The sequence below is a fragment of the Coregonus clupeaformis genome, chromosome 10 (genome assembly GCF_020615455.1).
Source record: "Coregonus clupeaformis isolate EN_2021a chromosome 10, ASM2061545v1, whole genome shotgun sequence".
Taxonomy (NCBI): Eukaryota; Metazoa; Chordata; class Actinopteri; order Salmoniformes; family Salmonidae; genus Coregonus; species Coregonus clupeaformis.
This window is the reverse complement of record NC_059201.1, coordinates 51,352,371-51,496,549: the sequence shown is the minus strand read 5'-3', so window position 1 is coordinate 51,496,549 and position 144,179 is coordinate 51,352,371. Positions and strand designations below refer to the sequence as shown.

At 42.2% G+C, this 144,179-nt stretch overlaps 1 protein-coding gene across 1 annotated transcript; it reads left to right on the top strand.

The window, feature by feature from the left end:
* The first annotated feature begins 72,306 nt into the window (after window positions 1-72,306).
* LOC121575532 (uncharacterized protein KIAA1755-like) lies at window positions 72,307-138,040 on the top strand. Its single transcript, XM_041888693.2, has 24 exons — window positions 72,307-72,572; window positions 93,865-94,062; window positions 94,827-96,381; window positions 97,535-97,741; window positions 97,917-98,040; window positions 101,021-101,114; window positions 101,715-101,801; window positions 102,113-102,229; window positions 102,956-103,054; window positions 103,152-103,300; window positions 103,805-103,943; window positions 104,109-104,231; window positions 105,031-105,228; window positions 105,680-106,728; window positions 110,165-110,414; window positions 111,056-111,145; window positions 115,284-115,508; window positions 117,677-117,847; window positions 118,481-118,658; window positions 120,229-120,345; window positions 120,531-120,803; window positions 134,946-135,187; window positions 137,103-137,153; window positions 137,378-138,040. Exons 1-23 carry the CDS (start codon window positions 72,570-72,572, stop codon window positions 137,139-137,141), a joined length of 5,727 nt encoding a protein of 1,908 aa, XP_041744627.2. The 5' UTR covers window positions 72,307-72,569; the 3' UTR covers window positions 137,142-137,153; window positions 137,378-138,040.
* The last annotated feature ends 6,139 nt before the right edge of the window (window positions 138,041-144,179 follow it).

Sequence of the window (144,179 nt, the reverse complement as noted above, 5' to 3'; positions counted from 1 at the left end):
TGAGGTGTTCAGAGGCTTGACTTTCCACCCACTTCAGTGCAGGACAGGGGTTGAGGTGTTCATGGGCTTTCGTTGCTGGACAGGCTCATCATGGATGGATGGTTTTTGAGATGAGCTCAACTTCCACTGAGGGCAGGAAAGGATTTGACTGGGAAGACAAAAAACAATAACAGAATACACTACACAGTTAGACAAAAGAGCTAAGAATGAGTTAGCCCAAGCAAATAATAAAATCATTGATGTGGCGCAGTGCTAGCTGTGCCACTAGAGATCCTGGTTCGAATCCAGGCTCTGTTGTAGCCAGCCGCGACCGGGAGACCCATGGGGCGGGGCACAATTGGCCCACAATTGGCCCAGCGGATGTAGCTCAGCGTTTTCGATTCCGACGGGGGACCAGTATGAAAAAAATTAAAAATAAAATAATGTATGCACTCACTGACTGTAAGTTGCTCTGGATAAGAGTGTCTGCTAAAATGTAAATGTAATTGTGTGTTTTGATTGACTACATACAGTAATGAGAGAAAATTGACACATCTACAGTGCTTGGAGAGGAAACATTCAACGTGCCAGTGGATGAGCGGGCACATGAGACGTGGCTTCAGTTCATGTCAGGAGAGAGTTGACAATGGTACTGGAGTGGTCATCACCTCTTAATCAGGGAAAAGAATGGGACTTACTGTAGCTGTAAATACAAATAGCAGATACATTCCACTACAGCAGCGCCATCATAGGTTTGTGCAACATGTTTCTCCATGAAGTTAAACTCAGACATCTCAGAATTCACAAAGTCAAACAGACTGCACATCTCGCCCACTTGACACATCAAAGTAGCCCAAGAAACATTACTGGGGCAATTTTTCCCCCCAGGGGCACAGAGTTTTTCCTTATCTGGTAACCTAACCAGGAAAACTCTGGACCCTATAGGGTATGACAGTGATTAATCAGTTGTAAAAAGGTTTTATATGGGCTATGGAACCAGTTTTTCTAACTCCTGGCCCTGGGGAGGATGAAAACCCTGTCAAACTGCAGCAACCTTATACTTGTTCATATTAATTATATTTAGACTAGACTAACAGGAGGGTTTCCTCTACCCAGACACAGAGACAAGAGAACTCGCAGGGCTGAACTTGCTTTATGCATGTTTGCATCATACAGGCCTATACAACTGTAGGCCTGATTAAAAATGAACTCAAAGTCTATGTCATCACCATTACAGTTGAATTCGGAAGTTTACATACACTTAAGTTGGAGTCATTAAAACTTGTTTTTCAACCACTCCACAAATGTCTTGTTAACAAACTATAGTTTTGGCAAGTCGGATAGGACATCTACTTTGTGCATGACACAAGTAATTTTTCCAACAATTGTTAACAGACAGATTATTTCACTTATAATTCACTGTATCACAATTCCAGTGGGTCAGAAGTTTACATACACTAAGTTGACTGTGCCTTTAAACAGCTTGGAAAATTCCAGAAAATGATGTCATAGCTTTAGAAGCTTCTGATAGGCTAATTGACATAATTTGAGTCAATTGGAGGTGTACCTGTGGATGTGTTTCAAGGCCTACCTTCAAACTCAGTGCCTCTTTGCTTCACATCATGGGAAAATCAAAAGAAAAGACCTCAGAATAAAAATACCTCAGAAAAAAATTGTAGACCTCCACAAGTCTGGTTCATCCTTGGGAGCAATTTCCAAACACCTGAAGGTACCACGTTCATCTGTACAAACAATAGTACGCAAGTATAAACACCATGGGACCACGCAGCCATCATACCGCTCAGGAAGGAGACGCGTTCTGTCTCCTAGAGATGAACGTACTTTGGTGCGAAAAGTGCAAATCAATCCCAGAACAACAGCAAAGGACCTTGTGAAGATGCTGGAGGAAACAGGTACAAAAGTACTTATATCCACAGTAAAACTAATCCTATATCGACATAACCTGAAAGGCCGCTCAGCAAGGAAGAAGCCACTGCTCCAAAACCGCCATAAAACTACGGTTTGCAACTGCACATAGGGACAAAGAACGTACTTTTTGGAGAAATGTCCTGTGGTCTGATGAAACAAAAATATAACTGTTTGGCCATAATGACTATCGTTATGTTTGGAGGAAAAACGGGGTACTTGCAAGCCGAAGAACACCATCCAAACCGTGAAGCACGGGGTGGCAGCATCATGCTGTGGGGGTGCTTTGCTGCAGGAGGGACTGGTGCACTTCACAAAATAGATGGCATCATGAGGAAGGAAAATTAAGTGGATATGTTGAAGCAACATCTCAAGACATCAGTCAGGAAGTTAAAGCTTGGTCGCAAATGGGTCTTCCAAATGGACAATGACCCCAAGCATACTTCCAAAGTTGTGGCAAAATGGCTTAAGGACAACAAAGTCAAGGTATTGGAGTGGCCATCACCAAAGCCCTGACCTCAATCCTATAGAAAATGTGTGGGCAGAACTGAAAAAGCGTGTGCGAGCAAGGAGGCCAACAAACCTTACTCAGTTACACCAGCTCTGTCAGGAGGAATGGGCCAAAATTCACCCAACTTATTGTGGGAAGCTTGTGGAAGGCTACCCGAAACGTTTGACCGAAGATAAACAATTTAAAGGCAATGCTACCAAATACTAATTGAGTGTATGTAAACTTCTGACCCACTGGGAATGTGATGAAAGAAGTAAAAGCTGAAATAAGTAATTCTCTCTATTATTCTGACATTTCACATTCTTAAAATAAAGTGGTGATCCTAACTGACCTAAGACAGGGAATTGTTACTAGGATTAAATGTCAGAAATTGTGAAAAACAGAGTTTAAATGTATTTGGCTAAGGTGTAGGTAAACTTCCGACTTCAACTGTATGTTGATTGATTAATTCCAGTTAATAATTTTGGATTTAAATGGTCTAGGCAGCCTAGCCAGCCCAAGTTTGAATATAAACCAAATTTGATCACATTCACATTTTCTCCTGACACACAAATGGACTATAAATGCATAATGTTACCAAGTTGTTTACCCTGACCTGATGGACAGGGCACATAGCCTGCAGTTGATCAGACTGAACAATCGTCTCGTTTTCATCAGTTCTCTAATATTTAGGTGTAGCAACATTTATGTAATGAGTTTTTGCTTGTGTCTGTCCGGAGTGATTGTGTTATCACCTTTGCGAAATAAATACCAGAGGAAAGTGGAAAGCCTAAAAATGCACTTCTTCAACCTCTCTTTTTAATCTCACTTTTAATGGATGATGCGATGGAAACAGTCAAATAATTCTGAATTGATTTCAACATCCCAGAGAAGACAATAGAAACATCCATATGCTCAGCAAGTAAAGCATCATAACATGCAATTACCTCTGCAAGCTCCTTGTAGTTGCCCTTGTTAACTGCACTTTCCCTCTCAACACATAGAACCCCCATAATGCTCTGTGGCATAACCCCAATACACCACACTAGGTTTGTTCTCTGATCCTAATCCTATGATTGGATGGACAACATATCAGTTCATATTGCAAAAGTTTTGATTGGTTGGAGGACGTCCTCCGGAAGTAATTACCATTTAGGTCTATGGAAGGTGGTAAAGGTTTTGTATTGAAGTCAATGTAGCCAGAGGAGGACGGGGAATAGCTGTCCTCTGGCTACACCATGGTGCTGAGTGTGTTGTTGAGACTACTGTAGACCTTCATTGTAAAACAGTGTGTTTTGATCAATTATTTGGTGACGTGAATATATGTAGTATAGTTTTATCTAAAAACATTTTAAATGTTTCATTATTTTGAATCTTTCTGAAATTCGCTGAGTAGGATGGTCCTCCCCTTCCTCCTCTGAGGAGCCTCCACTGATGCACATACATTTATACTGACTCTACACACCCACTCACATACAAGCTGCTGCTACTCTGTTTATCTTATATCCTGTTGCCTAGTCACCTTACCCCTATACATAACTGTCACGGATTCTGCCGAGGCTGCTCCTCCTCCTGGCTCGGGCAGGCTTCGGCGTTCGTCGTCCCCGGAGTACTAGCTGCCACCGCTGGATGTTTCGATAGTTGTTTGGTCATGTCTTGTGTGAGCACCTGTTTCACATTGAGTTTTGATTATGTCTCCTATAAGTTTCCCTTTTGGTTTGTTTGCAGTTGTGTGTAATTGTCCGTTTGTCCGTTCGGTGTTTCGTGTATGTTTAGTGTTTACGCGTGTTTGCGTAATCGTTCGCCTCCTTTGTTTTGAGGCCTTTGTTTCCCTGTGCTTTATTTAGTAAAGACATTTCTGATTGAACCTCCTTGTCCTGCGCTTGACTCCACCACTGCATCCACATCCGAACCCTGACAATAACTACCTCCATCACTCCAGTATCCCTGCACATTGTAAATATGGTATTGGAACTGACCCTGTATATAGTATGCTTACGTACTTACTTATTGTGTTCTTCATATTTCTTCTTATTTCTTTTATGTTTTTTCTAGTATTGCATTGTTATTGACTATTGCATTGTTGGATTTTGAGTTTGCAAGAAAGGCATTTTACTATACCTTTTGCCCTCAGAACAGCCACAATTCGTCAGGGCATGGACTCTGCAAGGTGTCGAAAACATTCCACAGGGATGCTGGCCCATGTTGACTCCAATGCATCCCACAGCTGTGTCAAGTTGGCTGGATGTCCTCTGGGTGGTGGACGAATCTTAATACACACACAAAGCTGTTGAGCGTGAAAATCCCAGCAGCGTTGCAGTTCTTGACACAAACCGGTGCACATGGCACCTACTACCATACCGTGTTCAAAGGCACTGAAATATTTTGTCATGCCCATTCACCATCTGAATGGCACACATACACAATCCATGTCTCAATTGTCTCAAGGCTTAAACATCTTTATTTAATCTGTCTCCTCCCCTTCATCTACACTGATTGAAATGACATCAATAAGGGATCATAGCTTTCAACTGGATTCACCTGATCAGTTTATGTCATGGAAAGAGCAGGTGTTACGTAATGTTTTGTATACTCAGTGTATAGTACATTCCCCATCCTGACAACCTCACCCTAATTTTAAGGCTTCTGGAAGCACCATCCAAGTGGGACGATTAACACAATAGTACACAACAGAGTATGTAATATCTGCATAAGTACAATGTATTTACTAGGCGTTACACAGGCGTTTACTTGTAATTATTGTGTTCCTACAAAGTACGTTACCCATCCTGACAAGCTAATCGTCAGCTTCTGAAAGCACCATCCGGGTGAGATGAAAAACACACTAACACACCACAGAGTACATATCTGTAATACCTGCATAGGTACAATGTTGCCACTAGTTGTTACTTAGGATTTAGCTTTTTAAAGTGAAGTGTAACCTTATAGTTACCTATGAGCAATTTCTATACAATTACTTATTACTCATTACCAAGTCAAACGACTTATTGACTAGGCCTATATCTTTGTTTAATCTAATTAAGCAAATTATTAATCTAACAATACAAATCCTTATTATCTTGAAAGAAATGTAAGGTATTTTTACATGTTGCAATAAAGTTGAAGTAAAGTAGAATATCATATTTTGTTTGTAAGTATTTTTACTTGGTAAGGAGTAATACGTAATTGTATAGAAATTCCTCATAGGTAACTATTCTACTTTACTTCAACTTAATTGCAACATGTAAAAATACCTTACATTTCTTTCAAAATAATAAGGATTTTTATTGTTAGATTAATATCTAGGCTACTCAACATACTAGCTATAGGCTATATCATAAAAATAACTAGTGGTGATTCATATCTGTAGCCTATAGCTAGCATGTTGAGTAGCCTAGATACTGTAGCTTATTTAGAAAAACGGGATTGTCTTTAACAATGGAATTCAACAACTCTGTCTCTATCTTCCTCTGTTTCTTTCTTGTAAGCATTTTCCCATCCTGGAGTCTGAGACCTTGTGGGAATCTGTGGTAGAGAAGAAGAATGTATGACAATTTATCATAGACACGCTACATTACACTATACTAGTTACCATCATCCTGATTTCTATAGTTTAGGCTAGGCCTAGCTAGTAGTTGTTGTGTTATCCAGCTAGAAATAATAGTGCTTGCTAACACTAATAAGCTACATTTAGCATAATCTAATCTAATCATCATAATTAAAGAATCCCCATAAAAATCTGTCCGTTTGTCACGCCCTGACCTAGAGAACTCTTGTTGGTTGGGTCAGGGTGTGAGTTCAGGTTGAGATCTATGTTATCAGATTCTATGTTTAGGATCTAGTATGTGTATTTCTATGTTTGGCCGGATGTGATTCCCAATCAGAGGCAGCTGTCGCTCGTTGTCTCTGATTGGGGATCATACTTAGGTAGCCATGTTGCCTACCTTTGTTGTGGGATCTTGTTTGTGTTCTGGTGTGGCTTGTTGTGAGTATAGCACATAGGACTTCACGTTACGTTGCTTTTGTTGTTTTGTCAAGTGTTTATCGTCATTAATAAATATGTACGCATACCACGCTGCACCTTGGTCTGACCCGTCTCTCAACGATCGTGACAGAAGATCCCACCACCAAAAGACCAAGCAGCGTGCCCAGGAGCAGCAGACACCCTGGCCACAGGTGGGAAAGACATTTTAGTGTTAGTGGGCGAAAGTGGGCATCTAGCCAGGACGGGTTGTGCCAGCTCTAAGCTCCAGACCTCCAGTGCGCCTCCACAGCCCGGTACGGCCTGTGCCAGCTCCTCGCACCAAACCAGTGATGCCTGTTGCCAGCCCGGTACGTCCTGTACCTGCTCCCCGCACCAAACCAGTGGTGCATGTATCCAGTCCAGTACGGCCCATACCTGCTCCTCGCACCAAACCAGTGTTGCGTGTGCCCAGTCCAGCTCCGGTCAGCGGCTCCACTCCGGAGCCAGAGCAGTCCGCTCCACCGGTGCCTAGTTCAGCTAGGGTCAGTGGCTCCGTTCCAGTGCCAGAGCAATCCGCTCTACCGGTGCCTAGTCCGGCCCCGGTCAGCTGCTCCAGTCCAGTGCCAGAGCAGTCCGCTCCACCCGGGTCCAGTTCAGCTCCGGTCAGCTGTTCCACTCCGAAGCCAGAGCAGTCCACTCCACCGGTGCCTAGTCCAGCTCCGGTCAGCGGATCCACTCCGGAGCCAGAGCAGTCCGCTCCACCGGTGCCAAGTCCAGCTCCGGTCAGCGGATCCACTCCGGAGCCAGAGCAGTCCATTCCACCGGTGCCTAGTCCAGCTCCGGTCAGCGGATCCACTCCGGAACCAGAGCAGTCCGCTCCACCGGGGTCCAGTCCAGCTCCGGTCAGCAGCTCCAGTCCGCATTTTTTTTGCATTGGATGCGTCTCAATCCACCACATCCGCCTATGTCGCACTTCCGCATCTGCAGTGAAAGGTGACAGAGCTAGAGCAGTGTTTGTCAGACCATGAGACTTCAGTCTTCTCACAAAATCGACCCCCACAAGCGTCTTGGGACTGGTCTGATGTTGTTACAGTCGATATGCCAAACTCTGTCTGTAGCGTCCAAACAGTTTGGGCTACACACTAATATAATCCCTCTGTAGAAAGGTGAGACTCTCACGAACACGTCTCAGACTGCCCATCTTAATCTTTTATTTTTATTGGCCAGTCTGAGATATAGCTTTTTCTTTGCATCTCTGCCTAGAAGGTCAGCATCCCGGAGTCGCCTCTTCACTGTTGAGACTGGTGTTTTGCGGGTACTATTTAATGAAGCTGCCAGTTGAGGACCTGTGAGGCGTCTGTTTTTTGGTATATTTTTTTTGCTAGCTAGCTTAGTTGGTAGGCCTAACAAAAACATCAGCTAACGTTTGCTAGCAAGGCTAGCTAGCTGGCAAATGCTAGCTAGCTAACTATCTACCTATGCTAAACAAATTGCATGGAAAACTTACTTTCTCTCTCCTGTGTTGACGTCTTTGTTTATTAATGTGTCTAATATCTAAATGTTTAATTGACGGTTAAAGTAATTGACCCATTGTCAAATGCACAGTTAAATAATTTTACAATTTAAAGTATTTTTTTATGTGAACTATTTTTTAACCCATTTTTGCCATTGGGCCTGGGCAGACTCCAGAGCCCTTTATTGCACAGATGTGTCAATAAGGTGGTCAGTTTTCAGTTGGCTAACACTCCTCATGTGGCTTGTGCAGGCTGAAATATGGTGCGTTGGGATGCTATCGGAAACTTGAACATTTGTAACAAGCATGGTAACACGCATTCATTGTTACACCTCTGTAATTACAGAATGCAATTACCACCAGTTATAACGTATGTTGTTATTACAGTGTAACAATGAATTATTACACTTAATTACAATACTTGTAACAAAGTAATTACATGTGTAACTACACTGTAATAATCACCCCTCAAAATGAAGTGTTACCTTATTGGTAATTATTGATTAATGTCCTGCATTGTTGAGGGAGCTAGCACATAAGCGTTTCACTTCACCTTTTATACCTGCTGTAAAGTGTGTATGTGACAAATACATTTGTTTTGTGTGTGTGTGTGTGTGTGTGTGTTTTATATTCGTTTTAATTTCTATTCGTTTTTAGATTTGTATTTGAAATTCAGTTTAGTTTAAGTTCATTTTCAGATTTGATTGTACTAGTTTTTATTTACTTTCAGTTTCATGAAAATATATTTTGTTTTTAAATTATTTGTTTCAGTTTTAGTTTTAGTGTTAGGGATAGAAAGTAGCCTATGCATGGGAGGCTAGGAGACATTCATGTAGTTTGTGTTTTTTTGGGATGCCACTTCATGCCACTGGGGGGCAGTAATAAGGAGCTGGTCATAGGTTTGGTTAGGTTTAAATTATAAATAAATCTTGGGCTGTATTCCAGAGCTTAGACTTTGCTGACACCTGACAGATCTTACATCGCCTGGATAGTTATTTTAAGTATCAGTTAACCACATATGTTATAGCAATCTGTCAGTCGATGACACAGTTGATGATGTGGCACGCAACCATTGGTTGATGCATGCAATGTTTGAGCAGGGGGACCAACCATTGTCTGCTTATTGCCCCCGCCCCGCGGAGGGAGTGCCACAGAGCGAAACATCTCACTGGCTAATTTTTCTGGTTGGGGCGGGGCCACTCTGGTCTGCTTATTGCCCCCACCCCGACCAGGAAAAAATTGGCAGGAAGATGTTTCGCTCTGGGGCACCCAATCTGCAGGGCAGGGACAATAAGCAGACCAGAGTGGCCCCAGCCCTATCAGAACAAAATGAGGGGGCGTCTCGCTTTCTCTACTGTCTCAGATTGCTTCCCTGTTGTTAGCTAGTGAAAGGTTATCTATTATATTGACAATACTGTATGTTCAAGTAATCGCTCTAACAATGAAAATACATGTCCTCAAAGATGGAAGGCAGGAGGGAGAAGACGAAATCAGGTGGGACCATTCTAGCCAATGAGAGGGCAAATACACGTGTGAACAACATGCACAACTAAGTTGTTTTTTTCAAAGTTGCCGAATGTATTTGGTATAATTGCATCTATGGATGCATGTCTTTAAACGCAACATTTTCCAAAAGTCTAGCTAAAACAACTTGGCCGCTATGAACCAATGAGCTTGCATTAAAGTTTTTTCCTGTCCAACAGCGCCACCATGCGGCCAAACTCAACCATAGGTTAGCTAGACTCACCTCCCTGAGCGTGTGTGCCAGATTTCATCACTCTGAGTCAAACAGATCAAGAGACATAAACATGTGCCCGTTTTAGCGCCACCGTATGGTCGATCTAACTGTGCTTAGATATGTTGAGTCTGACAGTGTTTGGAACATGTGTAAAAATGTTGTTTTTGTTACTAGTGACCATGTTGTTTTTGTTACTAGTCTGGAAAATAATGCGTTCAAAGATCTTGGTCCATACATGTCACATGTCAAGTTTCGTGCAGATCAGGCAATCAGTGCTAGAGGAGTAGCATTTTAAGAGATTTTCACAAAATTCTAAATGGAGGAAAATCCATCATGGCAGACTTTATGAGTTCTTGAGGCAAATGTCTCCCGAGTGGTGCAGTGGTCTAAGGCACTGCATCGCAGTGCTAGCTGTGCCACTAGAGACCGGGAGACCCATGGGGCAGTGCGCAATTGGCCCAGCGTCGTCCAGGGTAAGGGAGGGAATGGGATGTAGCTCAGTTGATAGAGCATGGCGTTTGCAACGCCAGGGTTGTGGGTTTGATTCCCGCAGGGGGTATGAAAAAAATAAAATAATGTATGCACTCACTAACTGTAAGTTGCTCTGGATAAGAGTGTCTGCTAAATGACTAAAATGTAAATGTGTTCCTTGTGAGGAGAAGGACCTATGGACTAAATGTCATGACTCTAGGTCACACAGAGTGTGGGGGCTGACCTTTCAAAGTTTGCATTTTCAATTGCTTGTTATGGCACCACCACGTGGCCAATTGGCTTCCTATTACATGAGAGGGTGTTGGCCTTGGGCCTTTACCATGTTGCTAAGTTGCACAGTCCTGGGCCTTTTTATCTCATGGGAATTTGTATTTTTTTCTCAAACGGCAGAAAAAGGAACATGATTATAATAACAATAATGAACTGCTTGAACCCATAATCGCTGCTTGAACACCTAATAATGAACTGGGACAAATACAATGGGGCTTCAGCAGCTTCACTGCCTGAACCCCTCATAAATTATTCAACTTTTATAGCGCTATTCATTACATAAAGACATCTCAAAGTGCTGTAACAAATCATGGAACATTTATTTTCTTTGTCTCCTGTCCTTCACCAGCGCTGATATACTGTAACAAGGATTGGACAGGTGACAGTAAGCCCAGTAGTTTCCACCATGTTGCTTTCACCCATCCCATCTTTTCAAAACAGTATGAATGACGCAAACAAGGAAAAGAAGGAGACAAGGACAGGATTAAGAAAGTCAGTTTACACATGATTCATCCTCTACTGTTACATACAGTTGTGTAAAGTAACAAAGTAGAAATACTTTGTTACTGTACTTAAGTAGTTTTTGGGGTATCTGTACTTTACTATTTATATTTCTGTCGAGTTTTATTTTTACTTCACTACATAAAAAAATTAAATAAAGTATACTTTTTCTCCGATACATTTCCCATGATACCTACGTTCCTCCCTACAAATAAAATAAATCTGAAGCTGGAAGAAAAAAACGAATCATATAATATAATAATATGCCATTTAGCAGACGCTTTTATCCAAAGGGACTTACAGTCATGCGTGCATACATTTTTTTTGTGTATGGGTGGTCCCGGGGATCGAACCCACTACCTTGGCGTTACAAGCGCCGTGCTCTACCAGCTGAGCTACAGAGGACCACATCATGTTGGGAAAAAGATGCAAGCAACATCGGCGAGTCGGCACACTCATGGGTGAACTTCTTTTGCAATGCAGCAGGCGACGACATGCAGAGTTCCAATCCTCATCAGTTTGGGCAAATCCAAGGGTCCTAAAGTGCAAACCTCAATCACCGGGAGCCTGTCACTTGCAAAACAGTCATCCACTCAGTGGCACTTTGCCCAAGTGTGTCCGACATCGCTCTACCACCACCACCTGATGAGGACGAACACCCTTGGCTGGATCTAAAATACATGTTTTATTTTCTCGGAATGAAGGATTCATCCTACCAGATGAAATGTATGTTATGTTTACCAAAAGTTCAGGAAATACTAGCGTTCAAGAACTCGTCTTCGAACCTAAAAAAACACATTGAGGTAAGCCTACTGTTAGCTTGCTAGCTAGAATAATGTTAGCGTGCTAATTAGCATGCTAGCTAGCATTAGCTAACCTAGCTAGCCCACATTTGCTAATGCAACAAGCAGTGTTAGTTGTTGCTAGCTAATCCTATATACCTAAATAGTTCACTAGCTAGTATCTACCTACTTTAGCTGGCTAAAATGTGCCCAGATTCGGAAGCTCTGTTAGCTAACGCAATCTAACTAAACGGACACGAGCTAACTAGCTAGCTTGTTAACAAGCTAGCTAACTAGTAGTTTCCATCTCTGGGCACATTTTAGTCAGCTAACGTTACTCTAGCCAAATACCTTTTCTCTAAACACCTGGTCAAGCTAGCTAGCTAACTAATGTTAGCGTTCGGGTGATAACTAGCCATTTTATTCCTTGTGTTAGTTGTTCTTACCTAGTTAATTACTGTAGACTTAAGTTAATGACGTAACCTACTAGCTAGTGTTGGTGAAACCATAAGGAGAGGAAGTACAAACCAACGACGCTAGACAGAGAGGAATATGCTTAAGCAAAAGGCAGTTTATTAAACACAGAGATAGCTGGTACTGCTCAAGCTACATGCATGGGCCCAATGCATGGACCCAATCAATTGCCTCTTATGGAGACAGTTGAGAAGGATAAAAAACAGAGTTTACAGCATTACTTTATACAATGTAACACAAAGGAAGGGGTCCTTCTTCTAGTCCCTTGATTGGTTCCCGAGGCGTAGGAGGCGGGTCTGCTCTGTCCAGAGTAGAAGCCCCTTTGGTGCACGGCAGAGTCCTCTGCCCTTGGCACCCGACCAGTAGAAAGAAGTGCAGTTTGTGTGTGTGCGTAACTCGTGAGGCATGAGGATGAGTGTGCGTATGCATGGAGATGTGTGTGTGAATGTGTGTATGTTCTCAAAGGAAAGACTCGTGGGGAGCAACCAGATTGTGGCCTGTGGCGTGGGTGTTGTCCTTGAGAAGATATTGGCTCTGTCCATTGTTCTTGCATAGGAACAGCATTGATTGAAAACAAGCTCCTAACATTAAAATGGGTCATGCACAAGATTTTAGTCAGACCAAGCTATAACATTTTAATATTTACTACGACACTAGATCAATTAACATAGTTGTTTCTCATTGTTATATTAACCCTCCTGTTGTCCTAGGGTCAAAATGACCGCCACTGTGTTGAACCAACTTTATTTAATTTTTATATTTTTTGGATCATTTGTGAGAAGGAGGCAGTGATACTTTCTTTAAAGTCTCACTGCTTCCTTCTCACAAATGATCCCAAAAATATAAAAATTGAATAAAGTTGGTTCAACACAGTGGCGGGTCATTTTGACCCTAGGACAACGGGAGGGTTAAGTGGTGGTCACAAACTCTCAATTAACTAATGTTGTTTATAGCTTTAAAATTAGGATCCTATACCTAAGTATTTGGTGATGGTAGTAATGTAGCTAAGTAACTGTCTTTCTCTTTTCCTTTTCTTCTTATTTCAGAGAAAGTATGTACACCATCTTAAGAAGTATGGAGAACTGACGGCAAACACTGAAGAGAACTTGCCCCTAAGACTCCCTCCACCATCAAGCAGAGCACATTACTGAAGACAGTGTCTCAAAAATCCATAGACAAAGCTGTGGTGAAGTATGTGGTCCAAGGGCTCCAACCATTCGCTGTTGTAGAACAAGAACCGTTCAGAGAGTTTGTCCAGGATCTGCAGCCTAACTCAAAGATCTTATCAAGGCCCACACTGTGCTCCAGGTTTGATGAAGCCTCCACGGAAATGAAGAAGGTGACTGAGGCCATGAGAGGAGTTGACCACATCGCCACCACCACCGACTCCCGGTCTGCAAGAAGACGGAGCTTCATTGGTGTTACAGCTCACTGGGTAGACCCTGACAGTCTCAACAGATGCTCTGCAGCCCTGGCTGGTAAACGGTTGAGAGTATCGCACACCTTTGATGTGTTGGCAGGCGCCCTAAATTACATCCATTCTGAGTTTGAAATCCGGGGAAAGATTGTGAGAACAACAACAGACAATGGCTCTAACTTCTTGAAAGCTTTCCAAGTTTTTGGAGAAGTTGCAAACAACGAGGCAGTGGGTGGTGAAGCAGCTCAGCCAGGACAGGAAGGTGATGTAGAGGAACAAGAGGAGAGTGGTCCCGTGTAGCTCAGTTGGTAGAGCATGGCGCTTGCAACGGCAAGGTTGTGGGTTCGATTCCCATAGGGGGCCAGTATGAAAATGTATGCACTCACTAACTGCAAGTCGCTCTGGATAAGAGCGTCTGTTAAATGACTAAAATGTAAGAAGTGGAGTTTGTTGATGTGGCCACGATCCTGAATGAAGATGATGGTTTTGAGTACCAGTTGCCAAAGCAGCAGCGCTGTGCTTGCAACCTACTCAACTTAGAATCTACAGTCGATGCCCTGAAAGCAACATCCAGTGAGGCTTACAAAAAAGTGTGCCGTTCAACATTTGGCAAGTACCAAGCACTTTGGAACAGATGCGGAAGATCCACACTTGCAGCGAAAACGGTTGAAGATGTTTGCGACCTCCAGCTGCTGCGCCCGAATGGTTCATGGCTGTAGAAAGACTCCTGAGGATCGTCAAAGACAAAGGAGAGGCGGCCGTCAGAGTTCTCTGTACAGACTTCGAGGTTCCAATGTAAATAAGGATTATGTATTATTTTGTCATAATTTAAGGTCTTGAATGTTGTCTAAATCTGTTGCAGTGTTTCCTGACCCTTTGCTTGGGGACTAATAACTGTTTCACATGTTGTAGCCATACACTATCATTCATCCATTTAGTCAACTACTCATCCAGCCATTGATTACTGTAGTTAAATCAGGTGAAATGGTTAGTGGTCCCCTTTGTATATGGTTAAGAAACAGTATTATTATTATTATTATTAATTTTTTTCCAGCTGAACTCGCCTTCCTCACAGAGTATGCTGCCACCATGAGCCCAGTCGCAAAGGCCATCAACATCCTGCAGGCTGAAACCAATGTCAACCTGCTGATCACAAAACTTGACAGAATCAAGTTGTCGCTGAAGTACTGTAAGCCTCTGGTGGATGCGCTACAACTGGGACTGAAGAAGCGCTTCAGCCACATGTTTCACAACCCTGAGCTGATCGCAGCTGCAATCCTTCTCCCCAAATTCAAAACAACGTGGACAAAGGATGACGCCACCATCAGAATGGGTAAGACAACGTGGTTAATTAACAGTATTTTATTATTCATAAACAACTGTGTATAGTGTACATTTTGACACTTCATAGATTTGAGAACCACCCATTTAAACTACAATCCTGACTTTGTGGTTCAGTCCAATGGGTAGCCTACTTAGCCCTGTTGCTTGGTTTATATAGATGGGGGATGTCGATGGATTAATGTAGGCTCATAACGGCATGATATCTATTGTCATCTTCCTTGTATTTCAGGAATGGACTACATCAAGGACCACTTGGAAGAACCCTTGCTACAGCTAGGTGATGGCACCAGTTCATCAGATGAGGAGGACTTCTTCTCTGCCATGAAGATGTCTCAAGCACAAGAAAGCTCCAAACAGCTGGACGGATACCTGGCCGGTTCAGCTGATCATATGGAGTTGCTCAAGTCCTTCCCGGCAGTCTGTAAGCTGTTTCTGAGGCTAAACACACCCTTACCTGCATCAGATGCATGTGAAAGGCTGTTCAGCATTGCATGACTTGTTTTCAGCCCCAGGAGAGCAAGGCTGGATTCCAGAAACTTTGAAAACCAGCTTTTACTGAAGATGAACCGTAAATTCTTCAACTTCAAGTAATGACAGCTTAATGCTAGCAAGCCCAAGGACATGGATGCCTTATGCGTTTTTTAAATGTATGTTTAAAATTCGCAAGTTATAGGTGTCCTTGTTACAAAGGCATGACCTGACACACTGATTTCTAATACAGTTCTATCAGTGGTGATGTCCTCATATATGTACTTTTGATAAGCTCATCAAATTATTATTTTTTTTTTTGTATATGGTTCTATTATAGGATGTTTTTTCTAAAGCAAAGTGACTGTGATTGTAAGTGCTTACGTTTACTGGCTATATTTCTTAATTATTAAGGCATAATTCTATTTTGTCTGTAAGAGATGTATTTTGAAGTGTTGCCTATTTGAGAATCCACTTTTTATTTATTTATCTGAGCTCTTGTATCCGTAAGACTGTTACCTTTCAGAAAAGCTCAAACCAAATAAAGGTCTGGCTCTTTTTGCTTTTTGGATTTACGGCTCTTACGTTTCATACTTTTACTTTTGATCTTTAAGTACATTTACCATACGGCTATTTAATATCAGGTACTTTAAGACTTTTACTCAAGTAGTATTCTAATGGGTGACTTTCACTTTTACTTGAGTCACTAACTGTAAGTCGCTCTGGATAAGAGCGTCTGCTAAATGACTCAAATGTAAATGTAATGTCATTTTCCAGTAAGGTATCTTTTACTCAAGTATGGTGTTTTTTTTTTTTTTTCACCACTGCTTAATATAAGGAATTTGATGTATAACTTTTACTTTTTACTTTTACTCAAGTATGATGATTGAGTACTTTTTCCACCACTGTACTTAAGTATATTTAAAAACAGATGCTTTTAGTATTTTACTTGGTGACTTTCACTTTTACTTGAGTAATTTTCTATTAAGGTATCTTTACTTTTACTCAAGTATGACATTTGAGTACCTTTTCCACCACTGGAAACTCACCTTTATCTAGAATCTCCAGTTGAAACTAGCTAGCCAGCTAACTAGCTACTTGCTATTAGCCACCGTTAGCGGTTTTCACCCAGAACATCGGATTTTCTACTGGAATAACTGAATCACTGGACCCTAACACCAGATCGCAACTAGCTAGCCACAACCGAATGGATGTTGCTGTAGGCTAATCACCACTGCCCCCGACGCAAACACCAGTTAGCCTTGAGCCAGGCCCATATCCCGGCTATCTACAGTGGGGAAAAAAAGTATTTAGTCAGCCACCAATTGTGCAAGTTCTCCCACTTAAAAAGATGAGAGAGGCCTGTAATTTTCATCATAGGTACACGTCAACTATGACAGACAAAATGAGAAAGAAAAATCCAGAAAATCACATTGTAGGATTTTTTATGAATTTATTTGCGAATTATGGTGGAAAATAAGTATTTGGTCAATAACAAAAGTTTCTCAATACTTTGTTATATACCCTTTGTTGGCAGGTCAAACGTTTTCTGTAAGTCTTCACAAGGTTTTCACACACTGTTGCTGGTATTTTGGCCCATTCCTCCATGCAGATCTCCTCTAGAGCAGTGATGTTTTGGGGCTGTCGCTGGGCAACACAGACTTTCAACTCCCTCCAAAGATTTTCTATGGGGTTGAGATCTGGAGACTGGCTAGGCCACTCCAGGACCTTGAAATGCTTCTTACGAAGCCACTCCTTCGTTTCCCGGGCGGTGTGTTTGGGATCATTGTCATGCTGAAAGACCCAGCCACGTTTCATCTTCAATGCCTTGGTTTCTCAAATGACTGCCTCGCCTGGTTCACCAACTACTTCTCAGAAAGAGTTCAATGTGTCAAATCGGAGGGCCTGTTGTCTGGACCTATGGCAGTCTCTATGGGGGTGCCACAGGGTTCAATTCTTGGGCCAACTCTTTTCTCTGTGTATATCAATGACGTCGCTCTTGCTGCTGGTGACTCTCAGATCCACCTCTACGCAGACAACACCATTTTGTATACATCTGGCCCTTCATTGGACACTGTGTTAACAAACCTCCAAACGAGCTTCAATTCCATACAACACTCCTTCAGTAGCCTCCAACTGCTCTTAAACACTAGTAAAACAAAATGCATGCTCTTCAACCGAACGCTGCTTGCACCCGCCCACCCGACTAGAATCACTACTCTAGACGGGTCTGACCTAGAGTACGTGGACAACTACAAATATCTAGGTGTCTGGTTAGACTGTAAACTCTCCTTCCAGACTCACATTAAGAATCTCCAATCCAAAGTTAAATCTAGAATCGGTTTCCTATTTCGCAACAAAGCCTCCTTCACTCATGCTGCCAAACATGCCCTCGTAAAACTGACTATCCTACCGATCCTTGACTTCGGCGATGTCATTTACAAAATAGCCTCCAACACTCTACTCAGCAAATTGGATGTTGTCTATCACAGTGCCATCCGTTTTGTCTCCAAAGCCCCATATAATACCCACCACTGTGACCTGTACGCTCTTGTTGGCTGGTCCTCACTACATATTCGTCGCCAAACCCACTGGCTCCAGGCCATCTATAAATCACTGCTAGGCAAATCCCCGCCTTATCTTAGCTCATTGGTCACCATAGCAACACCCACCCGTAGTCTGCGCTCCAGCGGGTATATCTCACTGGTCATCCCCAAAGCCAACACCTCCTTTGGCCGCAATTCCTTCCAGTTCTCTGCTGCCAATGACTGGAACAAATTGCAAAAATCTCTGAAGCTGGAGACACTTATCTCCCTCACTAACTTTAAGCATCAGTTGTCAGAGCACCTTACCGATCACTGCACCTGTACACAGCCCATCTGAAATTAGCCCGCCCAACTACCTCATCCCTATATTGTTATTTATTTTGCTCATCTGTACCCCAGTATCTCTATTTGCACATCATCTCTTGCACATCATTCCAGTGTTAATACTAAATTGTAATTATTTTGCACTATAGCCTATTTTATTGCCTTACCTCCATAACTTGCTAAATTTGCACACTGTATATTAATTGTATTTCTGTTGTATTTTTTTAGATTTTTGTTTTGTATGTAACTCTGTGTTGTTGTTTTTATCGCACTGCTTTGCTTTATCTTGGCCAGGTCGCAGTTGTAAATGAGAACTTGTTCTCAACTGGTTTACCTGGTTAAATAAAGGTGAAATAAAAAAAATAAAAAATAAAAAATGCCCTTGCTGATGGAAGGAGGTTTTCACTCAAAATCTCACGATAGATGGCCCCATTCATTCTTTCCTTTACACGGATCAGTCGTCCTGGTCCCTTTGCAGAAAAACAGCCCCAAAGCTTGATGTTTCCACCCCCATGCTTCACAGTAGGTATGGTGTTCTTTGGATGCAACTCACCATTCTTTGTCCTCCAAACACGACGAGTTGAGTTTTTACCAAAAAGTTCTATTTTGGTTTCATCTGACCATATGACATTCTCCCAATCCTCTTTTGGATCATCCAAATGCACTCTAGCAAACTTCAGACGGGCCTGGACATGTACTGGCTTAAGCAGGGGGACACGTCTTGCACTGCAGTATTTGAGTCCCTGGCGGCGTAGTGTGTTACTGATAGTAGGCTTTGTTACTTTGGTCCCAGCTCTCTGCAGGTCATTCACTAGGTCCCCCCATGTGGTTCTGGGATTTTTGCTCACCGTTCTTGTGATCATTTTGACCCCACGGGGTGAGATCTTGCGTGGAGCCCCAGATTGAGGGAGATTATCAGTGGTCTTGTATGTCTTCCATTTTCTAATAATTGCTCCCACAGTTGATTTCTTCAAACCAAGCTGCTTACCTATTGCAGATTCAGTCTTCCCAGCCTGGTGCAGGTCTACACTTTTGTTTCTGGTGTCCTTTGACAGCTCTTTGGTCTTGGCCATAGTGGAGTTTGGACTGTGACTGTTTGAGGTTGTGGACAGGTGTCTTTTATACTGATAACAAGTTCAAACAGGTGCCATTAATACAGGTAACGAGTGGAGGACAGAGGAGCCTCTTAAAGAAGAAGTTACAGGTCTGTGAGAGCCAGAAATCTTTCTTGTTTGTAGGTGACCAAATACTTATTTTCCACCCTAATTTGCAAATAAATTCATAAAAAATCCTACAATGTGATTTTCTGGATTTTTTTTCCTCAATTTGTCTGTCATATTTGACGTGTACCTATGATGAAAATTACAGGCCTCTCTCATCTTTTTAAGTGGGAGAACTTGCACAATTGGTGGCTGACTAAATACTTTTTTTCCCCACTGTACCTCTTTGTCTACCGGACGGGAGTAGCCAGCTAACTAGCTACTTGCTATTAGCCACCATTAGCGGTTTTTCACCATTGTCCATGGCCTGCACTACCTACCAGCCAGCTCTAGCCTGGACTATTATCGGCCAGAACATATCGGATTTTACATTTTAGTCATTTAGCAGAAGCTCTTATCTTATAAGTGCATACATTTTTTTTATTTTTTATACTGGTCCCCTGTGGGAAACGAACCCACAACCCTGGCGTTGCAAACGCCATGCTCTTCCAACTGAGCTACACTGGATTTTCTGCCGGAATCACTAAATCACTGGACCTTTAACACCTGATCATCGCAACTAGCTAGCTGCAACCAAATGGATGTTGTTGTTGGCTAATCAGCCTTGAGCTAGCCTCGAGTCAGGCACATCTCCCGGCTATCTACCTCTCTGTCAACCGGACGGGACCTCCTAGAGTCCACACGGAGCCCCACCGATCCATCACGACTGGTCTACCGATGTAATCGTCTGTGGTTTCAACAGGCTTCCCGTTGCGATGACCACGAAGATCCATCTGCTAGCCCCGGCCCGCTAGCACACGCAAACAACAGCCGTGCTTCCTGCTCGCTGTGCTTTAGCATCAATTCGGCTCTGCTGACACTCACAAACAGATCAATAAAAACGATGTTGTCTGATCCATATATTTGGCATACGAAAAGGTGTGACACAAATATAATATGATGTCCATCTAACCTGGAGGAGGAAATTATTGTCCAAAAACAAACAAAAGTGGCACTGACCCAATGGTAAAGACAGTAAATATGCACACTCACCGGGTATATGGCCGTTGTTCTCTGCTGGTGCCAATAAGAGAGGCTACTGTTTGCTCAATTAAGTTAAGCATTTTGATAACTAAAAGACAGATTGAAGCCTTTTCATTGTCATCTCTTTACAGCAATAGCCATTTGCTTTCAAACAGTTTTTCCGCGAATTTATATTTAAATATTGCGATATGCCTAGCTGGGTCTCTCTGGTTTTCACTGACAGTCACAACTCAACAATCATCTGTTTGGTATTTGCAGCACGCACTGCGCATATTGCGGGCCCTTCCGACTCTAGGCTATGCGATTTAAAACAATCCACAGCTTTTTTTATATACAGTGCATTCGGAAAGTATTCAGACCCCTTGACTTTTTCCACATTTTGTTACGTTACAGCCTTATTCTAAAATGGATTAAATAAATAAAAAGTCCACATCAATCTACACACCATACCACATAAACAGGTTTTTAGAAATGTTTGCAAATGTATAAAAAATTTAAAACAGAAATACCTTATTTACATAAGCATTCAGACCCTTTGCTATGAGACTCGAAATTGAGCTCAGGTGCATCCGGTTTCCATTGATCATCCTTGAGATGTTTCTACAACTTGATTGGAGTCCACATGTGGTACATTCAATTGATTGGACATGATTTGGAAAGGCACACACCTGTCTATATAAGGTCCAACAGTTGACAGTGCATGTCAGAGCAAAAACCAAGGCATGAGGTCTAAGGAATTGTCAGAGACAGGATTGTGTCGAGGCACAGATCTGGGGAAGGATACCAAAAAAGATATGCAGCATTGAAGGTCCCCAAGAACACAATGGCCTCCATGACTCTTAAATGGAAGAAGTTTGGAACCACCAAGACTATTCCTAGAACTGGCTGCCCGGCCAAACTGAACAATCGGGGGAGAAGGGCCATGCTCAGGGAGGTGATCAAGAACCTGATAGTCACTTGGACAAGCCTTTATGGTAGAGTGGCCAGATGGAAGCCACTCCTCAGTAAAAGGCACATGAAAGACAGCTTAAGGCACCTAAAGGACTCTCAGATCATGAGAAACAAGATTATTTGGTCTGATGAAACCAAGATTGAACTCTTTGGCCTGAATGCCAAGCGTCACATCTGGAGGAAACCTGGCACCATCCCTACGGTGAAGCATGGTGGTGGCAGCATCATGCTGTCGGGATGTTTTTCAACGGCAGGGACTGGGAGACTAGTCAGGATCGAGAGAAAGATGAACGGAGCAAAGTACAGAGAGATCCTTGATGAAAACCTGCTCCAGAGCGCTCAGTACCTCAGACTGGGGCAAAGGTTCACCTTCCAACAGGACAACGCACACAGCCAAGACAACGCAGGAGTGGCTTCGGGAAAAGTCTTTGAATGTCCTTGAGTGGCCCAGCCAGAGCCCGGACTTGAACCTGATCAAACATCTCTGGAGAGACCTGAAAACAGCTGTGCAGCGACGCTCCCCATCCAACCTGACAGACTTGAAAGGATCTGCAGAGAAGAATGGGAGAAACTCCCCAAATACAGGTGTACCAAGCTTGTAGTGTCATACCCAAGAAGACTCAAGGCTGTAATGGCTGCCAAAGGTGCTTCAACAAAGTACTGAGTAAGGGGTCTGAATACTTATGTAAATGTTTAAAAGTTTTTTTTGTTATACATTTTCTAAAATGTCTAAAAACCTGTTTTTGCTTTGTCATTATGGGGTATTGTGTGTAGATTGATGAGGATTTTTTAAAATCCATTTTAGAATAAGTCTGTAACGTAACAAAATGTGGAAAAAGTCAAGGGGTCTGAATACTTTCTGAATGCACTGTATATACAAAAGTATGTGGACATCGCTTTAAATTAGTGGATTTGGCTATTTCAGCTACTCCCGTTGCTGACAGGTGTATAAAAACAAGCACACAGCCATGCAATCTCCATAGACAAACATTGGCAGTAGAATGGCCTTATTGAAGAGCTCAGTGACTTTCAACACGGCACCCTCATAGGATGCCACCTTTCCAACAAGTCAGTTCGTCAAATGCCTGCCCTGCTAGAGCTGCCCCGGTCAACTGTAAGTGCTGTTATTGTGAAGTGGAAACGTCTAGGAGCAACAACGGCTCAGCCGCGAAGTGGTAGGCCACACAAGCTCACAGAACGCGACCGCCGAGTGAGTCTGTCCTCAGTTGCAACACTTACTACCGAGTTCCAAACTGCCTCCGGAAGCAACGTCAGCACAAGAACTGTTCGTCAGGAGCTTAATGAAATGGGTTTCCATGGCCCAGCAGCCGCAAACAAGCCTAAGATCACCATGCGTAATGCCAAGCGTCGGCTGGAGTGGTGTAAAGCTCGCCGCCATTGGACTCTGGAGCAGTGGAAACACGTTCTCTGGAGTGATGAATCACGCTTCACCATCTGGCAGTCCAAAGTATGAATCTGGGTTTGGCGGGTGCCAGGAGAACGCTACCTGCATAGTGGCAACTGTAAAGTTTGGAGGATAATGGTCTGGGGCTGTTTTTCATGGTTCGGGCTAGGCCCCTTAGTTCCAGTGAAGGGAAATCTTAATGCTACAGCATACAATGACATTCTAGTCGATTCTGTGCTTCCAACTTTGCAACAACAGTTTGGGGAAGGCCCTTTCCTTTTTCAGCATGACAATGCCCCTGTGCACAAAGCGAGGGCCATACAGAAATGGTTTGCCGAGATCGGTGTGGAAGAACTTGACTGGCCTGCACAGAGCCCTAACCTCAACCCCATTAACACCTTTTGAGTGAATTGGAACGCTGACTGCGAGCTAGGCCTAATCGCCCAACATCAGTGCCCGACCTCACTAACGCTCTTGTGGCTGAATGGAAGCAAGTTACCGCAGCAATGTTCCAACATCTAGTGTAAAGCCTTCCCAGAAGAGTGGAGGCTGTTATAGCAACAAAGGGGGGACCAACTCGATATTACTGCCCATGATTATGGAATGAGATGTTTGACAAGCATGGGTCCACATACTTTTGGTCATGTAGTGTATCTTTAAGTTACACTGCTCAAAAAAATTAAGGGAACACTTAAACAACACAATGTAACTCCAAGTCAATCACACTTCTGTGAAATCAAACTGTCCACTTAGGAAGCAACACTGATTGACAATAAATTTCACATGCTGTTGTGCAAATGGAATAGACAACAGGTGGAAATTATAGGCAATTAGCAAGACACCCCCCAATAAAGGACTGGTTTTGCAGGTGGTGACCACAGACCACTTCTCAGTTCCTATGCTTCCTGGCTGATGTTTTGGTCACTTTTGAATGCTGGCGGTGCTTTCACTCTAGTGGTAGCATGAGACGGAATCTACAACCCACACAAGTGGCTCCGGTAGTGCAGCTCATCCAGGATGGCACATCAATACGAGCTGTGGCAAGAAGGTTTGCTGTGTTTGTCAGCGTAGTGTCCAGAGCATGGAGGCACTACCAGGAGACAGGCCAGTACATCAGGAGACGTGGAGGAGGCCGTAGGAGGGCAACAACCCAGCAGCAGGACTGCTACCTCCGCCTTTGTGCAAGGAGGAGCAGGAGGAGCACTGCCAGAGCCCTGAAAATGACATCCAGCAGGCCACAAATGTGCATGTGTCTGCTCAAACGGTCAGAAACAGACTCCATGAGGGTGGTATGAGGGCCCGACGTCCACAGGTGGGGGTTGTGCTTACAACCCAACACCGTGCAGGGCGTTTGGCATTTGCCAGAGAACAACAAGATTGGTAAATTCGCCACTGGCGCCCTGTGCTCTTCACAGATGAAAGCAGGTTCACACTGAGCACGTGACAGACGTGACAGAGTCTGGAGACGCCGTGGAGAACGTTCTGCTGCCTGCAACATCCTCCAGCATGACCGGTTTGGCGGTGGGTAGTCATGGTGTGGGGTGGCATTTCTTTTGGTGGCCGCACAGCCCTCCATGTGCTCGCCAGAGGTAGCCTGACTGCCATTAGGTACCGAGATGAGATCCTCAGACCCCTTGTGAGACCATATGCTGGTGCGGTTGGCCCTGGGTTTCTCCTAATGCAAGACAATGCTAGACCTCATGTGGCTGAAGTGTGTCAGCAGTTCCTGCAAGAGGAAGGCATTGATGCTATGGACTGGCCTGCCCGTTCCCCAGACCTGAATCCAATTGAGCACATCTGGGACATCATGTCTCGCTCCATCCACCAACGCCACGTTGCACCACAGACTGTCCAGGAGTTGGCGGATGCTTTAGTCCAGGTCTGGGAGGAGATCCCTCAGGAGACCATCCGCCACCTCATCAGGAGCATGCCCAGGCGTTGTAGGGAGGTCATACAGGCACGTGGAGGCCACACACACTACTGAGACTCATTTTGACTTGTTTTAAGGACATTACATCAAAGTTGGATCAACCTGTAGTGTGGTTTTCCACTTTAATTTTGAGGGTGACTCCAAATCCAGACCTCCATGGGTTGATACATTTGATTTCCATTGATAATTTTAGTGTGATTTTGTTGTCAGCACATTCAACTATGTAAAGAAAAAAGTATTTAATAAGATTATTTCATTCATTCAGATCTAGGATGTGTTATTTTAGTGTTCCCTTTATTTTTTTGAGCAGTGTATTTTCAAATTTCTCTCCCTCATGATGTAACAAGTAATGGTAGACATATGAAGTAGTTATAGTGATTTTACAGATTAAGTGATTAAAACTCACAATTCCATTACCAAATTGGTAATGGAATTACCAGAAAATCAGTAACGGAATTACTGCAATTGGAAATCATAATAGTCACAAATCATAGTTGTGTCACCTGCTACTGTCCTCCCTTCCTCTGGCATACTGTTATGTTCAGATGATAACTGTTTTCTTTGTCTTTCTGTTGTCTGGTGGTCAAACCAAGTGTTAAAACGTTCAGAGTCGGTACAACCCCTCCCTCTCTCTCTCTCCGTCTCTCGCTCTGCCTCTCTCTCTCACTCTCCATTTAATGTCACCTCTCCCAGGTCTTACTGACACCTACCCATGCCTTGAGACCCCTCTCTTTCCATTTACTGTAACCAGCATCCTCACAAACTGAGCACCGACCGACACCGGACGTACATTGTGAAGTAGTTGAAATTTGGCCACTCCACTCTGGCCGTGATGTTAACGTCCACAGATGGGCCGGACTTGACTATATCTGAACCTATCATAGACGTATGATTCACAAGTTTGTACTGTAAAGTGAGTAAAGCACAGTATAGTAGAATACTGTACAGTACAGTACAGTGAGTAGAGCACAGTAGTGTACAGTACAATAGGTCGTTGTCATCAAAACGTCACAATCAGGTGAAGAACGTTTGATTTGCTTGCTGGTGGGCAAGTAGACCGCAGCTCCACTAAAACCATTGACAACGGTGTGCCGTTTAATGGATTGTTAAATACATTGTATAACTATTTGGTTGTAATATCATCACCTCTTGAAGAGCATAGTCAGAACTACAAATGTCAGATATTTCACCTGTAAAACGTGAGGAATTATCATTCACGATTGACAGTGATGGCCTAATTTATAATAAGGTAGGTCTAATTTGGTGTTTTAGGAATTTAGCCACGTACAGTAGGCCTATGTGTAGGCATAGCCAATCATGCAATTTGGATGATGCGTTGTGTGTATATTCTAAAATGATTTTATACAATAGGCTTCATGTCGGTACCGACTTTCATTCACAAATGATGGTTTAATAATAATTTTTAAAATGGTGCTCCGGTAGGCTACCTAAAATAGCACTACACCACTGGTTCTAATAATTGTAAAGCAATTGCCATGTGTGGTCAACTGATAATTCCAGCACCATTTTGATTGGGACAGAGTCATTGCGCTGCTTTGAGACAAGCATGGGAACTCATCTTGATAAATCAATCAATGTCCGATTTTTGTTTTCACTGAATCTCCGTTTGGATATTTGGTTACAATCATGCTGGGAAATGTTAGCTAAATTAAGGTGAGTGCTCATGATCATCAGTCTAGCTATTGAAAGCAATGCAGATCTTCTCCACACACACACACACATTAGGCATATAGCCTACCTGATGAGCTTCCTTATGTTTTCCTGAACTTTCCAATACTTTTGTGATGCATTTCAGCCACTTAGCCTACTGATGTGAATAAACATTTGTACACTTTTCCAATAGGCTATTCAAGTCATTTGACATTTTTATTGTTTAGAAAGGTCACAAGGCCTACATGTTTCTGTAACAATATAGCTGAAACCACTATTGGCTTCATTGACTTACTGAATATATTCTCATAATTGTAGGCTAGGCTACTTGTTATTATATTATTGTAACAGTAGGCCTAACTACACAATAACATTATATGGGGTTACTGACGACAATCGATTGAATTAATAATAAGAAGTGTTGATTAATTGATTTGGCCTTGGGGAGAGCACAGAGTATGGAAGAAAACATAGCGCTGCAGGACGGGGTTCTGGAAGTGCTGCAGATAAATTGAAATAAACAGTATATTGTTGTTATGTTTCTCATGTCCAGATGCTGTTCATGTTTTGTTTCATGTTTATTTATTATTAAATCCACACCCTGTATGCTTCTTGTCTCCCAGTGTCTGTCGCTACACTGCCATAGTCTTAAGATATATCTGTCATATGGAAATGAATAAACATGTGATGCTGTCCCCTAACCAGTGTGATTGCAAAATGATGATTGATTGATTGATTGATTGATTTAATTAATTTGATAATCAAAATTAGAAGGCTGCTTCTGCCGGAGACAACATTACATACGGGCAATTCCACGGTATGGAATTACACTTTGACTCAGTCTTTTCACTTTAAAATGTATGCCAAACAAAAACCATTGATTTAAAAGTTTAACAAACCATACAATTTCCACTCAGAAATTCACAAACTAATTTAGTCGAAGAACTGTGCAGATGCAAACTTTGTTAACGGAATTACGGTAAAATCTCCCTCCGTTTTTTATGCAACCACGTTTTCCAAAAACGGTTAATTATCTGCTCAGAATAAAGATTTAAAGATGTCTGCAGAATGAATGGGGTGTCAGATATGACATTGTCAGCTATAGGGTGTCAGCTATAGTTAAGAGGATTTACACCCGGTACCGGAATTATATCATGGGTCCCTGATCTGTACTACACAGAAATGCATAATTATGGATATGAATGTCATTCTCCTTATGTTTCACAAGTTTGGACATCACAGTGCAGCATAGCAGAGCAAAGTAGAATACAATGCAGTATAGTACAATACAGTTCAGTACAGTAAAGTACAGTAGAGTTCAGTACAGTAAAGTATAGTACAGTACAATATACTGTACTCTACTATACTCTACTTTTCTTTACTGTACTGCATTGTACTGCACTACTGTATAGCTTGTTATCAATAAAACGTCACCATACAGTGCAGAGCGTTCGATTTGCCTGCTGGGGGCAAGGTGACCCCCAGCTCTGCTAAAACTATTGACAACTACAGTGAGGGAAAAAAGTATTTGATCCCCTGCTGATTTTGTACGTTTGCCCACTGACAAAGAAATTATCAGTCTATAATTGTAATAGTAGGTTTATTTGAACAGTGAGAGACAGAATAACAACAATCCCATAGAAAATCTGTGGAGGGAGCTGAAGGTTCGAGTTGCCAAACGTCAGCCTCAAAACCTTAATGACTTGGAGAAGATCTGCAAAGAGGAGTGGGACAAAATCCCTCCTGAGATGTGTGCAAACCTGGTGGCCAACTACAAGAAACGTCTGACCTCTGTGATTGCCAACAAGGGTTTGGCCACCAAGTACTAAGTCATGTTTTGCAGAGGGGGAATACTTATTTCCCTCATTAAAATGCAAATCAATTTATAAAATTTTTGACATGCGTTTTTCTGGATTATTTTGTTGTTATTCTCTCTCACTGTTCAAATAAACCTACCATTAAAATTATAGACTGATCATGTCTTTGTCAGTGGGCAAACGTACAAAATCAGCAGGGGATCAAATACTTTTTTCCCTCACTGTACCTGCACCGTATAGCTGGTTTAAAATCAGATACAAATCTGATTCCTGGCCATGAGACGTGTCTGAACGGTCAAATCAGATTTATTTGCCCTCAAGTGTTTTTCAGACTGTTATTTGGCATATATTGTCACTTGCTGTTGACAGTTTCACAAGAACATTTGATAGTTAACTAATTTGTTAATTGTTTACAAACAAATTAGTGAGTTTGGTAGCAAGCTTAACAGCTAGCTAGCTTGTTGACTATTGTGGCTAGCCAAAAAGGACTTGTTTTGAAAGTTGGATCATCTTATCCTTTAAAAGTGTACTCACACTATGATTTTGAAGATTCAAAGCAACTGGCAGGAATTGTTACACAACTTCTGAGTTCGAGGAAGCACCAATCAGCCTATACCACTGCGCACACACCCATTGTTACTATTATGACAATTAGCGTAGCCATGTCAGCAAATTACTGCTGTCTGAACATACACAAATCTGATTTGGTCACTTGTAACTTGCTGTTTGGACAGTCAGTATTCCAAAACGGATTTGAAAAACAAAACGGATTTGAGCATTAAGGCCTGCAGTGTGAACAAAGTCGTATATCATACATCAAGATATTAAGGTTAGGTGTAGTATTGTCTGTGTTGCTGAACACATTTGGTGCTGTCCACGGCATAAAAATCATTAAAAAATATCATACAAATATCATCATCATCATCATCATCATCACCTCCACCATTAGTATCATCATCACCTTCATCCTCATGTTGTATTAGTACCAGTGAAGGGACAGCATAGCTTGTGAAACTGTTTATAAAAGTGATCAGTCATTTCCTCTTGATAACAGCGTATTACACCATATCATTCTTTACTTTGTGTATGGCTGCGTCCCGGGTGTGCCCTATTCCCTATGTGGCTTACTACTTGGTAAGCACTGTGTGGTGCACTGTGTGGGGAATGGGGTGCTATTTGGGACGTAGCATATGTATCCTCTGACTCCCCTCTCTTTCAAGAGTTTTTCAATAGAATTTTGTCACTCAAGGAGGACCGTGCCCCCTGGTTGAGTAAGCACAGTGACTGGTGAATTCTGGTGTAAAAATCGTCAGTTGTTTGAGACAAGACACAGGCAGCCTCCAGCATCTTGTTACTGAAGCTGAACCGAATCCTCAGATACTCACTCTGAACAGTCTTCATTACCATGAGGATGATGTTGACCATCCTTCTACTCCTCTGTTTTTGCTTTGCACTGAGCGAAGCAATATCCCTTCAGGAAGACTAAAGAAGACCTGAACAGACCAGGTTGGAAGACAATATGCCACCGCAGGTGAAGGAGACAGTGCAGAACATCGGGGGCCCGGGGTGTGCGAAGATCATGGATGGGAACGAGAGAAGCAAAAGAAAATCTCTCTTTCACTACCTGACTTTCAGACGGAGGTATCCATTTCAATTTAAGAAGTGGGATTTTTTCCCCTTTATTTATTAGATAGGACAGTGAAAGACTGACAGGAAAGGTAGGAGAAGAGGGTGTTCTAGAATAGGGTCAGATTCAACCCCACGCTCGCAGTGGTACATGTATTTTGGAGGCAGCAGCTTAGACTGCTAGACCACCCCAGACCACAAAGGTATCCATTTGACAGAACAATGTGAATCCACTTCTCCTCTCTCCTAGCCTTGAGTAGTGTCACCTGGAGAAGGTCATTCTCCACAGTTGACGCGACCCATGACTGGGGGTATCCGTTGACAATCCAGAACAGTGAATGGCCGCCGCGGGACTGTGGGATAATCATGAACTAGAAAGAAGTTCTATCACTCCAACTACTGTCTGAAGTGACACCCTATTTTACATTTTAGTCATTTAGCAGACGCTCTTATCCAGAGCGACTTACTGTTAGTGAGTCCATACATTTTCATACTGGCCCCCCCGTGGGAAATGAACCCACAACCCTGGCGTTGCAAGCGCCATGCTCTACCAACTGAGCTACAGGGGACCCTATCCCTCACTACTTTTAACCAATAGGGATATGGTGAAAGGTGGTGCACTAGTATGCAAGTAATGCACTATGTACGGGATTGGGGTGCCATAAGAGGGCAGAAAGTACAGAAAGTACAGAAAGTACTGCTTTGCAGATTTAATGGTCATCATTGTTAGCGTCTCTGCTATATACTGTCTGGTAACTTTCCATAACTGTAATGACTCCAAGGCCATACTGTAATGTATCTTAATTGAAGCTCTCTTATCATCTGTGCTGACTGCTGATCAATATGAATATGCTTACAGTATTGATAAGTAACCTTGAATAATCATGTACGTTGATAACACTCATTTCCTTCTGTTTCTGTGTCTAACACCTTGGATCCTGTCCCATAATGCAATTGTTTTGGAATAAATCTAATATCTTCTAGAAAAAAGAGACACTGATTTAAGGTCAGTTTTGTGTGGTTTCCATGGCATGCAGATCCTGGGTTAGGGGTGCTATTTGAAATCTTTAGTGCTGATCAAGGATCAGGTCCTCCTTTCCATGTCATTTCATTCATTGTCATCTAAAAGGCTAAACTGGTCCTAGGTCAGCACTCTTGCTCTGGGACTCTTGACGGCCCCAGATCTACTAGGTCAGAGACTTCTGTAGTTCAACTTCATTCAGAGTTTGACAGAATTTACAGACAAACGAGCTGATTGATATCAAGGTAGCCAGGTAGCCTAGTGGTTAAGAGCGTTGGGCCACTAATCAAAAGGTTGCTGGTTTGAATCTCTGAGCAGACTAGGGGAAAAATCTGTCAATGTGCCCTTGAGCAAGGTACTTAACCCTAATTGCTCCCGTAAGTTGCTCTGGATAAGAGTGTCTGCTAAATAACTAATAATGACTTTAAAAAACAGGCATGCAGTATTGATAAGTACCCTTAACATAATGTACAGGCATTGTTTCATAGCATTAAGATTGTCGTTAGAACCTTCATAAGATGTTTCTTTAGTAGCCGAGGTGTTTCCCAGATAGTTTGTTAGTAATTTGGTTCTTAAAAAACTTTGCACATCTATGAGTGATCCAGACCCCTCATAGAGCAACCAAAGTGCATCGTTAGATGCTTTTTTGCCCTTTCTGTGCTACTTTATTCACAGAAGATCTCCGCTAAACATAGAATCAAGATGTTTAGGCTATCTGTTTGACTGTGACTGCCGACACCTTCAGAACGAAGTTGACTACAAATACAAAGTTGCCAAAGTATTTGCAATTGTTACAAACAAGTCAATGATAAATTGGTGCTTCAAATTAAAACCAAGATGATTGCATTAAAAGATACATAGGCTACATGGGCCTATATAGGCTAATTAAATCAATTTCATGTTCAATCAATTGAGTTCTATTTTGCAACTAGGGTACTGTCAAAAAGGATTGCCTCAATGTGTTTCATGATGTGTGACGTGCGCAATGATGTGCCCAATCTGTGATTTAGCGCATTAATCAAATCAAATCAAATTTTATTGGCCACATGCGCCGAATACAACAGGTGCAGACATTACAGTGAAATGCTTACTTACAGCCCTTAACCAACAGTGCATTTATTTGTAATAAAAAAGTAAAATAAAACAACAACAAAAAAGTGTTGAGAAAAAAAGAGCAGAAGTAAAATAAAATAACAGTAGGGAGGCTATATATACAGGGGGGTACCGGTGCAGAGTCAATGTGCGGGGGCACCGGCTAGTTGAGGTAGTTGAAGTAATATGTACATGTGGGTAGAGTTAAAGTGACTCTGCATAAATAATTAACAGAGTAGCAGCAGCGTAAAAAGATGGGGTGGGGTGGGGGTGGGGGTGGGGGGGCAGTGCAAATAGTCCGGGTAGCCATGATTAGCTGTTCAGGAGTCTTATGGCTTGGGGGTAGAAGCTGTTGAGAAGTCTTTTGGACCTAGACTTGACACTCCGGTACCGCTTGCTGTGCGGTAGCAGAGAGAACAGTCTATGACTAGGGTGGCTGGAGTCTTTGACAATTTTGAGGGCCTTCCTCTGACACCGCCTGGTATAGAGGTCCTGGATGGCAGGAAGCTTGGCCCCAGTGATGTACTGGGCCGTACGCACTACCCTCTGTACGTGCACCGGATCCTGTCCCATAATGCAATTGTTTTCATCTTTAAATTGCGGTCGGAGGCCGAACAGTTGCCATACCAGGCGGTGATGCAACCAGTCAGGATGCTCTCGATGGTGCAGCTGTATATTTTTTTGAGGATCTGAGGACCAATGTCAAATCTTTTCAGTCTCCTGAGGGGGAATAGGCTTTGTCGTGCCCTCTTCACGACTGTCTTGGTGTGTTTGGACCATGATAGTTCGTTGGTGATGTGGACACCAAGGAACTTGAAGCTCTCAACCTGTTCCACTACAGCCCCGTCGATGAGAATGGGGGCGTGCTCAGTCCTCTTTTTTTTCCTGTAGTCCACAATCATCTCCTTTGTCTTGGTCACGTTGAGGGAGAGGTTGTTATCCTGGCACCACACGTCATTTAGGCAGGTTATCTTAGTGTCCTTGGGCACGGGGACTATGGTGGTCTAATTGAAACATTTTGGTATTACAGACTCTGTCAGGGACATGTTTAAAATGTCAGTGAAGACACTTGCCAGTTGGTCAGCACATGCTCGGAGTACACGTCCTGGTAATCCGTCTGGCCCTGCGGCCTTGTGAATGTTGACCTGCTTAAAAGTCTTACTCACATCGGCTACGGAGAGCGTGATCACATAGTCATCCGGAACAGCTGGTGCTCTCATGCATGCTTCAGTGTTGCTTGCCTCGAAGCGAGCATAGAAGTGGTTTAGCTCATCTGGAAGTCTTGTGTCACTGGGCAGCTCGCGGCTGTGCTTCCCATTGTAGTCTGTAATAGTTTTCAAGCCCTGCCACATCCGACGAGCGTCAGAGCCAGTGTAGTACGATTCAATCTTAGTCCTGTATTAACTCTTTGCCTGTTTGATGGTTCGTCGGAGGGCATAGCGGGATTTCTTATAAGCGTCCGGGTTAGAGTCCCGCTCCTTGAAAGCGGCAGCTCTACCCTTTAGCTCAGTGCGGATGTTTCCTGTAATCCATGGCTTCTGGTTGGGGTATGTACGTACGGTCACTGTGGGGACGACATCATCGATACACTTATTGATGAAGCCAGTGACTGATGTGGTGTACTCCTCAATGCTATCTGAAGAATCCCGGAACATGTTCCAGTCTGTGCTAGCAAAACAGTCCTGTAGCTTAGCATCTGCGTCATCTGACCACTTTTTTATTAACCGAGTCACTGGTGCTTCCTGCTTTAGTTTTTGCTTATAAGCAGGAATCAGGAGGATGGAGTTATGGTCAGATTTGCCAAATGGAGGGCGAGGGAGAGCTTTGTATGCGTCTCTGTGTGTGGAGTAAATGTGGTCTAGAGTTTTTTTTCCACTGGTTGCACATTTAACATGCTGGTAGAAATTAGGTAGAAAGGATTTAAGTTTCCCTGCATTAAAGTGCCCGGCCACTAGGAGCGCTGCCACTGGATGAGCGTTTTCCTGTTCACTTATGGCCTTATACAGCTCATTCAGTGCAATCTTAATGCCAGCATTGGTTTGTGGAGACAGCTATAAAAAATATAGATGAAAACTCTCTTGGTAAATAGTGTGGTCTACAGCTTATCATAAGATACTCTACCTCAGGCGAGCAAAACCTCGAGACTTCCTTAGTATTTGATTTTGTGCACCAGCTGTTGTTTACAAATATACACAGACCGCCACCCCTTGTCTTACCGGAGTCAGCCGTTCTATCTTGCTGATGTAGCGTATAGCCCACTAGCTGTATGTTGTCCATGTCGTCGTTCAGCCACGACTCGTTGAAACATAAGATATTACAGTTTTTAATGTCCCGTTGGTAGGATAACCGTAATCTTAGGTCATCCAATTTATTCTCAAATGATTGAAGATTGGCTAATAGGATTGATGGGAGAGGCAGTTTACTCGCTCACCGTCGGATCCTTACAAGGCACCCCGACCTACGTCCACGATATCTCCGTCTCTTTCTCATGCGAATGACAGGGATTTGGGCCTTGTCGGGTGTCTGTAGGATATCCTTCGCGGCCGCCTCGTTGAAGAAAAAATATTTGTCCAATACGAGGTGAGTAATCGCTGTCCTGATATCCAGAAGCTATTTTTGGTTATAAGAGACGATGGCAGAAACATTATGTACAAAATAAATTACAAATAACGCGGAAAAACACACATAATAGTACAATTGGTTAGAGGGCTGTAAAACGGCTGCCATCTTCTCTGGCGCCATTCTATTGGGTAAGCATAATAAGACACCTCAATAACCTATTTGCAGCCATAGGTAGCCTGGGCGCCTGACTTTGTCTGAAAGTGGGGTAAACAGAACAAAAAAAGATTTAAACATTTCCTGCAATTCTATACTGTTTCTTTACAGGGGGAATCCATATATATGAACAGAACACAACAATTGTTCTTAGGTTCTGCCACAATAAATAATATTGAGCTTGAGTACTCAAATTAAAAATATATTTTTAGAACACAAGGCCAGAAAGAAATGTGTGCATTTTGCCTAATTTATCATAACCATTACAGATAACAAATCCTAATTGATAATTTGCCCCATATCTATTCAGTCACTAAAAAAACAAGTGCCATTTAAGATTGGTTTATTGAAACTGTAATATCAACTGGTTATATTATATCATGGAACACCATTTTCAAAAAGGCAGTAACATCAGCAGTGGAGCTTGCTTGTAGAAGCCTATGGCTGTGCAATGGCATAGCCTTACATTTAGCAGACGCTCTTATCCAAAATGACTTATGAATGCATTCATCTAGGTGAGACAATAACACATCACAATCTTATCATGTACATTTTCCTTTAACAAAGTATTTATCAGCAAAGTCAGTGCTAGTGGGTAAAGAGAAGTGATTTTTTGGGGGGAGGGAGTGTAAGGTTTCAGACATTTTCAAAAGATGGGCAGGGCCTCCACTGTCCTGATGTTAGGGGGAAGCTTGTTCCACCATTGGGGTGCCAGGACAGAGGAGCTTTGACTGGGTTGAGCAGGAGCTGCACTCCCATGAGGTAGGGAGGGCCAAGAGACCAGAGGTTGCAGAACAGAGTGCCTTGTTTTGTTAATTTAGCAGACAAGATGCTCACAAAATAAAATAAAAAAATTCTAAGCACATTCCACCAAATAATTTTGAACCCCCTTTTTCTCCCCAATTTCGATCTTGTCTCATCGCTGCAACTCCCCAAAGGGCTCGGGAGGCAAAGGTCGAGTCATGCGTCCTCCGAAACATGACCCGCCAAACCGTGCTTCTTAAAACCCGCCTGCTTAACCCGGAAGCCAGCCGCATCAATGTGTCAGAGGAAACACCGTTCACCTGACGACCGAGGTCAGCCTACATTGCCACAAGGAGTCGCTAGAGCGCGATGAGCCAAGTAAAGTCCCCCCAGCCAAACCGTCCCCAAACCAGGATGACGCTGGGCCAATTGTGCTCCGCCCTATGGGACTCCCGATCACGGCCGGTTGTGATACAGCCCGGGATCGAACCCGGGTCCGTAGTGATGAATGAAAACAACCACCTGATTGGTTTGGTAGAAGACAAAAAGGCTAACCTGTGCACGCACTACGGCGTGTGCGACGTCATCTATAATAATTTGGCTGTTCTAAATTATTTTGACCAGCAGGTGCTACTAGTGCACAACGTGTTGATCAAAGCCTTGAGTAATGAACCTATTTTCGACACAATTGGCTGGAAACGCTCAATGTTTCAGTAAACTTTGTTAAATGGCTGTAAACAGCTTGGAGAGAAAAAGCATTTAACAGATTTAATCATGTAATAATAGGCATACTGTCGCATACCCGTGCTCATCATGGTTCTTACAGGCAAAGTGAAATGATAGACTTGCTCGTGGTGCAGGCAGCTCAAATGATATGTAACAACACCCTGAGTGCATCGGACATGAAACAACGATACAAATGTAAGAGCACAACAAAATAGATAAAACATTTATTTTGCAGATGCCTTTTCATTTTAAACACCAGTTTTGCAACTAGTAGTGATGTTACGTTTGATACCGGAGCTCCGAGGCATGCGTCGAAATCGCTAAGCAGTTAACTTCGAAGCAGTGTGCTGATGCTTGTATCACTTTATCAGAAGCATGTGATCAATGACGTCCGAAGCTTCGTTTTGTCGAACAACCACCTGATTGGTTTGGTAGAAGACAAAAAGGCTAACCTGTGCACGCGCTACGGCGTGTGCGACGTCATCTATAATAATTTGGCTGTTCTAAATGATTTTGACCAGCAGGTGCTACTAGTGCACAACATGTTGATCAAAGCCTCGAGTAATGAACCTATTTTCGACACAATTGGCTAGTAATGCTCAATGCTTCAGGAAGCTTCATTTCCCCATCAGTATCAACTAGTGCTTTTGTAACTGCACTGAACAAAAACTGGCGTGCGGGAGGGAAGGAAAACCTTCCAGTGGGCGAAACTATTCATCTTGATGCAATGGGGGGAGGGGGTGCAAAATGCAATCAGTTAATTATTATATAATATATAAAAAATGGACATATCTATTTTAATACAGCCTTGCACAAAACATGACTAATTATTGAAAATGTCAAATTACCCAATGGGTCATGATACTTTTCTCGTGCAAAAGTCGGGGTGCAAAAGCATATGTTTGCACCCCTATTTCAAAAGTGGGGATGCAGCTGCTCCGTTTGCCTCATTGCTCTTGCGCCTATGCGTGGTAATATATCTCTAGGAGCTGATCCGCCGTTAGTATTGTGGAATAATTATAATGTTATGGTAAGATTTGAATGGAGAAAGCTGATCCGAGAGCAGTGCTAGTTTTCTTTCGATACCATCAGTATCGACACATGGTCTAACGACGCACTTAGCGAAAGTTCTTTCTACGTACTTGTTTGGCAAACACAAAAGTTGGCTCGTAAATAACGATGGTACGATCATCGTAATGCTTAAGTCACATCGCAACTGGGAAATGAGACCCAGGTCTTTAGCCATAAACGTGGGTGTTGATGGTTATAACATTGTTCATCATTCTGTTACTTCATCCTGTCCATAATGTTGTTTGGAAATATCTGTCATGGAATAATTTTACGCACAAAGTAGGGTGTAAAAATATGCCTGAGCGAAGACCCACCTCCATTTTTCAGGGGAAATGGAGAGTGATCTACCCATATCCTATCTTCTATCATTGTATAGTGTCTAGTTAAAATTAGCTTAGTGTGTACAGGTAGCCTAGCTCAGAGTGATTAGCATAGCGATTAGCATAATTAGCCTAGCAACCTGCGTTAGCTATGAAGCTAACTGGCTTCGGTCCAGCTCCGGGGCTGGCTGGCACCCCAGCTGAGGCACTGACTGTGGTGAAGGGATGCCATGTGTGGTTTGGCCCCTCTCTGAACATCTACCAGTAATGAACGCTTTAAACAACAGGGATTAGAACAGGTTTAACTGGCCTACATAACATAATCTCCCACTGACCACCACATGTGTGGCTAAGACGTAGAGAAATTCTACATAGGAGTAGGGGGAAGTTGCCCCTAGACGCTGATCCTGTGTCAGTTTTGCATTTTACCCACTAATGGTTAGGTTTGGGGGAGGGGAAGCCGATTCTAGATCTGTATCCCGGAGCTTCTACATACAGTAGGGTACATATACTGAACAAAAATATAAAGGCAACATGTAAAGTGTTGGTTCCATGTTTCATGAGCTGAAATGAATGATTCCAGAAATGTTCCATACGCACAAAAAGCGTATTTCTCTCAAATGTTGTGCACAAATTTGTTTACATCCCTGTTAGTGAGCATTTCTCCTTTGCCAAGATAATCCATCCACCTGACAGGTGTGGCATATCAAGAAGCTGATTAAACGGCATGATCTTTACACAGGTGCACCTTGTGCTGCGGACAATAAAAGGCTACTCTAAAATGTGCAGTTTTGTCACACAACACAATGCCAGTTGTGAGGGAGCGTGCAATTGGCATGCTGACTGCAGGAATGTCCACCAGAGCTGTTGCCAGATAATGTAATGTTAATTTCTCTACCATAAGCCGCCTCCAACGTCGCTTTAGAGAATTTGGCAGTACGTCCAACCGGCCTCACAACCGCAAACCACATGTAACCACGCCAGCCCAGGACCTCCACATCCGGCTTCTTCACCTGCGGGATCGTCTGAGACCAGCAAACCGGACAGCTGATGAAACTGTGGGTTTGCACAACCGAAGAATTTCTACACAACTGTCAGAAACCGTCACAGGGAAGCTCATCTGCGTGCTCGTCATCCTCACCAGGGTCTTGACCTTACTGCAGTTCAGCATCGTAACCGACTTCAGTAGGAAAATGCTCACCTTTGATAGCCACTGGCATGCTGGAGAAGTGTGCTCTTCACGGATGAATCCTGATTTCAACTGTACCGGGCAGATGGGATGTTTGGGATGCTCTGGATCAACGTGTACGACAATGTGTTCCAGTTCCCGCAAATATCCAGCAACTTCGCACAGCAATTGAAGAGGAGTGGGACAACGTTCCACAGGCCACAATCAACAGCCTGATCAACTCTATGTTAAGGATATTTTGATATTTCTTTTTAAAAAGGCATAATCTTCGTAAATGATATCATAGGTAGGACTGGTGGAGTTATGTCGCACATGCAGCTAACAAAAAGATATGGAAATGTCTGCTCTACCCAAAATTACAACCAAATAATTGCAGCATTACTGCAAAAATGGAAGAGGAAAGTTGAAGTGGAAAAAGTAAGGAACATTTCTGTCGGCCCTGCATTAAAGACCATCATTGTTTAAAGAAAATTGTGATAAATAAAAAAGTATCCCAGTTTCCTTTAAGGACCAAAGGATTGACAGCCGTCCCATATAGATTGCAAAATAGTTGGGAAGAGATTTGTGACGTACCGATTCGATGGCAAATGGTTTATGAACTAATATGCAAAACGACGCCGGATTCAAAATATTATACAAAATTCTTGCTACCAATAGAATGTTATTTATATGGGGGATACAATCTTCCCAGCTCTGCAGATTTTGATGTGAATAGACAGAATCATTAGATCATTTGTTTTGGTACTGTCCATTTGTAGCTTGTTTTTGGTCACAGGACCAATAATGGCTGAAGGATTGCAATATTTACCTGGAGCTAACCCTGCAGATAGCACTACTGGGTGAGCTGAAAAGGCATAGTCAATTGATCAATAATATAATAATACTTTTAGCAAAAATGTTTATTTTCAATTTATAATCTGTAGAAACAATGAGAATAGAAGGGTTCAGAACTTTTGTGAAACATCACAATACAGTTGAAAAAGATATGGCAAATAGAAATCCAATATGGATGGTGTGAAGAGATAGATGGGAGGGGTTGAATGGAGCTGAAGGTTGGGACTAATAACTAATAACAACAAAATACAGTGGGGAAAAAAAGTATTTAGTCAGCCACCAATTGTGCAAGTTCTCCCACTTAAAAAGATGCGAGACGCCTGTAATTTTCATCATAGGTACACGTCAACTATGACAGAGAAATTGAGATTTTTTTTCTCCAGAAAATCACATTGTAGGATTTTTAATGAATTTATTTGCAAATTATGGTGGAAAATAAGTATTTGGTCACCTAAAAACAAGCAAGATTTCTTGTTATCAGTATAAAAGACACCTGTCCACAACCTCAAACAGTCACACTCCAAACTCCACTATGGCCAAGACCAAAGAGCTGTCAAAGGACACCAGAAACAAAATTGTAGACCCGCACCAGGCTGGGAAGACTGAATCTGCAATAGGTAAGCAGCTTGGTTTGAAGAAATCAACTGTGGGAGCAATTATTAGGAAATGGAAGACATACAAGACCACTGATAATCTCCCTCGATCTGGGGCTCCACGCAAGATCTCACCCCGTGGGGTCAAAATGATCACAAGAACGGTGAGCAAAAATTCCAGAACCACACAGGGGGACCTAGTGAATGACCTGCAGAGACCTGGGACCAAAGTAACAAAGCCTACCATCAGTAACACACTACGCCGCCAGGGACTCAAATCCTGCAGTGCCAGACGTGTCCCCCTGCTTAAGCCACTACATGTCCAGGCCCGTCTGAAGTTTGCTAGAGTGCATTTGGATGATCCAGAAGAGGATTGGGAGAATGTCATATGGTCAGATGAAACCAAAATATAACTTTTTGGTAAAAACTCAACTCGTCGTGTTTGGAGGACAAAGAATGCTGAGTTGCATCCAAAGAACACCATACCTACTGTGAAGCATGGGGGTGGAAACATCATGCTTTAGGGCTGTTTTTCTGCAAAGGGACCAGGACGACTGATCCGTGTAAAGGAAAGAATGAATGGGGCCATGTATCGTGAGATTTTGAGTGAAAACCTCCTTCCATCAGCAAGGGAATTGAAGATGAAACGTGGCTGGGTCTTTCAGCATGACAATGATCCCAAACACACCGCCCGGGCAACGAAGGAGTTGCTTCGTAAGAAGCATTTCAAGGTCCTGGAGTGGCCTAGAAAGTCTCCAGATCTCAACCCCATAGAAAATCTTTGGAGGGAGTTGAAAGTCTGCGTTGCCCAGCGACAGCCCCAAAACATCACTGCTCTAGAGGAGATCTGCATGGAGGAATGGGCCAAAATACCAGCAACAGTGTGTGAAAACCTTGTGAAGACTTACAGAAAACGTTTGACCTGTGTCATTGCCAACAAAGGGTATATAATAAAGTATTGAGAAACTTTTGTTATTGACCAAATACTTATTTTCCACCATAATTTGCAAATAAATTCATAAAAAATCATACAATGTGATTTTCTGGAGAAAAAAAATCTCATTTTGTCTGTCATAGTTGATGTGTACCTATGATGAAAATTACAGGCCTCTCTCATCTTTTTAAGTGGGAGAACTTGCACAATTGGTGGCTGACTAAATACATTTTTTCCCCACTGTAATTAATGTAAAACATACTGTATCCATAATAAGTATATAGGTTATAGGTTGAGAGCTTTTGTGAAAGAGCACAGTTTGAAAGATATGGCATATCGAAGCAAACCGGATGGACATCATGAAAATGATCGGAGAGGATGAGGAAGTTCAGGAGTAAAAACAAACAAAATATAATTATTGTAAAATTGACTGTGTCCATAAAACGTATATAGTATGTATAAGCTGGAAGTAGAGGCCTAAGCGTTGTTGTTAACTAGTTGGAAAGTAACAAAACAAAATGTATTTAAAAAACGATATGTATATACAGTGCCTTGCAAAAGTATTCATCCCCCTTGGCGTTTTTTTCTGTTTTGTTGCATTACAGCCTGTAATTTAAATGGATTTTTATTTGGATTTCATGTAATGCACATACAAAAAATAGTCCAAATTGGTGAAGTGAAATGAAAAAAATTACTTGTTTCAAAAAATTCTAAAAAATAAATAATGGAAAAGTGGTGCGTGCATATTTATTCACCCCCTTTGCTATGAAGCCTCTAAATAAGATCTGGTGCAACCAATTACCTTCAGAAGTCACAAAATAAGTTAAATAAAGTCCATCTGTGTGCAATCTAAGTGTCACATGATCTGCCACATGATTTCAGTATACACTACCGTTCAAAAGTTTGGGGTCACCTAGAAATGTCCTTATTTTCGAAAGAAAAACAATTTTTTTGTCCATTAAAATAACATCAAATTGGTCAGAAATACAGTGTAGACATTGTTAATGGTGTAAAAGAGGCGACTCCGGGATGCTGACCTTCTAGGCAGAGTTGCAAAGAAAAAGCCATATCTCAGACTGGCCAATAAAAACAAAAGATTAAGATGGGCAGAGACACACTGGTAGAAATAAGGTAGGTTTTTGAGCACAGAGCACAGTATCATGTTCAATTGTATGCTTTGTTTAATTGATTGAATAGTCTGTTTTGTACATACAGTTGCTTGCGAAAGTATTAACCCCCATTGGCATTTTTCCTATTTTATTGCCTTACAACCTGGAATTAAAATTGATTTTTGGGGGGTTTGTATCATATGATTTACACAACATGCCTACAACTTTGAAGATGCAAAATCAATACTTTGTAGAGCCACTTTTTGCAGCAATTACAGCTACAGTGGGGAAAAAAAGTATTTAGTCAGCCACCAATTGTGCAAGTTCTCCCACTTAAAAAGATGAGAGAGGCCTGTAATTTTCATCATAGGTACACGTCAACTATGACAGACAAATTGAGATTTTTTTTCTCCAGAAAATCACATTGTAGGATTTTTAATGAATTTATTTCCAAATTATGGTGGAAAATAAGTATTTGGTCACCTAAAAACAAGCACGATTTCTGGCTCTCACAGACCTGTAACTTCTTCTTTAAGAGGCTCCTCTGTCCTCCACTCGTTACCTGTATTAATGGCACCTGTTTGAACTTGTTATCAGTATAAAAGACACCTGTCCACAACCTCAAACAGTCACACTCCAAACTTCACTATGGCCAAGACCAAAGAGCTGTCAAAGGACACCAGAAACAAAATTGTAGACCTGCACCAGGCTGGGAAGACTGCATCTGCAATAGGTAAGCAGCTTGGTTTGAAGAAATCAACTGTGGGAGCAATTATTAGGAAATGGAAGACATACAAGACCACTGACAATCTCCCTCGATCTGGGGCTCCACGCAAGATCTCACCCCGTGGGGTCAGAATGATCACAAGAACAGAGAGCAAAAATCCCAGAACCACACGGGGGGAGCTATTGAATGACCTGCAGAGAGCTGGGACCAAAGTAACAAAGCCTACCATCAGTAACACACTACGCCGCCAGGGACTCAAATCCTGCAGTGCCAGACGTGTCCCCCTGCTTAAGCCAGTACATGTCCAGGCCCGTCTGAAGTTTGCTAGAGTGCATTTGGATGATCCAGAAGAGGATTGGGAGAATGTCATACGGTCAGATGAAACCAAAATAGAACTTTTTGGTAAAAACTCAACTCGTCGTGTTTGGAGGACAAAGAATGCTGAGTTGCATCCAAAGAACACCATACCTACTGTGAAGCATGGGGGTGGAAACATCATGCTTTGGGGCTGTTTTTTCTGCAAAGGGACCAGGACGACTGATCCGTGTAAAGGAAAGAATGAATGGGGCCATGTATCGTGAGATTTTGAGTGAAAACCTCCTTCCATCAGCAAGGGCATTGAAGATGAAACGTGGCTGGGTCTTTCAGCATGACAATGATCCCAAACACACCGCCCGAGCAACGAAGGAGTGGCTTCGTAAGAAGCATTTCAAGGTCCTGGAGTGGCCTAGCCAGTCTCCAGATCTCAACCCCATAGAAAATCTTTGGAGGGAGTTGAAAGTCCGTGTTGCCCAGCGACAGCCCCAAAACATCACTGCTCTAGAGGAGATCTGCATGGATGAATGGGCCAAAATACCAGCAACAGTGTGTGAAAACCTTTTGAAGACTTACAGAAAACGTTTGACCTGTGTCATTGCCAACAAAGGGTATATAACAAAGTATTGAGAAACTTTTATTATTGACCAAATACTTATTTTCCACCATAATTTGCAAATAAATTCATTAAAAATCCTACAATGTGAATTTCTGAAATTTTTTTTCTCATTTTGTCTGTCATAGTTGACGTGTACCTATGATGAAAATTACAGGCCTCTCTCATCTTTTTAAGTGGGAGAACTTGCACAATTGGTGGCTGACTAAATACTTTTTTCCCCACTGTACAAGTCTCTTGGGGTATGTCTCTATAAGCTTGGCACATCTAGCCACTGGTGTACAGCAATCTTTAAGTCATACCACAGATTCTCAACTGATTTGAGGTCTGGGCTTTGACTAGGCCATTTCAAGACATTTAAATGTTTCCCCTTAAACCACTCGAGTGTTGCTTTAGCAGTATAATTAGGGATATTGTCCTGCTGGAAGATGAACCTCCGTCCCAGTCTCAAATCTCTGGAAGACTGAAACAGGTTTCCCTCAAGAATTTCCCTGTATTTAGCGCCATCCATCATTCCTTCAATTCTGACCATTTTCCCAGTACCTGCCGATGAAAAACATCCCCACAGCATGATGCTGCCACCACCATGCTTCACTGTGGGGATGGTGTTCTCGGGGTGATGAGAGGTGTTGGGTTTGCTTCAGACATTGCGTTTTCCTTGATGGCCAAATAGCTCAATTTTAGTCTCATCTGACCAGAGTACCTTCTTCAATATGTTTGGGGAGTCTCACACATGGCTTTTGGCGAACACCAAACGTGTTTGCTTATTTTATTTCTTTAAGCAATAGCTTTTCTGGCCACTTTTCCATAAAGCCCAGCTCTGTGGAGTGTACGGCTTAAAGTGGTCCTATGGACAGATACTCCAATCTCCACTGTGGAGCTTTGCAGCTCCTTCAGGGCTATCTTTTGTGTCTTTGTTGCCTCTCTGATGACTGCCCTCCTATCTTGGCAGGTTTGTTGTGGTGCCATATTCTTTCAATTTTTAAATAATGGATTTAATGGTGCTCCGTGTGACGTTCAAAGTTTCTGATATTTTTTTATAACCCAACCCTGATCTGTACTTCTCCACAACTTTGTCCCTGACCTGTTTGTAGAGCTCCTTGGTCTTCATGGTGCCACTTGCTTGGTGGTGTCCTTTGCTTAGTGGTGTTGCAGACTCTGGGGCCTTTCAGAACAGGTGTATATATACTGAGATCATGTGACAGATCATGTGACACTTAGATTGCACACAGGTGGACTTTATTTAACTAATTATGTGACTTCTGAAGGTAATTGGTTGCACCAGATCTTATTTAGGGGCTTCATAGCAAAGGGTGTGAATACATATGCACGCACCACTTTTCCGTTATTTATTTTTTAGAATTTTTTGAAACAAGTTATTTTTTTCATTTCACTTCACCAATTTGGACTATTTTGTGTATGTCCATTACATGAAATCCAAATAAAAATCCATTTAAATTACAGGTTGTAATGCAACAAAATAGGAAAAACGCCAAGGGGGATAAAAACCTTTGCAAGGCACTGTATACAGTCAGGTCCATAATTGTTGGCAGCCTTGATAAAGATGAGCATAAAAATACTAAAATAAATAATACAAATACTGATCTATATTGTTTGCTCAATAAATTGTGAATATTATATTATTTCGTACTTGTACAATTGCTCAGAGAAAGAGATTTTGTTTAATAACAAGTAATTAAATACAATCTAAAAAAAAAATGAATATTACCCAGTACCAGGACATCTTTGCCAGGAGGCTGAAACTTGGCCGCAAGTTGATTCTCCAGCAAGACAATAACCCCAAGCACACAGCAAAATCCACTAGGAAATGGTTTATTGACCACAAAATAAAGTCCGTAAGCGCAGACGAAGGATATCAAGGATCTGGAAAGATTCTGTATGGAATATTCTAAGAGCCATCCCAATGTGTTCTCCAATCTCATAAAACATTTTCGAAATAGGCTCAGTGCCGTTATCCTCACAAGGTGAGTTATTGAAAGGTATTAAAAAGATGGGTGCCAATAATTGTAATAGTTTTTTTAATAGTTTTTATAGTTCTAGGCCTAGATTCTGTAACAGTAGTCACTGCAGCCTAATAAGTTAATTTAACTCAGGACTGTTTGCAAAAAAATACCATTCTGAACAGAGTGCACATTTGGGGTTCAGTCCCAGTGGTCAATTATTTTATTAGGTTTTCAGGAAGATGTTGGCCTTTTTATAAATGCATTTCATGCAAAACTACATCATTTTAGACTTAGCACAATCTTTTTTAATAGCATAGAAATGACAGAAATGACAGGCTACTCTGACACTGACAAACTGGGATCAATAAGAACATCCTCGTCTTGAATGCGCCTAGGCCTACGAAAAGAGGGGAGACAGACAGATTGTACAATATGACGTCCATCTTGCCTGGTTGAGGAAGTTATAGTCTTTAAAACAACTTTCCAGAGGCACAGTCTCTCCTAATGATAAAGATAGTGATGGCTGGGATTCTGGGAATATGTGTACTCACTTGTGATGGATGTGTTCTGCTGGTCGCTCAATATTATAAACTGAGAAATTATTTAGGTAGCCTAAATACAGACAGATTAGAGTCTTCTCTTTTCAGCAGTAACCATTTGATTTCCAAACAGTGTTTTTCCATGATTGTATTTTGAAATATAAGGCCAATTTTAGCTGCTGTTCACTGACAGCCGCACCTCCACAATCAGCTGTTAGATATTACACACACTGCCCAATTTGCAGGCTATAGCCTATGCGCTGCACTTGTGATTAAAAACAATTCACCGCTATTTTAAATCCTCTTTGGCTAAATTATCCTGTCTGGTGTAGTATTTAGAAATATTGTATTTATTTATTTACAAACAGGAGTGATTATTAAATTAATAATCTACAGATAGACTATCGAAATAAAGTGTTACTGAGTTTTATGACTACCTGCAGTGACTCATGATCCCGCCCCTCTCCTTCTTTCGCTCTCTGAGCTGCACCTGTTACACGCCTGTATGTCGCTGTAGCTGTGCACACTGCCTCAAAACCAAAAAGGCTTCCACAGTGTGTGGAAACCTTTCTCATCATTTGGTGTTTGGACTTTTAAAGATTCAAGAGGGGAAAAACTTAGTAACAAGGTAAATAACTATTTTCACTTTGTATCCTATTATTTTGTACAGAGAAGCTCAGTCTACATCAAACATTTACAGGACCTTGAAGTTTAGGTGACTAATATTTTTTTTGGGGGGGGTTATAGTTATTAGGCCTATATCACATCTTTACCACAAAAATGTGTATTTTCTTGTCCAAGAGCTTTAGCTACAGAACATTTTACTGTTGGGCACTGTTTGGCTCTGAATTGTGTGAAATAAAGTTTTCTTTTTTTTAAATATGGGCCTCTAGGTATGTAAAGTAGAATGTGGAATGACACACGTTGGTGTTGAAATTATTTATCCATTTATTTAGTCTGCTTAAGTACAAGGAATTCCAACAGAATAGTTGGTGAGAGTGTCAGGCAAAGTGGAGGTGAGGCTCAAGCGACAAATATTGACAGTGCTTTCCTTTTTCATGTTCTCCACCATTTTGTGATTTTTAAAAGTTGTTTGTTAGTATGGTGCATGGACTTTGAGTTAAATTAGTAATGTGGTGCAATAAATGTGACTAAGGTGGGTTTAGTGACCACAGAAAATGGGATCATATTGAAGGTTTTGTAGTGATCAGAGAAGTGGCATGTCGAAGTGGACTTACTTTGTGCAATGTGTACAGAGTGGGAACAATACTAATGACAGTACCTACAATGGATTTGAATAGAGCTAATTAATCTTGGAGCGATTTATCCAGATTTGAGTCCATTGTGCTTTTATGCTGAATTCACGAGTACCACTCACTGAGCTTACTACAATTGACCTTGTAATTAATTGTTATACAAACTCTTAATTCAAATGACTGTACTGAAAATGTTAATGTACTGGCTTTCTATGAACACCACAAAGTAATGAAAGCCAAAGCCCAAAGGCGAGGTACTAATAAGATATTATATTACGGGATGTTTAATATCATTTTGTTCATATCCCTAAGCCTCCTGTCATTCATGAGGGGAATTTTAATAAAAGGATAAATTCAATCCCCCTCTTTTGCTGTACAATAGCCGCACTCATAATTTTTGTTCTGAATAGGGGCCTTTCTCAAATGGTTGGGAGTCTTTCAATGCAAGGTCAATATCAGCTTTGAGTTAAACAGAGAGCCAGCATGAACCGCTCATTATTTCTATTCAAATGTCAGATAACAGCGCAATTAGGCCTGTACCGTATATGGCATTTAAAACACCCTTACAAATGAGTGGTTAGTCAGAGGGTGTGCAAGGCTGGGCAAATGTACCTAAATAAATACGGAAGTGACTCAGCCAAACGTAATTACTGTTATTCCCCAAATGAGATTAGAGATCTGACCGCATCACCGGACATTTAGCAAAAGTTCAAAATGTGGCTACCTGGATCGAATTGAACTCAATTGAACTGTGAGTGGACATGATAGTAGATTATACTTAGACTCTGATGTACTTTCTGGGGAAAATTGAGTTGACTGACTTGTTGCCACTAATTTCCTGCTCTTTCTTAAGATTGCTCTTCGAGGCCATGTTTTGAATGGGAGCTCTTCACAAGTCTTTTTCAATGTCAGTGTTGCTCAAACTGTGGTCTGGGGACCCTGAGGGGTACTGAAGGCCATTCCAGGGGCTACTTGGAGAGACAAATCAGTGGTGGGGATTTTTTACATACCTGCAATTGTTAATGTGTCTATTTTTCACTCAGCGTGTGGATTCTGCATCTACATTTTTAAAACTTGTTTTTGGTGTCAACTGAGTGTAAATGATTAATTGTTGTTGTATTTTCTTCAAGGACTTTTTATTTATTTATGTTTTGATAAAGGAGTACTTGATAGAGTGGATACAGGTACTCGGGAGGGTTATATCAATAACACAAGTTGGAAACAATTGTTCAACAGGATTATTGACACACAAAGCAGTATGTTACAAAGTAGGCCAATGTATTTGACCTAGCAACAGGAAGCCATACCCGATTTATTCCAAATAGGCATTTCTTACCTTTATGCCTATCGTCCTAAACTTTGACAGTGGCGTTAGTGGCTTCCCTATTTTTTTATGAATGTACTCCATGCAAGAGACGGCATGACACCTGTTGACACCATGGACGAGTTTAAAGCTCCAATATGTAACTTTTTGGGCGACCCAACCAAATTCACATACAAATGTGTTGTTATAAATCTGTTATTCTCATTGAAAGCATAAGAAGCGGTAGATATGTTCTATGTGCGCTATTTCTATGCTTCCCGTTCTTAAGTTTCGTTTGTGCGTCTTTTACTTTCGTTTTTTTACGCCAGCTTCAAACAAGCTGAAAATATAATATTTTTGGTTATTGAAAATATATGTAACAGCGGTTTAGATGGTACAATAATTCTCTACACTATACATTGCTTGTTTTGTCACATAAACTGAAAAGGATTTGGCCAACTATTAGAATTTTAGCAACCAGGAAATTGCGGAGCACATTGTCAATGCCATGTTTACATGGCTGGACTTATTGGATTTGTCCAGTGCCAGAAACCAAAGGTCACCATTGGTCATCACCTCTTGGCTTCACGTGCTGGGGTCAACTCACTGTACTGTCTGCCCCTCAGCTGCTTGATGCATATCAAGGTGTGAGAATCTCCCAACAGAGCATGTGAAAGAGTACAATACTCTGGTCTCTTATCACTCCTTGAGGGAAAGCAAAAGAGGTTCAGCCCTCTCTCTTGAAGTAAAACAATCCTTAATTTAGAATAGTTAAAAATCAATGAGCATTTCTTGGCATTTCTGCTGCACGTCGACACTTGGTTTTGAACACTTCATTGTATTGATAAACGGAAATAACTTTACATGAACGCTCTGTCATAAAGCCTACATAACACTGTCATAATACTGACATAACAGATATAATAGCCATGACAGATCATTTTTATTTATGGTAAATGACTTGGCCAAAACAACCCTCCAAAATGACAATTTGGGGAAATAAATCTCTTTCAGATACATCAAGTAGGCTACAATCAGCCTTCTTTCTCTCCAACAAGTCCTGCCGAGACTGAGGCTGTCCTAATATGGACACCGTAGTCTCCATTTGACAATGTCTGTCCCAAACTCATTTCACCATTAATGGCTTTGGAGGGTTCGAGGGTTCCTTGGACGGAAAGCCTTTAAGCTCAGCACAAACACAGGCAGACAGGTGCGTCAGCAAATCCTTTAAAGACACACACTCAAGCATACACAGGCCCTTGTGCTTTTTAACAGGAGACAACAGTAGATAGTGTCGTCGTTTTGTAGACTAATGGTAAAGAGACACACAGACAAGTGCAGGCCTGGGTATGGTTTTCTGACACCTTTATCAGTATAGGTGGATAATGGCTTCAAATAATGGCAGTTATATGTTATTCTAACAACGTACTTTGTTTCCAGTAGATGGTGGTAAAGAGTAACTGTGTCAAATAGGTCAAACCAACAATATGCATGACCATTTCCAAAGGGGTATTTCTTTGATCGACCTGTGTCATTTCGTGCAGTAATTTGCATGTAACTAAAAGACAGCCACAGTGAAGACTATTTTATCACAGTCTACCCTGCTTCACTCTGCAGCTGTCTTGAACTTGTTTTAGTGTGTGTAAACATTAGTCCTGCAGGCTCTTTGTTACCAGAGTCCCTCTGTGGTCTCCACAGCTGCAGACGGGTTGGCTCCAAACACACACACGCAGACAGACACACACAGGTGAGGGACTGTGGCAACCTGTGTGGCGTTCTAGAAGTGCAGTTCAGTTCAATTCAATACAGTCATTCTCAATGTAGCTATTCTCAACTTTTTACTTCACAATTTGAGCAGCCCTATTGAACACTTTATGGGACACTTTATAAAGGGTGACAATAGTAGGCCACTTGCCCTGCTTTTCAAGACAGGCTGCATCCTTGTAGGCTGCATCACAACTATGATTAGGATCATTAATGGGAATTTATAATTACCTTTATACACTAATGACGGATTACTCCTACTAACTCAAAATTACAAAGATAAATAGATGAAGTTTAATTAAAAGCTAAATTGATTAAGTTTAATGAATTATTCTAAAGTTGTCTAAACACATTGCCTTGAATTACACTTCTTGTAATCGTTAATTAGCCTGTCTTCTTTAACATCCCTGAGGATTTCTAAATGTTTCACATTTTCATTGATTACACACAATGCTGTAATTAATTTAAGCATATTGCTGGATTAGCATTTATAAAGGGACACGTTTACAGTAATAAAAGAATATGCCAGTTAGCAGGCCCTTTAATTCAAAGCGACGCACAGTACAGTGAGTGCAAACATTTTTATGTTGTCCCGATGGGAATCAAACTCCCAACCCTAGCAGTGCTAGCACCATGCTCTTACCATCTGAGCCACACAGAATCTGGTACATTTCTAAAGGAATACAGGTATACAGTATGCATTGAGTGAGTGTCAAAACCTTTACAGAGTGGATAGAATATGCCCCCTAGTGTTACAGTGGTATGAGTCTTTGAGAGTAGTGCTTTGCATGTGTTGGTGTATGGCAGTATGTGTGAATGGGTGTGTCATGTATGTTTATACAATGTTTGTACAGTATGTCAGTATGTGCGTGTCTGAGTTTACCCACACCAGGCTGATCCGTGTGTGTGTCTGTTTGGTGTGTGTGTGTGTGTGTGTGTTGTTGTGTGATTACAATATACAACGTATGTTATGGCAGGGTGTGTGTGTGTGTGTACAGCGTTTGTTTACTGAATCTGTAATCCCGTGTCTGCAGGCTACCTGGCAGTGTGAGGTTGTCTGGTCTTTAGTTTAGTGTGTGTGTGTGTGTGTGTGTGTGTGTATTCAGTGTGCATCTGGCAGTGGGTGTGTTCAATGTTTAGTTTGGAGGTGTCAGGCTGACTGGACTCTCTCTCTCTCTTCCAGACACAATCCATTGTGTTATTGATGTTGTTTTGAGGCCCCTGCCATGGTGGCCAGTAAATCTTGTCCATGTTTGTTGCATCTGGACTGGCCTATTGCTACACTGAGGCTCTGGGTCCAGCCAAAATATCTGCTGCATGCATCCCAAACCACAATCCACAGAGAAAGGGGGGTTGAGAGGTTGTAGAGTGAGAGTGCATGTGTGTGCGAGAGAGAGAGAGAGAGAGATAGAGAAAATGAGAGGTATGGTGGGTGGGGTGGAAGAGTGAGAGTAAAGGTGAGACAGAGTGGAATATAGAGGGTCAATGTGTGTGTGACAGAAAGATTAAGAGAAGGATATAGCGAGAGACTGTTGAACAAGGAGAGAGAAACAGGGAAGCAGAGAGAGAAAGTAGAGGAGAAAAAGAAAGATGCCTGGAGAACAGAGAGGGTGAGAGAGACTTGAGAAAATAACAGATAGAGAGATGTTCACACCCTTCACATCTCTCGGTCAGGGATTAGCAGCTCCTCTCTGTCCTTAGAGGTGATACATCACCAGGAGATTAGCAACTTCTTCCCATACTGCCCTCCCTTCCTCAACAGCTGGCCTGGCAGGCCCTGTACACAGCCTACAACATACTACACTGGGGGAGAAGGGACGGGGAGGAAGAGGGGGAGAGAGGTGGAAAAGATGGAGATAGGGGGAAAAGAGGGGATGAGAGAGGCGAGGGCAGAGAGAGAGTCAGCCTGGTAAACCACCCACTAGATACACTGGGAAAGAGGGAGAGAGAGAGAGGCCCTGTCGAAACAACCCCTAGTATGGAGCGATTTCAGTGGCAACAGAAATTGTATTTGAATTCCATAATTTTGAATTTGTATTAGGATAATGAATTTGAATGTCATATTTTTGAATTTGTAATGCACAAATTGAATTCATAAATGTAACTTGTATTTCATGATTTGAACTCTCTCTGTGTTAAACAGAAACCTCTGGCGGTTTCTGATGCCAATGTGGCGGTTTCTGAAGCCTATGAATTTGGCCCACCAAGTTTTCAGAGCAAATTATTATTATTTTATTATTATTGTTGGACATGAAAGACTGTAAAAACACCAGGAAATCAGCTCCAAGTTATTTAAATTGTTTTAATCTGTTCCCAGTATTCTCACGCATAATAGAGAGACACGTGATCGTATACAAATGTAAGCAAGGTTTGAAATGATTATGTTTTAGTCAAATATTATATCTGTTTGGGCTTCTTGCGGACAATTTGCAGTCTACAAATGATTTGTAATTATGTTCTAATATTATTATAATCGGCCCGTTGTTGAATCTAGTTGATGATCCCTGCCCTAGGCAATTGTGCACAATATCCAGGCAGCCAGACATACTAAGTGTGAGGTGTGGTGAGAGAAAGAGCAGAAGAGAGACAGCAGTGACAAATGTCTGATCTGCAGACGTCTAGAATACTTGTAGTGACTCTAGAATTTGTATAGGGGTGTTGTTGTCTATGATTTCCCCAGTAAACAAACTCTCAATTTACTCATACATCTTGTAATAAGATTATATATAAATTAACAAATATTCCGTTTTCATTTCAGTTATGTCTGTTTTTGGATGTTCTGTATCCACAAATGTAATTATTTTGACATTATCCTTTATTTTGTGTGTGTACGTGCATGTGTGTGTGTGTGCACGTTTGTGTGTGTGAGTATGTGTGTGCATCTGTGCGGGCGTGTGTGAGATTGACAATGAAGCTAAAGTATTTTTCTATTCCATTTTACCCCAGTAATTCCCGAGTCATCTTCTGTCTGATAGTGAATTAGAAATAAGATAAAACAGTCTCTTCAGATTGTTTGTATTTGGCCCGTCTGGGAGTAATGCTAACAGCATTTTTGGGTGTGAGAAGGCGCTGAGGCTGCTGTCCTTTCAACCCTTCACACCTGTTGCCCTCTAAATGAACTAAACACATGACCGTCTCTCACTAAGTTCTGTGTTTGGGCCCTGACTTTCCCATGGCCTAACAGCAGAGACATTGTGAAATGTTTTCACATGCTGCTTTCCCAAACACCATTGTGTTCCCAGCTTTGCTTATTCAGCCCCAGTGAAGCTAGCAAACAAGCGCCTTCTTAGCAAGCAAGCTGGCGTCCTCTTAGCTAGCTTCTTGTGTGTTCTGTTCGAAGTTTACCTCAGTTCAGTGACTGCACTGACTGCCCAAAGATTTTCATGTCATTGTGTAAGGCTGGTTAATGCTGGTTAAAAAGCATAGGCAGGCCTACACGACCACTACAATGAGTTGTAGTTTAGCAACCTGCTAACACGATGGGACGTGTAGCATTTGTGCATGGAGCGATATTGGAGTGTTGAATTTAGTTGTTTGCCTGCGCCTCAACTCCAGTCTTTTTGGAGAAATAACTAAGGCTTACTTATGTGTATACAGTATACACACACGCTTTCTCTGTTTTATCCAAGCACCATGTCAAATTATCATTAATAGTTTTGTTCAGTTCTGATATGATATTGTACTGTATGGATTACAACAATATGGAGAACAATACATTATATTGAATGTCAGTCAAGTGTACAGTGTCTATCCAGTCAGATCTAGTTTATTCTTTAGTAAGAGACAATGTCAAAAACATATGGATGATTCCACGGTAACAGAATGACACTGAGACTCTTATTTTTCACTTTAAAGTATGCCAAACAAAAACCATTGATTGAAAAGTTAAACAAACCATACAACTCTATGCAAGGACTACCTTTAACAATTTCCACAGAAAGGTTTGCAAACAACAAGTTTACTCTTAAGAGCAGTGCAGATGTAAAGTTTGGTAACAGAATGATGATAAAATCTCTCTGTTTTTTATATGACCATGTTTTCCAAAAACTCTTAAATATCTTATAAAAAATTAAGATTCAAAGATGCCTGCAGAAAGAATGGGGTGTCAGCTATGATATGATACCCTATGACACCACAGTAAGTGAAGTGGATTAACACCCGATAACAGAATGATGTTAACAGAATGACATCATGGGTTTGTGATGCATAATTATGAATGTAATTCTCTTCATGGTGATGTATCCTGAATAGGTACACAAATGTAGAACAATGTAATATCCTCCTTTTCATGTTCAGGTATTATTCTACACACTGGCTATTATTCTAATGAGCTCTGCCCCCAAACAAGACCAGATTTGGTTGTTCCGGACTGGACCAAATCTGTACCAACCATAGACATCTATGATTCACAAGATTGGACATCACAGTACAGCACAGTAGAGCACAGTTCTGTTCAGTACAGTACATTATACTTAACTCTACTCTAGTGTGCTCTACTGTACTGTAGTAAACTCTACTTTTATTTACTGTTCTATGCTCTACTGTACTCTACTGTGCTGTCCAAACTTGTGAAACAGACATTACATTACATTTACATTTTCGTCATTTAGCAGACGCTCTTATCCAGAGTGACTTACAAACAGACGTCTATGATTGTTTCAGATTTGGACTGACCAAATTTCTACTACTTTTCAACGTCCATGGACATCAGGTGTCGGTCGGTGCTCAGTGGGTGAGAGGGCTGTTACAGCAAATGGAAAGAGAGGGGGCTCGTGTATTTGTCAGTAAGAGCCGGGAGAGGTGACATTAACTGGAGAGAGAGAGAAGAGAGAAAGGGAGAGAGAGTGGGTCCAGACGGTTTTCACACTCTTGCTTTGACCACCAGACGACAGAAAGACAGAGAAAACAGTTATGAGCTGAACATAACAGTATGCCAGTAGCAGGTGATCCAGCTGTGGTTTGAGACTACTATGAATTATTATTGTAGCCAATTCAGTTGCAGTCATTCTATTACAGATTTTTTGGTCATTCTGTTACAGATTTGGTAACAGAATTACGCGTTTTAATCACTTAATAAATCATTAACCAAATTGTTATCAGTAAAAAAACCAACTAATTTGTAGGTCTACCTTCACTTGTTACTTCTGTGAACTTTCATTATCATCCCTCCTAATGAGGGACATAAATATTAAAATATCTTAAAGATATGTGGGGGTTTTGTAACAGAATGACAAGACACTAGGCAATATTTTCTTAAACTTGAATGTTGATATTAGTTGGCAGGGGTCTTTATTTCAACATTATTGTGTTTTGTATTTCTAATACATTAAGACTTTTTCTGCTAGATGTTTTCTAAGACCCCTTTTCCATCTATTTGACCAGAAATCAAAGCTTTTGTTTATTCCACATTTTTTGGATGAAAGAACGATGGAAAAAAGTATATATGCCTTAATTAAAAAAAATATATAGAATCTTAGCTTTCATTTGACAGCAAATGTTATATTCTTCTATGAACTTCACATTACTGCTCATGGGGCTTTTTACATGGAAATGCCCATTTCTATCTCACGTGGTAGTTTTCACATCAATGCAAAAGTGTCAAAGGAGTTTAGGCTAAGGAAATATGACCCACTGATTCAACTCGGCATGTGGAATTGATTTTATAAGGCTGCCCCTCCTCATAATTGGACTGCTAGACAGCTGTGCTCATTTGGAGTTGTATGGCCCGTCCGCATTTAGGAAAACACAGTAGTATGGAGGGAACAACAAAATAAAATATGGAATCCTCTGTGAGGGTTATAGGGGCATGGCATGCAGGTGCACACACGCAGGCACAGTTACACACAAACAGCCGCAGGCAAGCAGGGATGCACGGATGGACGGACAGACAGACAGATCCCTTTATCAATAATATGCATGAATGTACCCCAACACCAGTTAATCCACTGATTATTCAGCTAGCTCCCCAGTATGTACAGTAGGGGGGTTCGGGGATGATTCCCCCCTTCAAAAAATATTTCTCTGTTTAAACACTTAGGATTTATGATTTTTTATTCAGATCCCCATTAGCTGTTGAAGAAGCAGCAGCTATTCTTCCTGGGGTCCACACAAAACATTGAACATGACAAAATACAGACCACTAATGGACAGGAACAGCAACACACATTTAAACTAACAACACTACGACTAAAGAACAATACAACTGTTTAAAATATGTGTATATATATATATGTGTATTTATATGAAAAAATACTAAAAATAATGTGTAGGTGTGTGTAGAGCATGTGTGTTAGAGAGTGTGTGTCGCTTCACACTCCACTTTGTTCCTCCTTGAGGTGTTGTTTTATCTGTTTCTTAAAACTGAGTTTATTGCTTGCCTGAGTGACCTGAGGTGGAAGAGAATTCCATGTCATCATTGCTCTATACAGTACTGTGCATCTCCCAGCCTCTGTTCTGGACGTTGGGACTGTGAAGAGACCCTTGATTGCATGTCATGTGGGGTATTTTGAAAGTGCAGTCGCAAAAAAACATGAAACTGGCTCTCATGAGGACCGCCACAGGAATGGAAGACCGAGCGTTAACTCTGCTGTAGAGGATAAGTTCATTAGAGTTACCAGCCTCAGAAATTGCAGCCCAAATAAATGCTTCACAGAGTTCAAGTAACAGACACATCTCAACATCAACTGTTCAGAGGAGACTGTGTGAATCAGGTCTTCATGGTCGAATTGCTGCAAAGAAACATCTACTAAAGGACACCAATAAGAAGAAGAGACTTGCTTGGGCCAAGAAACACGAGCAATGAACATTAGACCGGTGGAAATGTGTCCTTTGGTCTGGAGTCCAAATTGGAGATTTTTGGTTCCAACCGCTGTGTCTTTGTGAGACGCGGTGTGGGTGAACGGATGATCTCCGCATGTGAATTTCCCACCGTAAAGCATGGAGGTGTTATGGTGTGGGGGTGCTTTGCTGGTGACACTGTCTGTGATTTATTTAGAATTCAAGGCACACATAACCAACATGGCTACCACAGCATTCTGCAGTGATACGCCATCCCATCTGGTTTGGGCTTAGTGGGACTATCATTTGTTTTTCAACAGGACAATGACCCAACACACCTCCAGGCTGTGTAAGGGCTATTTTACCAAGAAGGAGAGTGATGGAGTGCTGCATCAGATGACTTGGCCACCACAATCCCCCGACCTCAACCCAATTGAGATGGTTTGGGATGAGTCGGACCGCAGAGTGAAGGAAAAGCAGCCAACAAGTACTCAGCATATGTGGGAATTCCGTCAAGACTGTTGGAAAAGCATTCCAGGTGAAGCTGGTTGAGAGAATGCCAAGAGTGTGCAAAGCTGTCATCAAGGCAAAGGGTGGCTATTTGAAGAATCTGAAATATAAAATATTAAACACTTTTTTGGTTACTACATGATTCCATATGTGTTATTTAATAGTTTTGATGTCTTCACTATTATTCTACAATGTAGAAAATAGTAAAAATAAAGAATAACCCTTGAATGAGTAGGTGTTCTAAAACTTATGACCGGTAGTATAGGTTAAATGATCATATCAATGAAGATTCACTGTGTTTAATTTCTGATGCCCTGACTCATTATGTAAGTTTTGTCTACAAGACCATGACTATGGTTATGGACTATGTCGAGAAGAATGTGGAAATGATTGTGCCTATTACAAATGTTCACTATTTCAGTGATGGCTGTGCTGGACAGTACAAGAATTGTAAAACAAATTCATCCATTTGTGCCACAATGGGAGTGATTTTGGCGTAAAGTGCCTCTGGTCTTTCTATGCCACAAGCCATGGAAAATCACCATGTGATGGGATAGGAGGAACAATAAAATGTCTTACAGCAAGAGCAAACCTCCAACGACCTCTGGAAAATCAAATTATTACTACAAGACAAGTGTATGAATTTTGCACAGAGGAAATCAAAAGAATCAAAGTGTTTTTCATAGAACAGGACATGGAAACATAGAACTCATTGAAAGATATGTGAACACAAGAACTCTGCCAGGAACCACCGCTTCCATCACTTTGTTCCACTCTCCAAAAGCTTCACAGGTGCAAAGAGTTTCCAGTGACACAGATTATGCCATTAAGTTTGACTTGGTCCTTGGAAAACCCATAGATGAGCATACAATGGTGAATGTGAGAGCATCTGATTTTCTAGTTTGCTGCTATGATGAGGAGTACTGGATTGGAATTGCAGATGCTTTGGATGATGAAAACATGGATTCAAAGGTGAAATTCATGCTTTTATGTTATTCAGCAAGGTCATTTTCTTGGCCAAACAGAGAGGACACATGTTATGTACAAAAAACAAGCATCATATGCACCTTTAAGGCACCAGCCACTGCAACTGGTCGCCAATATCATTTGGGATGTAGCGACATCACTGCAATAGAAGATGCACTGAAGAAAGAAAAGAAAGTGAAATAATTAAATGAAGAATGAGTAGTCTTCAATGCTGTTTTCTGTTTTCTGTTTTCATATGATTTTATTTTAATATATTTGGACAAAACATGTATAAATCATTATAATCTGAAGGTAAAAATTTGAAATAACACATGGGGGGGATTCACACTTCACCTAATGGCAGGAACAGCACCATCTAGTGGTCAGAATCTGATAATATCAGGTTGTATGATGGGCCATAAACCTAACGACTTCAATGACTAATTTCTCTGAACAGGAGAAAATAAACATCATATTTACAGGGAATACATTACAAAGGATGAAGTAGCAATTATCCAAGCCATAGTTCCATACTACTTGTCAGACATAGAGAACTGATACTGTATATGGGTTGTTGGGGTGGAGTTGGTGTGGGGTGTGGGAGATCTGTGGGTCTCTTTGGACCATTTCTTTGGATTCCCCATGTTTAACTCATTGTTAGAAGAGTTTGGTCCAAATCGGATGTTAGATACTATATTTATTGAATATTATGTGAATTCTATAAATTAAAATGGCCTTTTTGGTGCAATCAATTAGCTTAATTTCTCAGAGATCAAATAACATTTCAACAGTAATGTTGCAGGAATGCTAATCTTATCTGTTTCTAACTACAGAAATGATTTCAGAACAATCTGAGGTAAGGTGTTATGGCTTGCTGAAATGACATGGAGTTACTCAAAAATGCACCTCTCCCACACTAACTTTACAAAATTACAATACTTTTCTTTAATTTATTAGGTATTGTATGCATGAATATGATGGCTCACAGTTTGTTGCCATTTCATGCCTAAGTTTGCCAACTTTGCCAATGAAATAATCGTTAAATTTGTTGAATTATTATTTCTGCCCATAATTTCATTTAAAGTACTCCAAAGCTTTATACTTGATATAATTTATCTTAGTTTCATAATACAATATCTTCTTTTTTTTCAGTTTAGTGACATCATTTCTCAATTTACAATATGTCTGCCAATCAGATGTGCAGCCAGACTTATTTGCCACTTTTGCTTCATTTCTCTCAACCATACAGTTCTTTTTTAAATTTCCCATCAATCCAGGGGGCCTTAACAGTTTTAACAGTCTGTTTCTTAATAGGTACATGCTTATTGATAACTGGAAGAAACAATTTCATAAATGCATCAAGTGCAGTGTCTGGATGCTCCTCATTACACACATCAGGCCAACAAATCTTCAACATAGGAATCACTACAAAACCTTTTGTATGATTGCTTATACACTATTTTAGGCTCAGCCTTTGGAACCTTGGCTTTTATGGATATAACCACTATATTATGGTCACTAAATCTAATGGGTGTGGATACAGCTTTTGAACAAAGTTCAACACCAATAGCAAAAATATGATCAATACACTTGGATTATGTAGTTCCTGTACTGTTTGTTAACACTCTGGTAGGTTGATTAATAACTTGAGCCAGATTACAGGCACTGGTTACAATAAGAAGCTTCCTCTTGAGTGGACAGCTTGATGAAAACCAGTCTATATTCAGGTCAGCCAGAAAATAGACCTCTTAACATCACACACATTATCAAGCATTTCACACATATTACCCAGATACTGACTGCTAGCCCTTGGTGGCCTATATCAGCACCCCTACTAATGCACATACAAAACTCCCCAGGGGCCAAAAATAGATGGAATACCATGCCTACTTTAACACACATACCCTATATAAAATACCCATAAAGCAATGTGAGAAATCTGTCTGTCTCTTCCCAGCTTTGGGAACTAGTTTTCCGGACTGGGAAAAATGTGTAATGTATTGAGTTTTCTCCAGCCAGAGCACGCATGCATGGTGCATTAATCTCTGTGTCAGATCCACTAAACTCACACAGATTTCAGACAATGTTGCCATGTCTGAATGTTGGAATGGTTGGCTTTGCGTCTGTACCTTTTTCTGAAAGATTATCTTAGAAAATTCGAAAAATCAAGAATTGCTCCAAACATGGTTTTGGAGTTTCTAATTACATGAATGAAGTATAATAATAATGTATTATCCTCAGGATGTATAAACTGTTGTGGTATTAAATATGAGTGTGAAATGGTACTGTATGTTGACAATGGATGTCAGGGATTACTTATTGAATCCTCACATATGCAAACAAACTTAGCTAGCATTCTTGAGTCAAATGTACGTTTCTGGACCTGTTAGCATGGTCTTAGATAGCAGGGTCTTATTTTATTATAATGGAAAATAATGTTATGTATGATGTGTAAGTATAACGTGATCCATCTCTGCCATGGCAGACCTGAGATTCGAACTAGCATCCCAAACAACACACTCCGAAGCACTGTCTGTGTCATTGACCCATAAAATCCAAGGCATTTATTGGTCCAGGATGACAACTTAAAGTCTCAGGAAAAACACGTCATTGTGAAATGCTAACTTAGCCACGCGCCATATGCATGTGACATTTCTAAACTATGCATTGTGTTATACTTACTATCATATAATGACTTTCAGATATATTGGCATTGATGATATTTATAAACGATGCATTCTCCTATACTTCCTTTCATATACATTGGCATTGGAGTCTGTGGGCCTGGTCCATAATATCTCAAAGACATTGTATTAGTAAGGTATAAACCAGAGTTATACAAAAAATAATGTCTCATTATAGAAACACAGAAGGGACTGCACAGATAATACAGAACAGATGGGAAGCAATGTTGGATAGCAGTGTTGAATAACTCTCTGTGCTCTCGTTTAGCACCTATAAAGATGTACATGATTTGTGGAACATGATAGATTTATGGATTTACAATTACAGACCGCGTATATTTGGCAAACTTTAATGTCATGGTATATCACTCAAGTCTGGTTTTTAGATAGTTGACAGCAGGGGCGTCATGCATGGCAAAAATCTGAGGGGACACAAAGTAAGTGAGGATGACTTGGGGGTGGGTCCGGAGGGGGGCTAGGAAGTTGGAATTTTTCAAACCCCTGAAACAGCTATTTTTCCTGCAATCTAGAGCCATAATCATTATGTTTAATTTTATGCTAAAAAAAACATGTTTATTGTTCTGCATATCTAAGCATACCTCTTGAGCTGTCTGTATCCCCCTCGCTGGTGGTTATTTTTTTAAAGAAACTAAATATGCTTCTTTGCATCTCTGCTTAAATCTGGGTAAAAGATTGAAAGGAATGCGTCTTATTCAGTACATTTAGTAATTGCTTGCTTTTCTAAACTCTACCAATCTTGACAGCAGGCATGCTAAGCTACTCTAACTTGATTGATAGTCTGAAGTGGCTTCTTAGTAGCTAGTTATGAGGTTGGAACATTGGGAACCTATCTGGTCTAGCTAAAGTCAACTTCATTCAATTCCTAGGTGGCTAGTAGTATTACAGAGAAACAAAACAAAAAAATGTAACAATTATTATTAATATTTTTAAAACTGGATGAATCTGAGGGGGCACGTGACCCTGTGCCCCCTGTGGGCATGACGCGTCTGGTTGACAGTCTCCTATACCACACTGAACAATGGAGTACAGGCACGCAAATGCATGCGCAGGCACGCATGCGTAGGCATGCACACAGTCACAGACACACACAGGCGGGCACACGTAGGCGCGCGCGCACACACACAAACGCAGAATTCCAGGCTGTTTCAATCAACCCTCAGGAATGCACTCCTTAGTGTTTCCCAATACGACCTTTATAACCTATAAGAAACACAGCGAATGACACACTAGCAGTCCAAACAAGTATTTTAATCCCTGTAAGCCCCTCTTAAAAAGAGGTATGCCCCATGTGAATGCCTCACACAAAATCACATCTGGAGTGAGGACAGATAGTAGACAATGGTCTGCTCTACTACCTGCTGTCTGTTGAGAGAGAGAATGTAAGTTGGTTTTCATTAGGCACCAAACAGAAGATAAAGGACTGAAACAGGGAGGGACTACCAATAAGAAGCGCACATTTTCGTTGTCCGTAACTTTTTGCTATGGAGTGCCCTAATGAATATGACCTAGAAAGTCCAGTATCTAAAATCACCACTATGACACCCCAGGCCAGGAAGGATATGATGTCATAGTCTATATAGCTGCAGATCTCCAGACAGAGATAACAAGACACTTTGCCTGGGAAAAGGGAACAGAGGAGGGGAAAACAGATAACACCAGAGAGGAAGAGATAAAGCGAGAGGGATAAATGGGCACAAAATCTTTCTCCAGCAGGTGGCGTTTTTCCTTTTTTTGTATGGAGGTCAATGGGTATCGAATTTGGTAAACAAAAAATGTAATGGCTTATTTGCTTCATGTGGCTTATTTGATCAAATACACATTTCCTAATGCTTAGGTTGTTACGAGTGTGCTGATATAAGTAGGACATGTGACATCCTGACAAATTTGAGAAAATACACCAGTTACCACAAATGCAAAGTCATAAACCCTGCCAATTTTTATGTCTCCTCTTAAAGAGCAACAAATCCCTTTGAAAATGGCCTATGTGGCATCGATATGAGTCCGAAACAGTTATTCTAGTGTCCAAATTTACTACAAAGTGTAAATAGGATCATTTTGGTCATAAAGTCAGTCTCGTCTAAAACAGAGTTTGGAACATCCATTCGTCACAACGGGTAAATGAAGGTTGGGTTTTGATTTAACAATGTCCATTTGCCCACTAACATGGGGTGAACAGCTGCGGTGATTGCTCTCTATCCAATAGCATAGACCCTGAGACAGACCTGCCCAGCAGTTCCGACTTTGTTTACATACAGTAAGACAACATGTCGCACATTTTTTTACTTGAGAAATACTGCACCAAACACCTTAGTTACATGTAAAATTGCGCAACTAAAACATCCTCGGCAAAAACATCAATTAATTACAGATTTCCATTAAAAAGACCTCCAAGATAGAAATCTCGTTATTCTAATGAGCAACAGAAAAACACACGTGCCAATTGTCGTGTTCAGTCACTCTTTAAAATGTGATTTTAAACCTAATCCTAACCACAATGCTAACTTTATGCCTAACCATAACCTTAATGAATTTTTACGATTTGGCCAATTCTGAGGTTGTGGCTGTGATTACTAGTGGAAACCAGTGTTCCTGTTGTTCACACGCGTACACTGAGCGTACAAAACATTAAGAACACCTTCCTAATATTGAGTTGCATCCTCCCTTTTGCACTCAATTCGTCAGGCATGGACTCTACAAGGTGTCAAGCGTTCCACAGGGATGCTGGCCAATGTTGACTCCAATGCTTCCCACAGTTGTGTCAAGTTGGCTGGATGTCCTTTGGGTGGTGGACCATTCTTGATACACACAGGAAACTGTTGAGTGTAAAAAGCCCAGCAGCATTGCAGTTCCTGATACAAACTGGTGCGCCTGGCACCAACTACCATACCCCACTAAATATTTTGTCTTGCCCATTCACCCTCTGAAAGGCACACACACACACACAATCCATGTCTCAATTGTCTCAAGGCTTAAAAATACTTCTTTAACCTGTCACCTCCCCTTCATCTACACTGATTGAAGTGGATTTAACAAGTGACACCAATAAGGGATCATAGATTTCACCTGAATTCACCTGTCCAGTCTATATCAAGGAAAGAGCAGGTGTCCTTAATGTTTTGTACACTCACTCTATCTGATAATGTGACTTGACTATTCCCTGTTGTCTATTCTTTCATCTTCTCTCAAGTTTTATAGACAGGAACACACACACAAACACACAGGGAGTCTGAATCGCAATTGCTGGGTATGGAAGGGAGCAAGGGAGGGGGGTATTTGTTTAAAGTAAATCACGGCAGGGAAGGGATGGAATGGGGGAGTGAAGGGTGTTTGTGTGTGTCTCATCCTGGTGTTTGTGTGTGCACGTACATCTGCGTGTCATCATCTGTATCTGGCTGACTTTATCTCTGCACGCGTTTGTCTTTCTCTGTGTCTACATTACGTCTGGATCAGTGCTTGTGTTTGTGTGTGTATGTCTTGTCTATTTCCATGTGTTTTGTGTGTGAAATGACTGGCCCAGCTCTGCCTCATCCCTCGCAGTCATGACCATCCAACTAGCCCTTTGTGTTAGTGGAGATGGACACCACATCTGGTTTTCATGAATGGGGGGGATTTGAGATGAATGTCAGCTTCTGTGGCCTCTTTGATCCTGCACAGCCTGACCAGACGAGCATCTTTCATATTGGGGGACAGCACCAGGTATCGCCTCTTAGCCGATGAGTGAAACCAATACAAGACACAGATATATTTTCTACATGTGCACATTGACCAGAGGCATATTGAGGCAGATTCAGTGAGTTAGGAAGCGCAGTGTTGAGGAATGTTTTGAATAGAAGTAGAAGAACGGAATGGAAAATGGTTCACTGCCAGAGGTTCTGAATCTTTATGTTGGATATGTACAGTGCCTTCAGAAAGTATTCAGACGGCTTGACTTTTTCCACATTTTGTTACGTTGCAGCCTTATTGTAAAATTGATTACAAAAAAAAAACATTCCCAGCAACCTACACACAATACCCCATAATGACAAAGTGAAAACAGGTTTTTAGAACATTTAGAAAATGTATTACAAATAAAAACCAGAAATACCTTGACATAAGTATTCAGACCCTTTGATATGAGACTCGAAATTGAGCTCAGATACATCCTGTTTCCATTGATCATCCTTGAGATGTTTCCACAACTTGATTGGAGTCCACCTGTGGTAAATACAATTGATTGGACATGATTTGGAAAGGCACACACCGTGTCTATATAAAGGTCCCACAGTTGACAGCGCATGTCAGCACAAAAACAAAGCCATGAGGTCAAAGGAATTGTCCGTAGAGCTCTGAGACAGGATTGTGTCGAGGCACAGATCTGGGGAAGGGTACCAAAACATGTCTGCAGCTTTGAAAGTCCCCAAGAACACGGTGGCCTCCATCATTCTTAAATGGAAGAAGTTTGGAACCACCAAGTCTCTTCCTAGAGCTTGCTGCCCAGCCAAACTGAGCACTCGGGAGAGAACCTGATGGTCACACTTACAGAGCTCCAGAGTTCCTCTGTGGAGATGGGAGAACCTTCCAGAAGGACAACCATCTCTGCAGCACTCCACCAATAAGGCCTTTATGGTAGAGTGGCCAGACGGAAGCAACTCCTCAGTAAAAGGCACATGACAGCCCACTTGGAGTTTCCCAAAAGGCACCTAAAGACTCTCAGACCATGAGAAACAAGATTCTCTGGTCTGATGAACCCAAGATTGAACTCTTTGGCATGAAAGCCAAGCGTCACTTCTGGAGGAAATCTGGCACCATCCCTACGGTGAAGCATGGTGGTGGCAACATCATGCTGTGGGGATGTTTTTCAGCGGCAGGGACTGGGAGACTAGTCAGGATCAAGGGAAAGATGAATGGAGCAAAGTACAGAGAGATCCTTGATGAAAACCTGCTCCAGAGCACTCACGACCGCAGACTGGGGTGAACGTTCACCTTCCAACAGGACAACAACCCTAAGCACACTGCCAATACAACGCAGGAGTGGCTTCGGGACAAGTCTCTGAATGTCCTTGAGTGGCCCAGCCAGAGCCCAGACTTGAACCCGATCGAACATCTCTGGAGAGACCTGAAAATAGCTGTGCAGCAACGCTCCCCATCCAACCTGACAGTTTGAGAGAAGAATGGGAGAAACTCCCCAAATACCAAGCTTGTAGCATCATACCCAAGAAGACTCAATGCTCTAATCGCAGCCAAAGGTGCTTCAACAACGTACTGAGTAAAGGATCTGAATAGTTATGTAAATGTGATATAAATTAGCAAAAAATTATGAAAACCTGTTTTTGCTTCGTCATTATGGGGTATTGTGTGTAGATTGATGAGGAATAAAATCAATTTAATCAATTTTAGAATAAGGCTGTAATGTAACAAAATGTGGAAAAGGTCAAGGGGTCTGAATACTTTCTAAAGGCACTGTATCTTGAGCATTCCATGATGGCTTTTCAATATGCCCCCTGGTCCTTTTATCCATGCAGAAAGCTGACAGAAAGAGAGAGAGGAGGAAAATGGAGAGAGAGAGAGAGAGAGAACGAGAGAGAGTGTGAACTTCAGATGTTTTATGCTGGGGGATGGGGTGAAAAAGAAGAGTCTGAGTCGGAGAACCTGCTGGTTCTCTCACTGGCGTCCTGATCCCCTCTGCCAAAACATCTGTCCATTTAAAGGTCCTCTCTCCCCGAGTGGCACACATCTGTGGAAACCCTACAAGCAGGCTCTTGCACTTCTCGAAACCAAAGAGAGAGAGAGAGAGAGAGAGAGAGAGAGAGAGAGAGCACCTGCATCTTTCTATATTCCACAAAAATATACAAATATCTATCTCTTAACACCATCCATATTGGATTTCTATTTGCCAGTTGAAAAATATATGGCAAATAGAAATCCAATATGGATGGTGTTAAGAGATAGATGGGTGGTGTTGAATGGAGTTGAAGGATGGGACTAATAACAACTAACAACAACTAATAACAACAAGATAACTAATAATGTAAAGCATACTGTGTCCATAATAAGTATATAGGTTATAGGTTGAGAGCTTTTGTGAAAGAGCACAGTTAGAAAGATCTGGCATATAGAAGCAAACCGGATGGACATCATGAAAATGATCGGAGAGGTTGAGGGTAGAGGAAGTTCTGTAAAAACAAACAAAAGATAATTATTGTAAATTTATAACATTTCTGACATGTGTTTTTCTGGATTTTTTTGTTGTTATTCTGTCTCTCACTGTTCAAAAAACCTACCATTAAAATTATAGACTGATCATGTCTTTGTCAGTGGGCAAACGTACAAAATCAGCAGGGGATCAAATACTTTTTTTCCCCTCTCTCTCTCTCTCTCTCTCTATATATATATATATATATATATATATATATATATATATATATATATATATATATATATATATGTATATACAGTTGGGGAAAAAAGTATTTAGTCAGCCACCAATTGTGCATGTTCTCCCACTTAAAAAGATGAGAGAGGCCTGTAATTTTCATCATAGGTGCAAGTCAACTATGATAGACAAATTGAGAATAATTTTTCCAGAAAATCACATTGTAGGATTTTTAATGAATTTATTTGCAAATTATGGTGGAAAATAAGTATTTGGTCACCTACAACCAAGCAAGATTTCTGGCTCTCACAGACCTGTAACTTCTTCTTTAAGAGGCTCCTCTGTCCTCCACTCGTTACCTGTATTAATGGCACCTGTTTGAACTTGTTATCAGTATAAAAGACACTTGTCCACAACCTCAAACAGTCACACTCCAAACTCCACTATGGCCAAGACCAAAGAGCTGTCAAAGGACACCAGAAACAAAATTGTAGACCTGCACCAGGCTGGGAAGACTGAATCTGCAATAGGTAAGCAGCTTGGTTTGAAGAAATCAACTGTGGGAGCAATTATTAGGAAATGGAAGACATACAAGACCAATGATAATCTCCCTCGAGTGCCAGACGTGTCCCCCTGCTTAAGCCAGTCCAGGCCCGTCTGAAGTTTGCTAGAGTGCATTTGGATGATCCAGATGAGGATTGGGAGAATGTCATATGGTCAGATGAAACCAAAATAGAACTTTTTGGTAAAAACTCAACTCGTCGTGTTTGGAGGACAAAGAATGCTGAGTTGCATCCAAAGAACACCATACCTACTGTGAAGCATGGGGGTGGAAACATCATGCTTTGGGGCTGTTTTTTCTGCAAAGGGACCAGGACGACTGATCCGTGTAAAGGAAAGAATGAATGGGGCCATGTATCGTGAGATTTTGAGTGAAAACCTCCTTCCATCAGCAAGGGCATTGAAGATGAAACGTGGCTGGGTCTTTCAGCATGACAATGATCCCAAACACACCGCCCGGGCAACAAAGGAGTGGCTTCGTAAGAAGCATTTCAAGGTCCTGGAGTGGCCTAGCCAGTCTCCAGATCTCAACCCCATAGAAAATATTTGGAGGGAGTTGAAAGTCCGTGTTGCCCAGCGACAGCCCCAAAACATCACTGCTCTAGAGGAGATCTGCATGGAGGAATGGGCCAAAATACCAGCAACAGTGTGTGAAAACCTTGTGAAGACTTACAGAAAATGTTTGACCTGTGTCATTGCCAACAAAGGGTATATAACAAAGTATTGAGACACTTTTGTTATTGACCAAATACTTATTTTCCACCATCATTTGCAAATAAATAAATTAAAAATCCTACAATGTGATTTTCTGTATTTTTTTTTTTTCATTTTGTCTGTCATAGTTGACGTGTACCTATGATGAAAATTACAGGCCTCTCTCATCTTTTTAAGGTGGAGAACTTGCACAATTGGTGGCTGACTAAATACTTTTTTCCCCCACTGTATATATATATATATATATATATATATATATATACACACACACACACACACACACATATATATATACACACATATATATATATATATATATATATATATATATATATATATATATATATATATATATATATATATATACACACATATATATTTGCGCGGGGGAAAAAAAACCATGGGGTTTTGGAAGTGATGCTAACAATTACATTGATGGAAGTTCCAATCTATCTGCAAAATTGAAGCTGATCTGATTTTACTGAGTTACAGTTCATATAAGGAAATCAGTCAACTGAAATAAATTCATTAGGCCCTAATCTATGGATTTCACATGACTGGGAATACAAATATGCATCTGTTGGTCACATATACCTTTAAAAAAACATAGGGACCTGGATCAGAAAACCAGTCAGTATCTGGTGTGACCACCATTTGCCTCATCCAGCGCGACACATCTCCTTCGCATAGAGTTGATCAGACTGTTGATTGTGGCCTGTGGAATGTTGTCCCACTCCTCTTCAATGGCTGTGAGAAGTTTCTGGATATTGGCGGGAACTGCGACACGCTGTCGTGCACATCGAACCAGAGCATCCCAAACATGATCAATGGGTGACATGTTTGGTGAGTATGCAGGCCATGGAAGAACTTGGACATTTTCAGCTTCCAGGAATTGTGTACAGATCCTTGCGACATGGGGCCGTGCATTATAATGCTGAAACATGAGGTGATGGCGGCGGATGAATGGGCCTCAGGATCTTGTCACGGTATCTCTGTGCATTGAAATTGCCATCGATAAAATGCAATTGTGTTTGTAGCTTATGCCTGCCCATACCATAACCCCACCGCCATCATGGGGCACTCTGTTCATAGCATTGACATCAGCAAACCGCTCGCCATCACGACGCCAACACGTGGTCTGCGGTTGTGAGACCGGTTGGACGTACTGCCAAATACTCTAAAACGATGTTGGAAGCTGCTTATGGTAGAGAAATTAACATTCAATTCTCTGGCGATAGCTCTGGTGGACATTACTGCAGTCAGCATGCCAATTGCACTCTCCCTCAAAACCTGAGACATCTGTGGCATTGTGTTGTGTGACAAAACTGCACATTTTAGAGTGGCTTTTATTTGTCCCCTGTTTAATTAGCTTTTTGATGTGCCACATCTGTCAGGTGGATGGATTATCTTGGCAAAGGCAAAATGCTCACTAACAGGGATGTAAACAAATGTGTGCACAACTTTTGAGAGAAATAAGCTTTTTGTGCATATGGAACATTTCTGGGATCTTTTATTTCAGCTCATGAAACATGGGACCAACACTTTACATGTTGCGTTTATATTTTTGTTCAGTATACATTCTTTTTATCTGTTTTCTGCTGCGATAAACACTATTATGCTATCTAAACACTTTTCTCTCTCGTTCTTCATGACAATGTTTGAGGCACATAGTTGGGTCTTGAAGCCATATTGAACCACATTATGAAAGAGAACAGCTGAAATGCTCTCCATTCCAGCTACTTAATCTGCATTCTTCTTGGGCATTTGGCTGAGAGAAATGAACACTTCTCAGTTCTCTCTATTTCTTAATGAAAATGTTTAAGGAATGCTGTTTGCCTGCTCTCGAGACCACCAACTTGAGGGAGAGAGAGCAGCCATATTCAGTTCAATTCTAAGTCCTTCACTTTAATTCCTTGTAGCTATTGGCTGCTAGAAATAAACACAATTATCTTTCTCTCTCGGTCTCCCGCTACGAAACTGTTCAAGCAACCCTGCCGCTCACACACTAGCTCTTGGGTTTCATTCACCATACCAGCCGCCCCTCAGAAGTAGGCTACAGTCCAGAGAGGGTGTAACCCTGCATTCCATCAGTCTGCTGTGGCAGCAGCTAGCTACAGCTAGCCTAGCGCTCTGCTAATGCCCTGCTGGTGCACTGGGTCCTGTTAATTAGGAACCAAGTGGAATAAAACGGACTGAAACAAGGAGGGACTAGATGGACCTGGTCCAATAAGTTCAATAAGAAACATTCATTTTCAGTGTCTGTTGCAAAAACATGACCCTGGATGAAGTGTTGAAATGCTAGAGGAGAGGCTCTGTGGAAAGGAAATGAAAGAGTTTGTGTCCAAAAAGTTGCCCTACAGTATTCCCTATATAATGCACTTCTTTTGCTCTATGGGCTGTGGTCAAAAGTAGTGCACCATGTAGGGAATAGGGTGCCATTTGGGGCGCAATTAGAGCCTGCAGCAGCCACTGGAAGTCTTTGGTGAAGAGAGTAAAGAGAGGAGACTCCAAAGGGGACTAAGCTATGAAGCTATACCCTACCCAAGCCCTAATGATTAAAATAGATAGAAAGGGTCCACTAGAAGGAGGGGTTGTATTTTTTGTTCTCTCTGATGCTGACTGTGTGGGGATAGAGTGTGTCTTGTTATTGTGTGTGTGTGTGTGCCGAAATTTGAATACTGATTTCACTTTAGATCTTAATACAGTATTCAAATTAATGTGTGTGGTGTACCCAGACACTCATTTAAATACTGTATTGAGATCCACATCACAAGTGTGTGAGTGTGTATGTGTGAGCGTGTGTGAATCCCACACTGGTCTGAAAAGCCTAGAGGGGGATTTCCTTCTGAAAGGCAAAGCTTTTCTCCTCCCCCCTTCTCCAGCGCTCTCTCCCTCTCTCACGCTCCCACTTGCTCCAAAAAAACAGTGCTGCCAGAGAAGCTGAATAGTGGAGCCAGCGAAGCAACAGGCAGCTAGACACTTCACAGCTAGGAGCTCAACTCACTCAAACTTGCAGAAAGTCACAAAGAAATGGGAACTCTCCTACTTACTCGCAGACCACTAACTGTCATGTGGACCTACCTTCATCAATGGCATTAACTTGGCTATTAAGAACCATGTAAAGAAGACCTCACTCTCACTAGAGTCAATTATCTGGACAGGATTATCAGGACAAAATGTGAAGAAACATTCTGCAGGATAGAAGAGATACTGTCAGAAAGATGGTAACTAATTATACTTTTTCTATTGAGCTGTCATGTGCTTTTGGCTCCGTTGTCTTATGTTACCTCTTCCAGGTCTGTGAGTTGCGGTGCTCCACTGACCTACTGAATGAATAACCCACGGGTGTGAACGAGTGGGTTGTCTTTCTCAGCGGCTTCTTCTGTAATGCATAAATGGAGAGTGTCCTGTATGCATTTTTTTTTCAAAGCACACTGTCTGCAAACTTTGAGATACAGAGTACAGTATGGTTTTCATAGGTGAATAGCAAAGAAAGTTACCTATTGACTTTTTCTAAATGGAAATTAAATCAAGGTAGCTAGCAGTACTTCTGCAGCAAGTACTGCTTTTTTGTATGGCCTTGATAGTGTTGATTAAACACTTATTTATTTCAGATTAAAGTTAACAGTCACTACAAGTACTTACCATTTTGCACAGTGTATGTTGTTAGGGACACCGTTTCATGCAGCGAACTGAACACAGCATCTCAAGCCCCTCAAGTGTCCCACCACTAGAGAGAAAAGAAGCTGCAGCAAATGGTCTTTGTTTTGTTTGCAATGGCAGTATGTAACTTTCTGGGCAACCCAACCAAATTCAAACAGAAATGTCTGTCATTCTCATTGAAAGCATGTCTAAGAAGCGGTAGATCTGTTCTTTGTGCGCTATTTCCATGCTTCCCGTTTTTGAGTCTTTTACTTTCGGTTTTGTACACCAGCTTCGAACATCTGAAAATACAATATGTTGGGGTATGGTAAAGATATTTCACAGCGGTTTAGATGGTACAATGATTCTCTCCACTATACTAGCTTGTTTTGCCACATAAACTGAAATTAAGCAAACTATTACAACTTTAGCAACCAGGAAATGGTGGAGCGATTTCTGTATAGTACATCTTTAATCCTAGTTGATGTGTCAACAATCATCTGCAAGTTAATAGCAGTCAGCATTTCACACACCAAGTAGGACTCTAGGAAGACCGGCAGCGCTAAAAGTATATGGCACTAGCTAGCAAAAAGACAGTACTAGACAACAACAGATAAAGACAAAACGTATACTTAACACTCCTGGAGATATCAGGAGTCCTCTAGCTATAGAATGAAGCACTCTTCCTTGTGTCTGATGACACCGCACTCCCAGCTTCCTCTCTGACAACTGAAGGAGTATCTAACGGAGAAGAATGAACGCTCAGTTTATCAGGTAATAGAGATAATGTGGAGGAAGTGTGGGTAATTGTGCTGGGCTTTCATTTTGACCCTCTTTGCCACAGAGCTTTCACAATGGTGCCCGAAAGATTGTCTTGTGGTCATCACTTTAAGCCCTTTGATTCGTATTTAATTGATGTGAATTGCACACATACTAGGAATAGCCAATGACTGTATAAGGCTAGTGGGAGTATTTCGCACAATGGGCAGTATATCAGGCTGAGTGTTTTGCATTTTGGTATAATGTGATTCTTCAGTTTAGTGAGCTACTCTATAAACACTGTCAAATTCCGGGGACTAATTTTGTTCACAATAGGGACTAATTAATGACACCGGTTGCACCACATGAAGAATCCTAAAGTGGTGAGACCACTGAGACATGACAGTGTTTTGGAAGGAGGAAGCTTTACATCAGTCAGTAGCCTACAGAGTAATATGAGAAGAGTACAGTTGCTGATCTTAAGTACAGTGCCTTCAAAAAGTATTCACACCCCTTGACTTATTCCACATTTTGTTATGTTACAAAGTGGGATTAAAATGGATTTCATTGTAATTTTTCTACACAAAATACTCTGTCAAAGTGTAAGGAAAATTCTAACGTTTGTAAAAACATTAATTAATAAAAATTATGAAAAATAAAACACTCATATCTTGATTAGATAAGTATTCAATTCCCTGAGTCAATACATGTTAGAATTTCTTTTGGCAGAGATTACAGCTGAGTCTTTCTGGGTAAGTCTCTAAGAGCTTTCCACACCTGGATTGTGCAACATTTGCCCATTATTCTTTTCATAATTCACTCTGTCAATTAGGTTGTTGATCCATCCTCAGTTTTCTCCTATCACAGCCATTAAACTCTGTAACTGTTTAAGTCACCGTTGTCACTGCCATTAGCTCATACAAACGCATTGAAAAACAGATTCACTACATGGAACAACAGATAGTCCCCCCCAATAAATCTAAAGGAAGTTTGTTCTGAAGTGTCTGTCCTATATCTGAGAGATATAAGATATTTATTTGTGTATTTAACATGTATTTAACCCCTTATTTTTGGCATTGAACAGTCTCCATATATACTGTACTCCCATTCATTTTTTCAACTGGCACCGGGGGACCTTCAGACGAGTCTTGTGAGGCCTGTGGGCGTCCTAGAGCAAAATAACATGTACGTGTTCGTGAGAGTCTCACCTTTCCACAGAGAGGTCATATTAGTGTGTAGCCCAAAATGTTCGGACGCTACAGACAGAAGTTGGCAGGTCGGCTGTATCAACCTCAGACGAGTCCCAAGACGCTTGTGGGGGTCGTAGAGCAAAACGGAGAACACAACACCATTGTTTTCGTGAGAGTCTCATTTTCGGGACGTCTCATGGTCTGACAAACACCGCTCTAGCTCTGTCACCTTTCACCGCAGATGTAGAAGTGCAACATCGGTGGATTGAGACACATCCAATGCAAAAAAAAATATCTCTAGCTAAAACTGACACATTTTTATTCCTGAACCTATTTAGACTTGCCATAACAAAGGGTTGAATACTTATTGCCTCAAGACATTTCAGCTTTGGTACTTTTTAGCCCTTTTTCGTGATATCCAATTGGTAGTTACAGTCTTGTCCCATCGCTACAACTCCCGTATGGACTTGGGAGAGGCGAAGGTCGAGAGCCATGCGTCCTCCGAAACACAGCCGTGCCAAGCCTCACTGCTTCTTGACACACTGCCAATGTGTCGGAGGAAACACCGTACAACTGGCGACCGAAGTCAGCGTACATGCCAAACCCTCCCCTAACCCAGACGACGCTGGGCCAATTGTGAGCCGCCTCATGGGTCTCCCAGTGTTTTGATAATTTAAGTGAAACAGTTGTTGCATGTAGAATAAACCATACTTCACATAATACTGTAGAAGTAATGTTCTGCTAATATAACAACCTGCCAATATTATACCTTCCTGATCAAATCCTCATCAAATGTAATACAAATAAATAAGTATTCAGACCCTTTGCTATGAGATTCAAAATTGAGCTCAGGTGCATCCTGTTTCCATTGATCATCCTTGAGATGTTTCTACAACTTGATTCCACCTGTGGTAAATTCAATTGATTGGACATGATTTGGAGACGCACACACCTGTCTATATACATTTTAGCCATTTAGTAGACGCTCTTATCCAGAGCGACTTACTTTTTTTTATACTGGCCCCCCATGGGAATCGAACCCACAACCCTGGCGTTGCAAACACCATGCTCTATCAACTGAGCTACATCCCTGCTGGCCATTCCCTCCCCTACCCTGGACGACGCTGGGCCAATTGTGCGCCGCCCATGAGTCTCCCGGTCTCGGCCGGCTGCGACAGAGCCTGGATTCGAACCAGGATCTCTAGTGGCACAGTTAGCACTGCGATGCAGTGCCTTAGACCACTGCGCCACTCAGGACCTATATAAGGTCCCACAGTTGACAATGCATGTCAGAGCAAAAACCAAGCCATGATTGAGGTCAAAGGAATTGTCCGTAGAGCTCCGAGACAGGACTGTGTCGAGGCACTGATCTGGTGAAGGGTACAAAAACAATTCTGGCCTCCATCATTCTTAAATGGAAGAAGTTTGGAACCACCAAGACTCTTCCTAGAGCTGGCAGGCCGGCCAAATTGAGCAATCAGGGGAGAAGGGCCTTGGTCAGGTAGGTAACCAAAAACCTGATGATCATTCTGACAGAGCTCCAGAGTTCCTCTGTGAAGACGGGAGAACCTTCCAGAAGGACAACCATCTCTACAGTACTCCACCAATCAGGCCTTTTTGGTATAGTGGCCAGACGGAAGCCACTGCTCAGTAAAAGGCACATGACAGCCCACTTGGAGTTTGCCAAAAGGCACCTAAAGACTCTCAGACCATGAGAAACAAGATTCTCTGGAACCCAGATTGAACTCTTTGGCCTAAATGCCAAGTGTCACTTCTGGAGGAAACCTTGCACCATCCCTACGGTGAAGCATGGTGGTGGCAGCATCATGCTGTGGGGATGATTTTCAGCGGCAGGGACTGGGAGAATAGTCAGGATCGGGGGAAAGATGAATGGAGCAAAGTACAGAGAGATCCTTGATGAAAACCTGCTCCAGAGCGATCAGGACCTCAGCCTGTGGCGAAGGTTCACTTTCCAACAGGACAATGACCCTAAGCACACAGCCAAGACAATGCAGGAGTTGTTTCATGACAAGTCTCTGAATGTCCTTGAATGGCCCAGCCAGAGTCCGGACATGAACCCAATCGAACATCTCTGGAAAGACCTGAAAATAGCTGTGCAGCGATGCTCCCCATGCGTTCCAAAAGAGATATCGACTTGGCTACAGACAAATGCTAAAGACTATTTTTGTAGCATTATTTTTGCAGACTATCAACAGTAGCCAGCATATTGTTAGTATGTTCACTATTGAAGGTTTACTTTTGTAAATCACTTTCCCTAAAATAAATAAGCTCAACGAGAAGATTGATGTGCACTTCTTTTTGCTCAGGACAGCTCGTGTGTGCTTTGTGAACGTAGCTATCAACTTCTGTATTGCTCAATAAGTTGTGGCGCTTGAATGAACTGCCAATCGTATTGCTCAAATACAAATAGCACGACCTTTCTGCGTGTAGTCTTCAATGGTTTTCAAATGTAGACTGAGACAGAGCAGGTTAATGTTGAAATGGAACGCTAAAATGTGCTGAGAATTTACTGGCACAGTCGGTGCTGCTGCTTTGAAACTTAGGCAAATGCTGTCTCGCAATACGTTTTCCGGCAGCTCTGCATAGTACGCAATTTTCTGGGACCACTTTTGGCTTGTGAGTACTACTTTCAGAACTACTGGCTAAAAAGTATACAAAAGTACCGGAGAATCTCTTAAAAACTCATTTTAGTCACAAACCACAATTGGGTCACCTGCTCCTGTGCTCCCTTCCACTGGCATACTGGTATGCTCAGCTCATAACTGTTTTCTTTCTCTTTCTCTTGTCTGGTGGTGAAAGCAAGTGTGAAAACAGTCTAGACAACCCCTCTCTCTCTCCCTCCCTCCCTATCTCTCTCCCTGTCTCTCTCTCCAGTTAATGTCACCTCTCCCGGATCTTACTGACACCTACACATGAGCCCCCTCTCTTTCCATTTACTGAAACCAGCATTCTTACCCACTGAGCACCAACACCAGACATCTATGGACGTTGAAAAGTAGTTGAAATTTGGTCAATCCACCCTGGCTTTGATTTCAACGTCCACAGACGTCGTGTTTTGGTACAGTCCAGACCGGCTTTAATTTCAACGTCCACAGATGTCGATTTTTGGTCTGGTCCGGACCGTCCTTGATTTGGCCCAAACATAGTCGTCCATGATTGGTTTAGATTTAGTCCAGTCCGGACCAAATCCGAACCAATCATCGACGTCTATGTTTCACAAGTTTGGACAACACAGTACAGCACAGTAGAGCACAGAAGAGTTCAGTACAGTACAGTACTGTAGAATATAGTTCAGTACTGTACAGTAGAGCACACTAGAGTTGAGTACAGTATAATGTACTGTACTGAACTATACTCGACTTTACTCTAATGTGCTGTACTGTTCTCTACTAAGCTCTACTGTGCTGTACTTTGATGTCCAAACTTGTGAAACATAGACGTCTATGATTGGTTCAGCTTTGGTGTGGTCCGGACCAACCAAATGTATTTTTGTGGGGCGGAGCTCATTAAAATAATAGCAATGTGTAGAATAATACCCAAATATGCAAAATAAGGATATTGCATATTTCTACCTTTGTACCTATTCAGGATACATCACCATGAAGAGAATGATAATCATAACCATAATTATGCATTTCTGTATAGTACAGATCTGGGACCCATGATTAAATTCCGTTACCGTAATTCTGTTACCGGGCGTTAATCCACTTCACTTACTGTAGTTAAATAACCCCAAAATATTTTTTCAAAGTGAAGGTGTCATGTCATAGCTGACACTGGTCACATAAACTGAGGGAGATTTTACCGAAATTCTGTTACCAAACTTTGCATCTGCACAGTTCTTCGAGTAAATGTGTTTTGTAAAGATGTCAGTATAAATGGTTAAGATTAGTCCCTGTGCATAGAGTTGAATGTTTTTTAAAACTTTGAAATCAATGGTATTTGTTTGACATACATTTTTAAGTGAACAATCTGAGTCTCAGCGAAATGCCATTATCGTGGAATTGCCCGTATCATACATTTTGGAACTCTTTCTTTGGCATGTGTATTAAGTTCTCTTTAGATGACAACACAATATTTGATTTACTGAACCAACCCTATTGGGGATACAGTATGTAAGAAGTACTTTATCCATGAAGGATATTTCACAATATTACGGCACAATACCACAACATGACACTCATACAGTACATACTGTAGATTCCATTATTTATGTAGTCAGTGAAAGTTTCCAAGATTCTCTACATAATGGCAAATGTGGCAATGAGCCACATTTACAAATGCCACATTTCAGCACAGGAAGGATTTGACAGCTAGTTTTCAGACACAGTCGAAGATTCCCATCTCAGCAGGGACAGATAAAAGTGTACAGGATGGGATTTAGCGTAAAGTGTGTCATTGTAAAATTAGAGTTTTAGTTGTAATGCCTTTCTGTTTAGCCCATTCAGATAACTGACATAGGGTAGGGCAGTGTACTGGTGTTAATGTAGTGGATGGCTAAGGAAGTGAGCATCAATACTGCCTTCCTGAGAACTGAAGAACCGTTGCCCCAGACCCAGAAATACCTTGGCTGGGGTTGAAATCTCAATAGACCATGTTATACCATGTTATATTCCATATGTATATACTGTATTCTACTGTATTTTGGTCAATGCCACTCCGACATTGCTCATCCTAATATTTACAGTATATATTTCTTAATTCAATTTTTTTACTTTTAGATGTGTGTGTATTGTTGTGAATTGTTAGATACTACTGCACTGTTGGAGCTAGGAACACAAGCATTTCGCTACACCCGCAATAACATCTGCTAAATATGTGTATGTGACCAATACAATTTGATTTGATTTGATTTATACTACACCACTGGTGCAGTGTATTACAATATGGGTTTACTGTCTCTAGTTTAATGTGGGTCAGGCCAGAGGAAGTCTATAGCGTTGTGATCTAGATTTACTGGCATCTATTCAGAGAAAGTATTAATATGTGGCAATAACTTTTCTAAGAGTGAGTTTCTCATGTGAAGTCTTTCCAGGGACTGAGTAAGAGTAACATATTGATTTCCTGCCTAGACTGAGCATCAAAGGTTGTGTAGCAGTCTGTCTTTTCAGGAAGAGCATGATTGTAGGTCATTTGTGTCTTCTAAGCAAACTGTGGTTTGCAATGGTGGGTCTTCTCCTTACTTTAAGTTAAAGTGATAGTTCACCCAAATTATAATTTGACCTCAACTTATGGATATGTAGGATGTCATAAGCAGCTAAATACATTCAGGAGGAGAGTCTATGCAATTTATACTTTCCAGTATTGCGATACTCGTCAGTATCGTGGCAAGGAAACAAAATACGAAGCTTCTTTAGGAAAACAGCCCTAATATAGGAAACATAGATCATTATGTTGTCATCCAGAGTCACATGTATTTATTTTCCAAGCTATAGCAGACAATATTTTACATACAGGTTTTTAAAGGACCAGAGTTGGGTCTGCTTCGTGTAAAAAATGTTGGCCTGGAAAAAATATTGCGATACTACTATCGTCCCGGCCCTAATACTTTCAGAGATGGTCGAAGTATCGGTGTCTATCCCAGTTATAAGTTAGCATGGTGTTATGGATCCCTATGCATCTTGTTATAAGTTAGCATGGTGTGATGGATCTCTATGTATCGTGTGCTCTCTGTCTTGTGATACTGCAGCTGTTGCAGCCACTCCACAGCTCGCCCACTGTTAGGAACTGTTGCTTTAGGAAATGTTTTGCCTCAGAGAGAACTTAGCATGAGCAGAGAATGAGAAAAAAAACACAGTAAATGTCAGTGCCGTTCAAATAAAATCAAATGTATTTCTAAAGCCCTTTTTACATCAGCAGATGTCACAAAGTACAAATACATTAGCTCGTATAAACACACACACACACACTACACACCAGTGTCTTCACATCAGCATTTACGCACGGCAAATCATTCACCGTGATATCTGGAGTGCCAAGAGTAAATGGGATGCCTTACGGGCTAAGACCACCCCTATTGGTGCTGTGTCCAATGCTTTGGCCTGTTTAACCTGGTGAACGGTACTCGGGGAGCCAATACTTACAACTCCCCAAAAACAAACAAGCAAGTACTTTTCCTGATGTTTTTCCCGAAAAGCAAGCTTTGGGAATACTCAGAAGATGAATAAATTAATTGTTTTGTCATGCTAAGTGGGTCATCAGAGTTCAGCTGTAGGAAAAGTGCCAGAAAAAAAAAGTTAAACATCTAAAAAGCTGCACGCTGTTGCTCTCACACTAGGGGCTTTTTCTTTGGGCCAGATTGCCAGATTTGAGGTTGAAGGTTGAGTGTTTGCATGTGTGGTGAGCCCAGTGCAAATCCTGCCACACTTCCTGGCAACCCTGCGCCCCATTTGACCCAGTTCCACAGGTGTGCATCTATGTTGGGCATTGGTGATGGTGTTGAGATGTAAGGAGCTCACTTGGAAAGCTTTTTTTTAATCCTTCCTTTTTTCCAAGCAAACATAAAACAAACATGATTGAATAGATGAAAGCCAGGTTGAACTTTATATTACTTTCACCTACCAAAGCATGACACTAAATTCAAGGACAGGAGAATGGAAGGATGCAATTTCCACTATTCAGGATTCTGCATTTAAATCATAACCACTGCTGCTTTTGGCCAAAATATGACAGGGAATGCTCACCCAGAGGCGGTGCTCCTAGTGGCCGGTGACTTTAATGCAAGAAAACAAATCCGTTTTACATAATTTCTACCAGCATGTCACCTGTGCAACTTCCTGTTTACAAGCAAAAACTCAAACAGGAAGTACCGGTGACGTACTCAATATGGAAGTGGTCCGATGAAGCGGATGCTAAGCTACAGGACTGTTTCGCTAGCACAGACTGAAATATGTTCCGGGATTCAGTGACCGTACAGTGACCGTACGTATATATCCCAACCAGAAGCCATGGATTACAGGCAACATCCACACTGAGTTAAAAAGCTGCCGATTTCAAAGAGCGGGACACTAATCCGGATGATTATAAAAAATCTCGCTATGACTTCCGACAAACCATCAAACATGCAAAGCATCAATACAGAACCAAGATCAAATCCTACTACACCGGCTCTGATGCTCGTAGGATTGCAAACTATAACAGATTACAAAGGGAAACCCAATCGCGAGCCTACCAGATGAGCTAAATACCTTCTATTCTCACTTCGAGGCTAGCAAAACTGAACCATGCATGAGATCATCAGCTGTTCCGGACGACTGTGTGATCACGCTCTCCATAGCCGATGTGAGTAAGACCTTTAAACAGGTTAACATTCACAAGGCCGCAGGGCCAGACAGCTTACCAGGACGCATACTCAGAGCATGCGCTGACCAGCTGGCAAGTGTCTTCACTGACATTTTCAACCTCTCCCTGACCCAGTCTGTAATACGTACATGTTTCAAGCAGACCACCATAGTCCCTGTGCCCAAGAACGCCAAGGTATCCTGTCTAAATGACTATTGCCCTGTAGCACTCACATCTGTAGCCATGAAATCCTTTGAAAGGCTGGTCATGGCTCACATCAACACCATCATCCCAGACACCCTGGACCCACTCCAATTCGCATAACGCCCCAACAGAGCCACATATTATGCAATCTCTATTGCACTCCACACTGCCTTTTCCCATTTGGACAAAAGGAACACCTACGTGAGAATGCTTTTCATTAACTACAGCTCACCGTTCAACACCATTGTGCCCTCCAAGCTCATCACTAAGGTAAGGAACCTGATTGACTGGGCCTGGCTCCCCAATGTGTGGGCCTGGCTCCCCAGTGGTTGACCAATAGCTACCCGGACTATCTGCATTGAACTCTTTTGATTTATCACACGCTGCTGTTACTGTTTATTATCTGTTTTGTTGCCTAGTCACTTTATCCCTACCTAAATGTAAATATCTACCTCAATTACCTCGTATCCCTGCACATCGACTCGGTACTGGTACACCATGTATATAGCCAAGTTATCGTTACCCATTGTGTATTTATTCCTTGTGCATTGTTGGGAAAGGCTAGTAAGTGAGTATTTCACTTTTTGTCTACACTTTTTGTCTACGAAGCATGTAACAAATAAAAATATGATTTGATTAAATTGTCATACAAAGCAATACTCATGGTTTATGGTGGCATTTAATTACACTAAGCCCATTGTCCTCAGAGCCATGGCACAATACTTGCATATTTACAGCATGACTAATGTCTATAGTACAGTATAGGCCTATATATTTTTTCATCTGTAACTCAAAATTCAGATCATTTGTTTTGAGTTGGAATCCCAGCACACCCACAGGGACCACATTTAATTTCTGCCCTTCTGAGGACAAGGACAAACAAAACATCAGATACCCAATACACTGTTTATGTGGCCTCTTAATTTCCCTAACACAGCCTGAGAGTCTTACAGTTCTGTTAAAACTGGTGCTATATAGGCCCTGCCAAATCCACTTGTAGGCTGCACACAAGACTTTGCTAAAGCAAGATAGATGGATAGATGGATGGGTGGATACATGCAGGGGGCCTTGTCTTGTTGGGGGCCTTTCTTATTAGGCGGTTCAGCATTAAAAGGATTTCAAATGGCTTATTTCAATTGTGTGCCACTTTGCCAAAGCCCTGAGCTGAGGTTTACAAGAGGGTCTCAGACAAAGACAGTACTGTCCCACCAACCAACAGGAGTAACCCTCTCCTGAAGAAAGAGAGGAAAAGAGGGGAAGAATGGATGGGGGGATGAGACATGCTGAGAACAGGGAAAGGGGTTGTTGCACGTCGGAAGTTGGAAATACAGACCTTCTTATACCTTAAAGCAGTTTGTTCTTTCTTAGTTTATTTACAAATGTACTGCACATGTATTATACATGTGTTCACTAAAACAAGCATCTTGCCCTCTATACAGCCCATTTATATCGTGCGATCATTGAAAGTTGCTCTACTTGCTGACACATGATGCATGAGGGATACGGTACAAGTTACACTATCAATCAATCAATCAATCAACCAATCAATCAAATGTATTTATAAAGCCCTTTTTACCACAGCAGTTGTCACAAAGTGCTTATACAGAAACCCAACCTAAACCCCCCAAAGGCAAGCAATGCAGATGTAGAAGCACGGTGGCTACGAAAAACTCCCTAGTAAGGCAGGAACCTATGAAGAAACCTAAAGAGGAACCAGGCTCTGAGGGGTGGCCAGTCCTCTTCTTGCTGTGCCTGGTAGAGATTATAAGAGTATGTGGCCATTAAGGCCAGACCGTACTTCAAGATGTTCATACCTTCACAGATGACCAGCAGGGTCAAATAATAATCACAGTGGTTATAGAGGGTGCAACAGGTCAGCACCTCAGGAGTAAATGCCAGTTGGCTTTTCATAGCCGAGCATTCAGAGTTCGAGACAGCAGGTGCGGTAGAGCGAGAGAGAGAGAGAGAGCAAGAGAGGGAGAGTCGAAATAGCAGATCTGGGATAAGGTCGCATGACCGGTGAACAGGTCAGGGTTCCATAGCCGCAGGCAGAACAGCAGAAACTGGATCAGCAGCACGACCAGGTGTACTGGGGACGGGGACAGCCAGAAGTCATCAGACCAGGTAGTCCTGAGGCATGGTCCTAAGGCTCAGATCCTCCAGGAGGGAGAGAAAGAGAGTGGGAGAGAGATGTGAGAATTAGAGGGACCATGCTTAAGATCACACAAGACACCAGATAAGACAGGATAATTACACCAGATAGGACAGACTGACCCTAGTCCCTCCGCACATAGACTATTACAGCATAGATACTGGAGACTGAGACAGGGGGGGTCGGGGGACTGTGGCCCCGTCCGATGATACCACCGGACAGGGCCGACCAACCCCCACACCACCAGAGGGATCTTAACAGACCACCAACTTACTACCCTGAGACAAGGCGGAGTATAGTCCACGAAGATCTCCCCCACCGCACAAACCCGCGGGGGTGCAAAACCGGACAAGAAGATCACGTCAGTGACTCAACCCACTCAAGTCGAGTATAGTGAAAAGCACTAAAGGTGTAGTGGAAGAATAAGAGAAGATGATACTCGCGACAAGCGACTTGATGACTCAATCATAATGTATGACATTGTTTGGAAGGCTGACTATCTGTGGGCTATCACAGGGCTCAAACACAACTTGTCTGTGGTTTTCTCCGGGGAGGGATGTTCCCATAGAACCCTGGGAGCACGGACACGTTGGTGTGAAGACTGAAGAAAACTTGAATCGACTAAATGAATGTTACTGTGTGAATTAAATTGTCATGTTTGGATTGTTTCAAGAGTTCATGAAGAGCTACACATTTTGATATGTTTTATTGTACTGTAAGTGCTATGGATGTATTGTTACAGGGAAACTGACACAGTGGTGCGCCCCTATCATTTAAAATGAGTTGATTAGATTAGAATCTGGGTGTGTTTTCCTGTCTTTTGTTTTGACTAGCAAAGTGCAAAGAAATGTTCATTTAGGTTGGGGGTGAGTTTTTGCTTGAATTTGGTTACAAGGGCACTGAATTTGTTCATACTTTGAGAACTTGTTACCAAGCTCCTGTGTGTATCACACAGTTTTATATCTTAGAGATTATTCTTAACTGAAGACACATGTATCCACGTTAAGTCTTACTTAGTTGAAAGTCATTTACGCTGAGTAGTCTGTAATGTTTCATGCATTTCATGTACACTGTAATTGTTTGAGTTTTAATTATTTAGTGACTAATAAATTCTATTAACTGAATTGAGTAAATGCATTCCTCGTTTTACAGAGTAATTATTTGATTGGCTGTACGCTTATAATTTAGTAGGTCTATTGCAGTGGAGGCTGCTGAGGGGAGAACGGCTCATAATAGTGGCCGGAACGGAGCAAATGGAATGGCATCAAACATCTGGAAACCATGTGTTTGATGTATTTGATACTATTCCACTGATTCCTCTCCTGTCATTACCACGGACCCGTTCTCCCCAATTAAGGTGCCACCAACCTCCTGTGGTCCATTGGTCATTTTTTTATTTACACTATACACTACACATGCTTCGGTACCACCTTGACATCTCTGATCTGCTTGCCTCAATAAATGAATACTAGAACATTTGTTGCCAGGATTAGCTATGTGTATCTCTCAATAATTTCATAGCGGTGCAAATTAGACACATGTTCATTGTATTCATACTGAGAGGTGATGCAAGGCTCGCTACCTTGACTAGATTCCTCCAGAGACGCACAGGGCCTGTTGCATTTATTCACACAATATTGGAGTCAGATTTCTAAATATAGTTTATTATTATATTCAACATCATTTCTACACCCCTACAAAGGTACATTACTTGAAAATGAGCTGTATGCTCCATGAAAGCTTAATTGCGTTTCACTGATAAAAATCTCTAGCTGTTATTTTAGTCATCACTTGTTTAGGGAACAATGGGGAATTCTCCTGCCCGCCGCCTTGTGTCCACACAGACATAATAATGTGGTGTTGTTTTGGGTAGATGTGTCATCTGGGACTGCTCGGCCAGACAAGCATGATGAGTCACTAGAGTTTACCAACGTGTCACTGCTCTCTCTCTCTCTCTGAACCCACAAACCATCACTTCTAATCACAGGTGACATTCCTTGGAGCATTCTATGGAGTGCTTATACTTTCCCTGGGTTGTGGTCTGGGTCGTGGTCTGTAGCCTAGAGGGGCTTCTGTCTTGTCAGTCCATGCCTCACCAGGATTTGGTTGGAGGTCAGAGATTTGCGGTTATCTTATACGCCTGTAAGCTTTTGACCTTGCTAAAAAGCTAACACGAACAATGCCAGTCCACACACCTTGACAGGTTGTTTACATAGCTGTTGAAATTCAAGAGCGGTCTGCTCAATGCTTTCGTTGACCAGTGCCCAAGGCAATAGTAGTAGAGTGAGAGTGAGAGAGAGAGAGACAGAGAGAGAGAAAGCGAGAGAGTGTGTGTGTGTCCCTTTAAATGGGGAGGACAAAGACCCACACCCATCACGACAGATGCCACAGCAGAGAACTGTGACCTTTGATTGAAGGGTAAATCCATTTGATTTCAATCACTTTTTGACAGCACCCCTTTTGATTTGAACGAAACCTTTCATAAATATTTGCCCATTGTAGAAGTGCTCAGAAAGTGAGTTTTTGGACCTGAATGCTAACACATAAAAGAGATAAAGGTGCTCAAAGTTGACCCATTTTGCAGCACTGGAAAATATAAAATGGTTGAGATTGATATCATTTAAAAGCTTACAAACAGGGTTGTCAAACTACACTTAACTAAAATATAAACGCAACATGCAAGGTGTTGGTCCCATGTTTCATGAGCTGAAATAAAAGATCCCAGAAATGTTCCATACGCACAAAAAGCATATTTCTCTAAATTGTGTGCACAAATTTGTTTACATCCCTGTTAACAAGCATTTCTCCTTTGCCAAGATAATCCATCCACCTGACAGGTGTGGCATATCAAGAAGCTCATTAAACAGCAGGATCATTACACAGGTGCACCTTGTGCTGGGGACAATAAAATGCCACTCTAAAATGTGCAGTTTTGTCACACAACACAATGCCGCATATGTCTCAAGTTTTGAGGGAGCGTGTAATTGGCATGCTGACTGCAGGTATGTCCACCAGAGCTTTTGGCAGTACGTCCAACCGGCTTCACAACCGCAGACCACGTGTATGGGATCGTGTGGGCGAGTGGTTTGCTGATGTCAACGTTGTGAACAGAGTGCCCCATTGTGGCGGTGGGGTAATGGTATGGGCAGGCAGGCATAAGCTACGGAACAAAAAAAACACAATTGCATTTTATCGATGGCAATTTGAATGCACAGAGATACAGTGACTAGATCCTGAGGCCCATTCATCCTGTCGTGCCATTTATCCGCCGCCATCACCCCATGTCGCAAGGATCTGTATACAATTCCTGGAAACTGAAAATGTCCCAGTTCTTCAATGGCCTGCATACTCACCAAACATGTCACCCATTGAGCATGTTTGGGATGCTCTGGATCGACGTGTACGACAGCGTACACAGCCATTGAAGAAGAGTGGGACAACATTCCATAGGCCACAGTCAACAGTCTGATCAACTCTATGTGAAGGAGATGTGTCGGGCTGAGGCAAATGGTTGCCACACCAGATACTGACTGGTTTCCTTATATGAACTGTAACTCAGTAGAATCTTTGAAATTGTTGCATGTTGCGTTTATATTTTTGTTCAGTGTAGTATGAAAAAGGGATCAACACAAAATGGTGTGTACCTGCCCCTGTTTTGGTAAAAAAATTAGGGATGGGTCTGGAGAAATGTAACCAATCTCACATTCATAGACAAAGCTATGGATGCAAGGACCCATGATATCAAAATTATAGTTTTAACCATGTTTTGAGGCTATATGCTGTTTGTTTACATTTACTTCGTTTACAAACATCTGGTACAACATGGTAGGGCAATTGAATGCAAGCTTCACAAAACATTGTTAAAACATTTCTAGCCTGTCTATCTGTGGGTAACAGTTATACTCGAACCACTCAGTTGTCCATCACAAAACGGCCAAAAAGAGTAGAACCAGCCCAGCTGCTTTTACACTATGATTTCACTATTCAATGTTTCTTTTGAAATAATAATAATTAAGGAATAGTTTCACCATTTTAAAACGAGAGTTCAGTTCACGTAAAGATCTTAAAATGAGGGACAGGTTATTTGTACCTTAACATGAATCACTAATCACATTAAATAAATAACAATCTTCAGCAACTGAATTTGTCAAGGCATCAAAATAATTAGGGCTTTACAATGGTGAAAACTTTGAGAAAAAGTGTGTTAAAATCTGTAAGTCACAGAGGGTGCACGGAGGGACATGTCAAAATACCGAATTTTCGCACATTGGCAAGTCTTTATTCATAGAAAAAATATATATTGAAGGTTTTCACACACTGTTGCTGGTATTTTGGCCCATTCCTCCATGCAGATCTCCTCTAGAGCAGTGATGTTTTGGGGCTGTCGCTGGGCAACACGGACTTTCAACTCCCTCCAAAGATTTTCTATGGGGTTGAGATCTGGAGACTGGCTAGGCCACTCCAGGACCTTGAAATGCTTCTTACGAAGCCACTCCTTCGTTGCCCGGGCGGTGTGTTTGGGATCATTGTCATGCTGAAAGACCCAGCCACGTTTCATCTTCAATGCCCTTGCTGATGGAAGGAGGTTTTCACTCAAAATCTCACGATACATGGCCCCATTCATTCTTTCCTTTACACAGATCAGTCGTCCTGGTCCCTTTGCAGAAAACAGCCCCAAAGCATGATGTTTCCACCCCCATGCTTCACAGTAGGTATGGTGTTCTTTGGATGCAACTCAGCATTCTTTGTCCTCCAATCACGACGAGTTGAGTTTTTACCAAAAAGTTATATTTTGGTTTCATCTGACATTCTCCCAATCCTCTTCTGGATCATCCAAATGCACTCTAGCAAACTTCAGACGGGCCTGGACATGTACTGGCTTAAGCAGGGGGACACGTCTGCACTGCAGGATTTGAGTCCCTGGCGGCGTAGTGTGTTACTGATGGTAGGCTTTGTTACTTTGGTCCCAGCTCTCTGCAGGTCATTCACTAGGTCCCCCCGTGTGGTTCTGGGATTTTTGCTCACCGTTCTTGTGATCATTTTGACCCCACGCGGTGAGATCTTGCGTGGAGCCCCAGATCGAGGGAGATTATCAGTGGTCTTGTATGTCTTCCATTTCCTAATAATTGCTCCCACAGTTGATTTCTTAAAACCAAGCTGCTTACCTATTGCAGATTCAGTCTTCCCAGCCTGGTGCAGGTCTACAATTTTGTTCTGGTGTCCTTTGACAGCTCTTTGGTCTTGGCCATAGTGAAGTTTGGAGTGTGACTGTTTGAGGTTGTGGACAGGTGTCTTTTATGCTGATAACAAGTTCAAACAGGTGCCATTAATACAGGTAACGAGTGGAGGGACAGAGGAGCTTCTTAAAGAAGAAGTTACAGGTCTGTGAGAGCCAGAAATCTTGCTTGTTTGTAGGTGACCAAATACTTATTTTCCACCATAATTTGCAAATAAATTCATAACAAATCCTACAATGTGATTTTCTGGATTTTCTTTTCTCAATTTGTCTGTCATAGTTGACGTGTACCTATGATGAAAATTACAGGCATCTCTCATCTTTTTAAGTGGGAGAACTTGCACAATTGGTGGCTGACTAAATACTTTTTTCCCCCACTGTATGTAGTAAACACTACCATCATGACTTAAGTGCACAATGCTGTCCTTTTATACAGCTTCCTTTCTACAGGGACCTGTGATGGAGACCATACATTTCTTCTTTCTCTCGCTCATACTTGTCTGCTTGAATCTGATCAGAACCTCACCCTTCCCCAGCTTGAAGTATACCAACTCAAATGAGGTGTATCTTGGAAGTACATGAAACACTCACAGAGGACAGAGCTAAGCATATCTAGAGCATGGCAAAGGCTTTCTGATTAGTTTATCTCACCACTCAAACAGAAACCTTAATTTTCCCAAATGTCCGTTTTTATTTCCATCTTGAACTAAGAATGAAGATATAGATGAAATGTTTACATTTTAGAGGAATGTTTTGGTTTTGGGGACATAGTTCCTCCTTTGCAGCATTCAAATCACTTTTGTATGATGTGGATGACTATGCTGAATATGAAGGCACAACCACAGACTATAAAAGCCCACAAAGGTACATCCATACTGTTCACTGTACAGCAGTGGAGGCTGGTGACTTGAAAAATTGAGGAGGATGGTAGACTCACGGTATTGATGTGGACCACATGGAGACGACAAAGCATGTATAAAAAATAATCAAAGACAAATTACTTTAGCCTAAAACGTTTAATGAATACATTTATAGTAAATATTATGGGGAATGGGACAAGGCCAGTTCATCGAGGGAGTAGCAGTGCAGGATATGCTCATCATGAGCTCAACTCTTCTACTGAGGGCAGGACAGGATATGACTGGGAAGACAAAAACTATAACACAACACAGTTAGACAAAAGAGCTAAGAATGAGTTAGTCTAAGCAAAGAGTGAATCGTTGATGTGTATGTGTAATAATTAGATTGTGTTAGTTCAGGGATTCTTGAAAGTCAGGACAATCCTTGTCTGGCAGGGAAACTTTATTTGAAATAAAACAATTAAAATAAGATAGAGATTGTCTTTCAAGAATCCTTGAGTTGCTGGTTTACTATGGTATTTATCCAAACATGAGAGAGCTACTTACGCAGTGATTGAATGACGGTATGAAGCATGAGTTGAGGTGTTCAGAGGCTTGACTTCAGTGCAGGACAGGGGTTGAGGTGTTCAGAGGCTTCAGTGCTGCACAGGGGTTGAGGTGTTCAGAGGCTAGACTTCAGTGCAGGACAGGCGCATCATGGATGGATGGTGTTTGAGAAGAACTCAACTCTTCCATTGAGGGCAGGACAGGAGTTGACTGGGATGACAAAAAACAATGACACAACACAGTTAGACAAAAGAGCTAAGAATGAGTTAGTCCAAGCAAGGAGTAAAATTACCTTGATGTGAAATAATATGATTGTGTTTGTGTATGTGATTGACTCTACATGCATTAATGAGAGACAATTGAATGCGCTACTCACAGTGCTTGGAAAGGAAACATTAATTGCGCCAGTGGATGAGAGTGCACATGAGACATGGCTTCAGTTCATGTCAGGAGAGAGTTGAGACTGGGAGTGGAGTGGTCAAATACAAATAGCAGATGCATTGAGTTACACATGAATCACTGATTTGAAAATGTAATTCACTCTACATACAGTGATGAGAGAAAATGTACAGGGCTACTCACAGTGCTTGGAGGGGAAACATTTAATGCACCAGTGGATGAGAGGACATATGGGACATGGGGAATAACAGACGGCAGGAGGGCAGAGGATCAGGGGCTTCAGTTCTTCAGAGGGCCTTGGGTGAGCCAGGAGGGCAGAGGACCAGGCGCTTGAATCTCCCTTGAATCTCCTCATCACAATAAAACACTTGCAGCTCTGTTTTTAGTCTTTCCTGAAATTCCAACGCGTTGGTGCATTTTTCGTCAAGCATGCACATCCAGCCTGTTCAAGCAACATCACCCTATTGGTCGACTTCCCCCAAAAAGTGGTGAAGCCGCCAAGTGTCGCAAAGAAAATCTTAACTTTGGGAATGGACTTCGTGCTCTGACTCTGAACTAAATTGATATATATATATATACATAGCAATGCACAAAGGTGGCACTCGGAGCTAATTCTCTTACTTTTGCCTGCAGGCCATTTAAGTCAGAAGCCATTACAGAAGCGCCATCATAGGTTTGGGCAACAAGTTTCTCCATGAACTTAAACTCATCTCAGAATTCACTAAGTCAAACACAGACTGCACATCTCGCCCACTTGACACATCAAAGTAGCCCCAAAAACGTTCCTGAATAAAGCCCTGATCATCCACATAGCTGATGATAACTGACCACTGCTAGTGACCGCTGATCTCTGTGGTTTCTCCATTTGCCATGTGGGAAAGGGCACTGCGTCAACCTCTTTTAATCTCCCTTTTAACAGAGGATGCAGTGGAAGCTATCAAATCATTCTGAATTGATTTCGACATCCCAGAGAAGACAGTAGAAACGTCCATATACTCAGCAAGTAAAGCATCGTAACATGCAATTACCTTTGCAAGCTCCTTGTAGTTGCCCTTGTTAACGGAACTTTCCCTCTCATCGTGCCCCCTAAAAGCCAACTCTTGCATGCCCAAAAATGCAGTAGTGTCAATAAGCCACTTGACAACACCCGTTTCTTACCTTCTCGTTGTGTTGCACAGATGGAATACGCAGACCTTCGTCCATTACATGATCAATGCAGCTTTCTCCCAGAAGCTTGAATCTGATGTGGGCATCTCTTTCTGTGTACTCCAGAGAATGAAAAGTGTTCTTCAACAAAAAATTCACTACACTATTCAGTCTCAATCTATACAACTCACCACGCTTCTAAATCACACATGCGTAGTACTAGGTTCCTTCTCTGATCCTTTGATTGGATGGAAAACATGTTAGTTCATACTGCAAAAGCTTTGATTGGTTGGAGGACGTCCTCCGGAAGTTGTCATAATTGAGGGGGTGAGGAGCACGAGGCTCCTGGGTTTTGTATTGAAGTCGATGTAGCCAGAGGAGGATGGAAAATAGCTGTCCTCTGGCTACACCATGGTTCTACCCTAGAGGGTGTTGTTGAGACTACTGTAGACCTTCATTGCAAAACAGTGTGTTTTAATCAGGTATTTGCTGACGTTACTATATTTAGTATAGTTTTATCTAAAGAGGATACATATGTATAATGTTTCATATAAAAAATTAAAACCTAAATCATCCTCCCTTTCCTCCACTGAGGAGCATTCACTGCTGTACAGTACTTCAAATTTCAACATTTGTTGGTTGCAGACGCTAAAGTGATTTGCTTTGAGGCATTCCAAAGGGCCCAGTACAGGGGTAAAGGCCAAGAAAAATAGCTGTCCTGTGGCTTTACATTTACAGTGTATTTATCTTTTTGGACGTTCTGCAGTTATGTTTACTTTCTTCAAACAAAGCGGTGCTGTCAACACTAGTGGAATTCAAAATTGACACTCACCTCTGAAGTTATTCACACACACACACACTCATATTTGGGGATTTGCACTCTGTCAAACATACTTGCATTCCAATTTCTGCAATGACAAAAAAGGGTCAGGGTACAATTACATTATCATTCACTCTTTGGTCATGCTATCCTATCTTATATGAAAGTGAAATTAAATCAAAGGGACTTGTGTGAACATGTTAGTTGATGTGGGAGGTGACTTGACACAAAAACATCTCTTCCCTAACCCCCCCTCTCAGAACCCAGAATCCCTGGACTCTTCCATCCAGAGTGCCCTGTCTGCTCTGTTCCCGCCCTTTGAGGTCACAGCGCCCACCGTCCTCAGTCAGCTGTTTAGGACCATCGAGGAGCGCTTCCATGGTGACGCGCTGCACTGCTTGCTCGACTTCCTCATCCCGTCCAAACACCTCCTGGAGAGCGTGCAGCAGGCGGCGTGTGTGAGTACACACACACAAGCACGCACGCACGTGTACACACACACGCACACACGGAATAGATGGAGCAACTTCACGTTGAGGTTCTAACTGTATTACAGAAAAAGACATCAACAAAAGGTTGACTTGTCTGTCGCGGGATATATCCAAGCTGTTGTTTATGCTTCAGGAAATGTCTGTGGATCCTAGCCAGACATGCAACTGAGCTGACATCACTCAGCAAAGGATCACATTTTATTGTTTCTCCTCAAAGTGTTCAAAAGAAAAGAGAACACAGTCTAGGATTCCATTTGTCTTTGTTAGAGGCTCAAGAAAAGTTGGGTTTAGGCCAGAATCTGGGGTTCACTTTAGTTTTTCATAACCACAGCTCAGTAGTGCACATATGAAGGTGAATTTGAGTTATTTATCCTTCCCTCATTGCATTCCAGTCTGTAAAATACAATTTTGAAGTAGAAGTAAGCCTAATTTGTTTTGGATTCTAGTCTCCTCATGTCACATAATACATAGCTTAAGTGCACCCCTAGTCGGAACCCCGGGAATGTAAATGTTGGATCATTTAGTATTTTTTCTTCTAGTCCAGCATTAACCCACCTAATTAAACTCATCAAGGGAGTTGATGATTAGTTGAGATCAGTTGAGCTGGTGCTGAGCTGGGCTGGAACAAAAAAATGCAATCCTACTGCAGGACTGACGATGAGAAACTGACATAAAGGATCATAAATCCATGCAACTCACCCACTCTCCCATCTCTCCCTCCCTCTCCCCAGGCTGCATACTCGGATGTGCTTTTCCGTTGTGAGGGCTGGCCCCTGTGCCTCCACGACAGGACAGTAATCCAGCTGGCCCCCCTCAACCCTCTCCTGCTGCGCCCCGGAGACTTCTACCTGCAGTTGGAGCCCTTTGGCGAACAGGCAACCCGCATCGTCCTCAAGAGTCTCCTGGAGGAGGGCTGCCATGAGGTGGAGGAGACCCCCATCCCCGACACCACCTACCCCTGTATCTTTACCCTTGATTGGCTGAGGGAGGTGAACGATGGCCGCCATGGCACCCCGCTGTCCCACTGCCTGCTTTCCACCGACCAGGGAGTGATGAAGGTGCCCTGGGCGCAAGTGGCCATCCCCGAGTTTCTGGTCAAGCCCAAGACCATGACTACACCAAGTGTTATCCGGGACGTTCCGTTTGAGTCACGGCAGTTGCAGATTCCATCCTCTTCCGACTCTACATCTTCCGCCCTTTCTCTGGAGACCATGATCCTTCCTGCCAGGGACGGGATCTCTGTGTCCTTGCGACTCATGGATGGTACCTCGAAACTAATCAATGGGGACCATGAAAAACCTGTCCCCAAACTGCATGCCAAACCCCTAGTCAAGCCTGTGGGCTGGGTGTCGCCCAACACCTGGGACACCAGCTGGAACTACCACGAGATCGAAGGTGACTATGTGGATTTAGTGGAGTTCTCCAAGGAGAAAGAGTCTCTTGCGGGACGCAGTAGGAATCCCAACCCTTCTACTCCTCTCCCTTTGTTCAAACCAGTCAGGCCCCCTCCTCCTATACCGCATGGGAGCAGCACCCCCTGTGGGTGCACCCTCAGGTTTGCGGAGGAGCCTTGCACACCATGCAGCCAGAGGAGACTAGGGCAAGAGCCTAGTGGGTATGAACTAAAGTGCAGGTACAGGGACTCCTACCTAGCAGCACTGCGCAACCCAGTTTCCGGCCCCTGCGGAGGGGAGGAGTCAGGCTTCAAGGGTCACGCCAGAGGTCTGGGTCAGGACCTCTGGGAGTGCTGTAACCACTATAAGGAGCCTATTGTATGTCACGAGCCACACCAACATGGGCACTTCGCTAAGGAATCCCCAAACCTAAATCACATAACACACAAATCTATCGAACCTGCCGTAACTCACGAACCAGGAAAACATACTAAAGAACCTCAAGTCATTCATAAACTCTGCCAAGTGGAACCCCATAACCAAGAATTTCAAACAAACCACAAAGCCCATCAAATGGGACCTGATTCAATGTTAATCTTACCTCCGGTGGGCCCTCACCCGGGCGTGGTTGATGCCTTTGAGTGTGACTTCACCTCCAAGCCAGTTTGGAACCCGGAGGCAGTGAAAACCATTGGTAAACACAAGGCCAAGCCCAGGTCACTCTCCACTGTGTCCGAGACTGCCAGAGGAAGTCCTCTGGTTCATAAACTGAACAACAGGAGCCACAGTGACATCTGTCCAGAGATGACCCCCCCCAGTGTCCAGTGTAAGAAAATCACTGCCTTCGGCCTGGTGTCCCCCAAGCTGGAGAGTTGGCAGTCTGCAAAGAATGGTAAGAGGGACTACTGTTCCCTTTACACACTTTTGTGCTGACCTGAACCATACAGTGATGTCTTTGGTATTGGAAGAAATTTGCAACATAGACTAGTATTGTTGTACCCCATCCAGCTTACTGTCTTGCTTCATAAATAGTGCATGTTTCAAAGGGACACCAAAACCATCTCTGTGTACACCAACTAATTTAACCTCAACCTTGACCCCTTTTGCTGAAGGGAGTGTGCTGTGTTGAAGGGGGCCATTAGGCCAGTGTCCATTAGCTATGGTAATAAACATGACATTCCTTTTATGAAGAGAGACAGGGGGTGAAGGAGGGAGGAGAATACACTGTTCCCGTTTCCTACACCCTCACAAGAGGACTCACAAGGGCACTCAGAGGTCTAGCAGGGGGCTAGGGAAGAAGGAGAGGGGACTGTCCCCATTCCCTATGAAACCCTCCCTCTCTACACCCTCACATGGGCCCTCCGAGGACTCAAGACATGCTTGTTAGAGACTATTGGACTGGGGAGGGAGAGGGTGCACAGACAAGCCTTTGTTGGCTCTAGATGAAGTCAATTAGGATTCTAGAAATCAAAGCCAGGCTTAACAGCCTCAAAGTGTTTGGTTACAGGGAGAGAGCATGTCCAATGTTTAAAGGCTGTGCATAGTGCAACGGTGGCACGTAAGGTTAAGGTTTATATGAAAGACAGCCATTGAGATCTATGTCTAAAAAATAAATGCTCCCAGTGCTAAAAGGTCAAGTCTTTTTGAATGCCAAAACAATTTGACCAGGAAGACTTTACAGTAGAGCATTGTTCTTCAACCCTGGTTAGTGAGAAATATATTATGCGTCTCTGATGTCTCTTTCTGTGTTTATCATTTCAATCAACTTAATCAGTGTTGTTCAAGACTGTGTGCAGGCTTTTGTTTTAGCCCAGCACTAACATACAGTATGTGATGATTAGTTGTTTAGTTGGATGCGAAGTGTTGGTGTTAGGCTAGAACAGTTCTAAACACAGTCTTGAACAACACTGATTAAGTTGATTAAAATTATAAACACAGACATAATCAGAGACATGAGAGAAGAAGAGACACAACAGAGAAGATGCAATAAATAGTGCAAACACATTCACTTTCTGGTTGGTATCTGTCATTTTTTTTACCTCAAGATCCCCCGCCTGGCAAAGTTGAAACGCACACTACTACACACCCCAACGGACCTGACACCAAACTCCAGAGTCCAAAGACTAAGCCATCAGCACCTCCAATCCAACCCCCCTCCCCCATATACAGAACTCCTCCATATCCCCCCTCCCAAGACTCCATCTTCAGAAGCATCAGCGGCCTACTTCACCTGGGCATCGTCAGTCTACCAGGTATTGTGTTTGTTCTGCATGACATCCAGTGATACCCAGTGTTGTCCAATAAGAAACAAAAAAAATTGTTTTCCTTTGCAAAGCGTGTTGCTACGGTGTTCCCTTATGAATACGCCACTGGTCCACACTTTCTCTATCTCTCCATGACACCCTCTATTGTCCCCTCCACCCCCAGGTAGCAGAGACAGGGTGGGCAGGGCCGTACTGGAGGTCCATGGGGACAGGCAGGCCTGGACGTCTCCTCTGCTGTCCGCCCAGGAGGTGTGTAAAGTGCTACTCTACCTTCACTCCATCCCCAGGTAATACCAATCAATCCCTAGTCATCTTCGGTGATAGTTCAAGGGAGTTTACTGTATGTGATTTTGTATAGGGTGTAGTTGATCAACTGGTCTGGGCCCAGTTTCCCAAAAGCAATGTTACTAAAATTAACTATAAATACAAAGTTACCAATGTCTTTGCAATTGTTTCAAACAAGCGAAGGATTTAAAAAAAAAATCGAATTAAAACCGAAATGACTGCAGTAGGTAATTAGGCTACAAAGGCCTATATATTCAATCATGTTTAAATCAATTTCATATTCAGTCAAAGTAGTTCTGTTTTGCTAATTGTAGGCTGCACTGTCTGTGAATTTTAACTCAATATAAACAGAACAAAAATATAATGGCAACATTCAACAATTTCAAAGATTTTACTGAGTTACAGTTCACTGTTCCACGGGTGCCGAAGACGTGGACGTCTGTACTCCCTGTTCACCCATGACTGCATGGCCAAGCACGACTCCAACACCATCATTAAGTTTGCCGACGACACAACAGTGGTAGGCCTGATCACCGACAACGATGAGACAGTCTATAGGGAGGAGGTCAGAGACCTGGCCGTGTGGTGCCAGGATAACAACCTCTCCCTCAACGTGATCAAGACAAAGGAGATGATTGTGGACTACAGGAAAGGAGGACCGAGCACACCCCCATTCTCATCGATGGGGCTGTAATGGAGCAGGTTGAGAGCTTCAAGTTCCTTGGTGTCCACATCACCAACAAACTATCATGGTCCAAACACACCAAGACAGTCGTGAAGAGGGCACGACAAAGCCTATTCCCCCTCAAAGACTGAACATATTTGGCATGGGTCCTCAGCTCCTCAAAAGGTTCTACAGCTGCACCATCGAGAGCATCCTGACTGGTTGCATCACCGCCTGGTATGGCAACTGCTCGGCTTCCGACCGCAAGGCACTACAGAGGGTAGTGCGTAATGGCCCAGTACATCACTGGGGCCAAGCTTCCTGCCATCCAGGACTTCTATACCAGGCGGTGTCAGAGGAAGGCCCTAAAAATGGTAAAAGACTCCAGCCACAATAGTCATAGACTGTACTATCTGCTACCGCACGGCAAGCGGTACCGGAGCGCCAAGTCTAGGTCCAAAAGGCTTCTCAACAGCTTCTACCCCCAAGCCATAAGACTCCTGACCAGCTAATCATGGCTACCCAGACTATTTGCTTATGCCTGCCCATACCATAATCCCACCACCACCATGGGGCACTCTGTTCACAATGTTGACATCAGCAAACCGCTCGCCTAACACGACGTCATACACGCTGTCTGTCATCTGCCCGGTACAGATTCATCTGTGGAGGGTACACTTCTCCAGCGTGCCAGTGGCCATCGAAGGTGGTGGAGAATGGTAGAGAAGTTAACATTAAATTCTCTGGCCACAGCTCTGGTGGACATTCCTGCAGTCAGCATGCCAATTGCACGCTCCCTCAAAACTTGAGACATCTGTGGCATTGTGTTGTGTGACAAAACTGCACAATTTAGAGTGGCCTTTTATTGTCCACAGCACAAGGTGAACCTGTGTAACGATCATGCTGTTTAATCAGTTTCTTGATATGCCACACCTGTCTGGTGGATGGATTATCTTGGCAAATGAGAAATGCTCACTAACAGGGATGAAAATAAGATTTTTGTGCATTTGGAAAATTCTGGGATCTTTTATTTCAGCTCATGAAACATGGGACCAACATTTTACATGTTGCATTTACATTTTGGTTCAGTATATATCATGATGTGTAACAACATGTCCGCAATGATGTACCAAATCTGTGATTTTTATTCGTTAGGCATTAGAATAAACTTCCTCAATATTTGCAGCGATATAGACATAGGTGATAATATCTCTCTCGGAGCTGCGTGGTGTTTTGGGAAACGCATGTTACAGTTTCGGCCATTGTAGGGATGATGCATCGTTAAAACACTCATAAGCCCATCAGTATCGGGAAACCGGGGCCTGGTCTTTCCACTCTTACCTTACTATAATTGTGATTCATGCTTTTTTTGTGTGTCCTTGTAATACACACTGTTAACACACATTGTGTGAGTTGAAACTATGCAATGGAAGTGAATATTTTACATTGTTTGGAAGTCATTTAGGTAACCCTCTCAGCACATTTTGATGGGTGGTCCTCTGTAGCTCAATTGGTAGAGCATGGCGCTTGTAATGCCATGGTAGTGGGTTTGATCCCCGGGACCACCCATACCTAAAAATGTATGCACACATGACTGTAAATCGCTTTGGATAAAAGCGTCTGCTAAATGGCATATTAATATTATTAATTTTAATGCATGTTGTCAAAACATTTGTCATAGATTTTGGGCTATATCTTTTCACCACTGGGGGGCAGTGAAATACCACCATCTTATGTCTCACACAACACTAGTAGGGCCCTTTTCGAATACTTTAATAATGCATCCTTCCTCCCCCCCCATCCTTGAAGTAATCAGCGCAACTGACATGGTTTGAGGACTGTATGTAGCAAAATTGTCCAATCATATCAGGGATTACTCCAATGGAAGAAGTAAGGAAGGATGCATTTGTAAAGTATTTGAACAGGGCCATAGTCTCCCACTTCTAAAACAGATTAACAGATAAAGACACGCCATCCACTCTGTTCTCAGTTAACCCTGTAGCTTTACCCCTAGCTGATACTGGTCTCGCAGCCAGAGCTGTTTAAAAGCCAAATGTCCTCATAATACTCATTTTACAGTCTAATCCGTTTACACAGCTTTAATGGACACACTTTGAAATTCAAGGTGACGGCTGTCTCGTTAAAACAGATTAGCCCTTTAATGTTGTCCCCTTAATGTCCCTCATTTAACCCTTTAAGAGGCATCCCGTCCTGACAAACCACAATGACAACACTACCACTCAAATAACACTTCAAATTCCAGGGAAGTTTGAACAACTTTTAAATGTGCCCCAACATGCTTTCCTGTTTTCTTCTAGAAAAGAGGTCCGGGACCTGGGAATGACAGTGGTGATCAATGCCAGGAAGAAGCCCCCTCCCTCCCTCTTCTACAAAGCCCTAATGATGCTTCAGGTTAGGAAAATAAGAGTCATCACATCATAATAAATCAACTGTCAAACTATAATCCACCCATTCTGAGATAAAGAGCTGATTGTGGTGTATCTAGTTACTCAGTGTTCAAATGCAATATGGGGGCAGTTCAAGCAGTTCATCAGTTAAGTTCAGTTTAGTTCACATTATTGGCTTTTGCAAGATTTCTCTTGCATTCTCAAGCACTGAGGTAAAAAAGACAATCAAAAAAGACAACAGATAGATGACAACAGGTCACACAACAGACAGAGCTATTGATCTGACTAAAGTAAAGAATCGTTGCTGCAGTTCATGATTGGGGATTGCTGTTGCCTGGGAAGTCCACAAGGATATATTGGTTGCTGTACATGACTGACTTCACCCAATTTGTCCTTTATGAATTCATAGTGATTTCTGTCAACTGCACAGTAGTCAATTATGTCATTGACAATGATCTATCACTTTCTCTCATAGATATTTACCGACCATTTAAACACATCTTGGGGACACATACAAACGTGAATCCCTATAGTGAAGAACACATTATGATGACCTTGCATGATGCCTTGTCCTGACATGTTTCCTTATTGGTCGGCCCTATAGGAGCAAGCCCTGCATGCAGTTCATAGTGTGCTGATGCTGGTGGATAAAGAAACAAGCCCTCGCCCTGAAAGACACCCTGGGCTACAGGTCAGATAACACATACATGCGCATGTACACATGGCAAGCACATTCACAAGCACATACACACACACACACACACACACACACACACACACACACACACACACACACAATCCTGTTTCACAAGACTCCATGGCTGTGTCCCAATAGTCTAAAAGTCAGTGTCTCCTCTCCATCTTCTCCTTCAACTAATCTGAAAGCAATAGGAGGGATGTGTCTTCAAGGATGCTATCTGTGACTGTTGAGACACGTCCACATTGTCAGGCCCGCTATCTGTAATATGACTGACCCCTCCCCTCATGACTCCCGTCAATCAGATGGACGTGGTGACCTCTCTGAAGGCCCTGCACAAGACGGTGGAGGGACAACAGCTGACCTCTGACCTAGGCGGGAACTTTCCCTACAGCCACATTGATTGGCTGCAGTTTCACCAGGTGCAGTATAATATTTATAAATGGGTTTTCCATATGTAATGGCCTCTTTAAATGAGCTTCAGTCTACCCGGGTAGTATGGTCAAGATTTCTAGAAGTACAAGTTAATTAAATCTGCTATACAAGTGTCATCAACATTTTACATTGTAGTTGATAGTTGCTCACTTCAATGCTATTGTAGATTCTTTACTTGTGTTAATTTCACTATAATACCAATGCATTGTCCATCTCAAAGACCATGCATATACAATACATCCCACTGTATCATTCCAGTAGCGCCCACATGATGACACATTATTCACTTAGTTTCCAGTAAAGTAAGCAGCTGTTCTACCACACCCACTGGAGATTGCTCTTATAACACAGATTAACTCACGTTAATATGTTGAATATGAAACCGATTGTGATTGTGAACACGTTATAGTTCTATACGGATCACTTGGCCCTATCACTAGGGCCTTGTTGCTTACCCCCTCACCGATCTGAAAAGAACTGGGTAGATTTAGGGAATATGTCTCTTGCTAATACATTTCCAATTCTTTCAAATTCGCAAGGGCTAGTCAACAAGGGCATACGAATAGTGGGCAAGAAATCGGTTTGGAAGTGAGCTTGTTCGGAATCGCGTGGCCGTTGTCTTTGCTATTCTGAACCATAAATTCCCCAAATCTATTGCATCAGCCTTGTTTTGGGATGAGTCTGAATCCTAAAATCTTTTTCCTGTTTTTCAGAAACTGGTTTCCTTTGTGTCGGACTTGCAAGGGGCAGCCCATTTACTACATAGAGCAATCAAGAAAATTGATGGTAATCCAAAAACAGACACCGACCAGGTAGCGCATTACAATTATTATAAATGAAAAATAATATAAGTCTATAGCATGACTTTTTCAGAGCTGATTTTTTTCCCTTGGGTTGTTTTTTGTTCAGGATGTGCAGCTATGTATTCAAGATCAGAAGACCTCAATGAAAGAGGTGCTGCAGGATGCCCGATTGGTCCATTTACAGAGAGAAGGTGGGGCCATCCTGACCAGAATGAGGAGGGAGGAGTTTCGATTTACCAAGTCCGACGACTACAGGTATTGTTCTTTATCTAATTCATAAATTATTGCGATTAACTGTGTGTAGTACCCTTAGAGATGTAAAGAGGGCACACCTATCTTTGCCATTGATTGCTTCTATGTCCCACCTACCTAGTTGACTACTTGCCCTCCATTGCATTGCCCATTCTAAAACAGGCTTCTTGGCAAGTGAGCCCTCTATCCATCTCTATGGTAGCAACCATCTACAGTATGTCAGGGGTACTCAACTCTTACCCTACGAGGTCCGGAGCCTGCTGGTTTTCTGTTCTACCTGATAATTAATTGCACTCACCTGATGTCCCAGGTCTAAATCAATCTCTGAATAGAGGGGAACAATAAAAAAAATGCAGTGGAACTGGCTTCGAGGTCCAAAGTTGAGTTTGAGGGATCTAGGTGATACCAAGGCAGCCATTTTCTGCCAGAACACCACTGACCACACATCATCTATCAAGGTGGAGAGGAAAAGAGTGAATGTTTGCCAATGTCCACCTCTCATTACAGGGATGCCTTGGAGTCAGTGACGGTCCTATATAACCAGATGGAAGAGAGTGTTCATACCCTGGTGATGAGGTCCAATGAATCACTACAGCATCTGGACTTCCTGCTCAAACTCAGGGAGGCGGAGTCAAATCTCAATATGGTAGGTCAGGAGGTTGTAACCTTACAGAACATTCAGCTGGAAGTATATTGTGTAGTATAATCAAGCACACCTAACATTATTGAAAGAAAACTAATACTATTTTCACCCGGGTCTGTTAGTATGCTTTATGATGTATAATTCCCTATCTGAATTTGTACCTTGTAGGCAATGGCATGGTTCGATACAGAAGGAGAGCAACGGCTGAAGGACTCCAACTCCACTGAGGACACCCTGGAGAGTGTGAACCAAGCCTTTCAGCGCTTTGACACCGTCCTCACTCAGGCCAAGGTACAGCTGGGTTGGGGTTAGACAAATTAACTAAGCTCATGAGGCACAGTCAGGTCCAGAAATATTTGCACCCTTGATAAAGATGAGCAAAAAATACTATAAAATAAATAATACAAATACTGAGCTATATTGTATGCTAAGACAATTGCTCAGATAAAGATAATTTCTTTAACAAGTAATATTATTTTTCTCAAAAAGATAGGGGTAAAAAATATTGGCACCCCTGTTTTTAATACCTTCCAATACCTCACCTTGTGAGGATTTCGGCACTGAGCCTTTTCCTAAATGGTTTTATGAGATTGGAGAACACATTTGGAGGGATCTTAGACCATTCCTCCGAACAGAATCCTTCCAGATCATTGATATCCTTCATCTGCACTTTCAATTCAAACCACAGTTTTTCAATTAACCATTTCTTTGTGGATTTTGATGTGTGCTTGGGGTTGCTGGAAGATCCACTTGCAGCCAAGTTTCGGCCTCCTGGCAGAGGCAACCAGGTTTTTGGCTAAAATGTCCTGGTACTGGGTAAAGTTCATGATGTCGTTGACCTTAACAAGGGCCCCAGGACCATTGGAAGCAAAAGTCCACCATCATATTTGACTGTAGATATGAGGTTATTTTCTGTTTATCCATCCTTATTTCGATGCCAAACCCATCACGGGTGTGGTGGCCCAAGAGCTCTATTTTCATGTAATCTGACCATAGCACCGGTTACAATCCTAGTGCCAATGAAATAAGGATGCATAGGCAGATAATAACCCTACTGTAAAATGTTGACATCTTTTGTTATTCATCATAGGAGAAGAAACAGAAGACCTTGACCCTGGTGATGGAGGTGGAGAAGATTCTGGGTTCCACCAACTCCAACCCCGAGACTGAGGTTTTTAGGACTGTGATGAACACGTTCAAATCCAATATGGCCGACTTTATGTTGCGCGCCGAGCAACGGCGTACCGAGCTTGACAACATGGTGCATGTCTACCGCTTCTGTGAAGAGGTTAGTTGAGGAAGTTGAGGAAGACCTGTCAAAATACTCTGAAAAATACTCCATTCCTTCCCTTCCTTTAGTCCTTACCTTCTTTCTTAGTGAGTTAATTCCATTTAAATTCCTCCCAATTGCAAGAAATGTAACTCACTTTTATGGAGGAATGTCAACTAATTCGAATTGATATAACATTGACCCAAACTCTGCTTAATTTCTCCAACCACATTACTTTTACCACCACTACCACCATGTTGTCTGTTGTAACTCATATCACGTGTGAACTGAGGAAATGAAGGAAGGATTGATACATTTTTACAATATGCGGACAGGCCCCCTCTTTAACCCCTAACCACAACAGTCATAAATATTCCCATCAATCTTTTTAGAACCCTGACTCCCCATCCAAGATATAACTTCTCTAACACCTCTAAAATAACACTGATCTCTGTACTGTTTCCTCTAGGCTGCTGCCCTTGCTAAGGAATGCAGGCAATATCTGGAGCAGGTAGAGACAGGGTGCTATCCTGCCAAAGCCAATCTAAGCATGCTTAAGACCTACGAGGAGAGATTGGTTGACTGCTTCTCGGCCCGACACTTCCAGAAGATCAAAGCCAAAGCCTGCAGCATGAGGGGCTCTGGGGGGATGAATTTGTGGAATGCAGTCTGGTTCCAGTGCCAGGAAGTCAGTCAGCGGCTGGGGGAGAGATTGCAGCAGCAGGAGAACACAGCAAACAAATACCAGCAGCAACCCACAGCTGGCGGAGCTCAAGTGAAGAGCAGGGTGTTAGAGACAGGGAAGGAGAGGGAGAAAGAGGAGGAGGAGGTGGTGGCCCCTTGCTCCCTCACCCAAGCCTCAACCTCCCATCCAGGGGTGCCCGATATTGCCAATAACTCAGAGAGGGCCTCCGTGGAACAGATGGAGAGCAGAGACAGCCGTGCAAGGGACAGCACTCACATCACGTGTTTTAACCTCCCTTTCAAAGCGGACTCGAAAGGGAGCATAGGAACCAAAGAAGCATCCCAGTCACCCAAATCCCCAGGCATAGAGGGGAAACTGACGACAGCGGTGCCCCAAGATGGAGAAGTTGGACCAGGAAGGCACCACAGCGAGACGGACCTCAAGACGGGGGATCTGATTGGTGGGTGTGAGGCGTTTCCATGGAAACGTGGCGCTTTGGGGTGGTCCCTGAGTGAGGGTTCCTGTATGAGCTCTCTCCTGTCCTCAGAGTATGGCTCCTCCCCCTTGTCGGCAAGACACTCCCATAGTCGGCCCTTAGTAGTGGCACTGCAGTCCCCCCAAAACCCTTATGATATCTCCCATAATGGAAGTTTCTGCTCCGGCCACTCCTGCTGTAGGACAAATGGGAAAAGGGACGATGACAGAGAAGATGGTGACCCCACAGAGGTGTCTTCAGTGTCCTTCGCTGACCCCTGTGACCCGAATGGTGACAGGACCCAGAAGGCCTCATCTTTGGCCGACACACAAGCTGAAGATAATGGAAACAATGTCCTGTGAGTGATGGACCTCCCAATTCTCAACAGCTATGTGAAAAGCTATCCCAAAATAACATGCAAATGTTTCCCCAGAAATTCCAAGAAAACCTACATGCCAATAGTCACCCAAGAACTATTAACAATCTGCAATTCAGACAAACAAAATAACATTGTTATTGAAATGGTTCTGTGAAATAAGTCTTGAAATCATGCTTACTGGCAGTTTAAACAAATGAGTGACAAATGACATTTACAGCATGCAGTGTTAGTAGAAGTGCAACATAGAGATGGCTTTTCTTTGGGCCTTTGTTAGATTTCAGATGAAGATGAGTTGCCAGAAACCTTTACAATAACTACACTAAGTAAACCAGTCACAGTTATTAGGATATACCTACATGAAAAAATACTATAGTGTACTATTGTGTAAACACTATAGTATTCACTGTAGTGTTTCTGTGGACTAAAGTCTGCAAAAACACTACAGTGAATACTGTAGTACTTACTGTAATATACTGTAGTATTTACAGTTAACTATAATGTACAGTGCATATGGAAAGTATTCAGACCCCTTGACTTTTTCCACATTTTCATTAAAGTTGTTTTCCCTCATCAATCTACACACAATACCCCATTATGACTAAGCAAAAACTGTTTTTTAGATTTTCTTAGCAAATTTATTAAAAATAAAATACTGAAATCACATTTACAGTTGAAGTCGGAAGTTCACATACACCTTAGACAAATACATTTAACTCAGTTTTTCAAGTCCTGACATTTAATCCTAGTAAACATTCCCTGTCTTAGGTCAGTTAGGATCACCACTTTATTTTAAGAATGTGAAATGTCAGAATAATAGTAGAGATAATGATTTATTTCAGCTTTTATTTCTTTCATCAGATTCCCAGTGGGTCAGAAGTTTACATACACTCAATTAGTATTTGGTAGCGTTGCCTTTAAATTGTTTAACTTGGGTCAAACGTTTCGGGTAGCCTTCCACAAGCTTCCCACAATAAGTTGGGTGAATTTTGGCCCATTCCTCCTGACAGAGCTGGTGTAACTGAGTCAGGTTTGTAGGCCTCCTTGCTCGCACACGCTTTTTCAGTTCTGCCCACAAATGTTCTATGGGATTGAGGTCAGGGCTTTGTGATGGCCACTCCAATACCTTGACTTTGTTGTCCTTAAGCCATTTTTCCACACCTTTGGAAGTATGCTTGGCGTCATTGTTCATTTGGAAGAACCATTTGCGACCAAGCTTTAACTTCCTGACTGATGTCTTGAGATGTTGCTTCAATATATCCACATAATTTTCCTTCGTCATGATGCCATCTATTTTGTGAAGTGAACCAGTCCCTCCTGCAGCAAAGCACCCCCACAGCATGACGCTGCCACCCCCGTGCTTCACGGTGGGATGGTGTTCTTCGGCTTGCAAGCCTTACCCTTTTTCCTCCAAACATAACGATGGTCAATAAATTCACCCAACTTATTGTGGGAAGCTTGTGGAAGGCTTCCCGAAACGTTTGAACCAAGTTAAAAAATGTAAAGGCAATGCTACCAAATACTAATTGAGTGTATGTAAACTTCTGACCCACTGGGAATGTGATGAAATAAATAAAAGCTTAAATAAATAATTCTCTCTATTATTATTCTGACATTTCACATTCTTAAAATAAAGTGGTGATCCTAACTGACCTAAGACAGGGAATTTTTATTAGGATTAAATGTCAGGAAATTTGAAAAACGGAGTTTAAATGTATTTGTCTAAGGTGTATGTAAACTTCCGACTTCAACGGTATGTATGTATGGGCTCCCGAGTGGCGCAGTGGTCTAAGGCACTGCATCTCATTGCTTGATGCGTCACTACAGACCCCCTGGTTCGATTCCAGGCTGTATCACAACCGGCCTTGATTGGGAGTCCCATAGGGCGGCGCATAATTTGCCCAGCATCGCCCGGGTTTGGCCGGTGTAGGCCGTCATTGTAAATAAGAATTTGTTCTTAACTGACTTGCCTAGTTAAATAAAGGTAAAACTGTACATACGTTTTCAGACAGCTATTTTCAGGACTCTCAAGACATGTTCTGGTTGGGCCACTCAAGGACATTCAGAGACTTGGCCCAAAGCCACTCCTGTCTTGGCTGTGTGCTTAGGGTCGTTGTCCGGTTGGAAGGTGAACCTTCGCCCCAGTCTGAGGTCCTGATCGCTCTGGAGCAGGTTTTCATCAAGGATCTCTCTGTACTTTGCTCCAGTCATCTTTCCCTCGATCCTGACTAGTCTCCCAGTCCCTGCTGCTGAAAAACCATCCCTACAACATGATGCTGCCACCACCGTGCTTCACCGTAGGTATGGTGCCAGGTTTCCTCCAGATGTGACGCTTGGCATTCAGGCTTTTTGCAAACTCCAAGCGGGCTGTCATGTGCCTTTTACTGAGGAGTGGTTTAGTCTAGCCAATCTACCATAAAGGCCTGATTGGTGGAGTGTTGCAGATATGGTTGTCCTTCTGGACGGTTCTCCCATCTCCACAGAGGAACTCTGGAGCTCTGTCAGAGTGACCATCTGGTTCTTTGTCACCTCCTTGACCAAGGCCCTTCTCCCCCGAATGCTCAGTTTGGCCGGGCGGCCAGCTCTAGGAAGACTCTTGGTGGTTCCAAACTTCTTCCATTTTAAGAGTGATGGAGGCCACTGTTTTCTTGGGGACCTTCAATGCTGCAGAAATGTTTTGGTAACCTTCCCCAGATCTGTGCCTCGACACAATCCTGTCTCTGAGCTCTACAGACAATTCCTTCCACCTCATGGCTTGTTTTTTGCTCTGACATGCACTGTCAACTGTGGGACCTTATATAGACAGATGTGTGCCTTTCCAAAACCTGTCCAATCAATTGAATTTACCACAGATGGACACCAATCAAGTTGTAGAAACATCTCAAGAATGATCAATGGAAACAGGATGCACCTGATCTCAATTTCTAGTCTAATAGCAAACCCTGAATACTTGTGTAAATAAGGTATTTCTGTTTTTTAATTTGAATAAATTAGCAAAAATTTCTAAAAACCTGTTTTCACTTTGTCATTATGGGGTATTGTGTGTAGATTGATGAGGGAAAGCATTTATTGAATCAATTTTAGAATAAGGCTGTAACGTAACAAAATGTGGAAAAATTCAATGGGTCTAAATACATTCCGAATGGACTTTATATGTACATACTGTGGCATAGAAGTGGAAGGTTTCTCCTTGAGAAAATCAACTGGTGAAATACTGAAAAAGCACATTTTCCATAACCTGTAGGTAGGTAGGACTGGGGTCTGAACGGATAGTTCAGATCTTCAGCTCTTTTCTATAACCTGTAGGGAACACAATATATGGTGTATATTTGGCATGTAGGTTTCTTAAATTTGCGAATGCATTGTATAAATTCATCCATCTTAAAAAATCCTGATTCCCTGTTTCCTGTGTGGACAGGAAGTTGCAGAGGATCATGGAGGAGCTCTTGTTGACTGAGAGGGAGTATGTACGATCTCTAGGTTACGTCCGAGAGCACTACTTCCCCGAGCTGGAGAGGCCTGACGTGCCTCAGGACCTAAGGGGCCAGAGGGGGAGCATTTTCGGCAACCTGGAGAAGCTCCATGACTTCCATCGACACCACTTCCTGAAAGAGCTGGAGGGCTGCCTCCGAGAGCCCTTCAGGGTGGGACGCAGCTTCCTACGACATGTGGGTTCCCATCGTTATGTACCTTAACCGCTTGATAACTAACCCTAACCTTAAAGGGATATTTCACTCGAAACAATCTTTCATTATTTAGTCCACTGTTATTATAACAATTGTTTTATAGTCCGCAATCAAGTTTTCAAAAGCATTTTCTGTACAGAGCAAAAACTGTGACGACGGCACCCTTTCCAGGGTAGTGTCACCATCACTTCACAGAGAAGTTAAAAGGACAGTACCGCTGGTATAACAGTCTATTTTAATCCAACTGCTCTTAAATAAACAACCAACAACAACTTTTGGGGGTGAGAGACGCTTCAGTCTTTTTATCTGGTATTTTCATCTGCTTAGCAATCCCCAACAAGTGATGTGGACTGCATGCCACAAGTCAGTTCAACTAAAATCTTGTTGAATCAACAAGCACGTAGTGTCTACCGCTGTCGGAAATATTCCAGATGTGCACACTGGCAATTAGACAGAGTTCCTGGGAATTTCCACTTTTTTTAATCCCATTTCCTGTCTTCCCGACAATGCGAAAAATAGGGATATTTTTTGTTGTCTTTCACTGGAAATTGGAAACGAGGCAGACCGATCCATTTCATCCAATGTTTCAACTTTGTTGATTGGATTGTTTTTCCTCTGTCCAGAGAGAGAGCTTTGGTCTGTACGCCCTCTACAGCAAGAACAAACCCAAGTCTGACAGCTTACTCATCAACCACGGCCATGACTTCTTCAAGGTGAGGACCTCAACCATCCCCCACAGTACACTGATATTAGATAAGGCAATACTCATCCCCATTGGAGCCCATAAAATGAATTTGTTGTGGAAGTGACACTGGAACAACCGGTTTTGCAAGGAATTATGAGGCCTTTAATAGTATATTATAACATGCATTTCCCAATAGTCCTGCATTTTCATAATCTTTTCCTATTGTATGACATTCCTACTAAGACGCTGTTGAAGGAATTACATTTACATTTTACATTTTAGTCATTTAGCAGACGCTCTTATCTAGAGCGACTTACAGTTAGTGAGTGCATACATTTCTTCACAACACACTTAACACTTCCAGACATACCATCTCTCTAAATAAATAATGCTAAAAGCTAATGATTAAGCATGCTACATTTCCACCTGTGTCTTCAGGGGTCAATGACAGAGAAGTGTTTCTAAAAAGGTGTTCTGCAATGTGTCACAGACCATGAGCAACGTGACAGGAGGAAGGAATTAACGTTGTGAGGTGAACAAACTAGCCCCACTGACAGTTTCAACTCATAACAAGCAGGAAAGTTCCAGCAAGTTCTCGAGAGAACTGTAGCGCCTCTGACTGTTTCTGGCGCTCAGTTGCGTCCAAGATAATAACCACGATAGTTTCTAGGGCTACAATCAAAGAAAAACACAAACAGTAACATTTAAGCAATAACGTTAGCTACAATCGTCAAAAACAAGGGCCACGGCTGATACAGCTAGTAATGTTACATAGCTGGCAAACCGGACAACGTCGATTGTGCAAACTGGTTGGGTTACAATGCACGACATGGAACCAAAAGTTGATGCGTTAAAAGGAATAACCTTGCATGAGCAAAGGCCTAACAAATCAATGCTTAAGTACGGCACTGATCTACTGTACCTATGTATTGTATCTACCCTAAATCTATTGTAACCTATACAGTGCATTCCGAAAGTATTTAGACCCTTTGACTTTTTCCACATTTTGTTAGGTTACAGCCTTATTCTAAAATGGATTAAATAAATAAAAATCCTCATCAATCTACACATAATACCCCATAATGACAAAGCAAAAAAATGTTTTTTACATGTTTTATTAATTTTAGCAAATGTATTAAAATTAACAAACTGAAATGCCTTATTTACATACAGTGAGGGAAAAAAGTATTTGATCCCCTGCTGATTTTGTAAATTTGCCCACTGACAAAGAAATGATCAGTCTATAATTTTAATGGTAGGTTTATTTGAACAGTGAGAGACATAATAACAACAAAAAAATCCAGAAAAACGCTTGTCAAAAATGTTATCAATTGATTTGCATTTTAATGAGGGAAATAAGTATTTGACCCCTCTCAAGTGTATTTTATACAGGTAACGAGCTGAGATTAGGCGCACACTCTTAAAGGGAGTACTCCTAATCTCAGTTTGTTACTTGTATAAAAGACACCTATCCACAGAAGCAATCTATCAATCAGATTCCAAACTCTCCACCATGGCCAAGACCAAAGAGCTCTCCAAGGATGTCAGGGACAAGATTGTAGACCTACACAAGGCTGGAATGGGCTACAAGACCATCGTCAAGCAGCTTGGTGAGAAGATGACAACAGTTTGTGCGATTATTCGCAAATGGAAGAAACATAAAATAACTGTCAATCTCCCTCGGCCTGGGGCTCCATGCAAGATCTCACCTCGTGGAGTTGCAATGATCATGAGAACGGTGAGGAATCAGCCCAGAACTACAAGGGAGGATCTTGTCAATGATCTCAAGGCAGCTGGGACCATAGTCACCAAGAAAACAATTGGTAACACACTACGCCGTGAAGGACTGAAATCCTGCAGTGCCCGCAAGGTCCCCCTGCTCAAGAAAGCACATATACAGGGCCGTCTGAAGTTTTCCAATGAACATCTGAATGATTCAGAGGAGAACTGGGTCAAAGTGTTGTGTTCAGATGAGACCAAAATCGAGCTCTTTGGCATAAACTCAACTCGCCCTGTTTGGAGGAGGAGGAATGCTGCCTATGACCCCAAGAACACCAGCCCCACCATCAAACATGGAGGTGGAAACATTATGCTTTGGGGGTTTTTTTCTGCTAAGGGGACAGGACAACTTCACCGCATCAAAGGAACGATGGACGGGGCCATGTACTGTCAAATCTTGAGTGAGAACCTCCTTCCCTCAGCCAGGGCATTGAAAATGGGTCGTGGATGGGTATTCCAGCATGACAATGACCCAAAACATACGGCCAAAGCAACAAAGGAGTGGCTCAAGAAGAAGCACATTAAGGTCCTGGAGTGGCCTAGCCAGTCTCCAGACCTTAATCCCATAGAAAATCGGTGGAGGGAGCTGAAGGTTCGAGTTGCCAAACGTCAGCCTCGAAACCTTAATGACTTGGAGAAGATCTGCAGAGAGGAGTGGGACAAAATCCCTCCTGAGATGTGTGCAAACCTGGTGGCCAACTACAAGAAACGTCTGACCTCTGTGATTGCCAACAAGGGTTTTGCCACCAAGTACTAAGTCATATTTTGCAGAGGGGTCAAATACTTATTTCCCTCATTAAAATGCAAATCAATTCATAACATTTTTGACATGCGTTTTTCTGGATTTTTTTTTGTTATTCTGTCTCTCACTGTTCAAATAAACCTACCATTAAAATTATAGATAGATCATGTCTTTGTCAGTGGGAAAACGTACAAAATCAGCAGTGGATCAAATACTTTTTTCCCTCACTGTAAGTATTCAGACCCTTTGCTATGAGACTCGAAATTTAGCTCCGGTGCATCCTGTTTCCATTGATCATCCTTGAGATGTTTCTACGACTTGATTGGAGTCCACCTGTGGTAAATTCAATTGATTGGACATTATTTGGAAAGGCACACCTGTCTATATAAGGTCCCACAGTTGACAGTGCATGTCAGAACAAAAACCAATCCATGAGGTCGAAGGAATTGTCCGTAGAGATCCGAGACAGGATTGTGTCAAGGCACAGATCTGGGGAACGGTACCAAAACATTTCTGCAGCATTGAAGGTCCCCAAGAACACAGTGGCCTCCATCATTCTTAAATGGAAGACGTTTAGAACCGCCAAGAGTCTTTCTAGAGCTGGCGGCCCAGCCAAACTGAGTAATCGGGGGAGAAGGGCCTTGGTCAGGGAGGTGACCAAGAAACCTATGGTCACTCTGACAGAGCTGCAGAGTTCCTCTGTGGAGATGGGAGAACCTTCCAGAAGGATAATCATCTCTGCAGCACTCCACCAATCAGGCCTTTATGGTAGAGTGGACAGAAGCCACTCCTTAGTAAAAGGCACATGACAGCCAACTTGGAGTTTGGCAAAAGGCACCTAAAGGACTCTCAGACCATGAAAAACAAGATTCTCTGGTCTGATGAAACCAAGATTGAACTCTTTGGCCTAAATGCTAAGCATCCCGTCTGGAGTAAACCTGAACCTTCCATACGGTGAAGCATGGTGGTGGTAGCATCATGTTGTGGGGATGTTTTACAGCAGAAGGGACTAGGAGACTAGTCAGGATCGAGGGAAAGATGAATGCAGCAAAGTACTGAGAGTTCCTTGATGAAAACCTATTATAGAGCGCTGAGGACCTCAGACTGGGGCAAAGGACAACGACCCTAAGCACACAGCCAAGACAACAAGGAGTTGCTTCGGGACAAGTCTCTGAATGTCCTTGAGTGGCCCAGCCAGAGCCCGGACTTGAACCCGATAGAACATCTCTGGAAAGACCTGAAAATAGCTGTGCAGCGACACTCCCCATCCAACCTGATAGAGCATGAGAGGATCTGCAGAGAAGAATGTGAGAAACTCCTCAAATACAGGTGTGCCAAGCTTGTAGCATCATACCCAAGAAGACTCAAGGCTGTAATCGCTGCCAAAGGTGCTTCAACAAAGTACAGAGTAAAGGGTCTGAATACTTATGTAAATCTGATATTTCACTTTTTTATTTTTTATAAAAGTGCTAACATTTAGCAAACCTGTTTTTGCTTTATCATTATGGGGTATTTAGTGTAGATTGATGAGAGAAAAAAAATATTTAATCAATTTTAGAATAAGGCTGTAACGTAACAAAATGTGGAAAAAGTCAAGGGGTCTGAATACTGTCCGAATGCTCTGTATATCTCCCCTACACTTTAGCAAAAACAGCTGCAGCTGGGCGACAAGATGGATCTGTCGTCTTACCTGCTGAAGCCGGTGCAGCGGATCAGCAAGTACAGCCTGCTGCTGCAGGACATGGTGAGGGATTGCGGGCCCCACAGGGGCCGCGAGGAGGCCGAAGTCCAGTGTGCCCTGGAAGTCATCCAGTTCCAGTTGCGCCATGGCAACAACCTGCTGGCCATGGACGACATACAGGACTGTGATGTGAGTGTTAGGGGGTGAAGCCAATCAATCAAATTTATTTAATAAATCCCTTTTTAGAGGGGTTATTGGCAGTTGTCACGTGCTTTTACAGTAACCTGGGATAGACCCTAAAGAGCAAGCAGAGACAGAAACTCTATCTATATTCCTTATATGTCCCTATCTAAACATTACGTTCTTACACATCCTCTTCTCTCTGAGTTTACCGGAGTAGGGATTTGGGGATGTGGGGATGGGTGGGGTATGGGGTCATCTGAGCGTAGAGGAGATGACTGGGCAGGACAAGACTGGACTGCATTGTGGCCCAGGGAACACACTTCATCCACTACCAATGTTCTAGCACCCATCCTGGTTTATTTGTGACAAGACATACAAAAGCAACATCTTTATCCAATATTATCTCACCATGGGTGTAATATTGAAACGTAACAGAGTATAGATTTTATTCAGAGGATGGAATGAGAGGGAGTGGAATAGAAAGCAGAGGAATGTTGAGTTTGATTTATTCAGTGTTTGTAATAAGACATAACATCAAAGCAACATTTCTATGGATGTTTGTGTATGGGCTACTGGTTGTCTATGTCAGTGATTTTCAAACTTTCTTTCAGAAGACCCACATTGGAAATATGATTTACCAACATGACCCAAATAACTACCTGTAGCCTATACTGTAAACCACATTTACATTTGACATGTTAGTAATTTAGGAGACGCTCTTATCCAGAGCGACTTACAGTTAGTGCATTCATCTTAAGAAAGCTAGGTGAGAAAACCACATATCACATGCATAGTAAGTACATTTTTCCTCAATAAAGTAGTTATCAGCAAAGTCAGAGCTCGAAAGGCGGGGGCGAAAGGTAGGGTTTCAGGTGCTTTCGGAAAATGGGCAGGGACTCTGCTGTCCTCGCTTCAGTGGGAAGCTGGTTCCACCATTGGGGTACCAGGACAGAGAAGAGCTTGGACTGGGCTGAGCAAGAGCTGGCCTCCCGTAGGGGTGGGAGGGCCAAGAGACCATAGGTGGCAGAAGTAGTCCTCTGGTTGGGATGTAGGGTTTGAGCATAGCCTGAAGGTAGGGAGGGGCAGTTCCTCTTGCTGCTCCGTAGGCAAGCACCATGGTTTTGTAGTGGATTTGAGCTTCGCCTGGAAGCCAGTGGAGTGTGCGGAGGAGCGGGGTGACATGGGAGAACTTGGGAAGGTTGAAAACCAGGCGGGCTGCAGCGTTCTGGATAAGTTGCAGGGGTTTGATGGCACAAGCGGGGAGCCCAGCCAACAGCGAGTTGCAGTAGTCCAGACGGGAGATGATAAGTGCCTGGATTAGGACCTGCGCCGCTTCCTGTGTGAGGTAGGGTCGTACTCTACAGATGCTGTAGAGCATCAACCTGTAGGAGTGAGTCACTCCTTTGATGTTTGCAGAGAAAGACAGGGTTTTGTCCAGGGTCATGCCAAGGTTATTGGCACTCTGGGAGGGTGACACTGTGGAGTTGTCAACCGTGATAGAGCGGTCTATGAGCGGGCAGGCCTTCCCGGGAGGAAGAGCAGCTCCGTCTTGTCGAGGTTGAGCTTTAGGGGTTGGGCCGACATCCAAGCTGAGATATCTGCCAGAGAGACAGTCAGCTTTGGCAGTGCGGAGCGCCTCTGTGACACAGAGAAGAGCAGTCTCGGTTGAGTGACCTGTCTTGAAGCCTGATTGGTTAGGGTCAAGAAGATCGTTCTGAGAGAGATAACGAGTTTGTGAGGTGGTTTGGTTGCTTTATTTTTTGTAAGATAACAAGCTTGTTTAAGCCTTTCACTTTTTTAGACCTGTATACTGCCCATGCAGTTGACCGCACTCTGTCCATAACTCTTGTCATCTCTGAAGTTCAAGGCACCACTTGGCTCTGATCTACTGTGCATTGGCAACTGACCTTGCGGTCATACAGTATAGTGCAGGGGTCTTCAAACTTTTTTTCAGGTGACTCACTTTGGCAAAATGATTTACTCACTTGACCCAAATAGCTATCTACCACATTCGTGAGGTTGTTCGGAACCTAAAAAACATGTTAGTTTGTTCCTATCAGCGGGTGAATACAGTATAATGTCAAATGTCAAGGTACTAAAAATTGTTTATCTTACTACAGAAGCATCCTGACAGAATACAGCCCGCCTCCAATGTTATCTCTCTTTGTCTCTAGGTCAACCTGAAGGAGCAGGGGCAGCTGATTCGTCAGGACGAGTTCCTGGTGTCCTTCAGGAAGAAGAAATGTTTCCGCCACATCTTCCTCTTCCAGGACCTCATCCTCTTCAGCAAGACCAAGTGGACTGATGTGGGCAACGACACTTATGTCTACAAACAGTCATTTAAGGTATGCAGACAGTCTGTACAAAACACAGCACAATATACCCCAATATGAAACTTTAGCTGAAGCTACTTCCCTTGGATTTCAATTAAACAAATGTTTAAGTTTATAAAAGGCCTTGTGGAGGCCTTATGTGACATGAGAGAGCATTATATGGAATTTCCCATTTGAGCTAGCTACACTCCTAAAGTTTCACTTCCTCTATTGCTTAGCAAAACTGTATATGATACATTAACACATACCCTACTTTAAAATGGAGAAGGAAACTGCAGATGACCTCGTCTGTCTAGGGCAAGGGTTTCAAACTCATTCCATGGAGGGCCTAGTGTCTGCGGGTTTTTGGTTTTTCCTTTCAATTAAGACCTAGACAACCAGGTGAGGGGAGTGCTTTACTAATTAGTGACCTTAATTAATCAATCAGGTACAAGGGAAGACCGAAAACCTGCAGACACTCGGCCCTCCGTGGAATGAGTTTGACACGTAGTCTAGGGTGATTACTTTCTTAGCAAAAATTTAGAAGAATTTGTGCAGAGTAATATCCATAAAGTATAGATATTTGTAGGCTTTATAACATTTATGAAGACTTCATAAGCTGTACAAGTTGTATTTAGGTAAAGGCCATGTTGTCTATTTTGACAGACCTCTGACATTGGGATGACCCATAACTCAGGGGACAGCGGGCTGTGCTTTGAGATCTGGTTCCGAAGGAGGAAGTCCCATGACACGTACACGCTGCAGGCCAGGAACAGGGAAGTGAAGGAGGCCTGGACTAAAGACCTTAAGCGCATCCTCTGGGAGCAGGCTGTACACAACAGAGGTTAGAGGTCACCCAGCCAATCAGGTCTCTCAGAATCACCAGAAAGTGTCCTCAGGTGATCTGGTCTGTGTCGGAAAACATGACTAAACGTCAATTAGGAATTGAGGAAAGAAGGACGGAGGAAGCAACGATTTTAAAGTTACAGATGTAGGATCTTAATTGGATCACTCGTTAGTTACTGAGAATGTTCCTGTACCAAAGGAAATGCAGATTCATGATTCACATAAATGCACTGAAAAAACGCAATAACACACATAGCCTAATTTTGGCCAGCTAATAGCCTTACCACCAATCAAGCAACATTATGGACTAAATGATAAAATCCTGTTTCTGCAGGATGATTTTGCTGCAATAACTGGTCACGATAAGATCCTACACCTGTAGTAACATTTTCAGACACAGCTAAACAGAACAATATAAATATGTCATACATTTATGTGCCAGAAGTATTTTATCTAGTAGTAGTACAGATGTTGGATCTTAATTTGACCTCTATTGTCACTGCAAAATAATCCTGCAGCAACAGGATTTGAACGTTTTGTCCATAATGTTGCTTGATCGTTGGTTAGGCTATTAGCTGGCCAAAATTAGGTTACATGAAAAGTGCAATACTGTTAATATAACCGTGTGTTAATGCATGTTTTCAGTGAATTTATGTAAATCATGAATCTCAATCATGTGGTGCAGAAACATTTTAAGCAACAAAAGAGTGATCAAATTAAGATCCTACACCTGTAGGTTGTATTGGTTTCTCGCAGATATGTAGTATGTCATTCTCTTTCCCCCATTCCCTCTGATCTGAATGGAATTGATGGGTGAGTGCAATGTTATGTAAACCAACCCAACACTTGGCCTGACATGTGGTCAAGTGGTCGTGAAGGAATAGAGGCAAGGAAAATAAACAATTTCAGGCTACTGGCATACAGCTCGCCTTGCCAGTACTATTAACCTGGATTTTAAGTAGAAGCAGAGAGGGTCTTGACGGGAAGCTCTTGCAACAAAGTTGTAAATTAAAGTACTCTACCTGACGTACTGTTCAAACACACATCTTGCAATGAGACTAGTACATTTACATTTAAATTTTAGTCATTTAGCAGACGCTCTTATCCAGAGCGACTTACAGTTAGTGATTACATATATATATTTTTTTATACTGGCCCCCCGTGGGACTCAAACCCACAACCCTGGCGTTGCAAACGCCATGCTCTATCAACTGAGCTATATCCCTGCCGGCCATTCCCTCCCCTACCCTGGACCAATTGTGCGCCGCCCATGAGTCTCCCGGTCGCGGCCGGCTGCGACAGAGCCTGGATTCGAACCAGATTCTCTAGTGCCACAGTTAGCACTGCGATGCAGTGCCTTAGACCACTGTGCCACTCAGCCATAGTATTTCTTGGGTCAATGTTTGAGTTTTGTTATTGTGTTCCTCCCTTTTATAGGTAAATTACTTACTAGCTAAATTCTGTCCATGGTAATATGTTGTGCCTTGCTCCAAGAAAAGTTGATCTCTGCCAGCTCATCTCTCAAAATAGGTCACTGTTGAAACTTTATTTTGTTTGCTCAATTCTAGAGATTCGTATGCAGGAGAGGGTGTTCATGGGTATCGGGAACAAGCCCTTCATGGACATCCAGCCTAGCGATGCGGCCATCAACGACAGGGCAGTCAATTGTACTCTGATGGGAAGAGGTACACAGCCATATAATAATATAATATTTCAATTAGACTATAATTGGAATGGTTCTTCTTAGTAATAAATGAACACCATAATAAATATGTTTTTCTGAGGTCCTTGTTGATCCTCCTTTGGAATTTCTCTTTTTGTCTCATTCATGTCCCATTTTATACAATTTGATTTCATCTGGCCCTCCCAGAATCCAAGGCGTTGGCCTCCTCGGGAACGTCTGGCTTGCAGGGCAGGTTTCCTGTGCTGCGGCCTAACTCCATTGGCTCGGGGAGCTGTTCGTCGTCTTCCGGCAGCCACTCCTCTTCGTCCTCGGGGAGAGGGTCCCTGTCGTCTGCCGTGGGTGGGAACCTTTGTGGCCCGAAGCGGAGGGGGGCAGGGGGTCACGGGGGGTACTCCGCACCCCCTGGGGTCCTGGAAGAGGATGACATGGACCAGGAGAGCAGGAGTCAGAATCTACTGAGTGAGTGGCTATAATGAGAAGGGTAGCTAATTTGGGGAATATACACTTAAACATGCTAATTGGGGGAATATACACTAAAACATGCTAATTTGGGGGGATATCGACTAAAAAGTTAGCATTTGGTTTAGATAGCAGCCAGGTACACAAATCCAAAGCATGAATTGCTGTCTCCTTGTCCAAATACTGTTTACAGGGTCAGACTTTCTTCCTATGATTCCTATTTGTCATAAGACACAGCTGCTGTTGAAAGAGGCTAGGTGGTTCTCAGAAATGTTTGTGCTATGAGTGACCCACCCTCCAAAAATTGTGGGGATTTTCCTGTGACCCAAAAAATTGAGGGAGAGTTTTCTGTTTCTAGAGAGGACTCTGTCATACCACAGCCCAAAATGAAGCAGCCATGATGACCCACCATTTGGTCCCAAGCCCAACCCACCATTTGGGAATCAAAAACTGACATGGGATCATTTACAGCATAGAATAAATCATGAGCACAACCCACTAGGCAAAAACTGGTTGAATGAACGTTGTTTCCACATAATTTCAACCCAAAAATGATATCTGATGACATTGAATCAATGTGAAAATCTGATTGGATTTGCCAAAAGTCATCAACGTAAGGGAATTTAGTCTTTTTTTCCCACAAACATTTTACCTAAATCCACAGGGCCTGATATTTTTTTTTTTGTAGCCACCCCTTCCCCACCCTCCCATCACACTATAATTTCCTGTAAACAAATCAATAAAATTCCAATCAAATGTATTTATAGAGTCCCTTTTACATCAGCAGATGCCACAAAGTGCTTATACAGAAACCCAGCCTAAAACCCAAAGGCAGGAACCTAGGTGGCCAGTCCTCTTCTGGCTGTGCTGGTGGACATTATAAGAGTACATGGCCATTAAGCGAGATCATTCTTCAAGATGTTCAAGCGTTCATAGATGACCAGCAGGGTCAAATAATAATCATAGTGATTATAGAGGGTGCAACAGGTCACCACCTCAGGAGTAAATGTCAGTTGGCAATTTTAAGATCATGTACCAGTAAGAATAATAGACAAGATGGCGTATTGAATAGAAATCGGTACAAAACACCTCAAGATAAAAACACAATATTCAAAATCAGTAAGTTAGACTAAATATTAGCATTTCATATATTCGCAGTTAATATAATTCAATCTGGATAATAACAGAAATAAGATCATAAGGCTAGAGAAATATATAGACAAATATTACAACAACAAGCAACACCCAAACATGACTGAAGACAAGCGTGGAGAGCCGATCCCCAAAAGGAAACGCGACTCATCGACTGATACAGATGATATATGCTTTTCACCACTGGGTATGGTAAGTGTGGAAAGCGACCTGTTGAAGTCGATAAATGACAAATTGGGCATACTAGAATTGGTCAGTAAAGACGTAAAAGAGTTGAAAGCGAGTCTTCAAATGAGTGACGAAAAAGCTTTGGTAATGGAGAAAGAAATCAAAGAAATAAAAGTGACAGTCTCTAAAATGGAAATGGACGTTAGGGAACTAAAAAAGGAGAACAATCTTCTGAGAGAAGCCTTACTAGACATCCAAAATAGATTGATGAGGGAAAATCTAGTACTTACGGGTATTCAGGAAAAGGAGGGAGAAATAACAGAGAATATTATGAAGGACTTCCTGCATACAGCGCTACAAATCCCACTCGAGGCTGTCGATAAAATCCAACTTGAACGTGTACATCGTTTCGGAAAAAGAGGACAGAAATATGAGCGCCCAATCGTTGCCAAATTTGCTTTTTTAAGGATAAAGCTATGGTGAAAAGCCTAGGAAAAAGACTTGCTGGCACGAAAATAGGCATGAATGATCAGTTCCCGAGGGAGATTGTAGAAAGGCGCAAAGTTCTGTATCCAATCTTCAAGGAAAACGGATTAAAAGGGAAACGTGTTGCACTAGTGGTGGATAAATTATATATTGACAACCAAATGTTCAGAGACACAAAGACTACTCCATGGCTATTCTAAAAGTTGTAATAGAGGAGTCAAATATTGGAGCACCTGATACTAGCAATGATAGGGATTGTAATATTAAATAACATTTATAGTAAGTATAGTATTTTACAAAACGATAAAACGATATAACAAGCAGAATAATACATCTTTAAATACAAATAATTAGAACATGGCTTTTTTGGCGGGAGGTTGTTGTTTTGGCGGATGGTTGTTGTGGTTGGTCCTGTGTTCTCTCTGGCGTCCTTTCCCCCTTGCGGCAGATGTGGATGCGGGTGCGTTTGCACGCTCAGCCCATTTCTTCCGCAGTCAACCATGTGGTGTGCATTTTTGTGTTTGAAAAGGTGCGGCGTTAAGTGAGTGAGAGGGGAAATGGTTGCATATCCCAGAGCCGACCGGGGGTCTATGAGCAGGGGTAGTGAGAGAGAGAGCTTTCAATTTTGTGTAGATGAGGGATATACATTTTTAAATATAGTATACATCTAATCTAATTATTCATTGTCCTATCATGATGGAAAGATCCCTAACCCTATAACCTGGACACCCACCTGAGCGACCCATACACCAAAGAGAAGTTCCCATCTATTTTATGGACCTGCTGTGAATATGCAGCCTAAACAGAGAAATAAATGCGGTCAGAGACCTACTTGAGCAGCACCGCCCCCTCAAGATTCTGAGCCTGCCTGGCAGGGTTGGTCCTAAAAGCCAGAGCCCCCTGATGGGAGAGCATAATATACAAGGAAATTCTCAAAGCTGCTAATGAGAACCTTGACGACCTTTTACCTAGCCGGTGGGGATTCCGGTGGGGTACGCCCACCCAGGTAGTGGCAGTGCTGGCAACACTGGCTGCAGTAACCCATGGGGAGGGGGTCACACTCGGACAATCAGAGAGGGGGTTTATCATTGTGGCCCAGGTGGCACAAAATAATCAAAGGTCTGACCGCATGGAGATGCTTGGGAAAATGGTTACAACAGGGGATCAGAGTGTTTATGTCTCAGGTGAAGAGGGTGGATCTGATCTCCATCACCTAGGACTTGACATAGATTAAGTAGATTAATCAAATCTCACATTGTTATCAATTTCTGCTCAATCTGCATGCTTTCTCAATCAGCTTTAACTGTATGTGCACTCGTAGATCAAGTTATTTCTCGAGTTGGGCTCTGGGATATAACAGCCGTTGAGTATCTGATTTTATGGTGGATTGTGGAGGAGGGGGGTTAAGTGTTTTGGAGTATGTGAGTATGTGCGTGTGTGCTTGTCTGGCATCTGTTGTGGGGGGGTGGGGATGTTGGGGGGGAGGGTATGGGATGGACCACTGGAATTATTTGCTAGGATAATAATTGCTTGTCAATGAATTAAATGTAATACAATGGCAATCCGGGTTATATGTTAGAATCCTATGCGTGAACTGCCGACATTATTACGCATATTAATTGATAATGATGGAAAATTGGATATGCATAATTTAAAAAAAAATAGTTATATATATATATATATATATACAGTGGGGAAAAAAAGTATTTAGTCAGCCACCAATTGTGCAAGTTCTCCCACTTAAAAAGATGAGAGAGGCCTTCAATTTTCATCATAGGTACATGTCAACTATGACAGACAAATTGAGGGGAAAAAATCCAGAAAATCACATTGTAGGATTTTTTATGAATTTATTTGCAAATTATGGTGGAAAATAAGTATTTGGTCACCTACAAACAAGCAAGATTTCTGGCTCTCACAGACCTGTAACTTCTTCTTTAAGAGGCTCCTCTGTCCTCCACTCGTTACCTGTATTAATGGCACCTGTTTGAACTTGTTATCAGTATAAAAGACACCTGTCCACAACCTCAAACAGTCACACTCCAAACTCCACTATGGCCAAGACTAAAGAGCTGTCAAAGGACACCAGAAACAAAATTGTAGACCTGCACCAGGCTGGGAAGACTGAATCTGCAATAGGTAAGCAGCTTGGTTTGAAGAAATCAACTGTGGGAGCAATTATTAGGAAATGGAAGACATACAAGACCACTGATAATCTCCCTTGATCTGGGGCTCCACGCAAGATCTCACCCCGTGGGGTCAAAATGATCACAAGAACGGTGAGCAAAAATCCCAGAACCACACGGGGGGACCTAGTGAATGACCTGCAGAGAGCTGGGACCAAAGTAACAAAGCCTACCATCAGTAACACACTACGCCGCCAGGGACTCAAATCCTGCAGTGCCAGACGTGTCCCCCTGCTTAAGCCAGTACATGTCCAGGCCCGTCTGAAGTTTGCTAGAGTGCATTTGGATGATCCAGAAGAGGATTGGGAGAATGTCATATGGTCAGATTAAACCAAAATATAACTTTTTGGTAAAAAGTCAACTCATCGTGTTTGGAGGACAAAGAATGCTGAGTTGCATCCAAAGAACACCATACCTACTGTGAAGCATGGGGGTGGAAACATCATGCTTTGGGGCTGTTTTTCTGCAAAGGGACCAGGACGACTGATCCGTGTAAAGGAAAGAATGAATGGGGCCATGTAGATTTTGAGTGAAAACCTCCTTCCATCAGCAAGGGCATTGAAGATTAAACGTGGCTGGGTCTTTCAGCATGACAATGATCCCAAACACACCGCCCGGGCAACGAAGGAGTGGCTTCGTAAGAAGCATTTCAAGGTCCTGGAGTGGCCTAGCCAGTCTCCAGATCTCAACCCCATAGAAAATCTTTGGAAGGAGTTGAAAGTCTGTGTTGCCCAGCGACAGCCCCAAAACATCACTGCTCTAGAGGAGATCTGCATGGAGGAATGGGCCAAAATACCAGCAACAGTGTGTGAAAACCTTGTGAAGACTTACAGAAAACGTTTGACCTTTGTCATTGCCAACAAATGGTATATAACAAAGTATTGAGAAACTTTTGTTATTGACCAAATACTTATTTTCCACCATAATTTGCAAATAAATTCATTAAAAATCCTACAATGTGATTTTCTGGATTTTCTTTCCTAATTTTGTCTGTCATAGTTGACGTGTACCTATGATGAAAATTACAGGCCTCTCTCATCTTTTTAAGTGGGAGAACATGCAGAATTGGTGGCTGACTAAATACTTTTTTTCCCCACTGTATATATATATATATATAGAGGTGAAAGCATTGGAAATGCTTTTGGCGGTTAATCTGCTTCTGTTTTGTGGGTGGCACTGTGTGCTGTTTTCGATGGATGGGTCCTGGCCTCTCGGGGCCTTAGGGATACGGAGGGACGTGGGTGGGATGCTGATCACTGGGATGACGGCTCAACTTGGGATGGGGAGGGGCTTTAGCGTGGGAATTAGTGGAGAACAATTGAAGGGTTACTCCGTAGCAATGCAAATATCAGGGTACAGCTATATGGACACTCAATCGTTACGCTATTTTTTATTGGTAAATTTACAAACATATATAATGATAAATAGACTTGAAACTTGTATCTCATTATGGTGTATGGTGAAATAAGTATAGCCAGTTATAATTGTAATGGCTTAGCTGATAATAACAAAAGAAGAACAATATTTACATGGCTCAAAGAGAAGGAATATAATATCTATTGTATACAGGAAACTCATTCAACAATTCGAGATGAAGTAGCGTGGAAAAAATAATGGGGGTGGGAATATACTTCTCCCATGGGCAAAGAAATTCAAAAGGGGTGATGATATTAATTAATAGTAATTTCGATCCGAATGTGCAAATTGTCCAAATAGATACGCAAGGTAGATGGATTATTTTAAATATGTTATTGGACCATAAACAGATATGGCTCATTAACCTTTACGGACCAAATAATGATGATCCACAATTCTTTGACAATATATATAATACATTATCAAGCCTGCAAGCAACTCAAGACAATATTATTATGGTGGGGGATTATAATACTGTTTTAAATAGCTCAATGGACCGAAAAGGAAATCACACCACAAACAATCACCCACATGCTCTTAAGGAAATTGTGAATGTCATGGATACATTAGAACTAGTAGATATATGGAGGCTTAAATATACTGATCTAGTGAAATATACATGGCGGAGACTGAATCAAGCTAGTCGTCTTGACTTCTTTCTTATCTCATTCTCGTTGGCACCAAAAGTAAAAAAAGTGTTGATAGGGGACAGAATGCAGTCGTACCATCATATAATAGGCATATACATTACTCTTACTGAATTTCCACGTGGGCGAGGATATTGGAAATTTAATCAAAGCCTATTGGATGATAATTTATTTATAATTAGAACAAAGGAATTTATAACTGACTTTTTCCAACATAACATAGGTACAGCGAATCCCCTTATTGTATGGGACACCTTTAAATGTGCCTTTAGAGGCCATGCAATTCAGGACTCATCTCAAAAACGAAAGCAATGTAGGTCAAAAATAGTTTATACTAAGAAATGAAATAGAAAGTCTAACAGAACAGATAGATGGCAATAAAAACTGTAACATAGAGGCTCAGAATAAATTAGAGGAAAAACAAAAAGAAATGGAGAAACTTATTCAAGAAAGATCAAGTGTAATATATTATAAAAATAAAGCAAACTGGATGGAATATGGGGAAAAATGCACAAAATTCTTTTTTAATCTTCAACATAGGAATGCTACCAAAAAGAACTTAATGAAACTGGTTACAATTGACGGAGTCACCCATAATTCACCAAATGATATTTTGAAGGAAGAAACAAAGTACTTTAAGCATATGTTTTCTTTTCAGTCTCCTCCATCTCCTCTAACTGAAGCTAATTGTAGAGATATTTTTTCTATTGATAATGTCTAATTAACAGCCACACAGAAAGACTCATGTGAAGGTGAAATTACAGAGGAGGAACTTCTGGATGCAATTAAAGACTTTAAGTCCGGGAAAACTCCAGGGTTGGATGGCATACCAGTCGAGGTATACCAAACCTTTTTTGATATACTAAGAGGACCGTTATTAGCATGTTTTAACCACTCCTATGTAAATGGTAGATTATCTGACACTCAAGAAGAAGGTCTGATCTCATTATTACTGAAACAGGATACAAGTGGAAAATATAAAGATCCAGTCCATTTACAAAATTGGAGGCCCCTTACACTTCAGTGTTGTGATGCAAAAATCCTAGCAAAAATGTATAGCGCATAGAATTAAAAAGGTATTGTCGGATATTATTCATTCTAATCAGACAGGTTTTTTACATGGAAGATACATTGGAGATAATATAAGGCAAGTATTGGAAACAATAGAACACTATGGAAAATATGGGAAACCAGGCCTGCTATTCATAGCAGACTTCGAAAAAGGCATTTGATAAAGTTCGACTGGGGTTTATATATAAATGCCTGGAGCATTTCAATTTTGGAGAATCTCTTATAAAATGGGTCAAAATCATGTATAGTAACCCTAGGTGTAAAATAGTAAATAATGGCTATTTCTCAGAAAGTTTTAAACTGTCAAGAGGAGTGAAACAAGGTTGTCCACTATCGGCATATCTATTTATTGTGGCCATCGAGATGTTAGCTATTAAAATCAGATCCAATAATAATATCAGAGGATTAGAAATACAGGGCTTAAAAACAAAGGTGTCATTGTACGCAGATGATTCATGTTTTCTTTTAGATCCACAACTAGAATCCCTCCACAGCCTCATAGAGGATCTAGATACATTTTCTAACCTCTCTGGATTACAACCAAATTATGACAAATGTACTATATTATGTATTGGATCACAAAAAAATACAATTTTTACATTACCATGTAGTTTACCAATACAATGGTCTGATGGTGATGTGAATATACTCTGAATACATATCCCAAAGGAAATAAATGGTCTCACTTCAATAAATTTTAATAGAAAGTTAGCAAAAATAGATAAGATCTTACTACCATGGAAAGGAAAATACCTGTCAATTTGTGGAAAAATCACCCTGATTAACTCTTTAGTATTATCCCAGTTTACCTATTTGCTTATGGTCTTGCCTACGCCTAGCAAACAGTTTTTTAAATTATATGAGAAAAAAATATTCAATTTTATTTGGAACGGCAAGCCAGACAAAATTAAAAGAGCATATTTATATAATGAATATGAATTCAGAGGACAGAAATTATTAAATATTAAAGCATTAGACCTATCACTAAAATCTTCAGTCATCCAAAAGTTATACTTAAATCCGAACTGGTTCTCAAGCAAATTAGTAAGATTGTCTCACCCAATGTTCAAGAAAGGCCTTTTTCCCTTTATTCAGATTACAACCTCTCACTTTCAGTTATTTGAAAAGGAAATAATCTCCCAAATGTCACTATTTCTAAAACAAGCCATAGAAAGTTGGTTGCAATTTCAATTTAATCCTCCAGAAACGACAGAACAAATAATGCAACAAATATTGTGGTTAAATTCAAATATACTAATTGACAAAAAACCTCCATTTTTTTGACAGAATGTTTAAAAAAGGTATAATCTTCGTAAATGATATCATCGGTAGGACTGGTGGAGTTATGTCGCACATGCAGCTAACAAAAACATATGGAAATGTCTGCTCTACCCAAAATTACAACCAAATAATTGCAGCCTTACCGCAAAAGTGGAAGAGGAAAGTGGAAGGGGGAGAAAGTAAGGAACTTGTCTGTTGGCCTTGCATTAAAGAACATAATTGGTTAAGGAAAACTGTGATAAATAAAAAAGTATATCAGTTTCACTTAAGGACCAAAGGATTGACAGCCGTCCCATATAGATTGCAAAATAGTTGGGAAGAGATCTTTGACGTACCGATCCCATGACATAGTGTTTATGAACTGACAGGCAAAACGACACCGGATTCAAAAATTAGAATCTTTCAATTTAAATTATTATATACAATTCTTGCTACCAATATAATGTTATTTATATGGGGGATACAATCTTCCCAGCTCTGCAGATTTTGCTGTGAAGAGACAGAATCATTAGATAATTTGTTTTGGTTCTGTCCATTTGTAGCTTGTTTTTGGACACAGGTCCAGGAATGGCTAAAGGATTGCAATATTTACCTGGAACTAACCTTGCAGATAGCATTACTGGGTGATCTGAAAAGTCATAGTCAATCAATCAATAATATAATAATACTTTTAGCAAAAATGTTTATTTTTCATTCACAATCTGTAGAAGCAATGAGAATAGAAAGGTTCAGAACTTTTGTAAAATATCACAGTACGGTTGAAATATATATGGCAAATAGAAATCCTATATGGATGGTGTTAAGAGATAGATGGGAGGTATTGAATAGAGTTGAAGGATGGGACTAATAACAAATAACAACAAATAATAACAAAGATAGCTAATAATGTAAGCATACTGTGTCCATAATAAGTATATAGGTTGTATGTTGGGAGCTTTTGGAAAGAGCACAGTTAGAAAGATATGGCATATAGAAGCAAACCGGATGGACATCATGAAAATGATCGGAGAGGTTGAGAGTAGAAGAAGTTCAGGAGCAAAAAAAAAAAATATATATATATATTGTGATGCCACGAGAGGCTACCGCTTCCAGCGGGATTGCCCAAGTAGTGCAAGGAGTCCAGGTTCAACCAAAACAAGGATTTTATTAAAGGTCTTCGGCAACTAACGAAATTATAACACAATTCTCTTCTTCCCCGAGCCCACACTCCAGACCGTGTCTCTTCCCTTCAAAACCAACTCCAGCCCATCAGCTCCTCATTTGTTTCAGCTGCGTGGGAAGATTGGCCATAGAGGGGTGGAGTTCCCGACCATACCAGCAGATGGAGCCATAGCTGTCTGGGTTTGCAGCCACCTCAGGGGGATGTAACGTCCCTCCAGGACACAGCCTCTCGTGACATCACACATCCCCCTCCTCGGGACCGACGTCCTCGTCGGGGTAAAGGCAGCGAAGAAGGCATCACGCCGGGAGAGGGCGTCCGCATTGCCGTGGTGCTTGCCAGCCTGCTCTCTCTTCAACTCCTCCACCTCTAGGACCAGGGACTCAGCCTCCTGTTGTCTCTCCTTGAGTTTCTTACTGAACGCATCAGCCTTGGTTTTAGCAGAGTTTAGCTTCTGTTGAGCAGCTTTCAGTTCCTTCTCTCTCTCTGCCTCCGCATTCTTCATCTTGTTCTCCAACACCTTGTACTTCTCCTCTGCCTTCTTCTGGACCTCCTTACTACTGCGCAGGGTCTCCTCACACTCCTCGATGGTCCTGCGCAGCCTCTCCAGCTCCTCCTGTTGCTTAGGGAAGGAGCTCTGTTGGAGTTTAGCCTGGAGGATATCTAACTCTTCTGTCTTCATGTCTAACTGTTGCTTTAACAAACGATACCTCTCAGCGGTCCCCTTCAGACCAGACAGTTCTTTGTCCAGATTCTGTAGCTCCGTCTCTGTGTCGGTCTGGGCACCTGCCATCCCTATCAGAGCCCGGGCGGGAGTGAGTAACTCGGAGGATTGCACCGGAGCCTTCCCAGGATGAGTCTTGCCTCTCCGTTTCCGAGGTACTCGGGTTATCCTCTCCTGAGACTCTCTCCAGAGTGGGTAAAAGGCTGGGCAGTCTCGTCCAATTAGGACAGGGACGGGGAGGGAATCAACCACCCCCCGCCGTCGTGTGTATGGTTCCCCGTGTGCTGGTCATTGTAAGTTCAGTAATGGGGTATTCTCTGGTGTCCCCATGGACACAGGAAACTGGGAGGACTTTCCCGGGGGTCAGACACGTTGGGCCCACCAAATCCTTACGCACCAGGGTGGCCCGGCTACCAGAATCCAGTAAGGCCTCCACATCATGGTGATTCACAGTTACCGGGCAGGTGGGGGGGTCGATCTGGGCCGCCATCTACGACTCCCAAGAGCGAGGCAACCCGGTGTGTGGGTGCTGAGCTGGAGGACTCCGCAGTGGGCATAGGTTCATCGGCTGGTTTCCCACACTGCCAGGAGATATGTCCCATCTCCCCACACCGGTAACACTGTCGAGTTTCCCCCTCCTGGTGTACTCTTCTTGGACCCGCCTGGTTTCTGGCTCCCCCTGGAGCCGGGATAAGTCCTGACGTGGCTGGGTTCGAGACCTTGGGGTCCTTTGGACGGGTCCTTCCCATTTGTGGTGGGGCCGCCCTCCTGGGGTCTTTTCGGGAAGCATTCAGCATCTCCGCTGTGGCCTGGTACTTTTCCACAGCTTCCACGGTCAGATCAGCCGTGGTCAAGGCCTGTTGACTGATGAACCGTTTTGCCTCATAAGGCAGGGCGCGTAGGTAACGATCCACCACAACGGCCTCCACCACCGCCGCTGCTGTATTCCTCTGCGGATCCAGCCATTTCCCTTGCGATTCGGACAAGTTCATGCATCTGCGCCCGAGGAGGTTGGTCTGGTTGGAAGGTCCAACTGTGAAAGCGCTGGGCCATACCAAATTTTGTGAGTCCATATCTGCTGAGGATCTCAGACTTCAGGGCATCATAGTCAGTAACCTGGTCAGGGCCCAGGTCCCGGACAGCATTCAGCGCTTCCCCGGTTAGAAAGGGGGCTAACAGACCAACCCACTGTTGCTTGGGCCAGGCTTCCCTAGTGGCCGTGGCCTCAAATGCATGCAGGTATGCCTCAATGTCATCGGTAGCTCCCATCTTAGATATAAAGTCACTTGCCTTTATTGGGCGGGTATTTTGGACCACCCTCTGTCTCTGCAACTGCAATTCCTCTGCCTTCAGAAGGTTGGCTTTCTTTTGCTCCTCCAAGAGAGCCACGTTTGCTTGCATCTGGGCTTGCTGGCCAGCAACAAGGGCTTTCAATATGTCCTCCATTTCAGTCGGGCGGGGAGCCTACGGCCAACTTGGAAAACTGGGTGATCAAACCTTCGGTATCCTCCTCTGACATGCACTATTAACGCTTGAGCGTGCCCGTATTCTCCACCATCTGTGATGCCACGAGAGGCTACCGCTTCCAGCGGGGTTGCCCAAGTAGTGCAAGGAGTCCAGGTTCAACCAAAACAAGGATTTTTATTAAAGGTCTTCGGCAACTAACGAAATTATAACACAATTCTCTTCTTCCCCGAGCCCACCCTACAGACCGTGTCTCTTCCCTTCCAAACCAACTCCAGCCCATCAGCCCCTCATTTGTTTCAGCTGCGTGGGAAGATTGGCCATAGAGGGGTGGAGTTCCCGACCATACCAGCAGATGGAGCCATAGCTGTCTGGGTTTGCAGCCACCTCAGGGGGATGTAACGTCCCTCCAGGACACAGCCTCTCGTGACATCACAATATATATATATATATATATATATATAAATTAAGCTGATCCATCCCCCCAAAAAAACCCCCAAAAAATAAAAATAAATGTCAGTTGACATCTCATAGCCAAGCATTCAGAGGTCGAGACAGTAGGTGAGAGAGTGCGAAAATCCCCCCACCCCCAACGGGCCTGGGCCCAGGTACTTCAGCCGCGCTAAACCACTGCATTAATCCGGCCCTGTAAATCCAATAACATGGTGTCATGTTTTTTGTTGATTTCATGTTGCATTCAAGCCACGAAAGAAAATGAGTCAGGCTCTTTTACGCCCTCTTCCAAATGGTAGCTATAAATGCAGAGGTTGAGCACAGTGCAAAAATATGATGAAGTGTGAATATTTCTGCCACCCGCATACAGGAAAATGGTTCCAAATAAATGACATTATTACGTGCTCCACCTCCCATGTTATCTACATGATTAAATGTCCATGTGGGCTGTGTCATGTAGGTAAAACCTCTCATTCTCTCAAACAGAGAATTAGTGAACAAAAAAGTTCAATCAGGAGAAACGACAGGGATTATCCAGTTGCAGTACATTTTAATTACCAAAAACATGAGATTTCTACCTTTTTAGAGTTTGTGGCATAGAGAAAGTCAAGATATCAGACAGGGGAGGTGATATAAATAGTACTCTGAGCAACAGAGAATGTTTTGGGATTTTCACTCTCCAGACATTATTCCCAAAAGGTCTTAATGATGAAATGTCCATGCATGTTATATTTTAAATGTGAATATGAACTAATGCCACCACGTCAGCCTACTTTGACGTTTTTTCTTGCACTGTACCCAATGATTTATGAACACTTACTTGATAGGTCAATGTCCTCATTGTGGTGTTACAGACGTGTTTAATACGTTTTATGTACACACTTTATTAGAATACTGAAATGCACATTGTTATATTTGGCAACACATGTTATTTTCCCTCGACTCCAACCCCATTCGATGCATTGAACGGATGTGGGTGGAGCAATGTCTACATGAGGGTGCAAATTAAAAACACTCACAAAAGCTCTGACGAAGGCCTTAAGGCCGATACATAAAGCTTAATAAAGAGCAGTGATACTAGCAAGAGCAGTGTGCGGGTTTCTTCTTTTTTCTCATCTTATTCAACTGTTACCATGCACCTGCAACAAAGATAGCTCAGATGTGCGAGTGCCTTTTGAAAGTTGACAACTTTCAAAACTAGACGTTGAACTGACGTCTGTGCCCAGTGAGAAGACGTGTTCCATTTATTTTTCTGTGCTGCGGCTCTGTCTGGCTACTGTCCATAAGGTTAGCGGAAGCAGAGTAGGCTACCTTGTAATTTTTGTCGTATTAAAAAATATTCTACTGTCTCCAGTCATTTAAAGTGTGGTAAAAATTGCATGAAATGTGTTTATAAAAGGCCACATTATTTTCATGCAAAGAAAGGAAAATAAACATACAGTATCTGATATAGCCTAGACCTACTCCACTACGCGCTGCATTGAACGGTCTTTTCTACGAATAGTGATTGAGTTATGTTATTAGCCTAAATTATGACTTTCCAATTTACTCATCACATTAGCAATACATCTGCAAATGCAATGATTCATGGAATGCTTTATTATAAAGGTGAATTTCTATGGTGAAAGTTTGCTTTCCCAAACTTGAGACTCACTGCCAGACAGATAACTAATTGTGTTTGGGAATGCTTTATTAATATGACAGAGGATCTATTTTCTAATTTATGATTGAACTAAAGACAATGTATAAAGGGTCAGTCATTGAAAAGCCCTGAGCCCATATTTACTAAGCGTCTCAGAGTAATGTAGGAGTGCTGATCTTGGATCAGTTTTGATTTTGAGTCATAATGAATAAGAGGGGGGACGTGATCCTAAATCAGCACTCCTTTCAGATTAGAATGTGGACAAGTCTTACGGTTTCCCCTTCCTATTCCAGTGAACAGCTCAGAGTCTTCGGGAGAGAGCGTGAGCGGCTTCAGCAGCTGTCACTCCGCCATTGGTGGAGAGGCGGAGGACGCCTCCTCCGTGTGCGCCTCCGTCGTCAGCCTGAAGGAGGTGCTAGCCCGCAGACCCGAAGCCGACCTCCACAAGGCCAAGAGTCCCACCCGGTCCACAGAGAAAACCATCTCGCCCTTGCTCCCACCCAGACCACCAGCCATGACTAAGGATCCACCCAAGGTGTGGGTTGAGACTAACCATGAGCAGTACAATTTCGCAGGATTATAATGCTATTAGGGTGAATTCTAAATCAAATAGTAACTTAATCATGCATTGAGGTGGTGTACAGTCGTGGTCAAAAGTTTTGAGAATGACACAAGTATCGCTGCTTCAGATGTTACTATGGTATACTGAAGTATAATTACAAGCATTCCATAAGTGTCAAAGGCTTTTATTGACAATTACATTCAGTTTATGCAAAGAGTCAATATTTGCAGTGTTGACCCTTCTTTTTCAAGACCTCTGCAATCCGCCCTGGCATGCTGTCAATTAACTTCTGGGCCACATCCTGACTGATGGCAGCCCATTCTTGCATAATCAATGCTTGGAGTTAGTCAGAATTTGTGGGTTTTCGTTTGTCCACCCGCCTCTTGAGGATCGACCACAAGTTCTCAATGGGATTAAGGTCTGGGGAGTTTCCTGGCCATGGACGCAAAATGTTGATGTTTTGTTCCCCGTGCCACTTAGTTATCACTTTTGCCTTATGGCAAGGTGCTCCATCATGCTGGAAAAGGCATTGGTCATCACCAAACTGTTCTTGGATGGTTGGGAGAAGTTGATCTCGGAGGATGTGTTGGTACCATTCTTTATTCATGGCTGTGTTCTTAGGCAAAATTGTGAGTGAGCCCACTCCCTTGGCTGAGAAGCAACCCCACACATGAATGGTCTCAGGATGCTTTACTGTTGGCATGACACAGGACTGATGGTAGCGCTCACCTTGTCTTCTCCGGGAAAGGTGTTTTCCGGATGCCCCAAACAATCGGAAAGGGGATTCATCAGAGAAAATAACTTTACCCCAGTCCTCAGCAGTCCAATCCCTGTACCTTTTGCAGAATATCAGTCTGTCCCTGATGTTTTTCCTGGAGAGAAGTGACTTCTTTGCTGCCCTTCTTGACACCAGGCCATCCTCCAAAAGTTTTCGCCTCACTGTGAGTGCAGTTGCACTCGCACCTGCCTGCTGCCATTCCTGAGCAAGCTCTGCACTGGTGGTGCCCCGATCCCACAGCTGAATCAAATTTAGGAGACGGTCCTGGCGCTTTAGGAGACGGTCCTGGCGCTTGCTGGACTTTCTTGATCGCCCTGACGCCTTCTTCACAACAATTGAACCTCTCTCCTTGAAGTTCTTGATGATCCGATAAATGGTTGATGTAGGTGCAATCTTACTAGCAGCAATATCCTTGCCTGTGAAAGCCTTTTTGTGCAAAGCAATGATGACGGCACGTGTTTCCTTGCAGGAAACCATGGTTAATAGAGGAAGAACAACGATTTCAAGCACCACCCTCCTTTTAAAGCTTCCAGTCTGTTATTCTAACTCAATCAGCATGACCGAGTGATCTCCAGCGTTGTCCTCGTCAACACTCACCTGTGTTAACGAGATAATCACTGACATGATGGCAGCTGGTCCTTTTGTGGCAGGGCTGAAATGCAGTGGAAATGTTTTTGGGGGATTAAGTTCATTTTCATGGCAAAGAGGGACTTTGCAATTAATTGCAATTCATCTGATCACTCTTCATGACATTCTATATGCAAATTGCCATCATCAAAACTGAGGCAGCAGACTTTGTGAAAATTAGTATTTGTGTCATTCTCAAAAATTTTGACCACGACTGTAGAGCCAGTGGTATAGTGGAAACACTGCTGCCGCTATCACAGGTATGCCTTCCCACCGGAGACCAGGCCCGCCTTACCTCCTTGCATCTCCCATCCACTTCTGTACTGTTTGAATAAAGCATATATATTACAAAAAATAACAATATACAAAAATAAAGTCATGCACTGATGTCAATGGGAGGCTAAGTGAAAATGCACCCCTTCGTGATCTGGTAAGCTATACCACATGAAGTGATGTTTATTATTTAATTTTTTCCCCCCACAGGTTCAAAATGTGGCCATTGGAAAGTCAACCGAGGTTTGAGCTCTGAGTTTGGTAGGTTTGTCTGTAATGATGATGTCACTATGCACCATCTATAGTTGGCCTGTATTTATGTCTGGGGATTTTTGTTCAATATAATTCCATATATGTTTGCGTTGTATGTAACTGTATTTATTGTATATACTGTATGGGACTGTCTTTTACACATGGATGTTTCATGTTCTCAGTAATTTTCCCTAGGTTATCCAACCACAATCCTATATTGTCTCTCTTCACAGAATTGGACCTATCCACAACAGAAGGACACCATGAACTGTGTCACTGTATAAAGGGGACTATTATATGACAGTTACTGTACTCTACTTTTTCTATTCTGTTTTTATCTGACCACTAAAATGACATGTATTTCACATATGTTCTTATTGTTTTGCAATTAAACATGTACGTCTGAATTGTGTTTGCATTGTGTAAGACAAGTACATTCAACATGTAATTAACCTCAGTGTTATATCAGATTCAATAGCTATAATGTATACCTATAATGGTATACTTAATGGTATACTTATAATACCATACCTGTAATGTCACCATGTCACCCTATATAAAGCACAGCGTTTTAGGGGATTGACATAATAGGTTATAGTGAATTGCAAAATGTGACAAAGAAATTGTTGCACGTGATGCAACCATCATACCTGTCCTTGAGCGTGCTCTGACCTGTAATCGGCAGGTGTGAATGTCATGCCAGGCATAGAGCATGTTCTCTGCCAAGCTAAACCAATAACACATGCTCTCAGGAAACTGTGTGGGTAACATTTAGATAAAACTGTGGTGAATCAATCAATTAATCAACTTCACCTGTCTTTTTATGTATACTGAGCAAAAATATAAATGCAACATGTAAAGTGTTGGTCCCATGTTTCATGAGCTCAAATAAAAGATCCCAGAAATGTTCCATATTCACAAAAAGCTTATTTCTCTCAAATTATGTGCACAAATGTGTTTACATCCCTGTTAGTGAGCATTTCTCCTTTTCCAATATAATCCATCCACCTGACAGGTGTGGCATTTCAAGAAGCTGATTAAACAGAATTTAGGGCTCCCGAGTGGCGCAGCGGTCTAAGGCACTGCATCTCAGTGCTTGAGGCGTCACTACAGACCCCCTGGTTCGATTCCAGGCTGTATCACAACCGGCTGTGATTGGGAGTCCCATAAGGCAGCGCACAATTGGCCCAGCGTCGTCCGGGTTTGGCCGGTGTAGGCCGTCATTGTAAATAAGAATCTGTTCTTAACTAACTTGCCTAGTTAAATAAAGGTAAAATAAAAATAAAACACAGGTGCAACTTGTGCTGGGGACAAGAAAAGGCCACTCTAAAATTTTGTCACACAGCACAATGCTACAGATGTCTCAAGTTTTGAGGGAGCGTGCAATTGGCATGCTGACTGCAGGAATGTCCACCAGAGCTGTTGCGAGAGAATTGAATGTTCATTTCTCTACCATAAGCCGCCTCCAACATCGTTTTAGAGAATTTGGCAGTACGTCCAACCGGCCTCACAACCGCAGACTACGTGTAACCACTTACAGCCCACGACCTCCACATCCGTCTTCTTCACCTGCGGTATCATCTGAGGCCAGCCACCCGGTCTGATGAGGAGTATTTCTGTGTGTAATAAAGGCCTTTTGTAGGGAAAAACTCATTCTGATTGGCTGGGCCAGCTCCCCAGTGGGTGCGCCTATGCCCTCCCAGGCCCACCCATGGCTAGGCCCTTGTGAAATCCATAGATTAGGGCCTAATTTATTTATTTCAATTGACTAATTTCTTTATATGAACTGTAACTCAGTGAAATCGTTCAAATCGTTGCATGTTGTGTTTATATTTTTGTTCAGTATAGATATGTTTATTATTTAACATTTGCTCTTAATACATGAAATATGCAGTTATGGCATGAGATTACAGTTACAACTGCCATACTTCAGGCCAGAACTTCACCCTAGGTATGGTGCATCACGTGCAATAACAATATTACAACAGCCAAAACTTGCTAACTAGTTTAAGCAATTTGATTGACAACATTGTTGAATCAAATGTGCAAGACCAAACATCTTTTAACAGTAGAAACATAAATTGGTTCCATGCCATCCTTTCAGTAGGAGAGCCATGACAAGATCTGTCCATGATTTTTAAATCTCATGTTGAAGAGAGCTTATCAACTAAATTAAATGATTGTTAACTGGTGCTTGCTTGTAATGTGTTTTTTTGGTTTTTATTAGTACAATTATAAGCACAGTATTGCACTGTTATGACAGTATGGCTAGTCTCGTAACAAGTTCATAATAATCTTCGAGACTAATGAACATTTCATTCGTTTTCACTTCATCTTTCTCACTTTGATTCCTCAACATTAACAGTTATCTTTTTCCTCTAATTGGATGTTGTTAGTGCAATTTTATATGTATTAAATTATGAAACTGGTCAAAATATTTACAGTTTGTGTGCTTTTATTTTTATTTACTTTGATAAGATTAAAAAAAGATAAGAAATACTTTTATTTAATCCCAAGCGGAAATTGATTTGTCAAAAATAATGTGAAACTGTACCAACATTTTAAAGGAATTATCTATCAAATAGGTAGTTTGTGAAGAAAAATTAGGTGTCAAATAAATTACAGTGCATTCGGAAAGTATTCAAACTGTGGCACGTAATGTTAAGATTTATATGAAAGACAGCCATTGAGATCTATGTCCAAAAAATAAATGCTCCCAGTGCTAAAAGGTCAAGTCTTTTTGAATGCCAAAACAATTTGAACAGGAAGACTTTAGAGTAGAGCATTGTTCTTCAACCCTGGTTAGTGAGAAATCTATTATGCGTCTCTGATGTCTCTTTCTGTGTTTATCATTTTAATCAACTTAATCAGTGTTGTTCAAGACTGTGTGCAGGCTTTTATTTCAGCCCAGCACTAACATACAGTATGTGATGATTAGTTGTTTAGTTGGATGCGAAGTGTTGGTGTTAGGCTAGAACAGAAGTGTAAACTCAGTCTTGAACAACACTGATTAAGTTGATTAAAATGAAAAACACAGACATAATCAGAGACATAATAGAGAAGATGCAATAAATAGCGCAAACACATTCACTTTCTGGTTGGTCAAAAGTATCTGTCATTTTTTTTACCTCAAGATCCCCCGCCTGGCAAAGTTGAAACGCACACTACCACACCCTCCAACGGACCTGACACCAAACAAAGTCCAAAGACTAAGCCATCAGCACCTCCAATCCAACCCCCCTCCCCCATATACAGAGCTCCTCCATATCCCCCCTCCCAAAACTCCATCTTCAGAAGCATCAGCGGCCTACTTCACCTGGGCATCGTCAGTCTACCAGGTATTGTGTTTGTTCTAAATGACATCCAGTGATACCCAGTGTTGTCCAATAAGAAACAAAAAAATATGTTTTCCTTTGCAAAGCGTGTTGCTACGGTGTTCCCTTATGAATACGCCGCTGGTCCACACTTTCTCTATCTCTCCATGACACCCTCTATTGTCCCCTCCACCCCCAGGTAGCAGAGACAGGGTGGGCAGGGCCGTGCTGGAGGTCCATGGGCACCGAAATGCAGTAATTTCGGTTTTCATTCGAATGATTTTTTTATCCTTTGCTTGTTTGAAACAATTGCAAAGACATTGCTAACTTTGTATTTACAGTCAACTTTAATAAGATTGCTTTTGGGAAACTGGGCACAGACCAGTTGATCACCTACACCCTATAAAGAATCACAATGACTACCAGGACTATTTGCTTATGCCTGCCCATACCATAATCTCACCACCACCATGGGGCACACTGTTCACAACATTGACAACAACAAACCGCTCGCCCACACGACGTCATACACGCTGTCTGTCATCTGCCCGGTACAGATTCATCTGTGGAGAGCACACTTCCAGCGTGCCAGTGGCCATCGAAGGTGGTGGAGAATGGTAGAGAAATTAACATTCAGTTCTCTAGCCACAGCTCCTGTGGACATTCCTGCAGTCAGCATGCCAATTGCACGCTCCCTCAAAACTTGAGACATCTGTGGCATTGTGTTGTGTGACAAAACTGCACAATTTAGAGTGGCCTTTTATTGTCCCCAGCACAAGGTGCACCTGTGTAACGATCATGCTGTTTAATCCGTTTCTTGATATGCCACACCTGTCTGGTGGATGGATTATCTTGGCAAATGAGAAATGCTCACTAACAGGGATGAAAATAAACTTTTTGTGTGTTTGGAAAATTCTGGGATCTTTTATTTCAGCTCATGAAACATGGGACCAACATTTTACATGTTGCATTTACATTTTGGTTCAGTATATTTCATGATGTGTAACAACATGTCCGCAATGATGTACCAAATCTGTGATTTAGTGCATTATTATTGGTTAAGCATTAGAATAAGCTTCCTCAATATTTGCAGCGATATAGGCCTAAGTGATAATATCTCTCTAGGAGCTGATACTTCATCAGTATTGTGGAATAATTATAATGTTAAGGTAAAATGTTAATGGAGAAAGCTAATCCGAGAGCAGCAATGCCTTTGTTTCGATCATATCAGTATTGATACATGCGCCAACGACGCATTTAGCAAACGTTCTTTCAGCGTGGTGTTTTGGGAAACGCATGTTACAGTTTCCGCCATTGTAGGGATGATGCATCGTTAAAACACTCATAAGCCCATCAGTATCGGGAAACCGGGGCCTGGTCTTTCCACTCTTACCTTACTATAATTGTGATTCATGCTTTTTTTGTGTGTCCTTGTAATACACATTGTTAACACACATTGTGTGAGATGAAACTATGAAATGGACGTGAATATTTTACATTGTTTGGAAGTCATTTAGGTAACCCTCTCAGCACATTTTAATGCATGTTGTCAAAACATTTGTCATGGATTTTTGGCTATATCTTTTCACCACAGGGGGGCAGTGAAATACCACCATCTTATGTTTCACGCAACACTAGTAGGGCCCTTTTCGAATACTTTAATAATGCATCCTTCCTTCCCCCCTTCCTTGAAGTAATCAGCGAAACTGACATGGTTTGAGGACTGTATATAGTGAAATTCTAATCAAATTAAATCAAATCAAATTTTATTTGCCACATGCGCCGAATACAACAGGTGTAGACATTACCGTGAAATTCTTACTTACAGCCCTTAACCAACAATGCATTTATTTTTTCATAAAAAAGTAAAATAAAACAACAACAAAAAAGTGTTGAGAAAAAAAGAGCAGAATTAAAATAAAATAACAGTAGGGAGGCTATATACAGGGGGGTACCGGCTAGTTGAGGTAAAGTGACTATGCATCAATAATTAACAGAGTAGCAGCAGCGTAAAAAGATGGGGTGGGGGTGGGGGTGGGGGTTTAGTGCAAATAGTCTGGGTAGCCATGATTAGCTGTTCAGGAGTCTTATGGCTTGGGGGTAGAAGCTGTTGAGAAGCCTTTTGGACCTAGACTTGGCGCTCCGGTACTGCTTGCCGTGCGGTAGCAGAGAGAACAGTCTATGACTAGGGTGGCTGGAGTCATTGACAATTTTGAGGGCCTTCCTCTGACACCGCCTGGTATAGAGGTCCTGGATGGCAGGAAGGTTGGCCCCAGTGATGTACTGGGCCGTACACACTACCCTCTGTAGTGCCTTGTGGTCGGAGGCCGAGCAGTTGCCATACCAGGCGATGATGCAACCAGTCAGGATGCTCTCGATGGTGCAGCTGTATAACTTTTTGAGGACCCATGCCAAATCTTTTCAGTCTCCTGAGGGGGAATAGGCTTTGTCGTGCCCTCTTCACAACTGTCTTGGTGTGTTTGGACCATGATAGTTCGTTGGTGATGTGGACACCAAGGAACTTGAAGCTCTCAACCTGTTCCACTACAGCCCCGTCGATGAGAATGGGGGCGTGCTCAGTCCTCTTTTTTTTCCTGTAGTCCACAATCATCTCCTTTGTCTTGGTCACGTTGAGGGAGAGGTTGTTATCCTGGCACCACACGGCCAGGTGGATCTGTTGGGGCGGTATGCTAATTGGAGTGGGTCTAGGGTTTCTGGGATTCGGTGAAACATGGTCTAGGGTTTCTGGGATTCGGTGAAACATAAGATATTACTGTTTTTAATGTCCCGTTGGTAGGATAACCGTAATCTTAGGTCATCTAATTTATTTTCAAATGATTGAAGATTGGCTAATAGGATTGATGGAAAGGCAGTTTACTCGCTCGCCGTCGGATCCTTACAAGGCACCCCGACCTACGTCCACGATATCTCCGTCTCTTTCTCCTGCGAATGACGGGGATTTGGGCCTTGTCCTATCATATCAGGGATTACTCCAATGGAAGAAGTAAGGAAGGAAAGATGCAGTTGTAAAGTCTTTGAACAGGGCCATTGTCTCCCACTTCTAAAACAGATTAAAAGATAAAGACACGCCATCCACTGTGTTCTCAGTTAACGCTATAGCTTTACCCCCAGCTGACACTGGTCTCGCAGCCGGAGCTGTTTAAAAGCCAAATGTCCTCATAATACACATTTTACAGTCTAATCCGTTTACACAGCTTTAATGGACACACTTTGAAATTCAAGGTGACGGCTGTCTCGTTAAAACAGATTAGCCCTTTAATGTTGTCCCCTTAATGTCCCTCATTTAACCCTTTATGAGGCATCCCGTCCTGACAAACCACAATGACAACACTATAGCCTGCAGGCCATAGGCTGACTGCCAACTCTCTGTTGTGTAGGCTTTTAAAGAACAGACAGCCCCAACTGGTAACCTAAGATGGAGTAATTACGGTGAGGCGTGAGTTGGGGGGGGGGGGGCTGTGTGTGCATGTGCGTGCGTGAGACGGACAGACACAGTCAGAGGGAGAGGTGAAACCACTAAAACCGCTCAAATAACACTTCAAATTCCAGGAAAGTTTGAACAACTTTTTAATGTGCCCCAACACGCTTTCCTGTTTTCTCCTAATGATGCTTCAGGTTAGGAAAATAAGAGTCATCACATCATAATAAATCAACTGTCAAACTATAATCCACCCATTCTGAGATAAAGAGCTGATTGTGG

Excerpts from the sequence above, each read along its gene's own strand:
- LOC121575532 (XM_041888693.2), top strand. Across the intron at positions 94,063-94,826 it reads GCGTGCAGCAGGCGGCGTGT|GCTGCATACTCGGATGTGCT; the intron begins GTGAGTACACAC and ends CCCTCTCCCCAG. Across the intron at positions 102,230-102,955 it reads ATTGGCTGCAGTTTCACCAG|AAACTGGTTTCCTTTGTGTC; the intron begins GTGCAGTATAAT and ends CCTGTTTTTCAG.